At 42.9% G+C, this 144,179-nt stretch overlaps 3 protein-coding genes and 1 long non-coding RNA gene across 4 annotated transcripts; 3 read left to right on the top strand and 1 right to left on the bottom strand.

The window, feature by feature from the left end:
• Window positions 1–25,629: 25,629 nt before the first annotated feature.
• On the top strand, window positions 25,630–95,705 carry GRIN3A (glutamate ionotropic receptor NMDA type subunit 3A). The gene is made up of 9 exons (XM_086770813.1): window positions 25,630–26,355; window positions 56,714–57,318; window positions 63,316–64,363; window positions 78,271–78,416; window positions 79,853–79,968; window positions 82,463–82,614; window positions 92,865–93,029; window positions 93,802–93,875; window positions 95,043–95,705. The coding sequence occupies exons 1-9, from the start codon at window positions 25,630–25,632 to the stop codon at window positions 95,377–95,379; spliced, it is 3,369 nt and encodes a 1,122-aa protein (XP_086626939.1). The 3' UTR covers window positions 95,380–95,705.
• A 3,645-nt stretch (window positions 95,706–99,350) lies between these two features.
• RNF20 (ring finger protein 20) lies at window positions 99,351–115,630 on the bottom strand. Its single transcript, XM_010124978.2, has 19 exons — window positions 115,448–115,630; window positions 115,152–115,319; window positions 114,889–115,036; window positions 114,548–114,730; window positions 113,207–113,325; window positions 112,179–112,325; window positions 111,916–111,993; window positions 111,487–111,606; window positions 110,055–110,234; window positions 108,635–108,770; window positions 107,839–107,960; window positions 107,109–107,506; window positions 106,387–106,504; window positions 104,648–104,797; window positions 103,522–103,734; window positions 102,251–102,376; window positions 101,026–101,166; window positions 100,567–100,668; window positions 99,351–100,333 (listed from the first exon to the last, which is right to left on the bottom strand). The coding sequence occupies exons 1-19, from the start codon at window positions 115,574–115,576 to the stop codon at window positions 100,157–100,159; spliced, it is 2,955 nt and encodes a 984-aa protein (XP_010123280.2). The 5' UTR covers window positions 115,577–115,630; the 3' UTR covers window positions 99,351–100,156.
• Window positions 115,631–119,149: 3,519 nt separating this feature from the next.
• LOC147596409 (uncharacterized) lies at window positions 119,150–130,279 on the top strand. Its single transcript, XR_015261492.1, has 2 exons — window positions 119,150–120,132; window positions 130,109–130,279. It is a non-coding gene; the product is annotated as an uncharacterized LOC147596409 (long non-coding RNA).
• A 1,220-nt stretch (window positions 130,280–131,499) lies between these two features.
• Window positions 131,500–142,784, top strand: PGAP4 (post-GPI attachment to proteins GalNAc transferase 4). The gene is made up of 3 exons (XM_086770505.1): window positions 131,500–131,669; window positions 139,367–139,438; window positions 141,288–142,784. The coding sequence occupies exon 3, from the start codon at window positions 141,415–141,417 to the stop codon at window positions 142,600–142,602; it is 1,188 nt and encodes a 395-aa protein (XP_086626631.1). The 5' UTR covers window positions 131,500–131,669; window positions 139,367–139,438; window positions 141,288–141,414; the 3' UTR covers window positions 142,603–142,784.
• The last annotated feature ends 1,395 nt before the right edge of the window (window positions 142,785–144,179 follow it).

Here is a 144,179-nt window from a genome sequence, read left to right as displayed (position 1 = left end):
TCCTCCCAGTCCGCTTGATTTCAGTCATTTTAGCACAGCCCCCAGCCTCAGCCATCCTGGAGCACAGAAACACAGTTGTCACAGAAGTGTCTTTCTGTACTTCTCTGTGGCTCCCATCATTTTGATTCCATTACACTTCGGTGCGTAGATAAGAAGTATCAGCAGGAATTGGCTTCTAATTCTATCGCTTATGACAAAACTGCTATTTGCTGCATTGTGTGCAGCAAGCAGCCTTGCTTTATTGCAGTTCTTTTTCATGATGATCTGGGACAAGCTTTATCAACAAAACAACTAAATTCCTGTTCTTTCATCTTTCTTTACGATCTGAAAGAAAATTGGCACTTGATATGTCTAAAATAAGTTCCATAATGGCAGCAAAACTGCTTAAATACATTCAGCGTGCTGAAAATATCAGATAAATGGCAGGCTTGGCTCATGTTAACAAGCTTTGCACTTTTTGTGTTCTTTTCATCTGTGACAAAATTCAGCACTTACCAGCCATTAAGGTTGCATTGTGCAACTCAAAAATGCAGACAGATACTCTGAGAGAATTTTAATCATGTAATCACTGTACAAGACACTCAGATACTGTATGCTCACATTTTTTTTTCTCCTCTTAACAAAACATGCACATAGACAAAATCAAAGAAGTCTAAGAAACAAGATTTTATTTATGTTCAAAACAGCTGATTTAAAGATGGTAGGATTGACGGCATTAACAGGGACCACACCAACCTAAAAGGTCATATCCTAAAGCAGTGAGAAAAGATAGAGGTGATGGGATGTTTTCAGACTCCAGAAATCTACAAACAATGCCAGAGGTGATTAGAACAGCGGTGTTAGAGCAGACTGCACAAGCAGGCACTGGATATGCTACTCTTTAATTGGTGACATTCAGAACAAAACCTGCCTGAAGTGAACATTGCAATTGTCCCCTCTTGCAGTTACTGTTTCTGGTTTCCTGCCTATTCAGACAGTCAGTGCGATGGTACATGGTATCAGCACCTTGTTCCTATGGGCCTGGGTCATGGGGCAGCAATTCGCTATTCAAGGGCACTGCACAAGTAGAACAGCAAAACAGGACCTTCAAAATAGCTCACGCAGTCTAAATACAAAGGAAAACAACTGGAGGAGGAGCTGCAGGAGGTCGGGAGGAGGCATGCACAAGGCTGCTTAGCACAGCTCCTCAGCCTCCCAGCTTCCTGCGGCTCCACAAATAAGTAAAATCTTTAATACAGCACCCATAAAAACCATGAGAAAGGAAAGATGAGCGCAAAGTGAGTAGAAAAATGCAATGTCTCCTGCAAGCCATCTTCAGTCATGTAAGATTTTATCTTTACAAAGAGCAAAGCTTCATCTTTTTTTTTAATTGTTTCATTGCCATATGGAAAATGTGGAGGTGACATCCTTGGATGCACAATGAAGGGAAATAAATTAAAGGGTAAAAGTTCATGACTTCACATTGGCTTCAGTTTTGGCTGTCCCACTTCAAGTTATCTATGGGTTTCTGGGCCCGCCAGTTCAAGATGGAGTTATTTCTGAAAACTGGATTTCTGAAAAGCAGAATCCAGAAGAACACTTTCCTCATGCTAGCCATGTCTGAAATTCAAATCAAACAAAAAGTAATTTTAGCTTTGGTGAAATGTAAGAGGAAAAAAAAAGGAATCTTTCTCATGATGTGAATTTTCAGGCTTCAGGAACCTGTGGGTTTTGCTCTAAAAAAGCAAAATCAAAAAGCTCTCAAAATCCACAACTAAAAGTTTTTATCAGTAAGCAAAAAAAGCCAACACTAGAAAGTTCACAAGACAGGCTATTTTCATATCCTTTTCAGATCAATGAAAAAATGTTGCTAAGCTTCAGAAAATTCCAGATTTTCAGAGCTCTTGATCTCTTCCCCTAAAGGAAGGACCCAGGTATTTAAAAATTCTCAGTGAATTGGTAACTCTTGCAGCTTTTCTTCAGGGCATTTAAACAGCCAGTCACTTTATCTAAATCAGGAGCTGAGCTCCTCAAAAAGGCTTTCTGGCAAAGCTTTGGCTGTGTGCTGAGCCCAGATACATGGCTTTCACAACCTGGCACCTGCAACAAAAGCAAGAGCCATTGAAAGGCCATTTATGAGACAAATACCTGCTAGGTATCACAGGGACAGAAAACCAGAACCATTGGACACAGGTTTTGGCTGTTAAGTGTGCTGGGTTTCAGGATTATTATTCTGTAATGGTGCTTTCCATCCTGAGATCTGAGTATTTATTAATCTTAACTGATCAGTCATTACAACATCCTAATACTATGACAGGCAAGTATTATGTGACTCTGAAAAATTATAAGGGAAGTAGAAGTGATGAGAAATTCCTTTTCTGCTATGATTTCAGAAGTTATCTTTGTTTCTGGGGTTGACATCAGCAGTAAGACAGAGAGACATACTTTGTCTTTCTTAAGAGTACCTTTTTTTGGATCCCTGTCATAGCACTGCAGCATGTCTTTATAGGACTGTTTTTAGCCAATGGCATGGGTTATATCAGGTGTTAGTTTCATCTTCATTTTCTTTAAACTGGATGATTTTTTACCATAAGAATTCCTAAGGAGTCTGTTCACATTATAACAAATGTCAGTGAACATCCATGAATCACTGCTTATTTGCTCAGGCTATTGGCCTCTGGCTATCTCAGCTCTTGACATATAAGCCACATGAAAATATATGCTCCCATTCCTAGTGCACTGCTAGAAACACATCTCTGTCTGACTCTTCATTCGTTAGCTTCATGAAAATCACAGGAATTACAGAGGTAAGTTTTTTTTTCTTGTGGAAGGTATATTTAAACCCTCCTACTGTAATCCAGAACAAGCCCAAAGAAAGGCAAAACTAGCGAAGATTTGCAAAAACACACCTGAAATGAGCATTCTGCCTTTTTTGTGTCTATAGTCAGAAGGGTAAGAAAACAGATAGGATGAACCTATATAATAACTTATAATTTCATTCAAGATGCAAGGGGCTCCAAAAAAAAAAGGAAAACAAGCTGTACTATATTTTTTTTAATTCTTGCTTTGTCTGAAATCTCTGGTTTAAGAACCAGGTTAAAAGAATACATGAAATTTTAATTTGCATGAAAATCTGTGTTGTAAATTCACAGTCCAGCTTTTCCACTTGAGTCAGGCATGTGTGGAATATTTATTTAAGGTAGACCCCAAAACCTGAGATTCTTCTATTCCCTCTTTGCTTCAGCTTGAAATCTGAATGAACTGGCACAGCAGTGGTCAGAAGTCAGTAAGCTTAAACAAAGAATCTGCCCTGAAAATCTTCCAGCAGATACCGTCAGGAAGCTTCCTAAATCACCATGGCCTTAATAAGCTTTGTCAGTTGACCTAGCAAGAGTGAGTCAATCATACTCTTTGCTTTTCTTGATTCTTCAGTGTCTTCGATTTGCTGCTCACAAACGCGTGCGGTCACGCTGTCCTCTTGGTTTCCTTTAAGTAACCCCATTGATCACAATCTCTGGCTCATGACCAGTCTAGGATTTGAGGTTTCACAACATGAAAAATGTAACGCATGGCTTTTGCTATTTTCTATTTGAATGGCAGAATTTCATGTTCTCCATTGTACTCTCTTGTGTATTGCCATCACACTTTGTTTCACCAGATCATGACTGAGTATACTTAGTTGCTGTTTTTGTGTTAGATTCTCAAGGAACACAGAAAAGTCTTCTTCAGTCCCAGTCCCTGTGGATAAACCGGGTGTAGGAAAATAGTTTGAAGTGTGAGAAAGGCATTTGATTCTAAGAATAAATGTCCCAGAAAGCCAGTATTGTTTGGTTTGGTTTGGTTTGGTTTGGGTTTGTTTTAGTGGGCTCACCATAAAGAAAAAAAAAAAGGGGGGGGGGGACACCTATACACCAAATTTAAGTGCAAATCTGGAAGTGAACTGAGTTTGGTTCCTAGTCAACTTTTGTTCCAATTACTGATTTCTAAGTAAAACTCTTTCACAAGTGCTGTCACCATATGGTTCCAATCACTCATCCCAAGCTGGACTCAGAATTACCCACACATGCATGATGCACAGCAAATCCTCCAGTTTAGAGGCTGCTGTGGAACTTTGAACAAATACTATTTTATTTGCACTTGAACATATGTTCCATGTATATCCTGGATTCACCTGCCTCCACAAGGGGAGATGTTGGATTAGCAGTGGCACAATCCCAAGGCAAGTGGAGTTGCAGAGCCCCCTTTCCTATCAGCCCTGAGTCAGATGATAGAGCAGGATCATGTCAGGGAACCTTAGACATGGATACATATGAGGTTTTACAGCACATCACAGAAATACATACATCTTGTCTCCAAATCCGTACAACTGAGGGTCAAGAGCCTAAAGGAAGACATGAGATCTCAGCACTGTGGCAAGCAACCATGAGTTACTCCCTCCTTGTTCTTGCTTCTTCTCTTTCTCTTCCCAGCAGTAAAGCCCTACCTGTGATCAATGATAATTTGCAAAGCCACACTTTCACTTGTCCTTTCAGAAAATAAATTGTGGCCATCTTTTGTCAACTACCTAACAGCAATCTTTCATGGGCAGGAGAAAAGACAGGCCTGTGTGGTTAAAGTATTGGATAGGAACTGGATTTCACATTGAGTGCTTGGCTTTCATGTAGATTTACTGCATGATCTGAGGAATTCACTTATTTACTGACCATGAAGTTCTCATCTAATAGAGACATCAGAAACAAATATGTAACAGGCCCCACTTGTTTAGATTTTACAAAATCTAATCAGCACAATGGTATTCCAGCAAGGACCATAATTCAGACAGGGGGAAAAGAAAAACACTTGTTTTATTTTAATAATAAAGCTGGTTTGTCCCTGGAACTGTGCAAGACGCAAACAATATTGAATTATTGCAAGTCCAAACATACACGTTTTCTTGGAAAGAAAATTAAATTATTAGGTTAGCTCCATTATACAAGAATGAAAAAGAAACAAGAAAAATCAAACTGGAAGAACAAGAAAACTTTCAAAATAACTGTTGTTTTCATACTGGAGAACATCATTAACTTAAGAAGTCAGATTTTTCCTGGCATGAATGATGTGCCAATTGTATGATGTATCACTTAAATGAGAGTGGTATGGCAGTTTCCTAGTGGTCTGGTATTCTGTGTTTTCTTTACCATGCTGCTGGTGTTGACAGGGTTACAGAACTCTCTCCTTTTTTCCCATTCATGGATCTGTATGGAGCTTGGAGTCATCTTTAACAGTTCCTCGTTAATGCCAGTTTTGTCCCTTTTCATCCTGAATTTCCTTACTTGCCCTGTCCAGTTCCACGGATGTTTTAGGACTTAGGGAAGCCCTACCACCAGTGTGAATTTTCTCTCCAACCTGGAACCTTCTTGTCCTTCCACGCTGCAGGGAAGAACAACAGTCTCAGCAACCCTACTGACTTTTGAGAAGATGGGGATGTCTTTGTTCCATGACAAATTGCATGGTAGGCGTGATTTGGCCCAGACTCCCCAGGACTCCATTCAGTTCGGTGGTACCTTCTCCAGGTGCCAGCATCAGAGATGGGTTTTACACAGCTCAGCTCTTCAGTCTTCTCACTTGCAGCCTATTCCTATACTCAGCAGGGAGCAAGGCTGCAGCACTAACAAGGACTCATGTTTCATGTGGTTATGCCATTCCCATCTCAAAAATCCTCCCTTCCTTGGGGTGCTGCAGAGAAACTATCTTATGACTGAGAGCTTTTCTATATGCTCTTAAACCTTGTTAGCAAGCCTGCAGCTGACCAGATTAAAAAAAAAAAAAGTTTGGCATTAAAACAGCTCAGTTGAAGACAACAGAGATTTTTTCTTACATGTGCTAGTTTTTGTCTACTTGGCAAATTAGCATCCTGGGCAACTGGTCCTGGGCAAGGACAGGAATATTTAGTAGCAATTTTACTAAGCCTGGAGTATCTGGGGTGGTTTAAAATACATTTGGATGGCTATTGGCTGCCTTGCCCAACAAGCAGCTTAGGCAAAAATGTAGTGAATAATCACTTAAGTCAATGCATTCAGATGTAACCTTAGTCCGTAATGTCCTTGCATGTTTACCAACCACGATCTAATGAATTTTAGACTTTTGCCATAAAAATATGTGGAAATGTCCCATCACATTCCAAGACAGTTTTAGTTATTATTAATTGCATCTCTTCACCCAATCTACTATGAGACCTTTCATAAAATACTACAATTCACTAATCTTTGTACTTTTTGAATACCCTGGCATTTGGAGGTATTACCTAGGTCCAGGCAGCACTGAACACAGAGGGCTGCTGCAGCCAGAGCTTCCAAGATGCAAACCACTGTCCTTTTACCACCTTCATGAGGTCACCATAGAAAGCCTCCAGCTAGCCCATAAAGCCATCCTGGATTTATAACAACATTCTCACCAACACAAGGAAAAATAAGTGGGTCATTAAAGGAAGAACAACAAAACCTCTCAATGGAAAGGGGCCGAATCTTCATCTAATGTAAACTGCAACTTCATTAAAGTCAATGGATCTATGCCTGTGTACACCAGCAGAAAATACGTCTCTGGATCTCTGCTTCTACTGGTGGGGGGCCATATGGTAAGCCTTCACATGACTGAGTTCTCTTCATAAATGAACGATTATGCTAACTTTATACATACGAGTTTCCTGTTTGTGACTTGAGTAACATAAATGAATAATTCATAATGGAAAATTACAGATTTATAGTCCTTTTTCCATCATTTTACCACCAGGCTTGTACTCAGCACAGATGAAGATGCCATTCCCAGCTGACTTTGATAAAACCTTTCGTGTGCAGAGATATGCAGCAAAGCACCTGCAGAGTCTTCAGTTGCAGCAGTGGTGCAGGCAGGTGGAGGAGACCAATGTGCGACCCCCCGCCCAGACATCTTCCAGTCTCGATGGAAGTCGAAATAACAAAGCCCAGAGCCTGGTCAGAGTTCATGATCCCCTTTAAGCATAAAAGGACATGACATGTCAGCAGCAGAGACCCAGGACCAGATCTGCTGCTCCATCCCCACTGCTTTATTCCATTTCATTGGCTCATGGCAGCCTTTAAATCCACTGTAGGTTCAATTTCATTCCCATGCAATTTTTAGTGTAGTGAATATAATAGATTATCCCATAAATTATCTGAGAGACATTTTTCACCTGCCTTGTCTCGCATTCAAGATCACCCGTGACACAGGGCAAACCACAGCACAGCCCAGAGGGCTTCCTCTTTGCGACAGAGTCACTTATTTCACTCAGTTAATTACACTAGACAATGCAACTCTTAGTACACAGGCTTTTAGACAAAATGCACTAGTGTTCTTCTTCCCTTTTTAATTGCAGAGCATGTCATTCCTCTGGTATCCATCACTTTTCCCTCTTTTGCACGGTTACAACAGGGTATCCATAAACCCCATCTCTGGATACAAAAAGTCAGTATGCTTATTCTGAAATTTCAACCGCAGCCACAGCTTATCTGTCGCCAGTCTGCTATATACCTTGAAAGTGTTAATCTTTCAAATGGTTTTGGTTTTGGTTTTTTCTTTTCTCTCTCCTGAGGCATTGGCCTTTTCAGCAAAGGTCCAGTTCTTCAAAATCAATTAGTAATTTTGGACTCTCCACTTTAGTGCTTCCCACATCAGATGCATCAATACTACCACTTTTTCTGAAAGAGCTCAGTATTCAGTCTTGCAAAACAGGACCTTCAGGATAACCAGTCACTAATCCTCAGTTCTTATTTTACTCCCCAGCCCCTCAGCCATGAATCTCTTCTTCAGAGGAAGGAAGGAAGAGAGAGAGAGAGAGAGAGAGAGAGAGAGAGCCTGGATTTGTTTCTTTAATGACATATTCATTTACTCATCAAAGGAAAAAAGAGGTAAATCAAGACACAGGAGAAAAAACAAGTAGCAGCAATGAACCGTGAGTCAGACCCGAGCCTGCGAGGAATGACTGTCTGGAATTGGGGCTCTACTAAATCTAATCTATCACAGATTGATGAAGAAAACGCTCATTATTGCCTACAGGATTTTTTCTAAAAGGATTTAAATCCAAAATTTCAGTTTGAGAAGGAGGAGGAAGTTGGTGAGTCATAAGGTTTTAATAAATCAACTTTGGCTCTCTATTTGCAGGATGATCTTACTTTCTCTTGCTTTGAATTAATGAAAGAAACTGAACTGTCCCTGACAACAGCCTGTTAGGACTCTAAGATATACCTTTTTGATCTAAGATCTTTAAAAATTACCATCTATTTTGCGCTATTTAGAGAAATTAAACTAATGTAGACTATTCATTTTCAAAAATAGCCTGCAGAGCCTTAATGTCTTGGTCTGTGTACTGGAAAGCCAGAAGTATCAATCATCAGGAAAAGCAAGAGTGTCTGCCTTAATCTGACCTTCAAGGAAGAACTGATGGTCACAGATCACCATCCTTTCCCTCCATTTGCAAATGTTCCACAAGGCAAAATATCAGAGAGGAAAACAGATGTCATGAGAGACACAGATATTAGAAAAATTCTTTGCAATAGCCGGGAGGATTTCATCCTCAACAAACAGACCTCGGAAATGCACCAACTGACAGACCATCTCCAGAAGAATTAGTAGGAAGCTGAGAGTGTCTTTGAAGCAGACACTCTGAGTATTAATAGCCAGACTCCTACCTGCAGCTGTCAAATCAGGACTCAATTTTGAAGAAAGAAGGGTGCCCAGAAGAAACTCAGATGAGACCTTTTCAGAACAGGGCAGAGTATGGAGAACAAAGGGCCTGTGAAGGAAATGGAAAATAGGGAGAAGTGGAAGAGATTTGGATTTTGTCCTTCAAGCTGGAATTGTTGTGAGAACAATGAAGAAATTAACTTTCTTAAAAATTTTCAATAAGAAAGAAAATGATAGTGATTATCTGTGAAGGCACTGTAACACCTTATGGACCAAAACTCATAGTGAACAACATGCTCTTAAAGCATTTTATGATTCCTTTTGGAGGACCTAGTCCCTCTCAGCTACCTTCGTTAACAAAGTTCTTCAAAAAGTTAATGCCAATGATAAATTTCTCCTAAAGGAGCTTCAGTTTTATGAGATCCAGGTAAAGCACAATTAAAGGTCCCTTACAACTTTTTACTTGCATCTTAATATCAGAAGACTTCGACAAAATTAGATCTTTATGTAATTAGCATAGACCATGCGAAGGACATTTTTTTTACTATGAGCATTCTAAGTAGAAAACTCCATCTTTAAAACAAGTTCAGCTCTTCCCACAAAAATGTCTGGCTCAACAGAGTAAGAAGATTTTAAACATAGAAGCACAAACGAGTTTCTTTTGTTCAGTAAATTATATTCAGAAGGAAGTTATGTTCAGAATCTGTTATATCTGTTATATCATACATAAATAAAATTAGTTTTTTCGTTTCCATTACCTGATGTCTTTATAGTATTGAACTAGCAGAAACCAAATAAAGCATTATGATGATTTCCATACCTACAGATGGAAGAAACTTCTACTGAGAAGGATCCATCATCCCTGTTAAAGGGAGGAAATAGGATTTTTTTTTTCCTGTTCATTCACAATTCCCAAAAGAACTGAGCTCAGATAATAAAATAATGGTCAAGTAGTTAGTCAAGGCTCTATGCAAATTATAACATAATAAATTTCCAAACCCCCTTCTTTTATTGATTAGAATAGAAAAATTGAGGAATCCTTGCATAAAATCAGAAAGGAAATAAAACTCAACACAAGCGAACTACCTGAGTGGCTCTTCAAAAGTTAACATTAGACTGGAAAAGAAATCTCACTTTGTAACACCTTATCATGATGGTTAAAGTGATTAAAACAATTTTAAAAGATGCCTTGTACAGAGGAGCAGAAGCAGGCCATGACTCAAGGCTTTTGAAAATCCTTCCTCTGAACATCTCCTCCCAGTGGTGGGATAAAAGGATGGCTGGAGTGAAGTCAATTGGACTTCAATCGGACTGGGATATTTTCCCAGTTATGCAAGGATAAGCACCTCAGTGAACTGAGACTTCACAGTCTAGCTGTGATAAAATCAGCTCTGATTGGTATTTCTTGTCTATGAAATAGACATAATCCTGTCTATTTCAGGTCCTGTAAAAGCTAAATTTACTCAAATAACAAAAGTTAATCTAACTTGCAAAAAAAAGCCAAACTTGCACTGTAGGTCTTCCCATGGTCACTGTGGCCAAAGCTGCGCTCCACCTGTACCTCCTTGCCTTGCAAGAGTCAAAGAATGCAATGTCCACTGCTCTTTCATTGTCACTAGAACCAAACACTTCAGCAAAAAAAAAAAAAAAAAGCCAGTCAGGGTGGGCCAGCATGATTTGCTTTGTATTTCGAAACTTGCTGTTGCCCACAGGTATTTGCTGTCCTCAGGCCTGGGGAAAAATATCGATATTCCAGCTTTCTTGGATGGTAATGTCCTTGCCCTTTTTGTGTGTGTGTGTCTCAACTCTTTGTTTTTCATTTCCTTTTTTATTATAGGCCAGTGTCTTCTCAGTATTTCACCCTGATACTTGAACTTGTGTGGGGAATACTACTTTTAGATTAGGTGCTGAATGGTATCCCTTGGGTACACTGAAGGTAACTTAATTAGAGAATGCACGGGTCTGCTTTAAAAGTGAAATGTTCTGGTTTGGAAAATAAAAAGGTAAAAAAGTCTTCTAATATAAGACTGCTACAGACCTTTCATAAGTGGGAGCTCCTTCCATAAAGTGGCAGAAATGAAACAGGAAACATTTTACTAAAAAAAAACCAAAAACTTGAACTCTTCCTAGCCCTCAACATGCACATTCTTCTCAGTACTAAGTCCCAGAAGCTCTGATGTTTTAAAATATTCATCCTTTATGAAATTCCTGAAGTTAATATCGACATTCTTCATCTGGATGTCTGAAAGGTGACATTTAGCTAAAAATCTCTTAACGGTTGGAATGGATTCTATCCATTTCAGAAGTTGTTGTGGAAAGATGTAAAGGTTTCTCTGGGTTAAAGTACTTAGCGGTAAATTCAAACTGCTGCCTTTTCACACTCCCAGCTGCCTAAATTTTAATTCCAATCCCTAAACTCAAGATTTTCTGGTTTTATGACAAACCCTAAAAGCATGAAGTAAATGTGATGTGTAGATCAGTGTCATGTTAGCATTTGCAGCTCTTCTGTTGCTACTAAAGCACTGTCTTTATAAATCATACTACTGCAGAGTCATCATTCCTCTAATTAATTGGCCTATTAAATAGGCTTGTCCAGATTAAGCAACCCAATATTCACTGCTGCTTCTCTACAATGAGGGAGAATATCTTGGTAATGCCAATACTAACATGTCTGCATTGCTCAGTGTCATGAACCTAAAAAAAATGGTCTGCTGAGGATACCGGAAACCTGTTATGCAGAATCTCAGTTCAGTCCGTATAATCATGCATGAGTGATAGTCACTCAGTATGTAAAAGCTGCATATGCACCTCAGGCACCTTCGGGAATTTGATCCTCAGCCCCTTGAATGACCCAGCACAAGGATTTCTCCCTCTAGCAGTCCCTCATCGAAAATAACACGGAGTAGGAAAAACACATTCAACCCATGCATTTTTTCCATCACAGAAAAGGTTGCTATGATGTTAAGATCATTAAATAAAAAGAGAAGCAGAAAAGCAATGAGAAAAAAAAAAAAAAAAGAAAAACTAATAGAGTCTTAAAGAAGACTCTGAGATAGCATGGGGTATGTTGCCTAGGTAAATCTAAACACATCCCAGAATAGGCTAGAAATAAATATTTACATCAGAAATCCATTCTTTTGCCATTTTGTAAGTCAACAGGCTTGGGACTGATTTTGCTCATGTGTCTTTTATGTCTAACACAAATTGTTAGTAGACTGAAAATGTATTTTGTATGGTGTATTTCATACAGAAAAGTACTCCAGAACTTTTCAGGCATACTTCACACAGCTGTAAAAATTCAGTAAGCAAATACTCATCTCTGCAACTTCACTCTCAAGTCACTCAGAGTAGAATTACTAACTTGCTTAAGGTTTGCAGAGTGGCAGAAAGATTATCTATGAGTTCCAGACAAGACAGGAAAAGAAACATTGCTGTCTGAGGGGTGACTACTTGGAGGCGGCGGAAGATTTTAAGGCAAAGTGCTAGAAGATCTCAGGCTGTGAAGACGGAGAGAAGTGCAGACAAGTGCAGAAAGACAAAGAAAGAGAAGAAAAGGAAAAAACAGGCTGACAAGCTCAGCTACAGCAAGTCTCTATTGTGTTTTGAAATTCATACAGACACACTTTCTCTTAAGAGAGAAAATCAAGCACCTCTCGGTGCTACTGAGTTCATCAGACCTGGGAAAGAAGTAAGGTGATACTCTGAAAAGCCTATGAAACCAGTGTAGTGTGAGTGGTTGATTGACTGATTGATTGATTGACTTACTTAGGTTATATCACTGATCTTATTTCTGCCACTGAATTCTAAAAGCTACATGTCGTGTTCAGACACCTAGATGGAAAGAACCCTGTGAACTCACAAGAAGACCTTAGCAGCAGGAGATAAAAGCATAACCACCAACAGAGAGAAAACCTGATCTATTATATTTCTATGCAAAGTGTACAAAAACACATGGAACAGGGGATGAGTAAGATTTTCATTCTTTCAGGTTTTTGTCTTCCTCTGAGGAAGCATCATGTGAAACTTAATAAGGTTAAAACCAAAAAGATTCTATAGAAATTAAATGAGTTCTATAAAAGTGACTGTAGACATATTTGTGGGATTTTAACATAACCTTTCTTTGGGCCACATGAGCACATATCAAGACAGCAGCCTGATTCAATCAGACAACTGTGTGTTCACCAGGGAGTCCACACCAGCTACTCTGTGGCACTCCCATAAGGAAGCCATTCCGATTAGAAAACTGCTGGTCTCAGAGCAACTTTAACTCCCGTAATAGGTTTGGCTCAAGGTCGTCAGGGTTTAAACCACTCACAGACTCTTACTGTTTAAAATCTTTATCTGCATCAATGTGAATCTTCAAATGAGACAGCACTTTTCAGCAGAGTCAATGAACATTTACCCCTGTGTCTCAACAAAAAGGCAGGGCAGCTTTCTGCAGTCCTGCATCCCTCCATCACCCAGCCCAGGCAGCCTCCCCATGCACGCCTTGGACTCTCTCCTTCCATCATGCCAGCATTTCTTCACATGGAAACACACAGTGTGAGGCACTCAGCTCATCCTCAGCTGCAAAAGCCCTGCTTCCCCCAACGTACCATCTTTTACCTGCGATGTTACTGTCTGCCCTGTGAAACCCTGCAGAAAGAATAGCTTGCTTCTAAAGTTTTCGAGAATCTTCTGAATCCCTAACAAAAGATTATTATCTTTTTTAAACTTCTGAACTTCACATGGACATAAAATATATTCCCACTTTATATATAACTGTTGACTTAATTAGAAAGCTGCCCTTTATCTAACACAAAGAAAAATGGCATTTAAAGCATTTCTAACTCATGTAACTTTCTGTTCACTCATTAGCTGTACACATTTTTCACCTGTATTTTTCATTATTCACAGTAAGTCTATTTTTACAAGAGTATTTTGACAACTTTTTAACTGCAAATGCTCGCTGATTTTCTGGCAGCCCTCTGCAGAATTTTTAGCAGGATATGCTTCCCTGGCATGATACCAGCAGAACCTAACATTTGCTCTTCCAGCAGCTTAACTCAGTGTATTAAAACCTTTTTGGGGGACTCTAATCTTTTAAATTACCCAGTCCTCAGCAGGCATTGTTAATTTGTACAACTACATTGACCTCAGTGGAGCGACAGCAAATAACATGTTGCGGATTTTTCCCACTTTGCTTACCCTTCTACCAGGACCCTGCTGCTATTACTAGTTAGCTGGTTTGATCACAAAGCCTTCTGCTGAGATAATATGATGTGTTCAGTATGATTAAATCATTACTACACTCATACACTTACTCCTCCCACAACTGATGACTTCTTGCTGGAACAGTCAAAGGGGGCCAAATTTCTACTGAATGCTTGTTGGCTTTAGACTCATAAATTCACAACATATGATTCATCTGTATCCATGCTAACTTCAAACACAAGTTAATGAACATAATCAAAGTGTCTGCCCTGAAAAGCTTCCAGCAGATACCATCAGGAAGCTTCCTAACTCACCATGGCCTTAATAAGCTTTGCCAGTTGACCTAGCGAGAGCAAGTCCATTACACTCTTTGCTTTTCTTGACTCTCCAGTGTGTTCAATTTGCTGGTCACAAAGGTGCGTGGCCACACTCTCGTCTTGGTTTCCTTCAAGTAACACCATTGACCGCAATCTCTGGCTCATGACCAGTCTAGGATTTGACCTTTTTCAACACAGAAAATGCAACATGCAACTTGGTTCTACAAATGTAGCTCTTCCTTTGTTTAAAATACTGCCAAGAAGTACACTGTTTGTACTATTCACAGATTATTATTACGCTTCTGCTGTTTAACACAAAGGTTATAACACAGACATCTCAATCTCAAGTTATGTGAATTAGCTCCTACTCCAAATTTGCTACAAGTTTCATGGAAAAATGAAATTATTTTGCAAGGAACAAATAGCACTGTTTTAAATTAAAATGTGCGCTTTTTAAGGACTTATTTAAACCAGTCTAGAGAACTGCATAAAAGCACGCGTATTTTAGTCTGAATAGTGCTTACTTTAGATTAAGATTGTCTCCCTGGCTGTTTGGCACCAATGTAACTAAACCAGGTGCTCTATTAGGCTAAGGAGATTCAACTTCTTCCTGTAGACAGGTTTAGCCCCTTGACAAACTTGTACTGCTCCACAGCAGCTGTGGGTAGTTAACAAGGCAGGGATAGCACATTTAGACAAATAATTGTGAGGATTTTTTTATTATTATTAGTCATCAGTGAATAATTCATAGCAGCCTTAGTGAATCTCATTTCTTTTTCTGTTCTCCAATCAGCCTGTCCTTCTTTCTGGAATATTTGTTGCTCCCCAAATTATTTGTCAAATGTAGTCTCAGCTCGTAGATTTATCAAAAGCAGCTTCTTGCAAGTAGTTGATAGACAGAATTCAAATGCATTATAGCTTTTATCAGGCACACAGGGCTCAGGACAACTTTCTTACTCTAGTAATTGCAAAACTGTAACTGTAAGACATGGATTTGAGCTAGAACTCATTCATTTAATTAATCACGTGGGGATTTATTTAGGGGAGTAATGGAATTTTAACTTCTTTCTTCTTTCCACTTTACCAACATGTGATGCAATCATGCAGCTTCCAACCAATCAATATAGTTTAGGACTCTTACCAGCCCTGAACTGATGAAATATTTATTTGTAACAAATCTATTTATAAAGTCCTTTGCCCTTTTAGAATCTCAGAAACAAAGCAAACCCAGGACAAAAATACTAAATTTATAAATATAAATAATTTTAGGGGACAAAAGACACAGAATTCACTCAGCTGGAGTAGCTGAACTCTGCTACACGCAAATGAATCCACTTCTGCAAACAAACCAGTGGCTAATCAAAACCAGAAAGGTTTCCTCAAAATACTATCTGCAGAAACAACCTACTACTTTTGGTAGACTCAGATCATATCAATTTGTCATGAGGCTGTTCAATATTGGATTTCCTTCGCTCACTTTTCTCCACTCCAAAATACTTATAATCCCTTATGAGAAAGAAATTTTCTCTAAGTCACTCCAGATACTTTTTTTAGTTCAGTGGGTACCTTTCTGGTTTTGTCTTCTCCTTTGGTTTTACTCCTAGACAAACCAAGTTATGAACTCCCAACTTACAGTTCCACACAAGATTGTCCCCCACTTTGGGACATTTAAGTAATGCATGGGGCTAAGCTACAGTTCTACTTTCTTCCCTACGTATTTATTCAAGTCTAGTTCATGAACATTTTGTGTGCATGTGGCAAACAATTCAGTTTGCTATTGAAGACCACCCCTCCCTGGCAAAAATTACTCTGAGACTCTAGAACATCTTTCCCATTTATATTGAAATTCATCAGGTAAAATAATATCCTCCCAAGTGATGTTCCCAAGGAGTTTCCTATTGTCTGCAGAAAAAGTCTGAGGTAGGAGACACTGAGCACTTCAAATCCTATCTGCATTCCAAACAGCCTCCAAAATTTTTATTTCTTGTCAGCCTTTGTCAACCATAAAAATACCTCTGCCATTAAAGTTAGGAGCAGCCAATGCCCAGGTTGCCAGCTGTTAATGCCACTGATGTACTACTAAAAACTCTGTTTGCTCCCATTTCGTAGTGCCTAGCTCCACCAGTACTCCCACTGAGGTCCATTTGCAAGGGGGCAAGTAGTGCACAAATTCAGCAGTGGCAGCACTTGACCTTCAGTGGTGGGTCTGAATCCTCTAATGAAAACTGAGTAAAGCAGCATAATTTTGCTTTTCTAGAAGCAACTGAGAGAAGCACCTAAGCTCAGGGTGGAAGTCCACTCTTCAATTTCTTCTTTATTCCTAGAGGCATCTGTTGTCTAGCAGATTCTCTCTCTCTCTCCACCAGCTCACTTACAGAAGCTGCTCTGCTGCAGAAATAGCCAGGACAAGACAAACTGCTTTCTTCTGGAGGCCTCTCATCTAAACTGTCTCTGGTCATATTAACCCAACCAACTTCTTACATAAAAATCCTTTTAAAATACAGAAGGCAAAAAGGCAAGCTATCTGAAGAGCCTTATTCAATAATTTACCTTTCAAATGCATCAAGCTGCTTTGCTTTCCCTTTCAGTACTTCGCATAGAAAGCAAAAATGCATTTTTGCCATAGCTCTTTGTCAAGGGCTAGGATCGCACAAGGCTTTAGTCACTAAAAAAAAAAAAATCTAAGTCATGTTCAACATGTTATGATTATGTCTGCATTTCTGATACTTTGGGGTCCTTCCTGGAGGTTTACATAACAGCGGTTAGCCACACCATCTGTAAGGGTTACGGCTGACATTTGCTTATTCTCCAGGCTTTCAAACAAAAGAGAGAAAAACCTTGACTTTCTTCATCCTCATCACAGATCCTTATCACACTCTTAGGTGTTTAAACCAGCTTGTCAAAAGGATGCTTCAAGAATCTCTTCTGGTGCAAAAGTGGTGTTCTGTTTTCTCACAGATGTTTCCTTCCCAGTAACACCCTTCCATCCCCCTGTGAGGGGCCAGAGCAGTGCCAGGGAAAGGCTGTTTAGTAGGGCCTGTTGCAATAGGACGAGAGGTAATGGTTTTAAAATAGAGGGGGGTAGATTTAGACTAGAAATTAGGAAAAAATTTTTTACGATGCGAGTTATAGAACACTGGAACAGGTTGCCCAGAAAGGTGGTGGAGGCCCCATCCCTGGAAACGTTCAAGGCCAGGCTGGATGAGGCTCTGAGCAACCTGATCTAGTCATGGATGTGCCTGCTCCTTGCAGGTGGGTTGGACTAGATGACCTTTGAAGGTCCCTTCCAACCCTAACCATTCTGTGATTCTGTGATTCTATGATTTGACAGCAAGAAATTGAAAACCAGTAAGGACTCGTGGAGTGTGTAACAGAGCTGGAAAGCACATCACAATTTCAAAGCCCAGCATTTCATCATAAGCCCTGAGCTATCTTTACTTATTCTTTTTGTAGGATATACCTATCTGCAGCTATCCAGCACCACATTAAAAATATTTGAGCTTGCTTGAAGACAGCCCATTTGTACAATGGTAGTAATCTGACAATGGCATTAGTGCTCCAGAATTTATTGAGTGTGTTTTTAAAGGGTACTTGTGCTTTTTAAAATAGCCTTTATAAATACCAGACTTCATTTTTCTTGAGCAGATGTGTAAATTCTTCAGTTCTTAGGTTGCTTCTGGAGCATGACAAAAAACATTTATCATATGTACATGTCTGATTTAACTATTGCTTCTTCTGTACTACCTTACCAGCAGAGCATCCAGCATCATATTATTTAAAGGCTCTCTGGAACAAAAGCCACACATCCAGTTCATCTATTTCCTTCTAAAACCATGACCTTGGGTGAATGCCATCCTCACTCGTACTTTATCTCTTGTGTCAGCATTTTACAGACATCTCCCTTCTGCCAATGATATCTCCTATGTGAGCCTAATCCTGCCAAATTTCAGCATTTTTTAGCCTTCTAAGACATTTACTTGTATCACATATTTTTTTCAGATATAATTTTGAAGGGGGCTTAGTTGTAATTTTGACTGTATTGCAGCTTACACCCCTGCTGGGTTCTTGAGCTCAGATGCACAGGAACAAACTGCTGAATACCTCCTTGATGCAGAAGAGCCTTATCTCCATTCATGCACATGCCCTTATCAGGGCATTGGACTCAAAAAGAAAAAAAAAAAAAAAAGATTGGAGAGCACAGCTGACACCTAGGACATCTCTTACTGAAGCAAAGGGTGAGCAAGGTGCGTGATCCATCCCAGGGCTTCCCTGAGCCAGTAGCTCGGCCCTACGCCTAGGCACAATGCAGTGGGGTTTGGCTTGTGGGTTTTTTGTTTTGTTTTGTTTTGTTTTGAGTTTGGTTTTTTTTTGTCAGTATGGCATGTCTTAAGGGATATTTCAACAAGAAGCACCTTTAAAGGAATCAGTTACCTGTTACACGCGCACACCACACACAGATACACACATGCCTGCCAGTGAGCTAATACTGTCTAGAAAAAGCAAGTTATTGGAGAGACCAGCAGCCTGCTGCTCAATCTTACAATCACATAGGGTTCAATGAGCCACTGTGGGTACCACACCTGCCTGGGGGTGAGAAAGCATGCTGTGCAAGTACAGACCCCAGGGAGGTTTTTCCTTCTGATGAGAGCTAGGGAGGGAGCTCTGCACAAGGCCGGGCTCCTCAGGGGGACCAGAGCTACATGTTCACATGTCTTTCAGGGTGGCATCCCTCAGGTGCATCCCTGACAAGCTGCATCTTCTGCTGTGCAGCTTCAGGCAGTGCCCAAAGGCAGGAGCGAGCCCACAGACTTTCAGGAACGCAGTTGTTATGACTGCAGCTGGTGAACCGACTCCTGCCCAACTCAATTTTTCTTGTACCAGAAATCCTTATTAAAGCCACTAATTTGGGTAAGGTCCTGCCAGCTGCTTTGAGTAAGGGCTTACAAAATCAGTTCTTCGAACAGTGAACAGAAGGGTTAAGCCCACGCTGCCTCTGCGCTTCACGGAGGAGATGAGGCAGTTTGCCAATTTTGCAGCCCTCAGTAAACTTGACAGAATTGTTTAGCTGGACAAATTGGATGAATTATCTCTTACACAGATGCTGCTGTGGCCTTTCCTTAGTTTGCTTATTCAGTCTTTCCTTGTTTTTTACACCATCCTTATAATTTAACTTTGACAAGCACCCATGATTTCTCACTCTCCCCCCTCCCCTTTTACACTCGCCTCTAAGTTGGAGGGCGCAGGAGGGCACGAACAGTGAAAAGCATGTGATCGTGCCAGGGTCTTGCAGTCTGGGGGTGCACTCCTAACCTTGTCGAAATTGAAGACTTTGCCTGAAAGTTAAATGGTCTTTATTCATCTTTATTGAGCATTTACACCAAGTGGCCTTTTGAAGCCAACCAAAACAGTGCAAAGGTTGCACACAGCCTGTAATAATTTTATATTTGCCGCAGAAGCACGGGGGAAATGATACAGCGCAGAGAGCACCACAATACCAGCAAAGCAGTATTTTTTCAAAACTACGGGTTTGCTCTGTGAGAAGGTGCTTGTCTGACCTCGCTACTCAAATGACATTGATGCTGGTGACAATTTTGACACTGACTTCAAACAGTTTTTTCTCTTTTTTCTCTTCCCACCTCCCAAAATGTTCACAAGTGCTACACTGTCATCCTGGAATAAAAAGGCAAATACGTACAGGGAAAGTTTTATTAAATCCAGCTTGGTCCTACAAAAGTCCATGGAATGGCATCCTGTTTTCATGGGGGATGTCCTGAGCAGGGCATGATAGAGTATCTCCCACTACCTGGTAGAAAAATTAGGGAAGGGAGTGCCTGCCTGCCTGTTGACAAGAAGTCAGGAAAAAAAAAAAAAAATCAATGTACTCACAGAAGTAACATGCAAGCACTTGCACACGTCACCCTAGGAACCACTTCCATACTTCTCTCAGAGAAGCTGGCTTGCAGCACGGATGACTTTTCATCCTCAACAATTCCCTGTGGATGCTAGGATAAAACATTTCTGGCATATAGCTGGTGCTTTTTGGGAGAGATTAAAGGCCAGATCTCTCCTATACCTTCAGCTTTGGAGTAGCCAAACAGCTTTCCTGTTCAGCTGGCTCCATGAGAGTTCAACGCCACAACTGCAGACAGAGACTTTACGTTCAGCCAAGTCCTGACTGTTCGGATACCCATCTCCCTAAACTGAGGGTCTTGTGCAGCCTTTCTTACTCATAGTGCTGGGGCCACTCCTATCCACAGGAGTTGTTTTCATCACTGTCATAATACCTATGAAGGAACAACACAAGAGATGTGACAACAGAATGGAAAAGTCTTAAAAATAAAAACTACAGGCAGTGGCAGAAACTTCAGGTACTTATAGCCAGAGGCTTAGTACTCAACTGAATCATTATGGTGCTTCTCTACTAGTTGTAGCTCTGCCCAGGATTAATGTACCTCAAAGGTGAGAACAATGGGGAGCACTATAAAAGGACCAGCAATGGGAAAAACATGACTAAGTGTCAAACTCAAAATATATGCCATGAACAAAATATGTGACAAGTGGGGATCTCATGAAGGTTTTATAGCTACTTGTTTGGGAAGATATACACCACCATCGCAGACAAGGAGCCATAAAAACGATTGATCGGATCACTTACATTAAGAAAGAGAAGAGTGCTTTCACCTGCAACTAAACTCTTCCTTCCTCATTCTGGCAATGCAAACAGGTCCCATAGTGAAAGTATATTCATGCCTTCTTTAGACACCTTCAGACAGTTCAATTGGTGGAAAGAAGCTGTGAGTGAATATTAATCACTTTTTTTTTTTTTCGCTTATAGGCACCTGGAATGTTTTGAGATCTTCCCATGGTAGCATCAGTCTCAGAGAAGAGGCTCCCAAAGCCAGAGGGGTTGGTGGGCCAGGTGCCACTATCTGGCAATGTTACAAGATCCCCTGCCTGCTCTTCTCTCCAAAAGGGACTGAAGATATAACGTGGTTCACCACATGTTTTCCTCACAGGCTCTTTGAGCATCTTCTGACAGTACCAGAGTTTCTCAGGATTTATATTGCCAGAAGAAATAAAATGGGAGGGTTTTTTAGGGAGTAAGAACTGTCTCAGCCTTTTTTGTAAGGCAATGGAGTAGCACATAGCCCTCACTGGTGAAAATCAATTTGACTTCAAAGTGGTTGTTTGGATTCAAGACCAGGCCTGCCTACAGGTGGATATTTGCAGGCCTAAGTCCGGCGTAGCCACAGCACGGTCGATTCACACCAGATGAGTACCATGGCGACGTGAAATTTTAAAAACATAATACCCTACTTAACATTCTTCGTGCAGTTTTAGATATCTGAAGGTATGTGCAAAATTCTTCTGACTGGAAAAAGAGTGTTGAGGACAGAAAGTAAAGAACAACCAGACAACTTTTTTTCTTTTTCTTGAGATGGCAATTCAAACGAAAAACATCGCGTTTTGAAATGCTTGAAACTGCACTTACATAAACAGGGGTATCTAATTACAAACAAAATATTTTATTCCTACTAAGTTAAAGAATTAATTTTACCTGAATGGTTTATTTTTCCCTAATTCTTATTTTTCAATTATGCTTAAGAAAGGAAAAAGAATTTTCATTCCAGGCTAACCCAAAATAAATCCCTCACCTTCTCTAAGGCTACAGAGATGGTGTGTGGTACCCTGCACCTCAGCTAGTGGCCCAGGCGTTTTGAAAAATGTGAGCAGCTGAAAAAGGAGCAGATGAACATGAGTTTAAGCAATCTGGCTATCACGTTCTGGCAAGCCCAAGGAGCTTCTCCCTCAGAGCAACGCAGACATGAATGGGAGGACAGCGATAACCTACTTCCAAATGAGCCAAGTTGCTCAGAGGGAAGAAGCCTTGCAGAAGGTCGCTGTGAGACACACGGGACAATTGTTCTGCAGCTCAGAAAGCAAACAAACCAGCCCTACTTTAAAGAAATTACAATGAGCCAAGCAAGTGGAAAGAGCAGCAAGGGAAATACGAGTGGTGATTTTAATCACATTTTCCTGCTGCATTTTTCATTGCAGAAGGGTTTTCACCAGCTTTAACTGCGACACTCAGCCACCGATCAAGGATGAATAGTTTCTGTGGTCACCATTCCCCAGCAATCAATGCCACCAGCATTGCTGTACTCATGGTTACGCAAGGTGACAACCGATTTGGAGGAAGGCCATCCACTTGCCTGGATCCACCGGGTCTCACCTCCATCGAATATTAACATGGGAGAAGAGCAGAGTGGACATTCCTGCTGCAACAACCACCATCAGAAAGGGGAAAGGAGGGAGAAGAGTAGAAGGCATCTAGTCCTTTGGTTGAAGATGAAAAAAATACAAGAATCTGTCAAAAAGTTTATTCTGCCAGCAGCCTTGGAAGAGGGAGTGTAGAGCTGCTAAAAAGCAGGGTGCAATCGACACACAGCAGTCTCCAGTTCTTTATTAGACTAAACCGATTGTGCTCACTTCCACATGCATATTTATGCAAATAAAGCAGAAAAATTAATGACACAACTTCCCAAATGTTAGATGTATACACTTTGGTGAGGTTTATAGCCTTTTTTCAGATCACTTTCTGAAAATATTCCAGTCTCTTACAGAGTAGCACTTAAGGATTTAAAAGTCTTCTTAAAAAAAAAGCTCGTGTTTAAGCACTTTGGTGTATCAAGGGTATTGTAGAGAACTTTATTAACAGGAATATTTGAGCAAAGAGTAAAAGTAAACATAAATTGCAAAGAAGACAAAGTCATAATTTGTTGTTGTAAATAACCAAGCTGAAAACATAGCTTCAAGTGCTACAGCCATTCGAGTCAATATTATGATATCGCCTGGGGACTTTGCCCACTCTGTACAGTTCAGGTTTCTCACTGTGACCACTTGCCATGACTTGCTGCAGACCAGGAACTATTTACAGTAGTAGTCCAAAGAGTGGCACTGCACGATCACCAGGAAGAGCAGAGGTTGCAATCTGGTCATAGATTATCCACAAACTAAAAAACAAAGGATAAAGATACCAAATTATTTCCCTTTATTAATCAATTTCTTGTGTAATTTTCAGAGCTGTTTCAATAATAATTTTGATTACATTTCCTAAAACACTTGCTTTTTTAAACTCCTGTCACCTCTGCCCTAAAGCCAGAGAAAGATCCGCTCCTGCAATGAAGCTTCAAAAAAATGACAATTTAGGGCTGTCTATTAAGACACGGTAAAGTAACTGTTTCTTATGAAAATAATTCCCACATGAAAACCAGCAATTACCTAACTGCATAGCAGAGAAGTTATGTGCTTACCATTTTTTCCAAACCTGACAAAAAGAATGCAAAAATGCCTCTGGAGCTGTGCAGATCTCAAGTGAGCTCATTCTCACGATGTGAAAGCTAACTCTCGTGGTTTTGGGAGGAAAAAAAATACTTTTTTCTCTGCACTGTGTGAAATTTACCATATTCAGACCCAGGTCTCCCAGCCAATAATTCCTTATGGCTAATAAAGGAGACTTTAGATACCTGTCTTAATATGATCAACTCCTTAAAAAAAATAAAATAAAAAAGGAGGAAAAGGTACAGAAAGAATCTGGGTTGATCAGAGAAGATACCAAGAAATAAAAATGTGATTACAAGACTAGAATTAAAAAGTAAGAAGAAAAGGGGAAATAGGAAATTGTTATTATCTCTTAAATACAGCATTATCTCCCCTTCATGCACAGCAGCTGCGATACTCAGTTTTGGCCTACAGACCACCACTCTGCCTTTCGTACTTTTCCACCTAGGAACCAATTTTGCAACCACAAATCAACATAGAGCAGTATGAGACAAACACTAGCTTTAGGTCATTTGGAAGATGGTAACAGCAGGCGGATCTGACGGGGTGCTAACGCGATGGAGCTAAGGACATAAGAGACAGAGAAATATTGGCACAGCTGCACAAGACCTCGGCCAGACCTCGCTTTGAAGACTGCGCAGACCTCTGGTGACCTCCCCTCAAGAAAGATGAACTGAAAATCAGAAAGCACGCAGTGTGGACCTGTTGGGGGGTAGTGACCACCTCTTTTACACAGCATGATGAAAACCATTTCCTTCTACACAGATTGCGTGCATACCAAATGAAGAAAAAGTGAACTGATGATGTTTCTTCATATATATCTCTGGGGATAAATCTGAAAGAAAGGGGAAAGAAGGTTGCCATTCAGAGTGGAAGTCATCTTTAAGTTAAAGAATAAGGCTAGCACTAGGTCAGGGTAAACTGCTCGTGAAGAAGTTACTGAAAGATTTGTAACCATTCGAGGAGCGAAGGTCTCAAACTGTCCTTCCACATCGGACAGCAGATGGCGGGAAACCGCACTGCGTTCAAACAGGGCTTAATGAGCCAAGGGAAGATGGCAGGAGTCCCACAGGCAGAAAATACATTCAGGTCTCTGGGAATCCCCCGTGTCGGTTGGCAGCCGGCACCTCGTCGCCGGGGAGAGCCATAAGGATTATTTCTCCTCTGATGGACAAGGTGGCCGTGGGAGAGGGCTTGCCCCAAGATCCTGGAGATTGATCGTGGAGCCCGATCGGAGCATTAAAGCCTCAGACTTCCATACTGCGGCCGCAGAGGGTCACTGACTGCCCAGGATTGAACCCCACACTAGAACCGAGACAAGGATGGGACCTGCCCCAGCCTCTCGCAGACACACAGGCAACCGCCCATCTCTGCCCTGCCCCAACGTCTCTTAGGATAAGGGTGTTCTATCATAAAAACAATTTTATGAAATCTTCCATCGCCTGCTGAGCAGGGACCTAAGCTTTCACTTGTTTCACTTCTCCGGCGCTGTCGCGGGCGGGGGCGAGAGCCCCGCGGCAACACCCGGGCTGAGGTTACCGTCGGCGCTGTCCCGGGACGCTTCCCCGAGGAGGGGAGCACGCAGTCGGAGCCGAGGGAGCGGGCGATTCCCCCTCGAAAAACCCCTCCTTCCGTCCCCCCGGGGGGGCGGTGGCGACTACAAGTCCCGGCTGCCCGGGGAGGAGCCGTCGCGGGGCCGCCGCTCGCCCTCCCTTCCCGGTGGGAGCGCAGCGCAGCCCAGCGACCGCCCGCAGCCCCGCCGGCAGCGCCCGCCCCCGACCCCGCCACCGCCGCCACCACCCGGGAACTTTTCTCGCCTCCGGAGCCCGGCAGGGGAGCGCAGCTAGGGCTGAGGAGGGGAAGAGGGCGAGAGGGGCTGGAAAAGCCGGGGGAGGCGGACAGGGGAGCAGGCTCGGCAAGGGGAGCCGGGCAGGGAAGGCTCTCAAACGGGAGCTTCTCGCTCCGTGCAGGGCAGCGGCGGAGGGGGGCGGTGCGCGGGTCCCGCGGAGGGGCGGGCCGGGGGCCAAGCCCCCCTCTCTCCCCGCGTATCCCGCCGTGGGGCGTGGGCGCGGCAGCGCCATGGGCGGGGGCGGCTCGGCGCGGGGGGCGCCCGCCGCGGCTGATGCCGCTGCCGGCCGCCCGCGGGGCGGCTGAGGCGGGCGGCGGGGCCGGGGTGGCGGGGGGCGGCGGGCGGCTGGGGGCCATGTGGCGGCCGGGGGTGGTCGGGCTGCTGGGCCGGGTGTGTCTGCTGCTGCTGCCGCCCTGCGCCCTGCTGCTGGCGGCGGTGCCCGGCTCCGCGTCCCACCCGCAGCCGTGCCAGATCCTGCGGCGCATCGGGCACACCGTCAGACTGGGGGCCACCCACCTGCAGCCCCGCACCGCGGGCTGGCACGGGGAGGCGGCGGGAGGGCGACGGGGGAGCAGTGGCCCCGAGGGGGGCGGTGGTGCGGGGCCGCGGGGCCGGCGGCCGGGGGGCGGTGGCGGCGGGGTAGGGGGGCGGCCGGTCCCCTCGCCCTCGCCGCGGGACGCGCTGCTGCTGGCCGTGGCGAACCTGAACGGCGTGGCCGGGCTGCTGCCCTACAACCTGTCCCTGGAGGTGGTGATGGCAATCGAGGCGGGGCTGGGCGACCTGCCCCTCTTCCCCTTCTCTTCCCCCAGCGCCTCCTGGAGCAACGACCCCGTCTCCTTCCTGCAGAGCCTCTGCCACACCGTGGTGGTGCAGGGGGTCTCCGCCATCCTCGCCTTCCCGCAGAGCCGCGGGGAGATGCTGGAGCTGGACTTCATCTCGGCGGCGCTGCGCATCCCGGTGGTCAGCATCGTGCTGGGCGAGTTCCCCCGGCGGAGCCCGGTAAGGACGGGGCGGGGGGAGCGGGCAGGAACTCCTCCACCCCCGGGCCCGGGGACGGGGCAGCACGGTGCCCCCCGCGCAGGCGGAACCCGCCCCGAGTACCCCGTGGGGAGGGGCCGGGGTCCGGCTGAGCGCAGCGGCGGGAGATGGGCAGGGTGGCGGTGAGACTGAGCGAGGGGAAGCACTTTGGCTGTGGGGCCGCCGGAATCGCTCTTCCTGGTCTCCCCCTCCTTTCCCGTCCCCTCCCGTGTTGCTGTTGGCCCGGGGATGGAGGGGGTTGGAGGGGGACGAGCATCCTCTCGGTGCGAGGGCAGGACTCTGCGGGAACAGCGAAGCTGTCACACGCCGCGCTGAAGTTGTAAAGTTGAGAGGAGACAGGGGGTCCGGCACATGCACTGGTGAGAAGTTGCTCTTCTGGAGGTCCATAGCTTGGCTTTTGGAGAAGGACACACTCCCCAGACCAAAATAAGGTTATTAGCAAAAAGAAAGAAAAAAAAAAGCATTTGGAGTGTTTCTTGGGTGTTTCTTTATTACTGGTCTAGATGCTGTGCACCGTTTGTGCGTGGGCACAGTGGGTTGTTCTCCAGATGAGACTTCCCAGGGAAGTTGTTCCCTGTAACATGGCTTTGTGTTGGACTGACCAAAGCGTTAGGACTTTCTTTACTCACCGTTCATACTTCTCTGCTAGAACAGATTTTTGCAGAATCTAATTGCCTGACTAAAATAGTAGAAACTAAAGTCTGTGTCTGTCTATGTAGCTAAAATAGTAGAAACTAAATTCAGTGTGTTTGACTGTCTTTGGCACAAATAGTAGTATCCGAGGGGAACTAAACTTTCTATCATACAAAGGTGGCAACTTCCTGTTACACACTCTGGAAAAGGGCAGTCACTCAGTGTTTGGCAAATGTGTGTTTGATGCCAGTAATCATCTTCAGGCAAAAGAGCTGGAAGAAGATGTATTCTGTGAAGGCCATGCAAGGGAAGTTGTGAGTGAAATGGCAGGAGCTGCCATTTAAGTAGCCAGGAGAAATAGTTGTTTTATATAAAAACAGGTAGCTCAACTTTGCTCTGAAAATGTAATCAGGAAAAAAAAAGCAAAAGAAAATATAAGACCCGACCTACATCACTGTTACACTTCTGTATTTTTTGTGTTAGCTTGTGCCAGAAAAGATAGGAAAAGAAAGTCTGTGCTGGGCAGCAGCTCCTAGTGTGTAACTGAAGGTGTGACTGCTGTATGCATGTCTGAACTCAGCTAGTTTTCTCTGCCTCAGCAAAACCCGTGTAATGTAGGTTTCTGTAGATGTATCCAGAAACTCGAGGGTAGTCCGTGCCACTGAGTGCCACTGCTGAGGCATGTTTGGTGGCAATAGCATTCGAGTTGGCTGAGTGACGCCTGCCAGCCTTGCAGCTATGCTCCCAGTTGTACTGGTGTCAGCAGCCAAACCTCCCTGAAGACCAGACCCTGAACCCAGCCTCTCCTTGCTCTGTCTGTTAGAATTATTTTCTCTTCCATCTTAGGGACAGGTCTAAGTTCATCCAAAGCTGCCTGGGGACACAGGACATGTTAAGGGCCTGTAGCACAGGGTTAGAGTCGCTGCTCCTTTCCCAGACTTCAAAGCTCCTGCTTAACTTTCAAATTGTTCTCACTGGGGAGCCAGCAGGATCAATCTGCCCAAATCAGGACTTTGTTCTTAAGCAGACGTTTAAGTGTCATTGTCTTCAGTGACAGTGAAACCAGTGCATGACATTGAACCTCTGCTGAATAGAGTCCATTTTTTTTTTCAGCTGAGCTAAAAAAAAATCACTCTTCAAGGCTCTGTGAATTTAGAAAAAAGTCTCAGCCTTACTCAGAGGGCAGAAGGTAATACAAGTATATTAGTCTCTCAACATTGGCTTGGAGGGCCTGGCACCTTTCTGAACACTCTTTTTTCATACCTTCACGTAATAAATACCGTTTTAAGGCTAACTCTGGAGGCAGTGCTCCAGCAGCCTTACCTCGCATACTTCCCAGAGTTAACAGAATTTCCAGCAGGATCTTGGACCCAGGGAACCCCAGAGATCTTGGCCCCAGCAGCCTCTGGTGTCTTACCACCTGCTGGAGGCAGGGATTTTGTGTCACACTTGGTCCCATGCCAGCACTGTCATGAAATGGACCTCCCACCTTCCTGGCTTCACGGCCCCAGAGCCACAGACTGGCTGCCTCTACTAACTGGCAGTTTTAGAGGAGGCGAGTGTAAATGATGTCTTTGTAGGCAAGACAGATTTTGCTAATAGGTCCAGCATGCCTTTTTTTCAGAGAAGAGAAGTCAGGAAGGATAGACTGAGATCTATCCGTGCTGATGAAGCGTGAAGCATCGGCCTCCCTGGAGTCACCCTTCCCACTGATACTTTGGCAGAGCAATCCTCCGAAACGCCACTGCTGCACACCTTGGGGTTGCTGCCTGCAGTTAGCTTTCTTCCAGGAAGGAACAGGAGCAGACGCAAAACTTGTTTGCCCTTGAAGAGCACTTCCCACTCTCAGCCGTATGAAGAGCACAGCAAACACACTAACGAACATGATGCTCACAAGATGCCACCTCCAGCTGCTTCTCCTCAGTGTTCAGAGTTTTTGTTAGGATGGTTTCAAGGTAGCGATGTCTAACAAGGTCTCATTTTCCACATTATGCCAGGACAGGAACGTACACACCCAACGTTTGTACCCGTGCATTATTACTTCATACAGAAGTTTGTAATAAGCAGATACTCATTGTAACTGAAAAGCACATTGATCTTTGAGTAAATCTTCTCTCAGGTAGCAAAAAGTAATAAGTAAAAGGAAGACAAGGATCCAGAACTGAATACATTTCAATAATGCTGGCTGTTGCCTCTGTGACATCTGATGATCCACCTGAAACACGTAACGTCAGGAGGAGATCCACAGTGTCACAGCTGGCAGCTACCATCAGCTGGATACCTGGAGTGCTTTCAGAAGTTTTCTGGTTGCTCGAGCGTCTTTAAAAGTCTATTTTGTATTAAATTCTACTCTTCTTAAGTTAAAGAAAAAAGAAAGAGCAAACAATCTTCCGCCGTGACAACTAACAATTGCAAGACAAAAACCATCACAAAGTGTGGTATAGCATTCGTTCTCTCATGAGCAACAGCTTTTGCCGAAGGTTTGGGATTGTGTGTGGTAAAGCGTACACATGGCTTCAAGGGATGCTACACAGAGTGAAATGGGACACACCTTTTTCGTTTTCATTTGTGTATGTGATTTAATGACTAACATACACTGACAGTAAATCCAGACGCTGTTGTGACCGGAAAAAAGCTGTTTACTTTTCTGACTTTACTGTCACTCCAGTAGATTTTCACACTCTCAGTAGGCAAAAGTAGCAATTTAACACTATCACTCAGCACGCAAAAAACCACTGGATTTCTTTACTACTAATGCGAATGGCACTGAAGCTTTGACAGATCATTATTTTTGAGACAGCAGCTCATGAGCGCTGATGCCATTGAGGCAAGGCTTGTCACATTACGTATGTGTGTGCAAAGAAACACACTTTATTTTTTCATTCCAAGAGCGGCAGCGTCAGTAATAATTTTCCCAGGGACGGAACAAGGAACAGATCCAGGCAACATGAACCATAAATAAATACAGTGATATCACTTCTAGTACTACAGTTCAGAGCCCGGAGTTTGGGAAGAGCAGCCCATAATATCCATTTTATAGGTGATACTATCAGAAGCACAGGAGAGATCATGTTTGCAGCAATGTTCTCTGAACTTCAGAACTTAGGGACTATTTTCTGTGGGTTTCAGATAAATCAGTAGTTCTGATGTCTTTTAACATGAAAAGGAATCTTCTCAGAGCAACGAAACAGAATAAAGTGAATCTGAATCATCAGTCCCTGTATAGCCGGTCCGTGCTTTATCTGGTTGCCTGAGGAACTGGAATTGCAGCACTGCCGATTACCGCTGAGACTTCAGAGCGGGTCAAAAGAATAAATAAATAAAGTCAGAGTTTAAGGCTAACCACTGGATTTCCGGGTGAAGTAGCAAGCTCAGCCTCAGAATAGATGCTGTAAAAAGAAACTGACCATTAACATGTAATTTTTTATTTGTTTTTAAAGGAATTAAGCTTTATTTTGAAAACAGCTTTATAGTTTATATATATCAAGCCACCCTGTGTGGGGAATTATACATCTTTCCCTTTTGGAAATAGCCAGGAATACCCAAAATACCCATATGGTATCCCCAGAAGTCATACTGGCTTGCAAGACACTGGCTATGCAGAGCACCAGTGAGGGCAGGCAGCAATTGCAGCAAGGGACTGGAGATGCATAAAAGCTTCTGTCCTGCTAAATACCCAAAGATGCTTTTTTCCCAACTTTGAGCCTGAATTGCATTTTTGCAGAAAAGTGGTTTTGATCGGCTGAAAAAGGAATATTAAAAATCTCATTGTCCAGGGGAGACTGCAATACACATTCCTAGCTGGAGGCTCTGATAATTCAATCATTGCTAATCTGACTGATCCAAATGTTGAAGTTTGTTCTGTTTACTGTGTAGGTGAGGAATGTGTATTCAGTCTTTCCCTGTGAGCACCAGCCCTCCTCACCTCACACGGCATAAGGAGTGTGCACATACCTTTTGTGCTCTTCATGAGGGTTTATGAGAGGTGCCTTGAGGGAAAAAGGGATGGAAATTGAAAGGGTGAGCAAACAAATGTACAGCTGCTTCTCTTTCTGCCGAAGGTCTCTGTGCAGTTTTGGTCATAGTGAGCTTTTGAAACTTGTATAATTTAGGCTATAAAGTGAAAGTCCTTTTGCATTGCCAGCTAGTGTAAAAAAGCTCTGTGTAACTAAATTTTGCTCCGTGGCCAGGTATTCTGTAAAGTCACTCATTCTTTTAAACACAGTTTTCAGAGGCATAACTGACATGTTGCTGGCAGCATTGTGGTCCTAGCATCATTCAAGAGGTCTCCTCATTGTAGTAGTCCTCTGCTAAAAAGCGATTATGCAATGTGTAATAACTGATCCAGTCTTCTGCCTCTCACATGGTTTTCCCCAATATTGTACGTTGTCCTCGGGTTGTTACTTTGAGAATGGTTTTACTTGTGCTCCGGTGCCGTGTTGAACATCATCAGCTATGGGAGCAGCACAGTTTTTGTAGATCACTGTGTTGACAGCTGAAGCCCATCTGTTGATTTTAAGTTGTTAAGTGATGTGTGTTGAAGGGAAAGCAGTTCTTGTTTATATTCTTGTCCATGGTCAGAAAGCCCTCAAGTTTTATGAAAGTAGTGTTGGCATAACATTTGGGAGCTGTGTTGGCACATGCTGTGTTTTGCAGTTTTTTACCTTGTTTAATGCTTGGGTCCTATGTATTGCACCCTTGGTAACACCCTAATGATACCTTGATAATACATCCTTGGCTGCTAAACTGTCTAAGTCATAATAAACACTATTTGAAACACCGCTAAAGGCATCCAGTCATGCAAACCAGAACATTGCAGCCTCTGTGCCCATGGGGACTTTTTTGAGGATAGTTCCTCTGTCAACAAGCTTTGCATACTCAGAAGTGTGGGACAATGAAAATTTTAAAAAGAGCTGGTCTCTTTATTCCAGTTACACTGTTTAAGGAGGACTTGGTTATCATCACTGCAAAACATCATTTTTCAGAATACAAGGAAGCAGTGAGAGTGTTTTTACATCAACCACCTCTGGGCAACCTATGTTCTACCACCATTGTAAAAGATTTCTTCCCTATATCTGATCTGAATCTGCCTCCTTCTATTTATTTTCTCTCCTCTGGATCCTTGATCTGGACATCTCGTTAAGACAGAAGGAGCCAGAACTCTTCTGGGGTGAACTTTTCCAAGTAGCACCTTTCAGTGCTGTCTCCAGCCCCTCTCCTTTGCAGGAAGGCTCCTCAGAAACCCATTGAATTCATTGTCCTGCCACTGGGCTGTTGAAATTCAGGGATTTTGCAGCTTAGAGTAATTTAAGATGGTATACGGTAAGTGTATATGACACTTAGAGGTATGATAATGCATTATTTTCCCAGGTGTTTTGTTCCTTATGGAGGAGCAAATTTTTGAGCTGAAAAAGTGTCTTCAAGCATATTAGTTCAAGAGTTGGAAGTTGGTTGTAATACTAGGAAGTTACAACCCAAGTTTCAGTGAAATCTTACAGCAGGCTTCTATCTTCAACTCCCCAAAGTTTCTTCAGCACTTAGCTTAGATAGCATAAAGGTGTCCTTGTTTTATAGTATTTGTAATCTGTAATACAAGTTGCGAGGGTTGTTTTGCACAGCTGCCATTCAAAGCATTCACCATCCATGTTTTCCATACGTTTTTATTTTCCTGGCAATTATTATTTAAGGAAGTGTTGAACATGCCGTAGTTTGAATGTCTGCTTATTTCAAAGTTAGGGGGATATAAGTACTGCAGACTTTGAGACTGGGTAGTGCAGCATTATTTGAAATACATACTACCAGGGATTCTTCGTTTGAGTGGCTCCAAGTCAAGAGTGAGCAATCTATCTCAAATACAGCAAGGGGTTATTACCCAGATTTAGAATGTGCACTGAGTCCATAATTATTTAAGGTATCTGACTCTGAGAATCCTCAGATAAAATTATGCCAATGATCACTTTCTTCTTGAAGTACATCCAGCTCTGTCAAGTTTTATCAAATCACTTAGTCAACTTCATAAATTCTGTTGTATTTTCAGTTGTATCAATTCCGTATGAAAAGGGTGGTGACGGGTTAAGATTTGCAAGAGGGGTGGAGGGAAGGTGATTCTTGCAGTTAAATACTATATGTAGACATTTTCTGCATAAAAGGAAAATGAGTATCTATATTGAATTGATACGAAAACTCAAAAGCAAATGCCTGCTTTGTAGTTTAGTGTGCATTTGTTTTTTAATCTCCTTCTTTGCTGTACTCATTGTATCGTACTACATTCCAGAGAAATACCTGAGCTGGCTAGTAACAAGATTTTCTCATTCCTCATCCTGTGCTTCTTCTATGAGGCAGAAAAAGCTGCATTAACATCAAATTTAATACTGTACATGATGCTTTCTGTTGTGTTTTTTTGCTATTCCAAGTATTCACAAAACAATGTCTTCCTCACTGCATAGCCTAGAAGAGATCTTTCATAATATACTGCACAAACTCAAATTGATAATGAGTGATTAGACTATGACACAGTTAAATTATTTGTTATTACTTTACTGATTGATGTGCTTTATCAGAAGAAACACTAAAGAATGCTTAGCTTTGTTCACTAAGTAAAAATTAAAATTTGGCCAAAAAAGACAAGTTTAAAGACAATTTTTGAGCATATACGATACGAATACAAAAGTTATGGTACCAAACAGATCATTAACAAAGAGAACACTCTCTAGAAATGTGAGTTGGGGTGTTCAGTATAACTTCCTCCAAGGATTTGTCTACAGAAGTCAGAGGAAGTACCCCATCTTTCCATTGAAATGAAGGAAGAGCTGTGGAAATCAGAAAACAGCCAAGGGTCTTGTCATGCTCTATGTTATTCAATTCAATGCTCACAATTAAATTAAAAGACTACTTACAAGTGTTCTCATGTAGGATATATTTAATGAGTTATTTACCATTTAAACCCATGAACTTTATCCTGTGTTGGATTTAGCTACAGTTTTAAGCCCTCAAATAAATGTTTATCATCTCATGTGTTCTATTCTTTTCCTTTGTGGATTTCCCTGTAATTTTTTAATGTGAAAAAAATCCAGGTGTAGCATGGCTAGAATTTATGTATTTATTGTAATTAGGAGAAAACTGGGAAAAGCACAGTTTCTTTTAAAACCTAGATTTATCTTTCAAAGAAGAATCAGGCTATAGGTCCATGTTTCTGTAGATTTTACTGAAGGGCTTTTAAAGAGGGCAAGGATCATCTCTTCATAGACTTATAGAACGATTTGGGTTGGAAGGGACCCTTAAAGGCCATGTAGTCCAACCTTCCCTGCAAGGAGCAGGGACATCTCCAACCAGATCAGGTTGCTCAGAGCCCCGTCCAGCCTGTGTTGGGTTGTTGGTCCAACCTGTGTGGAGTGTTTCCAGGGATGGGGCACCCACCACTTGTCTGGGCAACCTGTGCCAGTGTTCCACCACCCTCATTGTAAAAAATTTCTTCCTTATGTCCAGTCTGAATCTGCTTCCTTCTATTTTAAAACCATTACCCCTTGTCCTATCACAACAGGCCCTGCTAAAAAGTTTCTCCCCATCTTTCTCGTAAGCCCCCTTTAAGTACTGAAAGGCTGCTATAAGGTCTCCCCAGAGCCTTCTCTTCTCCAGGCTGAGCAGCCCCAGCTGCCTCAGCCTGTGCTCATAGGAAAGGTACTCCAGCCCTCTTATCATCTTCATGGCCTCTTTTGGGCTCTCTCCAACAGGTCCATGTCCTTCTTATGTTGGGGGCTCCAGAGCTGGATGCAGTACTGCAGGTGAGGTCTCATGAGAGCAGAGTAGAGGGGGAGAATCACCTCCCTCGACCTGCTGGCCGTGCTTCTTTTGATGCAGCTCGAGATGCGGTTGGCTTTCTGGGCTGCAAGCACGCATTGGCAGCTCATGTTTAACTTCTCATCCACCAGTGCTCCCAAGTCCTTTTCCTCAGGGTTACTCTCAATCCATTCTCTACCCAGCCTGTATTTGTGCTTGTGATTGCCCCGACCCAGGTGCAAGACCTTGCACTTGGCCTGGTTGAACTTCATGAGGTTGGCACAGGCCCACCTCTCCAGCCTGTCAAGGTCCCTCTGGATGGCATCCCTCTCTTCCAGCATGTCAACCACACCGTGCAGCTTGGTGTTATCAGCTAACTTGCTGAGGATGCACTCTATCCCACTGTCCATGTCAACAATAAAGATGTTAAACAAAGCCAGACCCAATACTGACCCCTGAGGAATGTCAGTCATTGCTGGTCTCCACCTGGACATCGAGCCTTTGACCGCAACTCTTTGAGTGCAGCCATCCAGCCAACTCCTTATCCACCAAGTGGTCCATCCATCAAACCCATGTCTGTCCAGTTCAGAGACAAGGATGTTGTGCGGGATAGTGTCAAATGCCTTGCACAGGTCCAGGTAGATGATGTCCAATGTTTGTCTGTTATCCACTAATGCTGTAACCCTGTCATAGAAAGCCACCAAATTGGTCAGGCACAATTTGCCCTTTGTGAAACCATGTTGGCTGTCACCACTCATCTCCTAATTTTCCATGTGCCTTAACGTAGTTTCCAGAAGGATCTGTTCCATGATCTTTTCAGGCACAGAGGTGAGACTAACGGGCTTGTAGATCCCCAGGTCTTCCTGTTTTATCTTTTTAAAATGGGAGTTGTTTTTCCCCATTCAGGTCACTGGGAACTTCACCAGACTGCCACAGTTTCTCAAATGTGATGGACAGTGGCTTAGCAACTTCGTCTGCCAGTTCCCTCAGGACCTATGGATGCATCTGATCAGGTCCCATGGACTTGTGCACCTTCAGGTTCCTTAGAGGTCTTGAACCTGCTCTTCTGCTACAGTGGGCAGTTCTTCATTCTCTGAGTTGAGTACCTCAGCCTTCTCCATGTCCCAGGTAACCAGGTCTCCCATTTCCTTCTGGAGAGGGCCCATGTTTTCACTAGTCTTCCTTTTATCACCAGCTTTTCTTGTTCTTATCACAGAGGCTTTTCTTGTTGCCCTTGACATCCCTGGCCAGATTTGGTTCTGTCAGGGCTTTGGCTTTCCTAACCTGGTCCCTGGCCACTCAAACAATTTCTCTATATTCCTCCCAGGCTACCTGTCCTTGCTTCCACCTGTTGTAGGCTTCCTTTTTCAGTTTGATTGAACAAGAGCGTACAGCAAGTCTCACTGCAATACCAATAGCTTTGCATTGTAGAGTTTACTCTGAATTGTGAAAGGAGCCAGAGAGAAGAGAGGGAAGAAAACAAGAAAAAGAAGCAAGAAAGCTAGGAACATAAATTCAGTGACACAGAGAGAAGGAGAAAATAAATTGAATTGAGAAAAAAAGGAAGAGGTGCCTTTCTCTGTCTCTTTACTTTTTGTGATTCCAGAAGCAAAAAACCAAGGGAACCGAATTCTACGTGAAAGCATTGTACAGAGAGCTGGGGTCACCAAGCACAGAGTGAAACAGCTTGCCCAAGTCAGGGTTGAATTGGCAGGGCTGTCATGATCCCTGGCTAAGGACAGTTATTTCCAGTGAGTCATGCTTCCCCAAAAAGTAGTGCAGACCTCCCAAGAACTGCTAAGCCAACTTGTAGGAAGCAGGGAAAGGAATCGGGGTGAGATCAAAGGTAGGTGGTGATTTATTGCTGCTGCAGGACAGGCTTCTTGCAAAGGGTGTGAGGCCTTGGTATGGGTGGGTGTAATTATTAGAAACCCTTTTTCCTCCTTGGTGCTGAGAATTACAGGGAGAGAGATGCATCTGGGCATCTCAGGACACAGTACCACCTGATACTCTGGCACCTGGGGTCGGGCATCTTCTGGTCAGCATTTCAGAGTGCCAGGAGACAGAGCAAGGTCACTTGGATACAGGCAGCATCATACCAGTAGGTACCCAAAGAGGATTTCCTAGTAAATGAGAGTGAGTTCAGGCACAGTGACTTCAGGATTGCATCTTTGGACATCAGTGACTGTTCTTTGCTTCTGGTCTGGCCCGGAAGCTCTCCATGTTTTCCCAAATACCCTGTCAGTCAGCCAAGTTGTTTCTCACCACCGGGAGGAGAGGATGTGCAGATGGTGGAAGTACCAGCAGAACTGGGAGAAAGATTTAAGCTTGAGTAGGCAGCAATGATAGATGATTCACTTATTAAGGGAGTCACACTCGAGCAAAGCCATTTGTACAAAGGACTGCTCGTCACTGTGACTAAGAAGTTCACAATCTGGCCCCAAGTGCTTCACAGCTGTCACATCAGGCTGCTAGCATTACTCTTGGTAATTATGGACAACTACGTGAAAAACTGGGAAGGTGCTTGACAGCATGACATACCATGAACCATGGTGAACCACCGTAACCATTACATGCCGCCACCATTCAGTCCTGAGCTTACTGTATCCTTTCCCCACAGCACCGTACACGAGCGTCGTGCATCCCTGTAGCATATAAATACCCAGTTGGTGTAAGCAGAGAGTGCATGTGTACCGCTGCTGTGCTAAGCAGCCATCCCTGTCTCTGCGAGGTGCCCGAGCATATTGTTGGCAAGTTGAGAGGTGATGCCGAACCTCTCAGATGTGCCCTGCTGCGTGGAGCTTCGCCTTGCCGTGGGCTCCGCTTTTGTGGGAGTGGTGAGCTGGGAGAGCCCCCAGGAGCTGACCGGAAAGGTTTCCACTGGTGCACAGCGTGCTGGCCAATTAACTTTTATCCGAGAGGTTTCAGTTACCTGAATCTGCAACACTGCAGGCAGGAGATGGGGAGGTGGAGGAGGAGATGGAGAGGAGCGGACATGAACACAGGTGCACCCTCAGTGGCCTCTAACACACAGTAAAAGGGGAGATTTCTGTGATCGTTTGATTGTTATTATATAGGAGACATCAAATGTTAGGGAATTCAGAAGCCGGCACCATTTTTTCCTTCTGTTGCTACAGTATTTTTACTACTTTTTCTTTACCAGCTTTCATCTGTGATGATAGTTTCCAAAGCCTGTTTTACAATGTGGAAAATATTTCAAAGGCATTATAAAAATCTATGAATATGCTGCACAGGCGTATTTTAAACTCTTAGTATTTCCCTAAAGGCATGCTATTCCACTTCCAGCTTTTTTAAGACTGTGAAGGAAACGATTGCCCGTGCTATTCATAAGAAATTTTACAAGGCTTTCTAACTTAAGAGAGAGTTAAAGGACGAGGTAGATCTTCAAACATAAACTGAGATTTTAAAAATGAAGTTTTACATTTGTTGCAAGAAAAGAACTGTAAGACATAGCAATTAATAGCCAGAAAGAGCAGCTGTATTATGCACCAGGCTCTTTCAATGATGCTACTGATAAAGCAGTTACATTACACTCGTCTTAATAGCATACTCACTCAAACCGGCTTAAAAAGAACTTTTTTTTTTTCAAATCGGATGAAAAGTCAGTATTATGAGTTCACAGTTGGATAATTTTCCGGTGCTATTTTACATGAAAGCATAATTATTTATCACTTGCTCAACCTCTCAGACTCACTCGTATGTATCAGTTAAACGGCTCTGTACAGTTGTTTTTAAGAATTTACTGTACTCCACGTAAGCATCAGAATGTGGGAAAAATAAGTCTAACCTTTACCTGGAGCTGGTAACTGCCCTCTTTCGAGAGTGTACTGGAACTGTTTTAGCTGTGATTTACATTTTCTTAGTGCACTAGTGCCATGGAGTTGATTTTGCTCCTATGTTGGAAGGGCAACAAGGTGAGAGAGTTGTGTGCCTGGATTTCCTCTGTTTGAACAGCACGCGATAGGTGATAAACTCTAGAGCTCCGAGGGGACAAATATATACCAAACAACTGCCTTGAGGCAAACATGGGTAAATAGTTAAAGCAAAAAGCATTTATTATTTTTGGTTTAAGCTTGGAGGCATGAAACCTTCGGACGTGATTGTGCCATGCACTACCTGGCGTGGCAGGCGAACGACCTGCAGAGATCACAGAGCGGCAGCTCGTGCCAGGCTCGCGCTGGCATCTGTAAAATTGTCTGCTGCGGAGCTAATGGCGTGGAAATGATAAAACACGGCATCAGTGTTTGGTCTTCACAGATTCAAGGGAGAAAAAAACCCCGTATTAGTCACCTGTTTAAAAGTTCGTATCACAGTGTATCAGTGTAGAAATAGGTTGGTTCAGTTAACAGTGGCCTCTGATGAGAAATCTTATATCAGCAGTCAACACAGGGAAGCCAAAATGATGATTATTCAGTCACCCTTATGATCATCTTCTTATACACATGAATTGTTTACATAGTACAGGGTACTTACACACTTGTTAATTAAAACCTGCTTTTTTCATTCAGTTATACCCCTAATATCTCTTTAGAGCATGTAATCCTTCTGACGGCATTTATTTCGCATCCATTATGCCATATTTTTTTTAATGTTATCTTTCATTGTATAAATATAAAATCCTTCAGTGTGGAATACTTGTGGGAAAGGATTCCTTCACACTGAGAATTTCTTCTGAGGGAGCAAGGTGAGTGATCGGTCTGTTTTGATTATTGATGCCCAGAATCCCCAGGAACCCTCAAAGTTTTTTCAGCTGCGCCATTTTCTATCTGCACTTCAGTTGTCAGTGTGGCACGCTCATTTCATCCTTTCTGAATCTTGCCCATTGGTCTTTGTTCTGAGGTCCTGTCTTCCACTGTAGGATAATACAGATCCTAAATTAACAGAATCTTCACTCCAGAAAAAGACCGCAAAGGCTCTATTGTGATACAAATGATCAGCAACATAAATTGCTCATCACTCACTGTTCATCACATTCTCTGAAGAGCACCAAAAATAAGACACTTATTTATAAATAGCTCAGCCTGCTAGATTCCAGTGAAACTCAATTTTGCCTCTTCCCACCATTTTGACAGTGCATATAAATATGTAACATGTAGCTATGTGAAAGTTAGCTGTGCTGCGATGTTCTCCTCGGGTGTTCGCAATCCTCACAGGTTTACAGCAGAAGAATAAATTGCAAATTGAGACCTGTGGTGGGATGCAGCACACCACACAATTAACATAAGAAAGATGCTTTGCTTGATGGAGAATGGGAGCTTGTTGCCCAGATCACACTGCTCTTATATCCCTCCCCAGAAGTGTGCTTTAAGAGGAAAATAAAGAGAGAATTCACAGTGAATGATAGATCTGATAATCACAGACATTTTTTTCTGCCTGAAAACCACCTGAAATTTCTGGAACAAGCGTGAACAATGTAAGCATTGGGAATGACTGCGTCCCAGAGCCTTCCAAAAAAATGTATGAAAGTGCTACCTTTTACTTCACTGGCTTTGAATGGGGACCAGCTTGAGATACTGTTTTGGTTGTTTGGCTGAGCTGCATGATTTTTTTTTCTCTTCCAATCTGATAAACACAGAAATTGGAGGTATATGTGGAAGCCGGAACTTGCAAATACTGCAAGTGTTCAGTTTTGCTATTAATTTTCTATGAGCATTTGTCCTAGCGTAATTTGATTACTGGAATGTTCATGCAAAGCAAATGTTGAGAACAAGAACAGCTGAAGCGAATCATTTCATTCATGTGAGTATCTATGTGTTGTTTGTGATGCAATTGCCATTGTTAAAAAAAAAGCAAACCAATACATTCAGACTTCCTGTTCATTTAGCTGTGGTACGGCTTTGCTAAGGATGAGGAACTAGTCCAACAGGATCTGTGGCTTTGTGGCTGCAATATTAAAACTGTATTCACAAGCAAACTTAACACTTCTACCAACTTTAACCTTTACTTTTACCTTATTGTCACCTTTTGTCACCTATTTTGCCTTATTGTCACCAGAGAGTTCCCTTCACTTAAAAATCTATAGAAAGCTATTGACTGACCAAGATCAAGGATAATTCAGACAATTTGTCTTTTTGTGGATCCGTATTATGCTAGCACTGTCACAGCAAATGCATGTCTTCTGAGAGTCATACAGAATTATTAGAATCTTATTAGAGAATAATAAGCAGCAAAATGGCTTATTATTGTCAGTAAGAGGAGAATAAATGAGTATGCAGTCTGACCATTGAACAGGGGACTCAAATGGGAAGTTTGGTCTTCTCCAACACCATTAAAAATGTATGGGAAAATACTCTGGGCTGAATACTGGAATGATTACTGGTCTGCCAGCCCAGGCACAGAGAAGTCCAGCTGAATCTCCTCACTTTGTCAGAAGTTTCCTTTGGAATGTTAAAAGTTGTCCAAGGCTATCAAAATCATCAGCAATCCTGTCGCCTGTCTGTAAACTGAGTGCTGAGTCTGTGTGGGTGTGTGACCGCTGCCCAAAGTAAGGACGATGTGGTCACCTCTTTGCCTGGTCCCCCCTGCCCCCAGTTTAACACTCCACGTGTGTGTCAGTGTGCTCAAGCAGGTGTGAAATCTTCAGTCATTTTAAGAGTGGCCTCCAAACATTGCTTACCTTTCAGAAAAGATCAAACCTTTTGCAGAGGATCTTGCTTTCTATGAGTGTCTCTCTCTCACTTTTATTGGGGATGAACTGTTTAGCAGGGTCTGTAGTGATAGGACAAGGGATAATGGTTTTAAACTAAAAGAGAGTAGATTTAGATTAGATAGAAGGAATAATTTTTTTACGTTGAGGGTGCTGGAACACTGGCACAGGTTGCCCAGAGAGGTGGTGGATGCCCCATCCCTGGAAACACTCAAGGCCAAGCTGGACGGGGCTCTGAGCAACCTGATCTGGTTGGAGATGTCTCTGCTTCTTGCAGAGGGGTTGGACTGGATGGCCTTTAGGGGTCCCTTCCAACCCAAACTGTTCTATAATTCTATTATTCTGTTACGTATTCTCACAACTGGCTGACTGTTTCACTCCAATTTATTAATAATACATCCTGGTGTTCTGTGTGGTACCTGGGAGAGGGTTTTAAGCAGGGAATTTTACAGTTCCCTTGCTTAGTTGAGGCAGTGCAGCCTCCATGCAAAATGTCACAGCAATATTACAACGAAATTCAGAGCTTATGGTTTTTCACCTTCCTTAACTCCATCTCAGGTCACTGAAATTTGTAGAAGTATAATTAATGTTTCGGAAAACCGACAGAGACTTGCGTTCAAGTGCTACCATCATGTAAACAGAAAATACTGAAATGGGGAATGAGAAAAAAGAACACATTCCTATTTTTTCAGGGAATACGCATTTTTTGTGATTTTTCTATTATACATTCTCTCTCCCTGAAGCGGTACTGTTTCCTGTAGAGAGACAGCAGCTTTGATCGTATATTCTTGCCAAACTCATAGGAGAAGTGGTCTGTCATCCCTTCCTTTCAGGTTGTCTGAGGGAATTAGATACTCCTCTGCAACACTTCCCGTTGTTCAGAGAGTTAAAAAAAAATCGCAGCGCCCAGAATAGTTGATGTGAATTCCTCATCCCTGGGCTTGGTTCACCAGACTCTGCAGAGTCATCACGGATTATTTGCATGGAGATGGATAGATGCCAACATCTTGCTGAGATTAGTGAGACATCACGCTTTCGTATTTTATCACAAGCGCTTATCCATGTTAAACTCCCAGGGTGTGCTTCATTTTCGCTGGTTCTTACCCTCTCCTTTAGGAGGATACAATCACCCACTCAAGCAGCAGAAATAGTGCATGACTAACTATGTCACGGAACAAATGATTAACACTAAGTAGTTTGTGCTAGCTGTTTGCAAACAATCCACGTGCCGACAATTATGCTGAAGCAATTTTGTGAATACCTAACTCCATGTATTTTGCATAGCTCGAGACTGGCTCCTGGATCGTTAAATTCGTAATGTCTGTCTTGTCTGTTAAATTCATAAATGTCATCATTTCTTCTAGTCCATAGAAGTGGTAGTGCTAGACTCGACTGTGATACTCGTCTCTAATTCTGGGCTGGTGAAGGCTGTAGGAAGAATGGTGGCTTCATGAGCAAGGTGCCGCTCAAAACAAGTTACAGCTGCTGTGCTTTAAGCGAGTAGAAGATGCGAAGGGCAGAGGAAGGTAATTGTGCACAGGCAGATCCATTAATACATCTGATGCTTTTGGATTTCCAGCTACACAAATAAAGATGCTATTTTTCCCAGCTGCACCCAGCCTACCTGCAGAGAGCTTGGTGTGGCTGCCCAAGTGCATCAAAATGCTCACAGAGTTCATTACCTCTCAACTCCAAGTAGTATTCGTTGCCCCTCTACTCCACTTTGGTGAGACCCCACCTGCAGTACTGCATCCAGTTCTGGAGCCCCCAACATAAGAAGGACATGGAGCAGATGGAGCAAGTCCAGAGGAGGCCACAAAGATGATCAGAGGGCTGGAGCACCTCTCCTATGAGGACAGGCTCGGAGAGTTGGGGCTGTTCAGCCTGGAGAAGAGGAGGCTCCGGGGAGACCTGATAGTGGCCTTCCAGTGCCTAAAGGGGGCCTACAGGAAAGATGGAGAGGAACTCTTTAATAAGGCCTGTTGTGATAGGACAAGGGATAACGGTTTTACAATAGAGGGAGGTAGATTCAGATTAGATATTAGGAAAAAATTTTTTACAATGAGGGTGGTGGAACACTGGAAGAGGTTGCCCAGAGAGGTGCTGGATGCCCCATCCCTGGAAACGTTGAAGGCCAGGCTGGATGAGGCTCTGAGCAACCTGATCTGGTTGGAGATGTCCCTGCTCCTTGCAGGGGGGTTTGGACTGGATGGCCTTTAAAGGTCCCTTCCAACCCAAACTATTCTATAATTACCAGGAGCTGGGGGCCTCTTTGTTGGCTGCGGTCGCTCATCAGCCGTCTACTCCTTAGAGAGCATGGCATCCATGCACATCATCACATCGGCCAGGCTGGGAAGAGCTGAGCTGTGAGGAAGAAAATGTCTTGTATGCCTGGAGGAAGCTCAAGCACAGAGTGGAGTTTGTTGATTCATTTGGTTCAGAGTACTTGAGAGCCTTCTGATTCACAGAAATGCACAGCCCTAGCAGATCCTAAAGCACAAAGCTCTTAAAAAATAAATTAAATGCCCAGCGTACTTGGGTAATTGTTGCTTTGCAATCAGTGTAGTGGTTTTTAGTTCCCACAGAGTTGCACAAACCCTACATAACTTTAAGGAGGAGATACATTATTTTATAAGGGAGATACAGAGGCAGTGGAAATTTAAAGGAATTGCAGCAGAGAAGGTAGAGCTGGAACTGAAAAGAAAACTAGATTTGTAAAGGCCTTTCCCTTCATTTCCATGCTGCAAGGCGTTCTTCCCATCAATAACATCCAGCCTGTTAAATTGTTGCTGTTACTTTCATTACTTTCTCATAAATGAAGCCAACCCCTATTAACCTGCCACAGCAGTTTTTTTCCTTTTCCCCCTCAAGAAACATAAGGTAGCAGTACAAATAGGTTTTTGCATAAATAGTTAGGATGAAGAACTTTATTTACAGTGAAGAACTTTATTTATGGTATTTAATTCCGTTGCAACAGTTTATCCAGTTAATCCTCACTATTTTTTTCTACAAGGGTAAAAATGTATATTAAACTTCCCCACCAAAGGTTTTGCGAGTAAGAGCGGTATGCTGTTATTTTTGCCCATACACTGTTGAGTTTCTCATTAACAAGGGAAGATCTTGTATTTCTTTGATGCAGTATGGGCTTCCAAATTTTTTTTCCGCTCTATGCGGTTCGTGCAGCTCTCCAGCCTCACCAGTGATGCGGTGCCCTGGGGCTGTGCATTGAGCACCAGCGGCAGAGCAAAGAGGCGTGGAAGACTGTAAGGCAAAAAGCTCTTTTCATTATAGAGCTGCTGCACCCGGGCAGCCGTTGGGGTCCATTGCTACCGGAACTGATTTGTCCATTTGGTGCTTTTATGCGATTGCAGCAGGAAGGAGATCTACTGGAGATCCCCTTCCAGAGAAGGCTGATGAGCTCATCCTGACAGTGTGATGCTGGGACCACCTGCACTTGCCACGGGCAGAGCTGAAGGAAAAGAGACTTATATTTATTTGGCCAGTGCTGGTGTCTACGTACATATGGACGGACACGTCCCTTAAATAAAACCTATGAAGTATCAGTTACCACTGCTCCACTGAGTCCAAACTCGGTACAAAAGAGGGATTAATAAGTGTCATTCATATTTTATAGTGATTTGCAAGCTCTGTGCAATCACTTCATTGTTGCTCTAGATGTCCATGCTATGTGCAGAGTAAAACAACACCTGGTAGCAGTAATCCATGCAAATATTTGTGCATAGGTGATGGTATTGTGTATTTTCTGTCAAGCATTTAGATGAGAGCTTGAGCTGTAAATAGAATCATAGAATGGTTAGGGTTGGAAGGGACCTTGAAAGGCCATCTAGTCCAACCCCACTGCAAGGAGCAGGGACATCCCCAGCCAGATCAGGTTGCTCAGAGCCCCGTCCAACCTGGCCTTGAATGTTTCCAGGACTGGGATATCCACCACCTCTCTGGGCAACCTGCACATTATAAATCAAAGGATGAAATGAGCATGGGTGGTGATTTTTTATATATTCTCACAACCCTCAACACAGTATTTGCTGTAAACCACTTTCACGAAGTAGCTGCTACAAGTAAGGTCTCATTTCATGATTCTGTACCCAGGAGTCTTTTGGATACAATGTAATTAGTAAGTTGCTTATCCACTTAGAACTAATGAGGAAATCACAGTATCCAAATGCTTGCAGACATGGAGTCCTGATAAGGCAAATATCAGTGGGATGGGTAACACTAGTCTGGAAGGACAGACCAGTGCATGGTGAGTAGTGTAATTTTACAAATGCCCAAATTATTTAGCAATAAGCCATAAAATAAATGGCTGTTTATAATTTTCCACTGTTGAGGCTGCTGTGTCAAGCATGGGAAGGAACAGGAGGTTTGAGCCCTAGATTCTGCTTCTGGCAAAATCGTGGAATATTCTCCAAAATGTGTGACAACCCCCTTTTTTTTTTTTTCCCTTTTCCCCCTCTGATCTCTCCCTGTGTAAAACAGTGTGCAATATTTATCTCGCTGTAAAAGATGGGCAGAGAGCTGCTTCACAAAGGAGCGAGAAGCCTGCCCCTGCCATGGTGGTGACCTGTACCCCCAGGACACTGTGGAAGGAGTTACCCCCATTTCATAGAGAGGAGTTTGCTGGCAAAGGGAGCACAAGACGATCCAGGGGTTTCAAAACGGATCACTCAGTTTCTATATTTGACAGCCAGGCAGGGTCCCTTCCTCCTCCTCCTCCTCCTCCTCTCCCCGTGTGCCTTGGTAACGGGCTCTGCGCAGTCAACGCATCTGTGGGTAGTTGCTGTGTGCTTTATTGGAAACTCAAATGCTTCTGCCTTTGGGGGCGATCGGGTAGGCGCCTCCTGATTACGGGATCTTGCCTTGTTTTGTGTTTTCCATGCCCAGAAAAGCAGTTTGCAAACACTGCCACAAAACTTCTGAATTGTACAGTTGTCTTTTGGGATTTGTGTTTGGTTTGGGTTGGTTTTTTTTTTCTTAATGACAATGAATTAATGTAGAATTGGGAAGAAAAAGAGAGCAATGATTAGAAAATTTACAGTGAATATAAGTCACTAGGCTTTGCTACATTTTCAAAGTCAGATTCTTGTCCTCTGTTGAAAGACAGTAAATCTGCAGCTGAGGAGCTAGCAAACATCACACTTGCCAGTTTATTTATTTTTTTCCCCCTGCAGCAGCTGCTGGTGTTGAGCAGCACTTACCCTTGAACTGTTTGTTATGCAAACAAACTGCCTCCTGCTGAGGAAAGGAGCTTCACCACCTGGCCTGGCACAGTTCATGGAAGGTGCCCAGTCAGGCGAGGATACTCGTGCGGGATGAAGCCCTCCTGCCCCAGTCGGTGCGGCAGCATCCCAGACTGTGGGCAGGCAGCAGGTGACATTTCGCAGGCACTCAAGATGGCATCTCACGATGGCCAGTCCCCTGTGTCAGCTCCCTGTCCCACCACACGCAGAGTGTATTTGTTTTCAAAAGAGATGTTTGATTTTTAATTTTTTTCCCTTGCTCACCCTCTGCCGTGAAAGCCAGTTATAACTCTTATTTCTAATTTCCCATCTTTCTAATTAAATCCTTGGTGTATTAAATAAGAAACCTCAAGTGGAGATGTTTAAATGCTGTTTGTGCTTTTAAGCCAAGCAAGTACGCACAAGAATTCACCTTAGAGCCATGATTTAAATGTCTAGGCTCAGTAAGATCAACTACTAACTTAATCTACCCTGGCCTCATTTAATAGAGTTAAGAGATCAGTCTTTGCAAGCTTAATTCTCAGCTTTCTTTTATACCAAAAATCAATGTAGAGCAAAATGCACCTGTAGGTAAAATTAATCCTGTGGAACATGCCCGGAGCAAGGCCCAGCAGAAGAGGATGCGATGATGAGCTGCTGCTGGCTTTCTGAAGAGCGGGGCATGAGTAAGAATTAATTTCTCCCACTGTGCTTTGCCACACGCAGCAATAATTTCGGTGACTGCTCCATCCATAAATGCATGCAGCGCGACCCGTGGGTATTTCTCCCACAGACAGGGACCTGTAAACAAAGAAGAGAAAAGTTGGTCGCTGGTCATTGTCCTCGAGGAGCAGTACCCAGTGCCCTGCGAGGAGTTCCCTCCTGCTTCCCCATTTGTCTCCCAAGTGACCTGGGTTTCACGCAGCAGAGAGGGCTGCACAGCCTGTTGGTAGGCACGTAGTCATTTGTAAAAATAACGGGGCACAGCGTCACAGCTGCTGAGGGTCTGGGGAATGCAAATGCCCAGGAGGAGGTGAAGACACCTTCAAGCCATGCTGGAATTGGCCTGGTGAGTGGAAATGGTGCTTCAGGTTTTATTCCTTGCTGCGGCTGTTAGTGGTGAATAAAACTGGATGGGATTAAATGTTGTGTGGGTATGCCAGGTGTGTACCAGAAAGGACAACAGCTGCTTTTGTAAAATGCAATCAGGCTCCTTTTACCTACATGACATGAATCAGTCTTCTCCATACTCTCTCTCCTTGTATTCTGCATTTTCCTCCAGAATTAATTTCATTTTATTCGGCTAGAATTTTTCTTATGCCTAAAAGGCTAGGACATACAGAAAGTATACCCATAGCTGGTTGTGCTTGTGAAAAAGTAGCATTTTCTAGTGATACGCCGGAACGTGTCCACCTTGCTAATGGGAAGGGGGAAGCTGCTGTAACTGGGCAAGGACGGGAGTGCCGTTGCAAGAGTTGTTTACACTGGGGAGCCTGGCAGGGGTGACGTGCCACAGAGCCCGGTGTGGAGCAGCACTTGGCAACCTGCGCTGTGATTACAGCCTGGGTTGCCAAATTCTCTGTCAACTCTTGCACTGTGTTAACAGTAGGTCCTCAAGAGCGAGGCATCAGAGCAAACACCGTGTGCAATTAACATGAGCTGTAGAAACACATTCTATATGCAAAGCCAAGAATTTATTGTTAGTCTAATTAGCGTCCTAGCAGTGTAATCAATGTAGTATTGTTGGTCCCAATGATGCTAATGCTTACAGGCCAATTATCCAATGGCCAATAGCCATTACTCATTCTCGGTAATGATATGGTTCAAATTGTCATACACGCACCTCCTGTATCTCTTTCCTCAGATGCTGGGCTCCCCCTTCTGTGCACCTCTGGGTCCCAAAGTCAGCATCACAAGTCTTCCTTAGGGAGACAGAGAAAAACGCCTGCGTGTTTGCAGGGGGTGAGTGTTGTTGGTGGCAAGCCATCCATGTCTCCAGATCTCTAAAGGGACGAGTGTGATGTCGATGGAGGGAGTTTCTTCCTCCTCTAGATTTGCTTTTGGTCACGTTTATATGTCTGTTAATGCTGTCTGCATCTCTGCTGTGTTTACTTGCCCATTCCTCGTTTGTTTGCAGTTCCACCTTATATCCACATTTGCAGTATCTGGTACCTATTGCGCATTGGATCCGTGTTCTTTGCTCTCCCTAAACCCAGTTTTATTCAGCTCCCTTGCAGTCTCCTAGTTCCTTGCAGTCTCCTAGTTCCATAAATAATTTTCTTCAAGTTAAAACAGCACCACTGGTGTGTTACCAGAATTGCTTTACAACAACAGAGTCTTCCTCCATCACTCCTCAGACATTAGGAGTGCCAGGAGCAAGGAGGCAGATCTCAGAAACCTGAAATGCATGGACTGCCTGCTACTGTAGGTTTGGCTTAGCCACGACCTAAAGCTGAATTGCTGCCTGCCCTCGTGAATCAAAAACTGGGGGGAGAAAAGCCTTTCCCCTGTGCATTGCCTGAATAACATGCGTGGGAGAACTCAGACTGCCTGCTTTGGAGTCGCTTTAAAGCAGAGCCCTTCTGACTGGTGGCTAGAATGTGAAAAGCACGGGTGTTTCTGAGGTGCTCCTCAACGGAAGAGCACACAAACGCCCCTAGACCATCTGCTGAAGAGCTTCAGTTTAGTTGAATGCCACATGTCCTTAACGGAAAAAATCAGTTCTGTTAAATGCAGTTTTCCCATCATTCAGGCTTAGGGTGGCATTCGGAAGAACCCCAAAAACATACAGCTCTGTGGAGCGGCCACTGGATTTTGCCTCATTTACAAGTGTGGGAAGGTCTGTAATGGGGTAGCTGCAGCACAAACACCGAATCAGAAGTCCTGCTCACAAACATGACGGTCCAGATGAGGCCAGCCGTAAGAAAATGTGTAACTGGGACATGGCGTTAGAAAGAACGCCAGGGGTAAAGCTAGCCGAGATCTCTTAGCTTTTCCTGGCAAGCACTCACTTACTTGTGACAACTGGATTCCACTGGATTCCATTGCTCAACAGCAATTTTGAGCTTCTAGAAAATAATGCCGTGGAGTAACAAATTGTCCATTGTGGCTAATACTCACATTCAGTATCTCCTGGCATCTTTTACCCAAACGTTTGCAAGGGTGTTGCAGACATTGATTACAATACTGTCACACTTGGGTTCAAGGGTCGCAGACGTGGCCACGGGACATCACAGGTACAGCCATGGCCACCTCTTTCTCTCATTTGAAGTGTACCACAGAGCAGAGGTGGTTCTCTAGAGTTTTGCATTGCCGTTTTAATGATGGAGGAAAGCCTATCATGGAGAATCAATGCACCCCCCCTGATCTATTTCTATTAGCAACCACCTGTCTTTTTTTAACTATAATGGCGAATTTTAGGGGAGGAAAAAATATTTCGGCTCTTGGCATCTGTGTGAAATATTCTTTATCAAATTTAAATGTTGGATTTTTTTTTTTTTCCTCCTGGAGCAAGGAACACCTTGAAGTTTCCGAAGTAGCATTACTTATCTTAATTTATAAGTGGCCATGAAGATAAGTAATGGGTCTTACTTTCCAAGAACAGCTGAAATGTCATATTTTATATTGCCTGTTTGACCTTGTAGAGAGCTGTACATATTCAGATTAGTTTGGAGTGTTTGTATGTAGGCATTAGAGATGCTAAGCAACCTCAAGTCATGACTGCCTGGTCTAATGAGAGACATCATTTTCAGGGCAAACTGTCAAGACTTACGGTAATCTAACTGTTGTGTTTTTGTGGTTTTTAAAATCAACAGTCAGGGCCTTCTTAGGATCTGCTTATAAGCATTTCCTGGATGGATGCCAGGCTTCTTTTGCTGCAGGAGTCAGGAGAGCTCTGGCTAGTCTAAGCTAGCTTTTCTCTCTCAGAAGCTTTTAAACCATCTGCAAAAAAAACCAGTTTTTAGTATGGGGACCTACCCTGTTTCAAATTACAGTCTTGGTCAAACAGGTGGAGACAGATGCAAAAGACAAGAAAAAGAGGAATTCATGAAGTCATCCTCCTCTTTCTGGGCCAAAGCAGGTCTGGGATTTTCTTCCCCAGAGAAGCAAAAGATGGGATTATTCTCCTGTCTAATTAGGAGAAGAAATGTACCACTGGTATTTTTAATCATACTGATGCTGCTGCTTAAAGAGATGCTGAAGTGTTCTGCTGGATGAAGGCCTAGAAGCCAAATCTAACACTTACTGGCATCCATGACAAGGTGCTGGGGATTTAACTGGGACCAGGAGAGAGCCCAGGAGCAGCATAACGCCCTGTCCCAGCTCCTGGTGCTCTTCACAGGGCAGGAGAGGGGTGCAGGCCTGCCCCACGTACCACTTGTGTCTCTGCAGAAGCTGCAGAACGGATTTTGAGAAGACCTGGATGCTTCACCCTCCACTGTGATAACCCGTGGGTACATGACCTCTTCTCCAGGTTTCTCACTGGAGGTGGTGGTGCCGGAGCATATCTTCATGCCTTCCCCTTGCTGCCGTGCGGACCGTGCACTGACTGTGATGCAGTTCAGCAGCTGGTCGGGAAGGGCGGCCGGACCTCTTCATGCCAAGTCCTTCCTGCCGTCTGTCAGCTGCCAACACAATGTCATTCTTGAAGCATCGCAGTTTCAGCAGGGAGGCAGATACCAAAGAAGCAGAGTAACGTTTCACAGCATCTTTTTCATGGAATGAAAGGAAGCAGCAATAGGTGTGCACGTAGACTTCAGGCAACTGGGTTTTAAGCCTGAATTTTATAATTTCAACCACAGAAGAAAGAGCTTCCCAGTTTTTGAAGCTGCATCATCAGCTTGCTCACAGCTGCCATTTATCTCTGTTTGTAAAGCTGTGAGTCCCCACAGTTGCACTGTAAGCCAGAAGGTTGGTTTTTTTTTCCCTTTGGTGGAGCTGTCGCTGATGTAATTATATAGCCTGTATTATCTTTTGTGTTTTCGTATAATAAATATATATTTGAGCACTGCCTTTGCCCCCGAGAGGCAGAGGAGAACAATATTTTCTGTGTATTGTTTACTTCTACACAGTTAGCAGAAGAATATTCACATACATGCTTTTAACTCTGCTAATGAAGCTATCATAATGTCAAATAAAATGTCACTGTGACCATGCCTAATTAGCATTACAAATTTGGTTGAAGAGATAAATGGCCAGATCCTTCAGGGTGTAAGTCAGTCCAGCCCCGGGCATTCGTGCTCACAAGATTTACAAGGGCTAAGGATGGGTCTACAGACTACTGAAACGGAGTCCTGAAAAAATACTGCATTAATGAAATGCAAATGGTGTTTCAGCTGTTAAATGAACCTGCTATCTCAGGTGTCGCAGGCAATGAAACTGTAAAACCGCTCTGGTTGGGGTACAAAAAGCAAATAAATAGTTACAGTCTCTGCTGATGTCTGGGAGCGAAACACATCAGGCCACATAAAGCTTAGTATTCCATGAATGGCTTGGTCCAAAGCCCACTGAAAGTCAGCGGGAAGACTGTCGGTATCTCATCAGAAGGTGATTAGTCGGAAATTAAGCATTCCAGGCCTGTTCTTTACCCAGTAAAAACTGAAGTCAGTTGATCATGGCAGGTTTATAAAACAAGAGCTAATGATGTGCAATAAAAAATTAAGCTCTCATAAACACTGAAAATGTTTTTGCTGGTGACACTATGTAAATGCAAGCACATTATTAAAAATAGGTCACAATTAACATTATTCAAATGAAATTTAATTCTCTGTGTAATTTGAAGAAAAAATAATGCAGGTCATATCATCTTTAATGACAGCTTAAATTTAAACAAAGCAATTTAATTTCCATGTGAGCTTTAATTGACAGTTTAACTGAAATAGTCAAACTTTAGTAATTTCCAAAGTGAGGTAATGAAGGAGTTTGCCTAGGAACTTTAATAAGGATGGATGGGCACAGTTCAATACACCGATACTATCTCATGAGTCTGTTGTTCTATGAGAAGTACAAAGTTATTCCCATCTAAAGTATCATTTACGTTGTCAAAAGCCATTGCTGTGAAATTATGCAGTCTCAGTGATTGCTAGTGAATAAACTATTTTCAGATGTTCCTCATTAAAAAGCAGTAATTGTTTATTTTAAAGAAAGACAAATCAATAAAAGTATGTGAAAGCATTAAGAATAAGACTGTAATATCAGAGGATGTATACTGACATGCGACTTTGTGTAATTTTTTTCAGGGCCCATTATGTTCATACTGCATCCCACAAATGACAAATAAACCTTTCAGAATAAAATTAAGGAGGCATTAAACCCGAACATCTCCAAACATCTCCACATCCTTTCCTAAAAAGATATTGTTTTGCATATAAAACCGGTGGAGTCAACTAGTTGCTCACTAGATGAGGCCAGAGTTCTTGGTTGAGCTGTGAAACACCATGGCCCAAAAAGTATCCCCTTCCCTAAGTCCCAGCACAAAGCAAACATTAATTGCTGTTCCTCCAATGTCTACAGGGGTGTTTGCATGGTGGGAGGAGAATTAGCTGAAAGCTAAGCAGAAGACAAACACCTAGTGATTGAATTTTTTGTATATTATTGTATCTGAAAAATTCTGAAGACAGATCTGCAGTCCCAATACACTTAATAAAGAAAACAGTCTATGTTTGCTGCTTTTTCAGGGCTGAAGGTTTTATCTTCCAAGCACATTAGCAGGTAATTTAGCAACTAATAAATCACAGTTGTGGTGAGTGCTAATGCAGATGCACCTGTGGGCTTTTGAAAGTGGCAGCTGAAGCACAGATGGTTTCGCACCAAGAAGCACTTTTAAATGTGGGCTCAGCCTAAACCGGGTTATCCCAAATCCATCTCCATTCATTGAAGGAGCGGTGTCTCCATACAAGAACAGCCTGTTGGACCACACTGACACATCTGAGTATATATTGCAGGTAAGACAGAGACCAATGCTAGAGCTCCTGTGGACTGAGCTTGTTGCTGCACTGCTGTAGGAGATTCCAGCCCTGTGCCTGAGAATACCAAATTGGATGGAAATTGCCTTCACCTGCACTGCTGAGTAAAATTATGTCCAGTTTTCTGGCCCTGAGGCAGGGTTTCACTTTCTCTGGACTATGTGTGCTTGGTGCTATGCTTCTCTGGGCCCAGTGTAATGCCTGGTGACCCTAAGGTGTAATTGTTACATATCTTTATCAGTTTCAAGTGGTTTAATACTGGAATAGCTGTGGCGTGGACAAGCAGAAGCAGTGTGGCATATATGAAACTGTGCATATGCACTGGGTTTAGCATGAGGACAGAAAGGTCTTCAAAGATCTAAATGTGCTGAGTGAGATGGAGAGCCAGTTCCCATGCAGTCTTATATCCATACTGCCTACTGGGAGTGATCCCCAAAATGTGCTAGGACTCAAACTGCCAGTGCAAAGTATGAGAAAGTTTGTTTGTATGTGCCAAAACCAGACCAGGGACAAACTAAGCAGTAAAAATGCTCAAGTTTGTTTCCTGGGTTTTATTCAACAGTATGCACACAGCTGTTCTTGCTAACTTCTGTCACTCATCAGCACAAGGTTGTTTTTCTTCATCCAATAGATTTTTTTTTTTTTTTTTAATACTTGCACCTATACTGCAATAGCTGTAGTACTCTGCTTGGATATTATGCTTCTGAACATACTGAAGACATTTGTTCTTCCTCATACAGGTATGGTCAGGTTGGGTGCTATCATTTGCGTAATTAAAATGTTCTGTGTATACTGAATAACTCATTTATTCTCTATCACTCAAATTAACTATGCCAACAGGCTTGCAAAGTTTTGCTGGTTGGAGGCAGATCATCATGTGAAAAGTGTTCATGCTTTTACTTGATCTTGCACAGAGAGGACAGAAGGAAGATCCTTTCTACTCCTTCCTATTTGCAGTGAGAGACAAACTGGAGTTAATTTCTCAGATCGTCTCATAACATCAGAAAAAAAAGTCTGCAGAGACTAATTTATTCAAATCAGCTTCCCAAACCTAGATATTATGCACAATGCACTTTTTTTTTTTTTCCTGAGCTAATCATGTATTTTAATTACTAGTCAGTGTTTTCCAGTGTGGCACTCACAGAGGCTGCACAGCTTAGCTTCTTGTCCATTCAGTAACTTGTCCTTTATCAAAGAGTGAATCCTCTTGTATCTTATTGGCAGTACATGATGTGCATTGATTGTGGAGAGTGATCTGTTTAATTAGCTTATTCGTGTGTCTGTGTGAAAAAAGGCTACAGGTACCAAAACCAAGAGATAACAAAAAGAGCCAAGAGCATCTTCAGTTACAGTATTCTCTTTATCAAGCTCTGAATTTAAATGATTTGCTCTGGAAAACAGATGATGAGTTCGTGTAATTGCAAATTAACACAATGAAAGCTTGCTGCTTTTAACTGGTGTTTAGCTGTTCAGGCTTTTGGTTTTTCTCCCCCTTTTTCACCCCTTACATCTGTATTGGAGAGTCCAAGGTTTTAGTTTAATAAAACTAGTGCAAATTGAGCAATTACCATATTATTCCAAATTCAGAATGACATTTCTAAGATACATACAAACTGGAGCCTGTAACAGAGAGTAAAATACTGTTAAAATCACAATGACAGCATTTTGTACCAACTTTAAACACAGTAATGGCCTGATCCTTCTTATATGTAATACATGTTAAGTACTTAAAATGTCAGAGAATGAAGGACAGACCTTACGTGTTTAGTAACTTAAGAATGGATATAAAGATAAAATTCCTGTTCCTCTGTAGGATAAGATATAATTTGAGGGGGCATGAGTACAGACGAATGTTTACATAAAGTCACAACAAAGATCTCACACAGCAAAAAGCACTGAAACAGGTATCATAACTTACATTTTTAAACAGTCTTATGGCTGGAATCAAGTGCCAGTGTAAAGTAAGATAAATTCTTAAGCAAAGCTACACTGAAGACTGTCAAGTCCTCAGCTGAAACGAAGAGCTGGAACAGTATATAGTGTTCTAGGTGAAGGCCTGCATTTTGTTATAGAATTATTTCTTAGCAAGATGCCGGAAATTGTTTGGATTCTTTAATTTTTATTCCTTATTAAATTTGTAGATAAAATTTAACTTTATTTTTGAGACCAGTGGAGGAGGAGGAATAAGAATAAGAAAAAAGTATTTATGGAGTAAATAATAAAAAATAAAGAAATATTTACCTTAAGAGAAAAGATGACTTAGCCTCACATCCTTCCTCCTTTTCAGGAAGAGATAAAGCCAAGGGCAATGGTGTTGGGAAACATAACCAGTTAAGTTCTGTTATATCATCAATGATGTGGAAAAAAAATAGTATGGAATGCTTATTTATCAAATATTTTCCAGCTTAGAAATTACAGAGTCCGCGTATCTTAGACTCTTGTGCATTCTGTAACTTGTCCTGTACCAAAGAATCAATCTGCTCGTGTTTTGTTGGCAGTACGTGATATGCATTGGCTGTAGACTGATATGCTTAATTAGGTTACTCATGTGTCCATGCAAAAAAAAAAGTCCTGAACCTCCAAAACTAGAGATAATAAAAAGCACTGAGGGCTCTCCTTTATTTTTCTTACTGTTTACTGAAGAACTTGTCAGCATCCCTTGAATTTGAATATTAACACCAGGGTTGAACCCAAATAGTAAGGGCATGCCTTCTCATACCCTTGTTAAGAGAGCACAGAAGTCACTGCTTGAGAATGCCAAAAGTACAAATGGATTGAACGAAGTACAGATTATTGGAAACAGGCTCGTTGGTGACTACTGAAGTTGACTCAAACTCTAGCCGAGGAAGCCCATGAATCACAGTCCATTTAAGCTGGGTCGGTGTAAGTTTCCCCGTTTCTCACACAGTTCTTTTGGTTGACAGGTGATTACTTTGAACTAAATGAGTGAATGTGGGATCCTCATATAAACATTAAACAAGCGCATTAACTTTGGATCAAGCATATTTCTGATTGGTTTTCTTTCGTATTTTTAACTACAGAATCCCCTTCACCTGCAGATGAGTTTAGAAAACTCACGGAGTTCTGATGCTGATGTCACTTTCTCGATCCTTGCGATGAACAACTGGTATAATTTCAGCCTGATGCTATGCCAGGAGGAGTGGAACATCACAGATTTTCTCTTCCTCACACAACAGAGCTCCAAGTTCCACCTGGGATCCATTATAAACATCACAGCAAACCTCACTTCAACCAGTGACCTTCTAAACTACTTACAGTTTCACCTGGAGAGCATCAAAGACACAACATCCACCATAGTGATGTTTGGATGCGACATGGAAAAAACACGGAGGATTTTTGAAATAACCACCCAGTTTGGTCTGATGCCTCCGGAAATTCACTGGATTATTGGGGATTCACAGAACGTGGAAGAGCTGAGGACAGAAGGCTTGCCACTCGGTCTCATCGCTCATGGCAAGACAACAGAGTCAGTCTTTGAGCATTACGTGCAGGATGCAATGGAGCTGGTAGCAAGAGCTGTAGCAGCAGCCACCATGATTCAACCTGAACTGGCCCTTATTCCAAGTACGATGAATTGTATGGACACAGATGAAAGGAATATCACTTCAGGGCAGTATTTGTCAAAGTAAGTTTTTGTTGGTTTTTTTGTTTGTTTGTTTGGGGTTTTTTTGGGTTTTTTGGTTTTTTTTTTTTTAGCTAATATTTGTGGTATAGAAGAAAAACAATTTTCCTCCCACTCCCCACCATTCTCAGTGGTCTATTAACTTTCCATAATACACACATTTGTTTCAGTATTTCCTCCTGCTTCATTATTTCTGAGCAAATCAAGAGAAGCGTGGCCAGCAAGGGCGAGGGAGGTGATTCTGCCCCTCTACTCCACCCTCATGAGACCCCACCTGGAGTTCTGTGTCCAGTTCTGGAGCCCCCAGCATAAGAAGGACCAGTTGGAGAAGGTCCAGAGGAGGGCCACAAAGATTATCAGAGGGCTGGAGCACCTTTCCTATGAGCACAGGCTGAGAGAGTTGGGGCTGTTCTGCCCGGAGAAGAGGAGGCTCCGGGGAGACCTGATAGCGGTCTTCCAGTACCTCAAGGGGGCCTACAAGAAAGATGGGGAGCTGTTCAGTAGGGCCTGTTGTGATGGGACGAGGGGTAATGGTTTTAAAATAGAGGGGGGTAGATTTAGATTGGATATTAGGAAAAAATGTTATACAATGAGGGTTGTAGAACACTGGAACAGGTTGCCCAGAGAGGTGGTGGACGCCCCATCCCTGGAAACGTTCAAGGCCAGGCTGGATGAGGCTCTGAGCAACCTGATCTAATCGGTGATGTCTCTGCTTCTTGCAGGGGATTGGACTAGATGACCTTTGAAGGTCCCTTCCAACTCTAACCATTCTATGATTCTATGAAATAATGAAACTTAAACTTAGTCACAGAGGGAGATTAAGCCAGTTGTAGAAGACACCGTTCCACAGAAGTAGAGATCAAGTAGTAAACATAGGCTGTGCTTTGAAAGTATCTTGTATTTATGGTTATGCATATAGGAGGGAAAAATCAGGGCTAGTGTCATGTTCTCTGAGGTTTTGAGGTAGCTGAGAGAATACAAAACACAGTAAGAATATTTGTACCAGCAAAGCAGTCAAAGAGTATAAAAGCAGATGTGTAGCCCTTGCTAGTATGCTTCTGTGGAGAAGGAAAAGAAAAGATGCACCTTGACCACCTTGACTACCAAGTGTTCTCTCTGATGCTTGCTGCAAGAGGCTTCTCTTTCAGCTTCTGCTAAAACTGTTCCTGTAGACCACTGTACGTCACTGTACTGAAGTTATTGCCAAAACTGCTTCTGGATTCACATCTGGAAATATTCTGGATTTTAACATATAAGAGGAAAAATTGCATAGTTCCTCTTGAAAAGAAACAAAGATCCTTGCTGAGGATGGGAATTCATCAGCTGGTTTACGTCTAGTGACTGTTGCGTGTTTTCCCCCCTTACACCTGGTTTTCAGCCTACAGATTTTGTTGCATGGAGTTAAGATAGAAGTTCTTGAAGGTTTTTGTATGTTTACAACTTTTTTTGAAATGGTATCTGAGATATGTCTTCACAATGATGTGGTAACAGCTCTGCTCAAAACACAACCATCCTTAGTCAGCTCTCACTCATATCTTAGGGGTCAAAACCCCCCTGTTTCCAAAGAGTGAAGTAAGACTTGGGAATAAATACTGCACTGGCTTGCAATATCCTGACTGACTTGAGATACTAATTTTTTAATTATTCTAGGTGTTTTAACTAGATCATACCTAAGTTCCTGAAAAGTAAAACTTGGCAAGAGGCTTCTTGAAGTAACAAATATTTGAGAACAGTAGTTTTATGAACAGACTTTTTGAGGGTTAAGGAAGGGACAAAGAAGGAAAGCAAAATTAAAGCCCTTGAATGTATTCCTGCAAAATATTTTTTCACCATTGTTTTCTCCAGAAAACTATTAGTTCTCTCATGAACAGTGGCTGCTGTACCTTTTGTTATATTTTGGGAGATAATACGCGATTTCACATCTATGAAATTTCTTAGCCCTTCATCTCACTAAAGATACTGTGTGAAAGAAAAAAAAAATGCTCATATGCTTAAAGACAAAATAACAGGTTAGCTAAACCCCTGTCCTGAATCACTGCAGCTGTTTTTATAGTGTGTAAGTGAGACAGATATCTGATGCTCAGTACTGGTGTAGTTGAGTTAGCAGTGTAACTGTTAACTTGCAATATTACCAATAATTTCTCAGGCATGAAGCCCCAGTGAGCAGCTTAACTGTGACCAACCTTGTCCATTGCACGAGTGCTTTTAGGCAAGTGGTGCGCCTCCAAAGATGAAACTTTTATCCGGTGCTTCATTGAGTATTTGCTAATGTGGGCGTTTTTCTGTCTGGATGAACCCATCGGTCTTGATACATAGCCTTGGAGCTGTGATGGGCAAGGACAGAGAACGCAGAGCAGCACTGAGCTTCACCGCCATTAAATGTAGTGTGTAATTAAACAGCAGTCCCACAGCTAAAAGCTGCCTCAGCTGGCACCCTGAGCTTTCATGGCCAACACTGCACTCATACATTGGCTGCGCAGACATTTAAATACCACCCGAGAGCAGAATGACTGTGAACAAGACCAAGATCTGGTTGATGGCAAACCGTGCTTTGACCTATATGGATATGGGTATGGATATAGATGTAAAACCCCGTGAAGATTGTACTGTTGTAAATCTCCACCCTTCGTTCCTCTTACAATGAGATCAATGTCCTGATCAGTTCCTGCCTGCTCATGAGACCATCCTCGCTGATGGAACAAGGCATTGAAATTTCAAAGCCTCATCTTCTCTTATAGATTTAATTAGTTGTACAGCTTTAATTCTGCTTCTTGAGTAATTTCCACAGCCTGCTATTGGCTCGCCCATTCTAATTCTTGCCTCCAGTAAAATTTCCAAGAAGGATGTGGAATGACCAAGATATCAAGCTTGAAAGAAAATGAAATCATTTAATTAAATCATTCTTAAAGATGCTACACATTTACTGCTGCTGGAGTGTGGTAGTGCTGCTAAATCTTTAATGAGCAGGTCTTACAATAAAGCACATGAAAAATAAACAAAGCTGACATGAGCGAATGACACACTTTGGACTCATTGGTCAAACTGAGATGTAGTAAAGCTTTGATACACCTTCACAGCCTATGGGTGTGATCATCAGCTCACACATATTGACGTACCAGCAAGGAAATTAATTCAGCTGTCAGACTTGAGGATCTGGCCCTTCACCTTCTGAAATTTGGACACATCTTCTTTCCATACACACCTGTCAGCAGCCCTGCTGAGAAGATACTGCTCAGATATTGCCAGTGCGTCTGTGCGATGCTCAGCACTTGTAGTTCTGAAAGATACATGCTAGAGATTGCTGTCTTAAATAATGTAGCCAGATTCCCTTATCTATTTCCTAGAGTTACTGAGAGTTTTTACATCAGGTCCCTGGCGTGAGTCTCACCAGTGCTGTACACCGTGTGCAAATGATGAGCAGCCGTAGCCACTCACATATAAAACAAAGTGTATCTCCCTCATGGTTCCCCTCATTTATTTTGATTAATGTCCTGTCACCACCAAAAATACAGAACATGCAAATCAACTGCAAAAGTAAGCCCCTAACCTGATAAGGTAGCAAAGTCATACATTTAACTGCTACTAAATCTCTCAGGTAACCGCTTCGCACACAATTCAACCACAGGACAGGTACAGAGGGCTCGATTCACCCTCATGGGCACAATTATTTCTACAATGAAAGTCAGAGAACACAGTGCATAAATTCCACTGTTCTTGTTCTGCCTGCAGAAAATAAATCTAATGCATTATTCCACAGCTTCATCTAATCCCAAAGCACCTGGTCTGCAGCATTCTGATGTCCATGCTGTGCTATACTAGCAATGTGGGGCCAAATTCATCAGAACTTGGCTAGCTTATTCCATCTGAGGACTTATCTCCCTCAAACTCAACATTTTGTGAACTGCTGTTAACGCTAATTTCCACACTTAAACAATTATTTGGGAATTTTACATACAGACCCATCTACACATGCAATGGTTTTACTCTTATTGTTGTAAGTGATGGCTTCAGCATGTAAGCCCCGCAAGGCTTGTAAGGAAGTAGTTACACAAGTTTTTGTAAAGACTGAGGAGGAGAGATAAAAACCAGATAGGTTTATGGGCACAGAAACCTTTCTTTACTGCTTAAGATTGCCTTCCCCTATAAACTTTGTCTTAATAGTGTTTTACGTACAGAAACATGCAAGTACACCATTAAATACGAAACACAGGGTAGGGGGAAAGGACTAGTCAAACAGTGGCAGACACCATGGATTAATGAGGTTACGGTTTCATTTAGCTAACATGAGACTAAGTGGTAAAGGATTTTTAAAATGAGAACCACATTTATGCACTTATCCCATTTGTAAATACCTATGTGCATTTTAAAGGGTTAATTACCAGTCCCAACTTGACATACGTACAGATCAATTGCTTTTGACAATATTGGCTGTATCATCTTTCTCCAAGCTCTACCTACTCAAAATAAACTGGATAAGAAAAATCTTGAAGCCATCTCAAGAAGGCTGTCACACACACAACCACACTCAAAGATGTATTATTAGTTTTGTAAATTTTCCCTTTGCTGAGACCAAAACCTGGTATGATCTTGAGATATACAGAGTCCAGAATTTTGACTGCTGAAACTCCATCAAAAATCATGAGAAGTCATCAAAGCAAAGGGTAGAGACTGGGCAGAAGTATGCATGCAGACACACTTGCTGGGATTTTATCCTTTTAAAATCAATTTAAGGTTATTTTTTATCTGCTCTAGCTATTGATAAACAATTAACACTACTTGAAGTTTACGTCGTGCTTATTGGGGCTGGAATGACAGCTATAGCCTTTATACTTCTTTCAATACTTATTTTCATCCAATTCCCAGAACTAATGTGAGGTGTTGCATTCTACTATGACAGCTAAATAGTCTGCCTTCTGCATGCCTCTTACTGAAAAATATGTGCCTGACTTACCTTACACCGTATTATCAGCAGTTAAACTCAGTTGTCTTTAGTATAATCAGCACGGTAGAACTCACGCAGGCTTAGTAGGGTCCCTCTACAGCCCCTGCAAAATGCACAGCAGCTTTCTTATTAACAAAGCGCAGTTCAGCTGGTCGTGGTGTTTACACTGAAAAGGATGTTCTCCTCACAACACTTATTTCCTGCTCAGATCCCTGCTCCTTCATCCGTGTCATTTTGGCCTCTTTGATGATGACTGACAACTACTTGCAAACATTGCCACCCAATGCAAAGGAAATGTATCACTTTACTCTGAATATCTACGATAGTAAAAGCCCAAAAATCTCAGTGCAAAATGTGCAGTGCAAAACTTCATGAGATCTGCTGCAATGTCAAAATTGCACTTTTAAGAACATTACTTTTGCAGATATTTTAGGAAACTTTTTCAGGAATTAAAACCGATATTGTCCTAACGCAGCCATCTTTCACCAAGTCTCTTCCTTCATTCTGAAGTGGCTAACAGCGATTTACCAATGCTGAATTTGCATTTTTGAGTCCAGATTGGTTCACTTCAGGGTGCTTGAAAGCTGTTGACAGCACTTCAGTAGCCCCTCTTATGTAAGCCAGATCTTACTGATATTATAGGTTTCTCTTGTAAGGACATTTCATACATAAGTTCCACTCTTCCATTTTCATACATATTTTTATCAAGGAAACTGACTACAGATCTGGTTCAGCTTAGACCTGACCTATATTTAATTGATCTATGAGGCAAAGCTAGCTAAAAAAAATGGTGTTCTCTCGTTTTTTCTAGTAAGTAAAAAGAATATCTTTCCTGAAGAATTTCCGTTTACTTTAGGTAAGATATGTAGGAGAGCATTCCCAAGTAATTCAGTCACAAATTAAGTGGCTTGTTCATCATACCATAGGAGAGCTGTTAATGATCCAGGTGTTCAACAACATCACAAATCTATTCTCTTAAACATAAATCCATGGTGTCTGCATATGCTTGATGACTTCAGTTGTCTGCTTCTGATTACTCTGCTTTCTCCCTCTAACAGGTTTTTAGCCAACACGACTTTTGAGGGTCTCAGTGGCCACATTAAAGTGAAAGGCTCCTCCATTGTCAGCTCAGAAAACAACTTCTTCATCTGGAATCTGCAGCACGACCCTGTCGGGAACCCAATGTGGACTCGTCTGGGGAGCTGGCAAGAGGGAAAGATAATCATGGACTATGGGATATGGCCAGAACAGGCCCAGAGACATAAAAATCACATGCAACACCCTGCCCGGCTGCATCTCAGAGTGGTAACTCTAATTGAGCATCCGTTCGTCTTTACACGAGATGTGGATGATGAAGGTCTTTGCCCAGCAGGGCAGCTGTGCCTGGATCCTTTGACCAATGATTCGGCCATGCTGGATAACCTGTTTGAAACCCTTCAAGGTGGGAACGACACCGTTCCCATAGAGCTGAAGAAGTGCTGCTATGGCTACTGCATTGACCTGTTGGAGAAGCTAGCTGAGGATATGAATTTTGATTTTGACTTGTACATTGTTGGTGATGGAAAATATGGAGCCTGGAAGAATGGCCACTGGACAGGGCTGGTGGGAGACCTTCTTGCTGGCACAGCTCACATGGCAGTGACGTCATTTAGCATTAACACTGCACGCAGCCAAGTGATTGATTTCACCAGCCCTTTCTTTTCAACCAGCTTGGGCATCTTGGTGAGGACCAAAGACACAGCAGCTCCTATTGGAGCCTTCATGTGGCCACTTCACTGGACTATGTGGCTGGGGATATTTGTTGCTCTCCACATCACAGCTATATTCCTCACCTTATATGAGTGGAAAAGTCCTTTTGGGATGACCCCCAAGGGAAGGAATAGGAACAAAGTCTTCTCCTTCTCCTCTGCCCTGAACGTCTGCTATGCGATCTTGTTTGGAAGAACAGCTGCCATCAAACCCCCCAAGTGCTGGACTGGAAGGTTTTTAATGAATCTCTGGGCTATTTTCTGTCTGTTTTGTTTGTCCACATACACAGCCAACCTAGCTGCTGTCATGGTAGGAGAGAAGATATATGAAGAGCTTTCTGGAATACACGACCCAAAGGTAAAGCATGTCTGTTGTTATTAACTCAGCCTTTTCTTCTTCCCAGTCAGAATTCATTGCTGCGTGATTTATGATTTCTAACAAAATCAGAAAGTAATCTGTGGACAAAACAGCAGTTGCACTCCAATTAGTTTCCCTCTGACAGCACTTCAGTAGGAAAGTTCAGTGAGAGTGGGTCTTTGAACATCCATAGACATGTAGGAGGGGATTTCAAAGACTGGGAGTGAGGAGTAAGGTGAAGGATTTTGGTGTTGCCCACTTCAGAGAAGAAAAGTGGCTTCTACATGCAGATAAAGGATTGGTTTTGGTTCTGAAGTCCCTTTGGCTGTAGTTGTTTTGATCAATTGCATGATTTGAGGCATCCTGAGATCTACTCAAACAAAACCGTGAAGACAAAACCACTGATGTTCTAGGTAGGATTTTGCAAGTATTTCACAGGCCATAATGGCACTTACAAAGGTGTTACTGGCAAAAATCCCCATGAATGCTAAATCAAATGGAGCAGAACTGAAATATTTTGAAAAAACCCTACCTTCTGCATCAAAACAGTGGAATTCACTTTACAAGTAGTCAAATATTTGATTTGCAATGTTGTTTCTGCTGGGGAACTGTCATGGGAGGAGTTGAATTATATTGTAGACAACTCATCTGCAAATAACCCAGACTTCCTAGTACTTTTTGGTAAGGTAAGGAAAAATGTAGAGGTGGGACTGCCTCTACCCGCTCTCTCCCCCACTTCCAAAGAAGGATTAAGGGATCTTCAGACTGATTACCATACAGTTTTGACTTCGTGAGTACAACTTCAGACTCACTTCCTCCAATGTTATCCACATTGTTTCTACTAAAAATATTTTAAACAAAGGACAATACTTTTTATGGTTGGCCTGAGGCACTTTAAATGGATTTATGGCTTAAAGCAAATTGCTACTAAGAATCTGCCCTTCCCCTCCTAGAAAAATATCATAAATATTACATCAATAACTTCATCAATTTAAGCCACAATAGTCCAGGAATCAATTATTTGTTTTATTCAAAGCATTCTGAATAAGCAAATCAGAGCTTTCAGCTGAATTTCCTCAGCTCCAGGAGTATCTCTGTTACAGTCATTGCTGTATGAGCCATAATATTGGCTTGAAAATGAGGTTAGTGCTCTACTCTTTGCATGGGCATCACCTCATCATCAAATGAAATCGTATCAGATGACATCCTGTTTTTCTGCATTGTTGTTGTGACCACAGATGGAGTTCCTAAGACAGATATTGGGAAATTTCTGCAATTGCAAGAAAATTAAATTATTCTAAAGCTATGCTGTAAAGCCTGGCTGTGGAGTTACAAAATTGAGTGCAGAGTGTTGAAGCATATCAGGTGCTACAAATACAGGCTTTAGTCCTGAGCAGAAACAGCGGTGACTCACGGTTAGTAACCTCAGTGATCCCATTGAGTCAGGGGCGTTACTGGCCTTTCCTGGACAGGCACTTCTCTGCTGCATGGACTAGATGTAAGATTCTGAGTCGTTAACAGCTTCCAATGTGGGAGTGAGACAAGGTGGACTTTATGGAAGAGGATTGCCTGCCATTACTTGAACAACAAAATAGTTTCATAGATTTCATTCATGCATTTGCCTCCAAAGTCTGTAGGAGCAGCTGTAATAGATGTCCTGGTTTAACCTTCTCTCACACAAAGCCTGAGCTATGTACTTTCAAAGTTCTCTCTACGGCTTGAAGCTTAGATTTAGGAATGTCTGGAACACAACAATGGCAGAGGTACACACACCACTTTTTAGTTAGTTACTTAAAGCATTTTTCGTGATTTAAACATCTTATGGGTTTTTTTCCATATCTGCTTACCTCTTTCCTTCTAGTGGTGGAGAATTTTCAAGAAGAAGGCAGCAGGATAAAGAGATAAACTTTTTAATTTTAATATACTTTTAAACATTCTTCTCCTGCTCTCAGGATACGTACGTCCTTGTAATGTGCTTTTGAAATGTATTTGAAAAATAAAGCCCAAAATAGAGGTACAGCCTTCCTGAGGTGATGTAAGACAACATACCATTTCTTCAGGCTGGCAGCCACAAACAGCAAATCCCATCTAAGACTGTAGACAGGAAGGCAGGCAAGTTGGGAAAAATTAAAAGGTTTTTTCAAGATTAGAAACCTGGTATCTAAAGTCAGTATTGCCAGGTATATGTATGCTCTCTGTTCTGCTGAACGCAGGAGTGGCCACTGAGGTAAGACAAACCAGAGCAGAAGGCAAACAATGGGAGGCAGGAGAATTAAGTTCCTGGAACAGGTCTTGAATTTTGGAAACTTAGTATGTGTTTTCCATCTGAGAGTCTAAACAAAGGTGGGTCACTGAAGCCAAATGTCTGGAGTATCCATCAAAGCTGGATACTCCCTTTCCGACATAACATTTCAGGTGACTTTCTACGGTAGGAGCTACAACATAGCCAGTAAGCTGCAGAAATATTAAAGCAATATTCTGGCACCTTAAAATCTTACTCTTCTAAAAGAATGGGTAATTTTGGGCCACAGCTGCCCTCTCTCTCTCATTTTTTAACCTTACACGTTTTAGACCATCATCTCTTGCCTCTGGAAACTGGCAAAGACAGCTTTTGGGGAATAAACTCACTTGAACGTGTTCCGTCTGCTGTTTGAGCACACTGTGGGATAACATGCCATTGACCCAGATGAAAGTTGGAGCACTGTCTCAATTCGCTCTTAGGAAGCTCTCTGCAGTACATGGCAAAGAGAGAGATACATAAATACAGGAGATAGATAAAGGAAAAACATTGTGTTTGGATCATTTTATACTGCTTTTATCTCTTCACTTATCTGAATCCCAGAGGCTCATTTCAGTTTTTCTCCTAGTTCCACATCTTTGGATACACAAAAAATTACAGTGTTCTTCTTTGTCAGAGTGCTTGGCAGACCAGATACGCTGTTATACAAGTTGAATTCCTTGCAAGGCCAGTTATTCAGCCTACAGGCATGCAAACCAGCAGCGTGCCTTTGAGCTAGTCCACTCATTTGTCCTACCTACCTGTAATGGCCTGGCTTGATTCCTGGTAGCTCCCACACCTGCTTATCACTTGTTTGTTGTATAGCTCCTTAGCCCCTTGGTGTTGATGTTACCCTCAGTTATGGTTGGAAAAGCCACCACCCAGAGTTTCTGTCCTTCACTGGGGCCAGTGCACATTTTCACAGTGGCAAGACTTGCTTGCAATAGGTAATGCCTTAAGACAGAGCTGGTGCTGGAGGACCACGTATGTACTCAGATGGGGACAGGTCAGTCTAGGACAGCTGGCCACTGTTATCCATTTCCAGATTGTGAGGTGGTAACTGCATTACAGATCTGCAGCAGCAAGCTGAGGCACGGGCTGAGAAGAGAAGGTGCATATGGATAAGCAAGGGCTCTGGGTACAAAAAAAGAGAATTTGCTACCATTCTACTTCAGAAGCATGTATCTAAATTTATGGCTGTTTTGTCTTCTAGCCAGTCTTGTGACAAGTCCAGATATTTATGTTTCAGATTCCAGGATGGTTTCCATAAAACGGTTCTATCTGCATGTGAGATGCCACAGACAGGGAAAATAAGAAATTTTCTGTAAGTACATAGCAGTGTCAGCTTCTTCCTTTGGCCAGAGAGCTTGCAGCTGAGGCCCGGATCCAGTAAAAGTCTTCATTATTAAATTCAGAAATAGGGTCTTGTATTACAAGTTCTCCCTAGGGAGTGGAGTTTTTTAGTAGCAAGGGGACTTGAAGCAAGTACTTTGCTTTCACAAAAGCACATGTTGGAGATGCACCGTAAAGTCAGGAGTGTGTTGAACAGTTCACATTATCTGAGGCAAAATAATTGCAGAAGCCCAGAGGACAGAAGAAACTTTTCAATCATGCCAACAAGAAAGCATGCAACAGCAGAAGCTGAAGAGCTGGACAGATTTTCCATAAGGTGGTCCAATGCCTGGCCCTTCTTTCTGCTAGAAGTGTCATTCTTTCAACAATATAATGAGCTTTTCAAGTGCTTTCCAACCATTGTCACTGCTGTGACAGCTGTCAGCTTTTCTTTACCATCTTTAGTATACACTTCAGTAGCTATGCCTGTTAATGTACTATGGTTATATTTTTACTTATCTGGATCACTTTACCTTCAAAACACCCTTTGACAATGGCAAAGTTCCTTTCTACATTGTATTTTAACAGAAAATTCTGAGCTTATTGAGAGTCCTTTAACAAAAAGGGCTACACCATCAGCAATTTCATTGTGTTATCTCACCTAACTTCACATGTCTGCAGAGGAGACATTATGTATGATTTAATCAGGCTGATACGCTTTTCCAGTTAGTTGGGAGAGGTAGGCACATTGGGCTGCTGTGGAGGACACTTGCTTCAGGATGAGATCACCCAAACAATTCCATGAAAGTCCCTCCTTCTCTCCATCATGCATGATAAGGTACTGGTATGGCCAGTTCTGATGTCTCACAAGTACCGTAGATGCCCCAAGGAATGCACTGCAGGCACCTACAATCACTCTGAGAAGCCCCATCCAGCAAGTCCTTTCAGCAGCCTTGGTCTACTTCAGGATTAGTCCTCAGAAATCTCTGCTTCTCTTCCAATCTATTGTCTGAACACTTGCTCTTATGAGCTGTCCATCTCTTTATTACAAAACTAAGCACTTTGAGTAATCCAGGCAAGATATTGCTGAGATTTTGTCACCCAGGAATTCAGTATGTACAATCACCCAGATTTTTGTTTCTAGAATTAAAATATAAAATGTGAGGCTGCAAGCTTTCATTTCTGATTCCTGAAAATCTCAGTTAATTTAGAGGCCTCATGGCCATTATTATATCTGTTAAATCTCCCTGTTACATGTATTAAAACAGACCATTTACCAACTGGCAAGTAACCGCAGATGAGCATTAGCAATACCAAACCACAGAAAAATAAAGGTTCAGCCACTTTGTAGGTTTTTGTCAGCATTAGAGGCATGATTCAAATACCCTTGCATTTAATGATCTTTTCCCTCAAGTTCAGCAAGCTTTCGAGTGAGGCCATAACTGTTGTGTGTTTATTGATAAATTTTCTTTCTGAAAAAAAAGAAAGCCTTCTAAGAATTACACTGAAGAAAATGCTGTTAAGGACTGCCATGGTCTTTCACCGCAGCGACTTAAGATGAATCATTATAAGGAGTGACACTTGCAGTGCTGTATATTAAATATATAATGAAATCGCATGAGTTTAAATATGCATTACATGCATTAAATTGTGTAGCACAAAAACAAGCAACAAACTCAGTGGAGTTAACAGAAATCTTACTGCTTCCATGGGATTTAGTATCTGTACAGGACTGTAGGATTCTTGGCTTTTTACAGTTAAAAGAAGTTGGCTGCAAGATCTATAGAGTGTATGTTTCTGTGCAGGAAGTTGTTGGACACAGGAAGGTCAGGACTCATAGCATCACAGCCTGCTAATTAACACGTGGTGCTTTTCTGAGTATTTACGAGTCAGTAAATGATTTGAACTCAGGAGGACTTGAAATGTCACAGAAACCAAAGTGAAAAAATCTCAGACAAAGAGAAATTAAGTATGAAGCTCCAGTCAGAATAAAGAACAAGTGTTGCAGAGCAATCTCATATAGGAATGAAAGACACCTGCAATTTATGGAGGTGAAATCTTGGCTTCTTTAGCTTCCCTATGCAATTTATGGTGGCGAACACTTGACTTGTTTAGCTTCCTCTTCACCTCTTGTAGTTACGGCTTTGAAGGTTCAGAATATGTCTGGTTTGGATCTTTATCATTCTGATATCCAATTTATCAGACAATACACTGCACTGTTCTCCAAATCAAGTTTCTTTTCCCAAAGAGACCTGCTTTTTATGCCTTTTTGCCCACAATTTTTCTTTCGGTGTCCTTGCATATCAACCCCTGTTGCTCCAGGTCTTCACCTACGTAGAACGCCTTGTAGTGTCACCTACTGCTTTGGCCACTCTTTACCTCATGATGCTAATTGTTCAATCCAAATAATGTAGGAGTAGGGGTGGAAGGGAGGCAGTCCTTCTGCCTTCATTGCATGTGGTATAACTCGTGAAGGTTGTTCTTTCAGCACCAGAAGGAATTACTATGTTTTAGCGTTTTCCCAGCTGTCTTCACATCAGTTTCTCACTCTCAAGCTGCAGTATACCTATATGTCTTGTCATTTAAAAAAAAAAAAAGGGAAAGCAAACCCACCACCAGAAGTAGCAATTGCATCATAGATGGGGCTCAGACTCTTGCAAGAAGTAAAGCAAGCAGAGAAACGTGAGGAGAAGATGTTACTGAAGTAACTGGCAGAGGAGCAGAGAACAGTGAAGATGCATAAGGTTCATCATATCGCCTGGCAGATGGAAGATCATCATACAGCTAATTTAGCAACATTGAGGATATTTGTTATTGTTCACAAAAGTCACGGCCATTGTGATCTATGAACGGAGACCTGGGCACTTGCCTGGTCACTTTCCTAGTGAGAGAAGTCCTCTGTCAGCTCCCACAGTGATCCCCTGGATTTCAGGGATACCAAGGGGTAGGCCCTCTAGGAAAAAAAAAAAAAAAAAAAAAAGTAGTTTTCATCAAGTACAATAAGATTTGACTGAACACCAGGTAAAGTCAAATACTGTTGTCCATACTTCACTGTGCAAGAGGTCAAGGCATCCAAATGAGCCTATCATTTTTCTATTACACTTCATGCTTAACACATGCCTCACTGTTCCAAACTGATCCCAAGAAGGAAAAAATAACATTTAGTTCCAACGTTGAATCTGTCAATAACAAGGGACTCCTTCTGATTTACCTTCATTTGATGCTTTTGAGCCAAAAGCCAATAGCAAATAACATATTGAAGAAATTAGGGCTGTGCTGGTAGATAGTTCCATGATCTACAATTAGAAACCTCTTCATCCTAGCAACTGGTGGCCGATTTGTAACATGAAATGGTTGTCAGTTCCTTTCCTGCTTTGCCTTACAAGTTCAGACAGTATCTGAACCCGCAGAGGGTTGTGTTCAGCCCTGGTACCTGGAGGACGATTGCCATATGGCCAGGGAGCAGGAGAACTGCCAGTGTTGCCCTAATTGACCAGCAGCAGCTGGAGCTGGAGAAATTTGTACCAAAAAGGCTTTGAAAGATGATTGTTTTGAAGGCAAGAAAGCTACTTACAGTTTAAGCTACTGTCACATTAGGTTTCCTCCTCCAGCCCTCAGCTGATCGTAGAGAACCGTGATAGCCTTTCATCTGCAGAGCTGAGCCTTGGGATGGAAGGACAAGAGGGATTATTTAACCAGAAATCTCCCATGTCTCTTTGGTAGTTTGAGCATGTATTCAGCCAAACAGCTCTCCTTCTCTTGCTTTTAATGCGAAAAAGATTTCACCTGTCTTAGAGCTGCATTAGCCGTGTTTTACAGGTAGGAAGCCAAAGAGCGTGGTCAATGAAGTGACTCAGTCTGGAGCATTTTTACAGCTGCTTTGTGCTGCTGAAGGAGAACTGGGAAAAGTAATTTATTGCCTGTTCGGAATTATATGTCCCTTTTTTTCCTTCAGTCTATCCATTTCTCCTACAATAGTTTACACTTAACTATCTTACAGTTCTCAGCTCTCCTGGAGTACATTCCAGCTCAAAGATCCCTCTGTCCGAAAACTCTTCAAGTGCTATTAAGAAACAGGGATAAACAGGGTTCATATTAACCAGAGTTTGTTGTTATGGAGCTTTTTGTACTAAGATGCTGCCCAGCAACTCAATCAGCAAGGCAATTTTCAGAAATTAACTTACCACAGACTAGAGTCCACAGTCCTTAGCTTCTGCCGCAGACAGACAAGTAGAGTACATCTTATAATTAATTATTAGCACTCATACGGGGAGCATCAATACAGAGGCTTCATGTTTTTAAACAGAGACCGCAGTCACAGTTTCTTTTCATGTATACTGTTGTTACAATGCAGGAGAATAAACTGTCAGTACTGGACTGTGCATTTGTTTCTGGCTTGAAACTGCTTATTGACTTCAATGCAGCTGTAAAGATTTATGCCAGCTAATGACCTAGCTGAGTTGGATTCAGAGTGACAGGATTTAAACAAAATTTGACATTATCTTGGCAAGCCGATAATCAGCTCCACTGACACTTTTGCAGCAGAGAAGAGAAAGTGAGCTTTCAAATGTATTCTGCATGCACCATCTCCTGGAGGCGCTGGGAACATCTCCACTTCCCAAGCCTGAACACATGGGACAGTCTCTGAACAAAGCCTCCACTTCCAGGAGTTCAGCTGTGAATTTTCATCTGCTAAAACTTGAAATTCATGTGCTTCACTGTGAATAATTTTCTTTTCTTTCATCTTCCTCGGCACCCCATAAATACTCACTAGTCAGTTTTCAAAAAACTTTTGCAGCGGAGTAGGGAAAAGCTCATGAACAGAGTTTTACATTGTTTGGGGCTTTTTAAAAATTTTGTTTGTTTTTTGTTTTTCCCCTGAAACTTTGCATAGCACTAGCAATTGCATTTCTTTTATCAGTGGGTCATGAGAAATCTGTTAGCAGCTAGATGACCACTTAAGTGGCTTGGTTGCATAAGGCAAGATAAAATGCTGTTGCTTCACACATCAAAGATGGAAGACTCATTGCAAAAACAGATCTCTAAAAGCACGTCAGTTCTTCACAGCAGAGCAGATCACTTAATGCTACACCTCTCCAGCAATTAGCAACTGAAACGGAATAGTTTTGCAGGATTCTGCAGCAGTTCCCTGGCAGAGACCATGCTGGCACTAACAGCAATTCTGCTGATACACAAGATGTCAATTAAACACTACACTTGGTGTTACTCCAGATAACCAGCACTATCATGGGGCAGAGCTACTCAAACCTTTTCATCAATTTTTCCTCAAAAGTTGTTGGAAAAGTTAGGAAAATGTTTTCAGCCATTTTCCCCCTTTCTGCACCCTATTAAAATTAAAAAGCAGGATTGTAGGCGGTGGTGAAAGCTGAATCCATGTTAACTGAGCATCTGTCACTGCGGGGTGCAGCCACTGGCACCGCACTGCACTGTATACTGGGTTGCCATTTTCTGTTTTCCCTTGAAGAATGATTAATGGAATTGAATTTCAGAAAGGAGAGGCTAACTGAATGAATCATTAAATCATTTTAATTATTTGAGATGTCGATTAGAAATTGAGTTCCTGAAGCATTTTTCCTCCAGCCAGCTAAGATGCACAGGATAGTCTTGAGTCAGATTCATTGAGGCAATTAGTGGACCCCATCGATAAGTACTGGGAAAGCACCTCCTAGATTTCAGTCACTTGTGGGTTCATTGCTTATAGAAAATAGCCATAATTTAGTTCCCCACAGTTGCTCTGTTTAGACCTTCCTTGCCTCTTCACAGATGCAGCAAGCTCAAACTCCACAGGATCAGAAGGCAATATTATATTGCCTGGTTTTTTGGAGCTGAGATTGTCTTTTCTCTGCATTTATATTCTGAACACCTGGGTTTCCTACACAGTGCAAAAATACACGACAACCGAGTTTGATGCAAACCTCAGACTGATAGTAGACATAACAAACAGAGCACCAAAGGGGAAAGTCTTTGAGTCAAATCTTCTAGCTTTGCAGCACTGAATCAGAATCTGCTAGAAAGACCTCAGAACCCAACAGCCCAGCTTTGGAGTATGTCAAGGTTAACTGCTGGCATCTCATGCATTTTCAGTTTTAAATCCCAACTTGCATAGGATATTTCTATGTCTGAGTCTTTTCAAGTCTGAGTCTAGGTGTTGTAGCTGATGGCACTGAATGCAGTGGCACTGTATTACATAAACTGGAATGTGCCAAGTAATGCAAAATCCATGACATTTAGGATTGTATTTTCCTGTTTCTGCTCCTGTGGTTTTATCACATTGGTATTTTCATGCATAATTGGCACCCCAAGCCATAGATGTCTGCACATGCTGAATTCTTCTCAACATCTTCTCAAATAAAATGAGTTCACTTCCCACTCAGCAGATGTTTTAACAACAGAAGACAGAATTCAAGATCTACAAGTAAGGTGCCAAGCCAAGGGAACTGGTAGCTGCCATATTTGCTTTTGGCAATAAGCAGCCCAAACATCATTTGTCTAGAAGCACAGTGCTATACAAGGTACAGAAGACTCTGCGAAGTCCCAAAGCTTTTCCTGGCACTGATAGAGAAGTTGGATGTTCTGTAATGCTCTTGACTGAAACACAACATGACCTCCCTGTCTCAGTGCTCAAGTGACCCAAGAACCATTTCACCTCCTCAGCACTTGGAAGCATTCACATTATCTCTTGTTTTCTTACACAGTGTAAGAAAACATTACCACTTGTTTGTTTTCTTGCCCATGATATGTTTTCTTAAACAGTGAGGCTTGTTCTTGGAAAGAACATCCAGTTCTTTCAGTAGATACTGGTCTTAGGGGTCACAGGGATAGCATTGGTACCCCAGTTCCAGAAAGTGTACTCACAAAATTCTTTAGCCTTTCTCCTGCACCTTCTTTCTGCACTTCCCAGCAGCATTTCCTAGTCCTCCCTCCCAAGAGCTCTGTCTTCACAGAAGGGGGGGGGTCATCTTCTTGAACCATATGTCCCTGACCTATGCAGCAAGATCCTCCAGTTTGTGCATTTCACAGTCCTGAACCTGTGAAGGCAGAGCACTGACTGAAGACAACAAGTGCTCAGCCCCCTCTGGCATTACATCCCTCTTCTACAAGGGTTCTCATGACCATCTCTTGAGTTCGCCCCACGTACTAACCTAGATCAAAATGGGACGTCACCATGTGTCTCACAACTTATGTGCAACACTTTTCTTACAGTAGACTGGGGAAATGGTTCTAAAAATTTGAGATGCACCTAAATTGTATGGCCATTAATGGTACACACCAGTGCTTCAGGTATAAAACTTGGCTTACTAATATGACTGATGTCCAGTTTTCGAGCTGCAAGAGCCACTGATCAGCAAATAGCTTTTTAACCCCTAAAAAACATTGGCTTTTAACCACTCCATTGATGTATTTGTATACACATTGTTAGATTGCCCAGGCCGTTGGCACTCCCCTACTTCTCCGACTCGGCAGCTCAGCTGGTGCAGTTTGCAGTTCGCTGTGATGCTGTGGTGGCCTTGCTAGCTGGTTACTAGCTAGATGAGTCCCACACACGGCAGCAGTGCTTGATTCCCATGCACTGCGTGGGGGAGGCTGCTTGGAAGTACAGAGTTAGCCTACTGGCTGAAGAACACTTACATCCACGACTAATGACCCTTTTTTTTAAAAAAAAAGAGTGATTTCCTTTGCTCCCAGGTCTTGAAAAGGAAGGTCTGGCAGTTAAAGAGACAAATGAGGAGGGATATAACACCTGTACCCATAACTATCTTTACATCTTGTTCAACGAATTGTCACGCGAGAGCTTAATTGTCCTCTAAAAGCAACTATCTAGGTCAAAATAAACCTTGTTCTTTCGATTTCTTACAGCCATAGATATCTCATTTTGAAGGGACCTTGTAAGGTTATCTAAGCTGAGCCCCATGAAAGCTCGTGTCTGGAGGTGGATCTGCAGCTATTGCATTCATTTATTTTTAATCAAATTGCCAGCAAATCTGGCAGGTGCTCTAAGGGCACAAAAAGTGTCTACAGTTCCTAGTGCCAATTCTCTGCTTTGTGGTGTTTATTTGCCTTTCCCACAGCTTTGAATGAAAAAACACAGTAAAGTATACACAGAAGTATAGCTTCCACGTGCCAGAAATGCCTAGAATTTGGGCAGCTCTCTCTTCTCAATAAGATAGTTCTTATATTGCTATTACTGATAAAACAGCAAGTAATTGTCCCACTCAAATCACCAGTTTTTAAAAAAATATAATCTGTTCTTCTTCAAACTGTGATTCTTCAAATGCTGATTTTTCAGTGTTCATGATTTCTCTGAAGCCCTAGACATCAGGATTCTGTTATTGGTTTAAAGAAAACAGAAACACTCTTTCCATACAGGACTCTTAAAATAAAAGAAACACAAAAGAAACAGAGCATGAGAAAAAGAAAAGATAAATATAAAAAGAGTTAACTAATAAGGCGAGACTCACGGGAAGACTGTGACATTTACCCATCCTGTTGGGACGGAGATCTTTGTGGTTTCCATCTTTTCACAGAATCTTCCCAGGAGAGGATTACAGACAGTAAGAAAGCAGCAGTGACAACTGATGAGTCTTGTTTCCATCCTGAAGTTTTTATCTTCTGCTGAAGCAAGTAACCCTTAGCAGTCGTAGTAGATGAGCAGTGAAGTAGTGCAGGTAGTCCATTATCTGCTTTTGGCAGCATTTTGTGTTGCTAATCCACTATTCATATAGGTGCAAGCAAACATTTTCCTCATCTGGACAAGTAGCAGTAAGAAGAAAACAGAAGTCCCAAAAGACATAGAGGATTAAAGCACTATTAAGATTTATTCTTCATGAAAGGAGTCAAGAGTCATCAAATACAAAGTTGCGGACACATAATTATGCTTAAGAAAAATCATACATTACCAGAAGCAGGAAGAACATTGGATACAAAGAAGCAGTACACAACTTCCCTACATAGACTTTCCAAGACTTCCCACCAGACATATGGTGTTGCTAGAGACAGGATATTAAGCCATATGGACTTCTGATCTAATACATGTTCCAGTGTTGTCCTCATTTGTGGTGAAATTTGACAATGTGCCCAACACAAAGCAAAGTATGGACAGTCCTCAATAAGGCGTTTGGGACAGAAAATTACGTGGAGGTGCAGTCAACACTCTCTTTTGTACTAGTCTTTCTCACAGAGCCTTAAATATTTAGCTAGATGTAGACAGGGGTGACAGTCAAGTGAGGGATACCTTCCAGTGAAGTCAGGCATCAGCAGTCTTTATCTGTAGATCAGATGTTGCACTGCAACTGGCATCACTACGTGGGCCACAAATATCACAACAAACACCGAAGTTGACTTGGAAGGTGGCAGTATGGTTCAGTGTTGGGACTCAGTGGGTTTTTCAGTGTCCTCACTGAAACTGGCATTAAAAAAAAAACCTAAAAAAATAGTGCAGACTGTGGCAACAAGCTTCTTGGGCGTGCATGGAGCCTAGTCCAGGCTCATTCTTGAAGTAGGTCATCTTCAATGTCATAGAATCATAGAATCGTAGAATGGTTAGGGTTGGAAGGGACCTTCAAAGGCCATCTAGTCCAATCCTCCTGCAAAGAGCAGGGACATGCCCGACTAGATCAGGCTGCTCAGAGCCTCATCCAACCTGGCCTTGAGAGTCTTGAGACTAGACCTAGATTTGGATTGACAGCATTGTGCTGGAAGTCTCCAGGATGTATTGTCACAGCACCTCTCTCTGTTATTTATGTCTTCTGGCACTTGAATGCTGCTCCACACTTCCAGGCTAGAACATTTCCTTCTGTGCCCACAGTCCTTATGGTACAGCATGCACTATGGCCAGCTCCGGATGGAGGCATACCCTGCATTGCTTGTCCCATGATCATCCAGACCAGAATACTTCAAAAAACATGCCAAGACTCCCTCCATGCCCACAGTTTTGCATTTAGCCACAGGGACCAGATCAGCAAAGCACAATGCAAAGCATGTGTCCACTTTCCAGATAAAAATTAGCAGAATTACAGTATATTCATAGCTTGGGGGCTCAAGGTGTCTCAAGGGAAATATTTTTCACATTTGCAGAAAATCCTGAGAGTACACAAACAGGCTAATCAGTCACCTGGTAAGTCTTTTCAGACTTTTTCTATGATGCGGAAAGCGGGAAGACATCAGAGGCAGGTCTATGAAAGCTGAGAATTTCTGACAAACTGTTCACACATAAGACCAAGATACCAGATGTGAAGGAGGCACAGGACACTGCTAACCTGTAATTTCATCTCCTCAGCTCCACCACCCATCCCAAGGGTTTCGGTTTGGAACCGTGCGAGAAAGCAGCGCAGAAGACTATGTGAGGCAAAGCTTCCCAGAGATGCATGAGTACATGCGACGGTACAATGTCCCTGCAACCCCAGATGGAGTGGCGTATCTAAAGTGAGCCTCTGCATGCAACAGCAGATCTGGCCCCTCGACCAGAATACACAGCAGTGAGATGGTGATGGGTTTCCCACTTTCAATGTCACCTTAACCCACAAAAGAGTCATTAAAGGCAGTGCGACAGGTAGAAAAGAAAGCACATAATCACCTGGAGGGAGTGATACTTGGAGAGCAAGCTAGCATAGCACCAGCTGAAGTGTTTCCAGGAGATGCAGTGCTTTGCAGTAACTGCTAGGGTGCCATCAAGCATGGGCAATGTATAAATCCTGGCAGGTTTCTGTGCTTGGGAGGCCTTCATCAGGCAGCGAGGAACATTCAGAGAAAAACATCACACTCCAAGCAAAAGCTGCAAATGAGGTTCCTCAGCTGGGAGGAGAGAAGGTTCTCAGAGATAAATCTTAAAGCCTTTATCATTAAAATGAATAAAAGAAGCATTAGACTGGTAAAAAGTAATAAACACCAAGTCTTATTGCTTCAGGGAATCATAGTATCTCTGTGTTTCAGTGACATTTGTGCCTAACAATCTGGGGTCAAACAATTGATTCACTCTGCCAGGGAACAGGAGAGGTGATAATAAGCTTGAAATCATTCATTCATTTTACGCATACAAGTTACATAACAGATGGTCTGGGAATTTTTCGCTAGAAGTTGTTTCCTCTTTATGTATTTTTCCCAGACCCATCCTACAATAATTAAGATACATTGCAGCTCCTTTGGGTTAAACTGGAATCAATCCATCAAAATCAATGAAATAATGTAACTTCACATCAGGAGAACACCTGGACCTTTAAGGTGACAAGAGTGGAGGGTGCAGTCCCTCAATCAGATGAGAACAGGCACTGCAACTGTTCTTTAATATTATCGTTTTATGCAAGCATGCTATCCATAAATGATTGTGTTAGTAAAATTCAGTTCTCTCTGTTCATGAAGACTGAACATAGAGAAAAGCTGATCTGGGACAAGGAAATTAATTTACCTCATATTCAAGGAGAAAGGAGAAGAAACAACTTTGTATGAGTTATGCTCTTGCATTTTTGCTCTAATGACTGTAACTTTAACATCACAAAGAAACCAAGACAGCCCTAGTATTTTAGCAATTTTTTATCTTTTCCAGTAAAGCTTTGTGCTACCTTTCAGTTGAGTCAAAGTCTAAATGCATTGTAGTATTTTCCATCTTTCAGATCAGTAGTATTTTGTGGGAGCAAAATAAGTCCTACACCCGCTGTCCTGCTCTACATGCACGAAGTTTGTGTTTCATGCACCATTCCCTTCTTCAAAATATAAATCAGTTTGTAATTTAAATTAGCAGTCCCTGGTCTCTGTTTTCATTCAGTAATCTTCCAAAGAGCTGCACAGATAAATATGTTCAGTGAGCATCACTGACTCTTAGACTGTGAAGTGATTCTTATTTCTGACTTTGATGTTGAATACAGGCATGATCCAGAGAAACTCGATGCCTTCATCATGGATAAAGCACTCTTAGATTATGAAGTATCAATAGATGCCGACTGCAAGCTTCTAACTGTAGGAAAACCCTTTGCCATTGAAGGTAATAATGAGTTTTATAACATACTGCCTTATTTCTCATGTGTTTTATTTGCTTTATTGTGGTTTGATATTCTCAATGAAAGTATGCAGGTGAAACTATGGACCCCTTGAAAATGATGTAAAATTCTCAGTGATTAAGTAAAACTAAGGTTTCACACTTTTTTGTGTGGTTTTTGAACTTCCAGATCATTTTTACCATCTGTTGCTGTGCTCTATATAGGAATTATTTGAAGTGCTCAGATGGTCCCTCTCCAGACAAGTAGGAGGCACAGTCCATTTCATTGCTCACCATGAAATAAAGTAGCTCCTGAAATGACGCTTGCTTTTTGTAGGCTCACTTTCCTTACACATATTCAATACTGTTCTACAGTTTCGTTCTCATCTGAAGCAGATAAATACTGCTCCCATTTTAAAGATTAGCTTAAGATTCCCAATGAATCTGCAGCTAATTGAAGCGAAAGGGAGCCTACCTTGGTACGCGGCCTCCTGCAGCCCTGGTGTATCTGCAAGGACAGGTTAGAAGGCAGTCTGGAAGCAAGGCTTGTCTTGAGCTGCTTCCAGCAGTGGTGAGCACATTAGCAGCTACTAGACTTCAGGAATCACTTTTGTGATAGATGGCCAATGAAAATGATTGAAGCTCCCTCCTTCCTCGCCTCCAAGGGCAATCACTCTGGCCGCTCCCATCTACATTAAAACAACCTCCTTCAGAAATGTTCAGACGTGACTGACAAAGGCAATATGCTAAATGAAGGCCAGGGGAACCTGAGCATTTTAATCATTTCAGCCACAAGTCACCAGCACTAAGCATTTTGTAGAATGCTCCTTTTTGCTATACCTCATCAGCATCTCCCATTTGAATTCACACTAGAGACCTGAAAGCAATCCATTTTCTCCTTTTCTTTGTGTTATCGAGGTGGATAGATGCACAGAGAGCTGTTGATGCTGTCGCAGGATCTGTGTGTGTGCAGCTGCATGTTTCACCATGTGCATGTAACCTGATAAATCTTCCATTTCAGAAAGGTCAGCTCTACTGAAGTAAACCATCAGCTTCCACAACTTTGAGTCAAGTAAAGCAAATTTGAATAGAGAAAAACAAATAAACTCCAGACTGTATGTTTTTACGTAACTGGACTTCATAGCACCCAACTGCAAAACACTTAAATATGCTGAAAATCTGATATTCATGAACCCCAGCTGTGCCGTCTCTGAAGCAATTCTGTCAGTGTTAGCAAATACATTCAGGTGGAAATACAGGCACAACATATAAAAATCAGCAGCAAGGGAGACTTGTGTTCTAGGTACTCATCACCACATTGTTCTGCATCACTGAAAAGCAAGCCACTCAGATGTCAAATTTACCACTCATGTACATTTATGAGGGGTTTTTTCCCCTTCTTTCTGTGTTGTTTGTTTTTTTAAAGGAGACAGTCTGAAATTTTGAATTCTGAACTGAAAAAGAAAAATCCACAGTGGATTAGAAAGCAATCTCTGGAGGCACTTGGCAGGACATCTCCACATGCAACTGTGTATCTTCCAGGCATTAATTGTATTTGTTTTTCTAAAGTAAAACTGCCAATTCTACAAATTGAAAGACCATATTTAGAGTTACTGAATCCATTTTCACTTACACTCAGTCCTTTACCAGCATTTTAAAGTGGTAAAAGATAACACAGTGGCTAAAAACTGTATTTATCTGCCATCTGAAAATACATAAGAAGAGAAAATACATCAGGAAGAAACTCTTGAGCAGGGCCTGGTTTGATAGGATGAGGGGTAATGGTTTTAAAATAGAAGGACACAGATTCAGACGGGACATAAGGAAGAAATTTTTTACATTGAGGATGGTGGAACACTGGCCCAGGTTGCCCAGAGAGGTGGTGGATGCCCCATCCCTGGAAACATTGAAGGCCAGGTTGGACGGGGCTCTGAGCAACCTGATCTGGTTGGAGATGTCCCTGCTCCTTGCAGGGGTGTTGGACTGGATGGCCTTTAAAGGTCCCTTACAACCCAAACCATTCTATTATTCTATAATAGAGAATGTCACATCTGACACCACAGTCACATCCAGTGCTCTAACAATGTAAAGTGATCACAGAATGGTTTACTTGACATTTACATTGCTAAAACAAGGTAAAATAGAAGAGCGCATGGCGAGGGCATGCAAAAGGCGACGTTTTTAGAGGTAAGACAGATTTATTCTTCTATCTGTACCTCCATCTTAAGTTTTTCAACCTCCAATTTTATATACTACTTTTCTAGCCTTAATAATTTTGAATTTCCATATCCTGTTTGTATTAGGCTACTTTATTTTGCATAGCAAAAAGTTTCATCTCTGCATTCTCAGTTCATGGTAAGCCAGCATCTGGGTTTGAAGTGGCTTGCTGATACAGAAGGCCAGCTTGATCTGCCACACAGTAGTGGATAGCTGAAATGAACATACTTTTCCATAAAGCAAACAAGTAAGAGAGAGATGATAGTACTGTTTTTCTTTCTAGGATATGGTATTGGTCTTCCCCCTAACTCCCCACTTACCTCAAACATCTCCGAACTGATAAGCCAGTACAAGTCCCATGGCTTCATGGATGTTCTGCATGACAAGTGGTACAAGGTTGTTCCATGTGGGAAAAGAAGCTTTGCTGTCACAGAGGTAAGCAAGGAACTTGGGTCACATAAACGAGGATTTGCTCAAGTTGCCAATTATTTCCCCTCGTTCACAATGTGAAGTAGAGATATACACAGGACAGAGATGGGCTGCAGCTGAAGGGAGGCATTAGGCTTCAGAAGCAAGAGATGCTACGTCTGGCAGCATTCAGATCTGAGCACAAGAAAAGCAGCAGCAACACTGTGCTGCTAAGCTAGGCATGCAGTGCTAGAAAAAGTCATCTGGCACAATGGATCTATCTACACTCATATGTGTATCACCTTCTACAGGATCTGTCAGTGATTCTGGACCATCTCACATGAGAGCGATAGTTAAAATAGCTAACACAAGAGAACAAAAAGAGCAAAAGAAGCAGAAACAGTGAGAATTTAGTACATCCAAAATTTCTAATATAACCCTGACTGCTTTCTAAATGGGTGGCAACTGCTTGTACCAAAGATAGGGCTTCAGCCTAGAAATCATCCCCTAAGGTACCATGCTAAGAACAGAAGGGAAGCAGGTCTCTTGTCTATGTAGAACTACAGGAAATGCAAGTAAATCTCCATGGCTTTACATCCTGGTATCAGATCAGAGGAGTTATGCCACAGCTTATAGCAACTGAAGATGTAGGCTGTCATTTATGGGATGAAAATGACTCTTACCTGAGTAGCAGTTCTTCCTTAAATTCCCTAGACTGTCAAGCAAAAAAAGATGAAGTACTGAGGAATCAAAAGATCCAGCATGCCTGAAGCATAGAGCATACACTGCTAGCTCAAGGTGCTCCAAAAGACATAGGTTACATGTTCTCACTGGTACAAAACACACAGCTAAAAGTATGCTATCACCTCCTCAGAGCATTCAGCTAGATGTCAAACCAACCGTATGTGTTCCCTGAGAATGGCTATGCCATTCTCCCCTAAAAAAGAAGCCTGGTTTCCTAGGGGTCTGACTCCAGTCTTCAGTGGTCACTTGAGCCTCTTGTCTGCAAACCTCTCGCTGCTGACTAAATCACTAGAAAAATGGCCTTTTTTAGAGACCAGAAAAAAAAAAACTTTATTTGACTAATTTAATGCATAAATTGTTGGGGTGTATCTGCATCTCTTGTTGTATTTTAAACTTTTTCATCAAGATTGTGTCAATATGAAATAAATTATATTTTAGCATCAGACATTCATAGAAGCAAATTCAATTTATTTTTATTCAGCTTGTTCAATTTTTTTTCTTTTTTTTGTCTGATTAATTCAACACAAGAAAGCACATTTGAACAAAAGTGTGTATTCACTGCTATTTCTGATCTAGCTTATCTGAAGGTTATATTATCATCTAACAAGACAGGTATCTGGGGAATTTTCTTTTTAATGTGGCTGACATAGCTGTTCCTGACAAGCACTTAATTCAATGACCTCTTGTTCTTCTACATATTAACACAATCTTTTGAATTAAATCTCAGGAAAATTACCAGATGGTAATGGTATTAATTACCACAACTGTCTTAAAACTGAAAACTCTTACAGCAGAGACAAACTTACCTTCTTAGTAATTCCCCAGTGATAAAGAGCTTCCTCTGATCATGAGAATCTTATTCCAGGAGCTGTATCCAGGGCAGTGTTCTCTGTATTACTAGAGAAATAGCTAAGACACAGAATCAGTTCTAAACGTCTTCCATTTGGTTTGATTTAGTACTCTTTTTCTCCCAGAATATATATTTGCTCCTTTAGACCAGCCCCTGGGGGTATGTGAGACAATCCACTGGGTTGTATGAATAAAATATTAGAAATTCAGTAATACATATGGATACATTAAAAAAATAGAAATAAATATAGATATATGGAGGTGCTTGCTCAAAAAGCTGCTGATAGAGTTGCACAATCAAAAAAGAAGTTTGGAGACCACTGCTCTGAGCCTTAGGACCTCAAGACTGTTTCTAGAAACAGGAACTTTTTTCTGTCATAGCAAATACAGTAATAGAGAAAACAAGCCCTGGCTGGGCAAACTGCAGAAGGCATATTATAAAACCAATTGGATTTGTCTTTTTGTGAAGACCAGCAAACGTGAGCAAATATAGAATAAGCCTTGCATTCAAACTGGAGAGAAAAAAATCTGATAGGCAGCATGTCATTTTTACAGTTACTCTTCTGAAAGCCCTTTGCAATTTAAAAACATGAGGAAAGACCATCCCATTTTCCTACACAGCTACTGCAAGTAGCAAAAAAAGTTTGCCTCTGAGGCAAACCCAGTTCTTTCACTTCCATAGAGTTTCATTAACTCCTTCATGTTCAGTGATGAAACACTGAGACACTGGTTTCCTTAAACTTCCCTGAATACAAGGCATGAAAAAACAATGACATGGTTTAAGTCAAAGATTCCTCAAGACCTGCCAACAAATGGAGAGGAGGTGGGAAAAAAGCTGTTCCAGTCTGAAAAGAAAATTATACTTTGTCACATGAATAGTCCCATGAAATTCCTTTTTTCTCAGTGTTGAATAGCAGGAGGTTTTAAGCATGGGATCAGAGCTGGAAGACATGCTGTGATTGAAAGTAATTCGGTCTTTTGAGTGTAACCTCCACGTGATGGCCAGAAAGGAAGGCAAGTCTAGCTGCTCTAGAGCCAGTTATTTGACTGCAGCCCTTATTTGGTCTTTAATTGTGCTAACCCAACACGCATAACAGAGTTTTCCTCCAGAGGCTAAGGTTCAGCAGGCTGGTTCAGGCGACTGGACTGAAGGACTCTAAAAAGAGAACATGCAGTTTCACAGTTAAAACAAATTTACTGAACTAAACAGGGCCAAGCAGCAGACACTCTCTAAAGTATAGCTTCCCCATCATTACATCAAGAAGCATGGGAATTATTCCTGGTCTTATGTTATACAGCCTGGAAATCTCCATTATTTAACTCTATGCAGTCACAGTAGCATTCAACAGATTTACTGAAGTGTGGGCAATGTTCAGCACAGAAGCAGATAATTCATTTTCAGAAAAGTCTCAGCCCCTAAGTGGGTAGTCATTCACATGGATTATATACCAAACTAAGACACAGGAATTGCCTTTTGATAGCTAGAATGAGGCTTTGTCTTTTTCTACATCATTCTGATAAATTTGATCTGTGACACACTGCACCTGTTGACCAAGAGTAACGACCTAGAAATTGGAATATACGTAGGTGAAATATTGATCAGTATAGCCTTTAAATGGGGGAAATATCCGTCTTCCTTTTTTTGTCATTACCTCTTTAGGCTGTACCTGATTTTTATTCACCTCCCACTCCTGCCCACTGAGGTTAATTTTTCTTCAGATTTGTTTTGAGATTCATCTTCCTACTCATAATTTTTTTTCTAATCTTACACTAGGAAATTACATTTCCTGTGGCAGACCTCACCGCTAGCTCTTTCCATCTCTCTCTCTGGCAGCACTTTGCTCATTCTAAGTTGCATTTGAAAACAAAGCTGTCTTGGAAAGGCATGATCCACACTGGGGCTGAAAAATTTGCAGTGACTCCTCAAGCTGAGAAACCAAATAAAGATTAGTCTGAAAGTGCAGGGGCAGTGGGGCTTGACTCCACTGTTTTGTATGAACCTCTTCAGCAAAAGCACTTGCCCAGGGCATCTTACTCTGGCCAGCACTTATTGGATCATTCATGAGAGATGCGGCTAAATCAAACTTGGAGTGAATTGCTGCAGTGAATTGCCTCTTACCCTCTCCACCACAAATAATGGTTGGTAGTACTTCATGCTGATTGCTAGTCACTAGCAATACTGCTTGAGTACTCTTAATTTAAAATTGTCGTACTCTAGTCTCAAAGGAATTTCTTTGTTGTAAATTTACGAAGTCCCTACTGAGGGCATGGTGCAGGAGGGAAGTGGGATTGGCAGAGTTATATTTGCACGTTACATATGGACGTAATCGGTATCATTAATTTTCAATTTGCATACAATACACTTAGCCCTTCCTCTGCCCTACTGTTATTCTCATTAATGCCACTTCAGCAGGAGCCAGGTTCCTAATGTCCCTCCAGCACATTAGCTCCACCAAAAGCTTTTAAGCCACAATAACAAAAATGTTATTGGTGAAACTGTATCTTCTATTTTACTTGAAACACTTGTATATTCTCCATTTGCAAATGTTGCAGGACACCTGAAGCTCTAGAACTTAGAGACTGATTTGCACATAGATTGGCAGTTCAGTCAGACAACAACTCATACACGGAATAAAAAATTACATATTGTTATGTAACAGTATCCCAACTATTAATATCAACAACTTAGTGATGCTTCACACAAACAGTATCTAACCTGACCTTTACAATAACAATATATGCAGGCACACAAATGACGCCAGCCCTAGCTGACCCCGTTACTGCAGATCCACCACTTTCTACAGCTGGTGACACTGGGGAAGGCACTGTACCTCCTGCTGGCGTCTGAGGGAGATGTCCATGTTGCAAATGACAGGGATCAGTCATTGACCGAGGGCTTCCATCTGATCCAGACCAGGCACACAGCAAAGACAAAGTCCTTTCATCCTCTCTTCACTCATCAGTGGTGGGATCCACTGATGGCTCTTCTCTAGAGTCTTTGAAGGAACTTGCTCAATCCTGATCTGCCATAGCTTGTGCCTGAATTGCTGATCTTCGGCCTCAGCACCACTCAGGAGGCACAATCAGACAGCACCTCATCCGTCTCGCCATGATTTTATCCAGTTGTCATCCATCAAATTGTGCCTTTCTGCTCTGAGGTTTGCATAGTCTCCTTCCAGGTCTAAAGGTAGTTTCCATTTTTGTTACACCAATCACCTGACAACTCAACAGTCAGTATTCTAGCCACTGCCTGGAAGCTGTGGTTTATGTGCTTGTCTCTGGTGCACTGCAGGTGTCAAGGGAAGGCCATGCAGACTCCTCCGCAAAGGGAATGAACTGCCTTGTGCTCATAAATAAAAGCCACCCATCAGGCACCTTTCATGGTACCTTGTTACCAGTGCGTGAAAAACAAAAGATTCTGCTGCCAACACAATTTGCTCAGTCTGCACGTGTGCTGGCTGGGGCAGAGAGTTGGCCCTTGCTCTCTGGAGGAGTGGGAATGATATGAAGAAGGGGGTCGCAAAATGACTGACACTGCATTGTAAAGGGGTCATCTCAATCTGGGAACAGGCAGTGGCATCTGGACTTACCCTGGGGAAAAAAATACTTTCCACAATGGTCCTGAGGAAAGGAGTGTATGAGTATTGAGTCTGACAACACTCAGGAGAAGCATGTTCCAAGTATCCTGGAAATGAGTAACAGTTTTAGATTCACTTGTCAAAACTGAAAAATAATAATAATAATTCACTATCTGAGTAGATAAGGCTGTTATTCTCAATTCACCAGCCTGTAATATCACAGAATCAAACATCTCAGTACCTAATTCAGATGATATGTGTGTTGTTGCTCTTCCCACTATGGACAGGGCTTGGATAAGGGATGAGTTGAAAGAAAAATATCTTTTACAAAAGGCAGTATTTTCCCTCCTTACAAGAGGGGAAAGGAACTTGTCTTGCTAATGCGAGACAGTGATTTCCAGTATCTTAAAATTTGGCACTTGAAACCCTAAAGCCACAGTACTGGTCTTCCCTAAGGACAATGTCCCTAAAGAGATTAAGTATGTACTACTTCAGTGCTGACCCTTGTTTGAGAGCACAGAAAGCTGTAAGAATGAATAATAAATAAATAAATATCAGTCTCTGCAGGTACAGGAAATGTCACGATCTGGAGACAGGGACAGGTTTTAATACTGTTTAGGTACCTAAATGCAAGCATCAGCATCAGTAGGATTTTGAAGACCTACTGAGATACCCAAATGAGTTTAGAAATCTGCCTTTTATATAATTTATCCCTAGTAAAGCTGGAAAGAATTCCTTCTTCACAGAGGTGCTGCAAAATTTAACTTCCTGATCTCAGCAAAGCTTTTAAAAATCCTTGTGTGGAAAATGCTATCAAAAAGGACAGCTTATTATGGCTCATATACACATGCTGTCCCTGTTTAGTGTTTGGGTGCTGCAGCGTATAGGACCGATACCTGTCCTGCGCTGCCAACCTGCAAAGTATCCACAAAAATCTTCAGAAGCTTCTAATTAGTCAAAGCTGGACCACAGGTGTATTTGACAGCTTATTCACTGCTCTCAGTACAACCAGGGAGAGTAAAGCATTTACAATCTCTTTAGTAAGGTGTAAAGCAAGAGTTTTGCACATGAAAACCAGTAATGAAATTACTGAGTGCCAGTTTTGTCTCTACCCCCTGCTTGAAAGAGAACACAAATATCAAAGTCTCTTCTCTGCATCCCCTTCCTTCCCTTCAGGGCCCAAAGAAAAATGATGTAACTACAGAGGAGACAGCAGGAATTGTTTAGGTAGCAATTGCAGATATGGGTTGATAAATTACAAAAGTCTCTCCAAGGATATATAAAAAGCCAGACACCTCCACTTCTGTTCTTGTATTTGTTGGTTTTCAGAAACTGCCAATTTCCTGATTTGCAAGTGGCAAATAACTCAGAGGCTGTTGCCAGTGTAGGACTTAGCACCCATTAGCTATAATCATCACAGGATTGACTATGGTTGCTTATTGCTTCTGAACCACCACATGGGCATAATTGAGTTCCTTCTCCTAAAATGCAAGGAGCTACCTCCTGCATTTATGATTACAGAGTTGGAGCAAAGACTGTATTTTTATCCTGGGTTAATAAAGAAAACACCACATTATGGGCTTTTACACCTTAAAAAAAAATCATAGAATCATAGAATGGTTAGGGTTGGAAGGGACCTTCAAGGGTTGTCTAGTCCAACCCCCCTGCAAGGAGCAGGGACATCTTCGACTAGATCAGATTGCTTAGAAAAAGAAGAAGAAGATATTGCAATGGGGAGAGTCATCAGCTGGTTTTCTATTGCCAGCAAAGACCAAACACACACACACCTGACCCCTACCACTTCAGCAGAGAGGACAGCAGTGATACAGAGAATCCAGTTTATTGCTGCTCTGTCCAACTATATTCTATATATGCATCTACAAATACACAGAATAAGTAGTGGAGCTTGCTGCTCTGGTACCAATCAGCACAAAGCTATGAAAATGAGAGGTGCCTCTATTAGATGGTTTCCTTTGTTATTTAAGATGTGTGTCTCTGCAGTAATTATGAACAGTTAATAAATTGCATTTTTACAATGGTATGTAAATGTGCTGATATGGCTATAAATAATCATGCCATACACTGTAAGACACACTATGCTAATTATTTCTCCCCTACCTTGTTTCCTCACTTAATTTAGTCTCAAAAATTTCCCTTTACCGTGCAGCCTTTGCCAGGCAGCTCTTTCAATGCATTATCTTCTTTATTGCTAGATTAAATATTATTGATGCTTTGTTTTGGCATTTCCTTTCCTAGGAAAAGATGTCTTTTTTGGGACAATTTCAAAAGCTATCCATTACAAGTGAAAAACATATCTGAGATGCAAATGCTGGAATTTCTTTCACCTGTTTCCAGGGAAGGTAGAAAACTATTCTGCAGAGCTGACAGGACAGTGAGCCAAATCCTCATCAGCATGAATCACAGCAGCTTTACTGAAGACAAGGGAGTTATTTTTCATGTAAGGAGCTGGCCAAGTGTTCTCTCTGCAGCAGTACTGGAGGGGAATCAAACACCAACCTCAGGCTGGAGGAGACATCTCGCACGTGCAGGAATCCCCACTGCGGCTGCCACTGTGTTTCCTGTTTTTATTATTATTTTGAATGGTTTTATGAATGGTTTTTGAACGAGTTTTATTGTATTCTATTTAACCTAGTTCCTGTTCTCAGAGCAACATAAATGCTCCCTATTATACAGCAACCTAACACTAGCAGATCAGGCCTCCTTACGTATCTCCCCTGCCTTTGGGGACTTCTGCATTGCTTCTCAAGTAGCTCAGCAAAAGGACCTTCACCCAGCTGATGCACTGGTGGGTGCATCACCAAGAGAGTTTGCAGCAATGGCCACCTGCAGACGGCTACTCTGGATGACACCAAAGAGCAGTAGCCTGGGAACATATATACATAGGTGTGTTGTTCAGATGACTAAGCAAATCTGTTCCCTTTTAATTATTATTCTACTTCCCATACAATTTATTATTAAACTTATTGTTAACTTTACATCTCTAAGGAAGTTGTTTCATACTTGCCCTTGAACATCATTTTTGGAAAGCAAGTGATTTGCAGTAATAAGTCTTGGAGAATTAGCAAAAGCACATTTAACCGGTATGTTCAGCTAGTATGGATAGCAGTACTTTTGCTTCTTACAGATCCTTATATATGGTGAGTTCAGAGATGAGCCATAGTGAGGTCTTGGCTCTAAGGACCTCTAAGAAAAACGTCAGACACGAAGCCTCGTTCTGCTTTTATGCTACCTGGGCTAAAATTTGGGCTTCACTGCTAATTAAAAGAAGCAGGTCAGGTAACACAGAATTCCAGTCAAACTGGGGTTTAAGTAGTTCTGAAAGCATAACTAGCTGTCATTTTTGTGTCGCCCTCCTGTTCCCCTAACTGGAAGGACAAAGTATGGGGACAACAGGTTCTTGCCAACAAGAAATTCAGATGCTGAAAGGGAAGTTTTGGTTTTAAGTTGAACTGATGTACTCTCAGCATTAGAAAACTCTCATGCCAAGACTCTGTCACCTTTCTATCCCAGATTCATTCCATTGTGGTTTTCCACTTTCCTTTCCAGGCTGTAGTAAGTTTCTTTAGAAATTACTTCTACACCCCGATTATACCCTTCAACACCCTTGAAGTGTTTGTTCACCGTTAAAAAAAAAAAACTCCCTTCCCAAAAATTCTGCTTCAATGCGCTTTGGAGCAAGCAGGTTGATTTTGTCAGAGAACCTCCAAAATAAGAGTTCATTGCTAGTGCCACATGCAACAGTTCTCACTCTGCTAGATTGCTGAAGCTCTGTTCTTGTTAAAAATCTGTTATATGCTATCTCATATCTTTGTGTTTTAAAGAACAGAAATCAAATACGAGAACCAGAGGAGAGAAATACTGCTCACGGTCACCCAACAAAAATACACAAAGGGACTTCCAAGCCTTCCACTTCAATGTACTCATCACTAATCAAGTCTTTGGCTTAAAATGACCTCTCAAGATTTTTCAAACATTCTGTGATTTTTCTTTTGACTAAATCCAGTTTCTTTTCTGAATTAGGCAGCTATAGTCATAACAAAGCACAATCCTCCCCACCTCCCACCCACCAAACTAACAACTGAAGGAACACACAGGTCAATTTTCCAGGGTGACAGCATCCCAGGTATCACCTCCTGACACACAATCCCACCGAAGCAATTTTCTACTCCTGTTGTTTCTGACATTGGGAATAACATCCTCTAACAGAAAGGCACAAGTAGAACTTGTATTCTTGGAAATACTTCCAAAGTAGTGCAGGGACAGCAATTATTAGGAAGAGCTTTTACTTCTTGATAAACTCATAACTGAGTTATGGAGGCATGAGAATAAACATAGCAAGATTATACATAACATACAAACCTGACTCACCCATTGGAGGGCAGGTGCTTGTGGTACAGATTACTGCTGCACATGAGTTTGTGCTCTTCAAACATGATTCATGCCAATAAAAGTCTCAAATTAATTAAAGGCTTCCTACCCGACATGACAAGGGTAGGTCAGTGGAACAAGGTGAGAGTTTTTCATAATTGCAGTCAGGGTTGATAACAAACACAATTTCAGTTCTGTTAATGTGAGGAGTAGGGATGTGTCATGTTTGTGCTACTACTTCAAAACATTTTCTCCTTGACCTTCCATCAAGGGTAAAGCAGAAAAAGGGGAAATTAATGATCAATTCCCAGAAAATACCAACAGTCGGTCTTGGCTCACTGCTGATGAAGGACTTGCTCCACAGTTCATTGACTGTATTCTGTCAAGCAGTATTTGCTTTTACAAATGCAAAGCCACCACAAATATTGGATTCTTGTACATGTTCAACACTTAATCTCATTAGGGAAACAGCAGAAGGAAAAAAAATCCCTGGTCTTTGGCTGATTCTTATTCCCATGACAGGTCCTTTGCTCTGACTGAACACCAAGCTTTTTGCAGCACAGAAAGCCTTTGTTGTGAACAGTATCCAGACTGTTCTGCACTATTTCACCCCTGTGTATTCAGTGAGATCACATTTGCAAATGAGAAAACAGAAGCATCTGTTAAAATACACTAACAGCCTACTTCATTAACTTCCCCTTTTGATTTTGTTCACAGACACTGCAAATGGGCATCAAGCATTTTTCTGGGCTCTTTGTGATGTTGTGCATTGGGTTTGGCTTGTCCATTCTCACTACCATTGGGGAACACATTGTGTACAGACTGGTCCTACCACGTATCAAGAAGAAATCCAAGATGAAGTACTGGCTCCATACAAGTCAGGTACGCATGCCAAAGTAACCCTGTGAAAGTCATGTGGCAGATAAAAAAGCCTGGACAAGAACAATGTAGAAAAGGTTGTAAGTGCTCTGATGATTGGCATTCGAAGTGTGATGGCACCTTCTGGAATTTGAGGAGCCTTACTTAACAATGGAATGAGAAGCACAGAGGAAAAAGTTCAAATATTCAGAACTGCAAAGCCTCCAGAAGGGTCCTTTCCATTTGCACTTGTAACCTTACAACTCCTTTGGACAGCAGAAGCAACGGTATTGTTGTATCTGTTGTAACCAGAACATTTTATCTCAGTGTTACAAGTTCCCAAACTTTTGATGCATGCAGGAAGTGCTGAGTAACTTCCTTTATTATTCTAAGGAAAATAGTGGAAGAAAATTGCTCTAGGTGTTTGCTCTAAAGGAAGAGGTTACTATGCAGCAAAAGGCACAAAAAGGAAGAGCTTCTGCTGCTTTAAAGCAGCACAGTGAAAGAGATCTTTTAGAAAATTATGAAGTTTGCCAAGATCCACTTTTTTTTTCTGAGGAATTCTAACATTAAGGATTGTTTGCAAACCACTTATCAGCCTTTCAGATTGCCTTTCCTTGGGAAACTACGATAAAATAAATCTGTTGTAATGACAAAGCACAGACATTGCTTGTATCCTTGAATGTGCAAAATAATTTATGCTCAAGTCCATCACACAAAGCCCAAGTTGTTTACCTATTTATGGAGCTATTCTTAATCTTGCTTTTACTAATTTATTTTCTTCTTTTCCCTCTAGAGATTACATCGTGCTCTGAACAGTTCATTTATTGAGGACAAACGCAAGCCCAAGACAAAACGAGTAGAAAAGAGGTAGGAAATTTTGCATACTTAAAACACAAACTACAAACACTACTTTTAAATGAAATATGTTGTGTCTGGATATGTTATTTGTTTATCTAATACAACTCAAAGAAAAGGAAACAAGATAGAAGTGACAAAGGAGGGAGGCAAAAATGAATTGTTTCTAATAGACAATATTAAATCTAAAAGCTTTATTCTTTTATTATTTTGTGTACATCTAATAAAAGTATCCCTGTTCTAAAGACAGGCTTTGCAGTTGTTTAAGTCCACTGCCCTTGGTTTTAGGTAATTAATTACTCACATACTAAAGCACTGGCAGATAGCAACAGGGCCCCGGGAGATAGCTTCACAGGGAATGAGAGATCAGGCAGTATGTATTTTAGAAACTTTTTCAGCTTTCTTATTTTTAAGAATGAAAAATAAGAAAGCTGAGGAGAAGAAAATTCATTCCTTTCAGAAACCTTTGTCTCAAACAACTCTTGTTGGAGAAAAAGAAAAAAAAGTAGGTGACAACCTTGCCTTGTTTTCATAGCCTATGTCTTCTGAAGAGAAGACAATCTTATCTATAGCTACCAGGAACACAAGGCACTTATTTGCTCAGTAACTCAAAACTATTTGTGCACTTTTTAAAGGCACAGGCAGCAGTATTGCTTTTCTACAGATAAGTTCAGCCACAGTCTATACAAAAGAAATGTCTTCCCCAAAAGCACAAGCCACAACTCCACAAGACTTCAAGTCCAAAGGACACACTTTGCCCTTCATCCTCTCCACACCACTCGAGGCAGCCTCTTTCCTCCTCCATGGGAGCAAATGCTTATGCTAGCACAGAGGACTTAACACACAAAGGACTAATGCTGTAATTAATTTGCACATTGCAACCACAAAAGCTTTCAAAGCTCTGGAGGAGAACTCGGATTTTCCTGAGCTGGAGTTGAGAAGACTGTAATTTTAGGATTCTGTTCTAGTCTCTGCTATGGTTTAATCACAAAAATTAGGCCATTTATGTTCATGATTTGTGCTTCTCAAGAAAAATAATTCCAAGGATAAAGGAATTATATTTTTACGTAATGAATAACAGCAGCATAATATTTTTCCAGTAGATGGCTCACCAGGGGAGGCTTGCACAGACACAAGAGCAGGCTCTGATTTCATATTAACTTTCACATCTCTGTTCAGGTCCCATGTAGGGAACAGCCAGCATGCTGTGTGGAATACAGCCGATCTGGGCAACTGTCCCCGGAAAAAATACATCTGCACTGATGAAGGGCAAAATGAGGTAACAATCCGACAGCACCAAGACATCCCCCTGCCCCAGGTGAGGAGGGAGACTCCAGCTTCTTTAACGACCAATGGGAAAGCAGAGTCCCTCAATATTTCTAGGACCTCAGTGATGCAAGAGCTTACAGAGCTGGAGAAGCAGATCGAAATCATCAAGCAGGAGCTGCAACTCGCCATGGACAGGAAATCAGAGCTGGAAGAGTATCAGAGGACAAACAGGACTGCAGAGCCCTAGGCCAACACACCTGGGCCCTTTCCCCTTTCCTTCCTTTCTCCTCTTCCTCTGTAAATTTGTAACACACTTTTGTAATGCCAGAAAGAGGTGCAAAAATAAAGCAGGCAATATGCTCTTCTTGAGAGCAGAATTGCAGCAGCCCACAGCCACTGCCACCCTCCTGAGTCCTCCTCCTTTCATAACAAGTTTCTCGTTCTCCTGGCAAACATCAGCCATTCCAAAGGGACTGGAGAAACAAGGAGCGCCTGAACAGTGAGCATTCCTGGTTCCTCCACTTGACAGTACAGTGAGGTTCCCACTTTTTTAGCCCTTTCTGTGCATTAATTCTTTCTGTGCATTAATTAAAAAAAAAAGGAGGGGGTGGGGGGGAAGGACATTTAAACTGCTCATTGGAAGCATGTTCCATGTTGGTATGTTTTTGTTGTGGTATCTGTGGGTCTAGTCTCCATTCATGCTAAAGCTCCTTATGGTTGCCTCATTATGCCAGGTGCTAGTTCTCTGTTGGCCATCTCTTCCCTCCTAGCACAGGCTGTGGTTTCACAAGACAAATTATTGGTGGCAATCCCAGTACACACCATTCCCTCAGCATTGTCAGCACAAATGCAGTTGTGACTGCTCTGTGACTGCAATAAAGGAACTCACCCAGCTTAAAAATACCTTGACAAAAAACAAACCACCACCTCTGTCTGCTTCTGAGCCCAGCTTCGGCTTCCACTCGCAGCCAGAGGGAAGCCACGCAAACAGCTGCACCAGCAGATGTGAGGGGATGGGTTTATGGTGGCACAGAGCAAGGATGAGTGGAAGAGAGGGGTGGCAGTACTGTAAATCAGTATTTACTGCCAAAGGTGAAGTATATACCAATATGAAACGACTCCCTTAATATTCTCTGTCTGCAGTTGACAATAACAATCTTTCTTAAGGCTAAATTGATATAAAGGGGCTCTGGTCCATGATTTATTATGACACCAAACTCCCATCAAAGTCAAAGGGAGTCACCAAAGCCTCCATGTGGACCAGGGCTCACTGTGAAGGAGAATGAGAGTTGCAGTTTCAAAGGCAATGTACTGAGTGAAGCTCCCTCACACCTGGATGATGAGTAGAGGGGAAGGAAGGGTAAGCTGTTCAGCATTTGAATAAACACTGCATCAACCCAACTGACTGTGTTATTTAAACAGGATTTCTATGAATTTTTAAACAATGCTTCCCAACACATCCCATACTACAGAGAAAAAGAACATTTGTAACACTGTCAGAATTAACTCTGGTCTCCCAGATAGGTCAGTGAAGTCATTTTTATCCTCCCTGTATCTCCAGCCACCTGCATGAATGTTCCCAGGGGTGATGTTCTCACCAAGCGCGGTTTAAAGGCTACAGGCAGACCTGAAACTGTAGTCTGGGGTTTGAAATAGGCATTCTACCTTTTTGCACCTTTAACCTTTGAAAAACACTTGCAAATGAAAAGCTCCGCATGGATCACTAAAAGCTGATAGCAGCGATACCCAGACTAATTAGCCTGATCAAGAGGAGTTCATAGGCTATTCCCTGCTTGGTCTTTGGCCTCTGCATTTGGGCAGCAAGTGTGTCTGCTTCTTTCAATATAGAGAAGAGTAATTAGGACATAAAACAGGAAGGTGGGATCCAGAGCCCTGCACATCAGATAGGTCTGAAATAGATAGCTAGGATGTCCCTTCTTTCCTTGCTCCTGACAAGTTAAGATGACTAGGGACAAGTCATTTAGGTTGCTTTTGTTGACTTCCCTTACCATCCTTCCCTCCCTCATTTAGATAATCAACTTTTTAGGAAGAGCTTTTTATTTGTGTAGCATCCAGTACCCTACAACCTCCAATACAATTTGATTAGAACAGATGAACACTGTTCTTTTCATTACTATGAGACAAACACTAGGAAAAAATATTTCAGCCCAGCGGTATCAATATGGTTATCAACAGTTTGTTATGTCCTTATCTCTACATGCATGAGTCTAGAAAAAGATTAATTTTTTTAAAAAGTAATTGAAAGTGCTAATTATATAAACAAAAATGTGTATGTTTTAAAGTTCCAATTCAAACACCCAGTCTTTCAACAAATAACCCTCTATTTAAAAACAAAAATTAAAGTGAAAAAATGTCAAGCACCTAATAATTATTGTTAAGCAAAAATCTGTATTTCTGGTGCGTGCCTTAGGGGCCACTCTCATTGCAAATGCTGAATAGAGATTGCTCCACACTACTACAGAAGCAACTAGAAGCATTTTGAGAGAAGAGTCAAATTATTGTTGCCTAACAGAGACACCTTTTGGCATGTTATTTTCTTATTCAACCATTGCTCCAGCCTGATCCCAAAGGGGAGAGAAAGAGAGACTGCTGTAGCTTTCTACGGGATGGGGAGTATCACACAGGTGTCAATGCCTGCAGACTGCATAAGCCAGGGGAGGACTGGCTATGACAAGACGATGTACTGAAGACATGATGGCTTGGGCCTGTCCATATTGTTGGGCCTCATGTTTAATCCCTCTCTCCTCAGACCAAGAGAGGAACTTAAATTCCTCAAGGATTGAATCATGTCTGGATTCCACAGAGCCCTGCACACATCTAGCATCATGTAAGGAAGCAAAGCCCATGCGAGAGAAAGCAAAAGTAATTGCTTACCAGCAAGTCACAGGCAGTGGACTGAAGACACCGCACTGTCTTTAGGACTAGCTTGATCTTACAGAAGAGGAGGGCAGGAGATTTACAGGACAGCAGTCAGTTCGAACACCTTTCCAACTTCAGTTATCACAAGAACAAAATAACCGCTCTCTCACGCTTGACACAGGGTCACGCTACTGACATCAGCTGGCCTGGGCTAGTCCTGAGATTCTTCACTTTGTATAAGATCGGTAGCAAGAAGGAAAATCAAAGAAAATTTCCAGACTTTGCAGCTTTATTTCAATCTCACTCATCTGCTATTTTGGCTTTAAAAAAAAATAAGAAAACAAAACAAACAAAAAAAAACCAAACACACAGACCCCCCACCCCCACCAAATCCCACTCCTACCTTCCAGTTCATCATTCCACATTGATTTATTCTGCGCATGACACACAACTGCCGTGTTTATACGCTGCTTTGTGATAACAATCAAAATCTGGTTTTGATGAACAAGCATTTGTACCACAAAATCTACCATCAGCATTAGTGTTCATAATGCACCGTTCTTTCTCCAGTTTGATGTTACAAATTGGAATCCAGGGAGCAACTTCCAGTGAAAGCAGAGTCCTGCTTTCATTTCTTCTGCACACACTGCAACAGAACTTAACCCGTACCACAAACTCTCAGTATCTCAGCTTCTCCTTACAAAGACAGAGTCATGTGCTCCTTCTCACTTTTCAGGATTCTTAATAATTTAGAAGGTTTAATTAATATTTTCTGAATGTTTTCAGAAAGATAATTATGCATATTATGAGACAGTCCGCAATTGCTTTCACTTTACTATTGTTTCCTACAGTGAATACAGGAAGGTAATACAGATTTTATGATTCAGAGAAGGGACAGATGAGACAAATGTCTGACAGTTACACCTTCCACGAAAATTAATTTTACAGAAAAAAACACTATGCCGTATAAAGCAACGTTGTAAGTAATGACTTAACATTTTTATTTTAGGAGCAGACTCCAAGTACAGCCTTGCACCTCAGGGAGCATAGAGACTATAACCTATGCCATGTCCTTTCACAAAATTCCCAGCAGCCATGACAAAATGACTGCATAAATAATCCAGCATCTTGGCCCTTCTGTTGTGTCATGAATAAGGTAGTGAAGATACAGCCAAAAGGGCAAAGATTGTTTTCATTAACCATTTTTGGAAAACGAAGGAAGGAAGAAATTCATCTCTCTACTTAAGAAGCTTAAAAGCTTGTGAAAAATGTTTCCAATAATTGGACAAAGGACAGAAGCACAGACAAATAATACCAGAGGCAAGAAAAACAGAAAAATAACCTGGAAAACAGCTTTTATTAGGTTTTGTGCATTACAAGATTACTCTTTGCGGCAAAGTTCCAACAAAGTATCCCCTATAAACTCTTTTCTGGAAACTAAGGACAGTAACAGCAATGCCTCAACCTAGAGGAAGATGTCCACATCAAGCAGGGTCCATCAGTGGAATGCTATTTTCAAAGATCCTCCAATGTCTTGTCTTTCTTCTCTTCAGGATATTAAGATATGCGTTTGCTTTTGAGGGTAGGGAGGATGTTTACTAATGCACCACTCTTCACAGATTCTCGCCCTAACTCAGAAAGACACACGGCTAAGGAGTCACTCCACTGAAGTCTAAAGATATACCTGTTTATTTGTTATTTGGGCTTTTAACCAGGAACTACTCACTCTCAGAAACACTACCATACTTTGATGGGATTTAACAATTAAGATCCAAAGCAAACTCCTTAAAAAAGGACTTATCTCTGCTGCATTTATCTCATTTCTCTCTGCTGCACCACAGACAGCTTCCATCCCATCAAGGCAGGACTTTCGTTAGATGTTCCCGACTTGGCAGTGTGAAAGCAACGGATGGGAAGTGTCTTCTCAGGCACAAAGAATCCACAAAAACTGAGGGCAACAATAAAAGGGACAAGAAAAGAACCAAGATCCAGAATCTGTTTCTTTCTATACCCTAACCACACTTCCCAGAAGAGACTGCAGATCAACTGACAGAAGCACTGACTGCCCCAAAAGTGACAATCACAGAAAGTGAGAGAGGTGGTCAGCATTAAGCAGAAATTTTCAGTCACTCCAGCAGAAAGAATCAACCGATGTAGATCCTATGGAAGTCGTTGGCACCAAAGGCAGCATTGCACTTGGGGCACTTACGCTGCCGGGTGTCATAGCGTGTTTTCACACACTCAAAACAGAAGACATGAAAGCACTTTGTGAGCACAGCATCCTTTTTGCGCATGTTACAGCATGGGCAAGTCAGGCGGGCCTGCAAGACAGAACATGATAGTAAGGGCCCCCTGTATTGCACTGTAAGTGTTAAAAGGTGACTGAAGATGAGGGTCCTTCCATTCCTCATAAGGAGAAGGTGGTTTCTTCAGTGCAAGACAGGTCTACAATGCCAGAGTACAGACAAGAGATGTCAAACACTGACAATATGACTACACATCCTTTTGACGAAAGCAGAGTTAAAGAGGGAAGTTGACAGAGACAGCCACTCACCTTGTAGTCCTTGATTTCTTCCATCAGTATCTCATCACAGTTGGGAACCATGTCAGGCTTCTTAGTGGTCTCCAGTTTCCTGCGTAACCTAGAAATATCTTCCTGCATAAAAACAGGAGACTAAAGTGAGCAGTATATTCTCTCTCACAGCTTCTTCAGGAACCAAAGAGAACTAGCAACTGGCCAACAGTGAACCTTGCTAAATCACTCCATTCATATTCTCATCCCTGACAGTCCAACAGATTTATGACAGATTACATTATCGCCTGGTGCCACATGTATTGTCAGTTACCAGTTTTCAAACAAAATCTGAAAAAGTCAAGACCTGATGAAGCTGAAATAAAACTGAAACTAGACCCCCAAAAAAGCAGTGTAGCTGGAACCCACTCCAGACTCAATGCACAAGGAGACAGATATCAAAGCAGACAGATATTGAAGGACTGTACATGAGGTATATACCTCAGCTCTTTTGAAGTTGAACATCTCTTTCTCTCTAGTCACTCGGTTTTCCACAATCTCATCCTGGAAGTCATGTAACTTCTTCTGAGCCAGCTCTAGCTGGGCTTTCAGATCATCTGCAAGCTGGGCTGCATCCATTGCCTGAAAAAGAAAACCAGTATTAAAGTACCATAGAAAAAGAGCTCTAGTGATTTAAAGTCCTTCTGCCTGGCAATCCAAGACTGCTCACAAAATACTCCTCAGGCTGCTGGACATCTATTTTTTCTACCTAATTTTGGTACTTCCAAATGGAATAACTGGAATTACTCCCTAAACATGACTTCAACAGCAGAATACTTTATTATTAACAAGTTCTAATCATAGAACATTTCTCTGCAGTAGAGCCAACCCATCATGCTGCAATACATGTAACTTAGAAAAAAACTAATGACCACACAATTCTCTTTTTGTTCAAGTATTTTCAGCCTTCCACTTACTGCATTTTCTCTACTGAATTGTTTAGAGGCAGTTCTATAGCTGAACTAGACAGAACTGTAAGATAAGCGTTTATTTTTTTATCATCTTCTCTCTTCACCAGTTCTCCTGTCACTCTGTAAGTGTCCCTGCACCAATGAACCTATTAGCCAAGTTCCCTCAATACCAGAGATTGTGATATTAAGCACAAGTGATTGTGCTGAATTCCCCCCACATTTCCTCTTCACAGTGATATTTCTGCTTGCCATCTATTTTAATGCCATTCCTGCATTTCTACTAAAGATTTAATAACAAAGGCAGCATCAACTGTGAGACTTAGTCTTACTTTACTCAGACGTACAGACCTACTTTATGGATCTTAAACATTTGTTAAAGGTCTTAACATTCCATAGTCATACTTTCCTTTTACTTATCCCATCTTTCATACAAAAAGCTTTAACGCCAGTTAACTTCATCTGGCCACTGCCTGTTCTTTCGTAATAGGTTTCCTTTCAAAAGGCAGCTTACTTTAGCTTCCTAATTAGACTTTCACAGAAACAGCTATGACCTGCTCCTCCTTACCAAAGAAAACATCAGTCTACAATACTTCAATCAGAACTCTCTTCACGACTCCTCAGCCTTCTGGTATACTAGTCCAAAACTAGGGAATATCAGGTTCTGTAATAGCAGTGAGAGCTAGGAGCCTTCTGTGCTTCCCACAAGACAACAACTCCATCTTACAATCCAAAAGGAAATCAAGCAAATCACTCACCTTGCGTTTGTTCATTTCCAGGGCCTGTGTTCGGAGACCTAGTTCTTTCTCGCCTGTTCCAATGCTGCTTTGCAGTAAGTGTTCCTTCTCCTCCAGCTTACGTACAACCTGCAGCTGGGCATCCACCTTGGAAAGGGAGAGAGGAGGTACAGAGACTGAAATGCATACTCTGCAGGTCTTCAGAGCTGTCATTACAGCTGCATGCTAAAACTATCCCATCACCAAGAAGCACCTCATCAGCTTGCCTTTTGCTCCCTGAACACAGACACACTAGCAGCCTAAAAGCTGTATCCAGACCTTTCCAATTAACACTTTAAAACCTAGCAATCAAATACTAACAAAGATGTCTTATTTTTTGGAATGTGGCTTAGACAATTGCTGCAAGGCAGTAAATAGTTCCACCTTGGTTCCAAGGATGGCAGAATATATATGTAGAAACACCATGATGACAGCAAAGTGACTTCCCACTTCACTTCTCCCTCCTGGACTCCATAGCAATGAACCTGTATGACATTTTATACTCATAAAGAAGTCTCTGTTTCCTGCTAAGACAGGTCCCTTCAAAGTCTGATGCAGCATACCTAGGTTGATTAGGGAAATATTCCCTCCCGTACTGATTTTGGCAGGGATAGAGTTAATTCTTTTCACAACAGGTCACATGGTTCTACATTTTGGATTTGTGACCAAAACACTGTCAATAACACACTACTGGTTTAGTTATTGCTCAGCAGTATTTACACAGCACCAAGACCTTCTGTGTCTCATGCTGCCTGTCAGCAAGTAGCCTGAGGATGCACAAGAAGCTGGGACGGGACACAGCTGGGATGGGATATAGCTAAGACAGCCGACCCAAACTGACCAAAGGGATATTCCATACCACATAATGTTATGCTCAGCAATAAAAGTTGGTGGAAAGGAGGAAGTGGGGGTGGGTGGGTGTTCACAGTTATGGCATTTGTCTTCCCAAGTAGCCATTAACTGTGATGAAGCCCTGCTTTCCTGGAAATGGCTGAACACGTCCCTGTCATAGGAAGCAGTGAAAGACTTCCTTGTTTTGCTTTGCTTGTGTGCACAGCTTTCCTTTAACTATTGAACTATCTTTATCTCAACCCACCAGTTTTCTCACTTTTGCCCTTCAGATTCTCTCCCCCATCCCACTGTGGGGGAGCAAGCAAGCAGCTGCATGGAGCTTAGTTGCCTACCAGAGTTAAACCCACAACAGCTCCACCTTCCCATCAGTTCTGTTGTAGTCTCTCCTTCTCCCAAGTTACCTGTGTCTTCAGTGTCAAAACTTGGTCTGCCAGCTCCTCCTTCTCTTCTTTCAGCAGCTTGTGGATCTGGTTGGACTTGATGCGTTCTGACATCAGCTTGAAGTTGGCATCATCCTTCTCCCGCAACTGCTGCATCAGGCGGATGTTCTGCTCCTGCATGTCTTCAAAAGCTTGGCCTGTGACATCCATTTCTGATAGCAGGGCCTCCTCCTCCTGCAAAAGAATCACAGGCTCTGGCAAAACTGTATCCTGTACCCCCCTAAAGTGACCCTGAACATTTTACTCAGACATCAGACCTAGCACAGATTAAGGAAGATGTCTCAGTATCAAAGAACAGTATCTTCCCAGCAACCAGAAAGTATCTTCCCTCGAAGGATGCACCACAGCAGATATGCCCTGAATTAGAAGGTGTAAAAAACAGATGATCATCTGCACAAGCATTCAGAGACTGTGGCTTGTCTGCTGGCAAAATTAGCTGTGGCACAGTCAGTGCCAGAGCTGGGTAAAAACCACCTTCCAACTTCAGGCAGCTAGCTGAATAGCTGTCATATACACTAGGCGAAGAATTCTAGATGTGTACAACTCAACAGCTTCCAACTAACAGACTGCCAAGCCCCTGAAACTCACTTACTCCACTTCCCATTAAAGAAGTAATGGTAAATTAGAACAGTTCCGTACTATAAGGAAAAGAATCTGAATTCTGAAAAAGTACATGTCAAGGCACTAGCTTGCCTCTCTCCTACGGAGGTGGTCCTGCTCTATCATTAGATTAAACCCTTTTTTGTGGAAGAAGGTATGTCATGGTACCATGAACAATTATATGAACTGCATAGATAATACTTTTTATAAAGAAATTGTGGCCTCCTCCCCTAGAGGCTGATCCAGTCATCTCATCTCTGTGCTCTTCACATAAGCTACAAACAATTAAACATTTCCCCACCACTCCCACTGTGAGCTTTGACACTCTGGTCTTGCAGGGTTTTTTTGTTTATTGTTGGGTTTTTTTACCTGGTTGGGTTTCTTCACCTTCGATAAACAAGGACGAAACTCAAATCTTTGCTGTCACCTGAAGGCATTTCCTTCCCAGGTGCTCCAGCCAAGACAGAACTTGTCAGAAACCTCTCACCTGCTTAGCCATAGCTAGTTTCTTCTGTAAATACTCAATTTGTTCCTCCACTGCTCGGATCTTGCGGAGGGCATCCTCATCAGCCATCTTTTTACTCTCCTTTTTCTCCTTGTCTTCCAATTCTTTCACCCTCTGCCTCAGTTCTTCCAGCTACAGCAAGGACAAAACAGAAATGACACTAAGCACAAGAATATGGCCTGTTTTCCCCACAATTCTGAAACATTAAAGAAATTGCCTTCAAAGCATGGGAAAAAAGTCCATCTCATCTTGACAGGACAGTCATCTGTCAAGATGAGACGTCATCTGTACTACTGGCAGATGCACCATTAAGATGGGCTGTTAAGTCTAAGATCTTGATTTCAATCCTTTGAAAATCCTGAGTAGGATTTTCAGAGGAACACTAGTCTCTTGCAGTTGTATATGTAAGGATATGTGGACGGAGAGCATCTGCTCCTTTAAAGGCATCTGCCCAAGGACCTTTTTCAATGCAAAAAGGGGTAATAAGAAAAGGAGAAAGCCATAAACAAAACCTACAGACACAAACCTAACAGATAATTTGGTAGGGGTAGGGGTAAGAACCAAACCCAGTCAGTCGCACTACTTGATGAGAGCAAGTGGGAGTGTGACAATGGTTATTCCAGCAAGGTTATCTGACTGAGGACCTTGTCAATTGGGACACTAAGGCTGGGGAGGGGTGAGAGGGAAGGAGGAAACAAGAAACAAAATATACAGAGACGCAGACCTGACAAAACAAACACAGAGACAAAGACAAGAAACAAACCTCCCCAGTCACAATAGTTGATTGGCTACCAAGAAACTACAGGCATCACTTCCAGGAAAATCAACCTGGACTTTGCAACTGATAAAACTATAAAACAAGGGTGGATCCTGGACTGGGAGGCCTGTGGCAATCGATAGAGCTGTACAAACTCCGGAGGGACATGCAGGGGAAGGGAGAGCAAGGACGAACAAATTGGGGTTAGACCCAGAAGGGTATAAAAGAAGCCAGTCGCATGAGATATGAGGGCAGTCAGTACACACTCATCTAGCTCAGGCCTGTGCATGATCATTGCAGCCTATCCTATCTTTTTGTATCTTCTTATTAAATACTTTCTTAACTACCTCTGTGTAATCTCACTCTCTGCTCCATGTGTGCTGCATGGAATAAATGCTAGCTACAGGTGAGACCTATATGTGAAGAAGGTAAGAGGGCCCAGGATCACAGGGGCACCAGACAGACACAGAGGCCATGCTAGTACTTGAGGCATCCGCATACGTGTGTGTGCTTGCAAACGTACACTGTTGTGCACGTGCCTGCACTAGTGACCTTCTGTCTCTACCAGCTGAAGAGGAGGAAGGGGACTTGCCTCTCTACGCTTGTTTTGTTTTATTCCTACATGTAGGTGCTGTTGAAGGCAGCATTTGGTCTGCGGTAGTCTCACTGGTGTGTATGTCTTCAAGACGTGTTGAGCTCTGCTACTAGTTGAATCTGCAACTGAGAAAGCAGTAGCCATGTCCCTCAGCCTGGGCAAAGGGATCATCCCTTCCCAGAGGATAACATCCCAAAAATCTCCCTGTTCATCTCCAGAACATTCCAATCTCTCTTTTAAATGACAAAGATTAGAAGAGGAACCATCTCCAGTTTTTAAAAGAAAACCAACACAGTTCAGTGCAGAGTATCTGAAAAGAAGTTTTAAGTAACACACTAAAGAGAAAAAGAGAAGAGAAATTAAATTTACCTCAGCTTTTGCCTTCTTCTCAGCTGCCATCAGCTGCACTTTGTCTCTCTGCTCTTTGGGGGCAGAGCGGTACATATCTAGCAACAGCTTCATCTCCTTCTGGCTCTCCTGGGCCTTCCTGGAAAAAGGCAGATAGATAACTGTGAAATACAGCAGGAAGGCAAGCCTGTTACACATCCAGCACGAGAGTTAAGAGTGATATCCTCTCTGTCTCCCATGTGGTACACGTGTGGAGTCATCCTCGGCTCCTCTTCCCCTGGTGACATAAAATAGCCAAGGAGTACAGGCCGGAGGCTGAAAAGAAACGCGTTCAGGCACATAGGTTGAAAAGCCAGAAGAAGTGGGGTGGGGAGGAAACATGTACCCTAACAGTAAGTAACAAACTATCCATCTCTGCTTTGGTATCAATCCAAGACAGGGAAGACTACTGCGCCCTTTACAAATAACCAGCTGCTGCAAAGCTTTACCCAATTGTTATAACAACAAATAAAGATTACTTGACCCACACCATGAAGTATCTGGTTTAGTAATTCATGCTTTGGGCTGTTGTAGGAGAAATGTTACTACATTGTCCAAATCACAATCAGACATAGAGGGTGCCAGAAGCCTCTCAGTTCACTTCAGTAAAGCTAATCTTGTAAGAGCAAGCCACAGGTCATCTCACACAAACACCCCAGTTTGGACACTACTCAAGCAGGAAAAGGAGGGACAACAACACTTACTTGAGCTCAGCCTTCAGCTGTTTGATCGCTTCAGCCTCCTTCTTTCTTCCATCTTCATGCTTCCCTTTCTCCTTCTCTTTGGACTCTCTCTCTTTCTCAGACTCCTTCTGCTTCTGCTTTTCCCGCTCTCGTTCCTTCTCCTTTTCTTTCTCTTTCTCTCGCTCTCTCTCTTTCTCCTTTTCCTTCTCTCGCTCCCTCTCCCTCTCACGTCTCTCTCGCTCCCGTTCCTCTTCATCTCGCCTGGCCTTCATTTCATTAACATCTTCAGAAGTAGCCTTAGGGACAGATGCTTGAGCAGAAGGGTCATCAGGTTCCTGTTTGATCTCTGGCGGTTCCTCCTTTGTGTCTTCAGTGCTGGACTGGGACTGTAAGAGAGTACTACCACTGCGGGAGCGGATCTGTTGTGGAGTAGCAAGAAAGAAGACACAGAAGAAAAAAAAAACATCATGTTCTTAGCTGGAGACCTACCTTATCCCCTGTCCCTTGTCTTCCCATATCCACACTTGCACACCCCTTCCATAACTGCTACTACTTCTCATGGAGCACTATACAGCTACAAACGAAGCCCATTTATTTGGTAAGTGGAAGCAGTAGAGCATAGAGCTCCGTCAAAAATTACATTGCATCCTGTATGCTGCATCAGAAAGGTTGATATTGCAGGCAAGGGAGACAGCATTTCCCCTTCTCCTAAGCACTTTCTACTCTTTTCTGCTATCTCTTTCTCTGATACCTTGCTCAAGTCAGATTGGGCCTCTCTCAGTTTGCGCTTGTATCTTAACACCTCTCCCTTCAGCTGGTGGTTGTGATTTTGGAGGCTGCTGATGAGATGACGCATCTCCCGATTAATTGGACCTGCAAAAACAGAAATACGACTGTAACAAACCACACTTTTGACACCCTTCTGCAATGACTTTCATGGAGATGGAGGACAAATTAAGTAACAAATATAAAAGAATCAAAATAAGAGTATTATTCTGCCATACAACAGAGCAACACAACACATTTGCAGAAAAAAAAGTCATGCCAGTTTTACATGCAACTGTAAGTCTTTGCAAATTCCCAGTCCTAATTTCCCCTTAACATTACTTTTTTTCCCACGTTCCTAAGGAAAATGTGTCATGTTACAAAAAAATTCCTACAACTGAAATGCTACTTTAGAAATAATTTCTTTATTTCCTCCGATCAAATTTGAAAATTACTGGTTTCCTATCCAGGCTGTCATTCCAGACTTGTAAATGAACCCCCGACAAAAGCAATTTTTAATAATACAAAGTATTCTGTTGTAAATCAAAGTATTAGCAAAATGTATGTATTTTGCAGCATCCAAAAGAAGTCTGATACCATGGAACTGGCCTCCCATAAAACACGCAAAGAACTTTGGTTTTTGAGACAAGAGACTTGCCAGAACAAGTATTTAACAGTAACAGACAAAGAATCAAACCAGGTGTTTTCCTGCAATGCAGCCTCTAATGGGCGTTGGTGAGGGGAGGGGTGTTCTTTTTAAGCACAGCAGAAAAACTCCATACCTGCTTGTTCATTGGCAGCAAGTGTCTGTTCAAACTCTATCCTCAACATCTCATATTCTTTGCGGACTTGTGCTAGGGTGTCCTCTAGCTGAATCACCTCTGTACGTAGCTTCTTGTGAAGGCTGACCTCATCCCTCTGAGGAGTAAGAAGGGGACAGAACTTGGTGCTGTGACCCTGGAGTATCTCTCAGCTCATAAACATGAGGTACAAGAACACACAAATTATTGCCAGGAAGATAAGTTTCCTGAGCACTCGAAGAGCCACCCAGACCCAGCAGTGATTGTGTGTGGTAGTTCAGCCCCGCTCAGACCAAGCTATGCAGTCTCTTACTTACTCCCCCCATCCTCCAAGGGCATTGGGGAGAGATAATATAACAAAAAGACTCAAGGTTTGAGACAAGGACAGGGAGAGATCCTTAAAGTTACCATTACCAACAAAACAGACTTGACTTAGGGAAAACTATTTCTTTATCGTTATTAATAAAACCAAAGCAGGATAATGAGGAAGAGAACAAAAACAACTTCCTTCCACCCCTCCCTCTTCCTGGGCTTAACTTCATTTCAATTATCTCTACCTCCTTCCCTCCCTGAGCAGCACAGCAGGGGAACAGGGAATGGGGGTTATGGTCAGTTCATCACATGTCGTTTTATGCCGCTCCTTCCTTCCTCCTCCAGCAAAGAACTCCTCACATTCCTCTCCTGCTCCAGCCTGGGGTCTCTCCCACGGGTACAGTCCTTCATGAAACTGCTCCAGCGTGGACCCCTTTTCCACAGGGTGCAGTCCCTCAGGAACTAGTTGCCCCAGCGCAGGCCCTCCACAGGCCACAGCCTCCTTTGGGCACCCACCCGCCACAGCATGGGATCCTCCACGGGCTGCAGGGGGATCTCTGCTCCTGCGGGGGCCTCCATGGGCAGGACAGCCTGCCTCACCATGGCCATCACTGACCTTGCAACTGCTCCTCTCACAAGAAATTCATCACAAGCAGCTCAGGCAGCTACCTCTCAGGTTCTCTCCACAGCTCCTCTCTTCACTTCTTGCAGTCGAGCTGGGCCAAGTCAGGCCCAGATGGCCACCCGGCGGGAGGCCGCAAATCCCACAAGGCTTGCGTCTCCCCCTCTCCGCCCCTCACTTCTGCTTCTTCACTTCTTCCTTTTTATTTCATTTTATTTTTCCCCTTCTTAAATACATTATTGCCGGGGCATTATGAGGGAACATTCCGTCACCAATTGGTTCAGCCCTGGTCACCCTGACCAGGGTGGTGGGTCCACCCTAGACCCAGCCAAGTCCACTGGACAAAGGGGAAACTTTTAGCAGCTTCCTGCAGAAGCTGCCACCTTATCCCCCTCCCACTAAACAAAACCAACATAGATGGTCAATGGGATGACAAGGTTCCCTAGTCTGATGGAGCAGAGGAGTTACCTCAATTAGTTCCACCTGGCGCTGGTGTGTGGTGCGGGTGCCATGAAGCAGAGTGCGGGCCTCATCAAGATGTGCCTTCAGCTGAAGGCTCTCATTATACAAAACAGAAAATTGAGACTGCATGCAGCGATATTCTGGGGTCTCCTTCACGGCTTCTTCCACTGCTCGTCGCAGCTCAACCTAGTCAGGACACAAGAAAATGACATAGAAAGAATAATTATCTCCTTGTCTTTGGTGTTTATTTTGCAAACTGGGCAAACAGTGAATCAAGCTGCTACAAGCAAAGACACAAGTATAACTTCAATAGCATTGCTGTGAAGTAGATGCAAGTGATACACGTCAGTATCAATTTTAAAAGCCTATGCTTTCTCTACATGCACTGGGCTATTTCTCTTGCATAGTCACACAAAAGAGTTTTTGATTCTCAGGTTCTACAATAGTTTCTCTCAAAGATGCGAGCTTGGAAAAAATGATATAGCTTTTCAATGTATTTACTGTAAAACTATTATCACCTAAATCAATAAAGATGCACACATAGAAAAGTATGACAGAAAACTAGAGAAAAAACACGTGCAAGTAGGCATTATGTTAGCTTTCTACCAGTAAGAGACATAATGGCTGAAAGGGAGAGAAAGGAGAGACAGCACAAGTACAGAATCTGAATTTTCTTTACAAAAAAAAGTTAGCAAATTATTGTGACTACCAGTAGTGAAACTGGTATATACACAAATATACACACATCAGCTTAAAACTAATTAAGAGAAAGCCAAATGGTGTTTCTCTCAAAACAAACTCACGTGGATAAACAGAATTTAGAGGTCCCTCAAGACAGCTGCTGGACATTTCTTACAACAGGCTAACAGATCTATTTATCACTAAGACAAAATTCAGATTATTCTCTATACCATGTACTTATCTACTATGTAGTCACAGCTTTTTGCGTTACCAGCTTTAAGACACAAGAAACTCATATGCTGTTTCCTAGCTATCCATTCTATCACACTGGGAAAGACTTAAGTTCATCGACTCTTTCAAGAGCCTAGCTCTCCTACACAAGTTCCCCAGTTTTTTTCAGTTCTCTGGTTCCACTCGCACAGGGCTGGGGAAAGGTGGAAGAGGGATCAATACTTGTGAAATTAGCTTTAACTGGACATTATTAAAATTTACTTAATAGATCAGAATGGAAAACAGGAAATAAGAAACCACTGCAACTTCCAACGACGACCACATGGTGTCACCAATACACAGAACTGCACGTGTAAATCACAAAACTTGCTATACCGTACCTTCTATAAAATATAAGCCAGCTAAAGAGCAAGCACAGAACAGAATTGTACTAATTGTATAATTCCAGAGATGCAGCACAGCAAGACAAAAGGCAACCAACCACACAGAACACACCTTCATCCTCGAACAGGTACAGGTGTCTCACCTTGAGTTTTTCATTCTGTGTTGTTACTTCTGCAAGATCCTGGCGTAGTTCCTCCAGCTCATTGAGGCGGTTCCCAGCAAGCGCTTTATTCTCTTCCAGCTCTGCATTCATCTCCTCAAACTGTTGGGAACAAACTGCTTGTAAATCCTACTGTTAATGTATCTACTAAGGGTACTAACTAAGTTATTGTCTATACAATAACAGAAATTACAGACTTAACAGTCAAGTAACACAAAGTGAGACAGAATTTACCTCTATCAGGTCTGTTTCATAAGTAGGAAACTTGTACATTGACAAAATGGCTTGCCCAGAGTTACCCAGATTTGTGGCAAAGAAGGTATCCAAATTCTGTTTCAATCTATGGTCCCATGCAAAAGCTCTCCTTAACTTTATTCCTCCCCTTGCCCACAACCAAGCATCTGACATTACCTTGCGGGCATTAATGGTGATTGTGCCCCCATAGAGGCTGCTCCCAGCTCCATACACCTTGTAGCCTTTGGAATTTACCTGCAAAAAAGGCGACAGATTTCATCAATACCCCATTAAAAGCCAAGACTGCTGATATAGCATACTCAAGACCAAAGATGGTACACTACAGATTCTCGCTTCTCACAGCTATGTACCAAAAAATGATGTAACACATCTCAAAAGTACACTCATTTCTCTGGTTTCCTGGCTAAGTTGGTGCTTACCCGTTCCAGAACATCTGCTAAGTGGCGGTTGAGCCTCTGCTCCCTCTTGCGTATCTTGTCAATATCCCACTGAAGGTCATCAATCATAGTCTCCAGAACAGATACTCGAGATTCTGCTGTCTCCACTCTTTCTTGCAGCTTGGAGAACTGCAATCAAAAGAGCCAGCATATTGCATAGAATCAACATTTTCTGAGACTACTCAATATTAATTTCTCTTTTTCATCATGCCCTGGATTCTGGACTTCGCACCAGTCTTTTACTGCAGTGACAGACTATTCAATGACTTATCCTGACTTTTACACTGGCTGCATCCCAATACAGTAATGAAAATATGACAAAACTGAAAATGGAAAAAAGGCAAGAAGTTGGTAATATCTGACACAGTACAGAGGAAGCCACCTCAGCTTATTTCAAGGCATTTTTTTCTTTTTCTTTTTTTTTTTTTTAATCTTTTCAATGCACATGTTAAACTACTGTACAGACCACTGAAGTGCTTGGTGGCCTAACATCAAGCAAGGCCAGCATTAACACAAATAGTTATTAAAGGAACTGAAAACTCTAAAACAAATAATAATGCAATATATTGCAAATAATGCAAACTCCTTAATGACTGGGATCATCTTGTAATTAATGTCATTACACTTTCACACATAACCAGAGAAATCGAGGAATCTGAAATGACAGGGATGTCACATCAAGTGTCTCAGATGTTTACACAACCATCTTCACATCACCTTACCACTTCCTCTGCTCTATCTTCTTTTAAAATTAAATCCATTAAACTCACCAGTCTGGTTATACTTTCATTTAGTGACATAATAAGCAAATCAACCTGAATCCCACAGAAAAATCTATGTACAGTTGTCCACAACAACTACCCTTTCCATACTTTGTTCAGCAGGTAACTGTCAAATCTTGTTGCTCCTGTCCCTCTCCAAGGCAATAAACTGCTTTCCAAAGTACGGTAACCACAAATTATTCTAAGTAGGATCCCCAAAGTAGATTTATTTCTCTCTCCCTCTTATACCTCCTGAGACATAATTCGGTGCTTCTCCTGAAGAACATCAGCCAGCTCCTGCAGCCGTCCATTTTCATGCGAGAGGTAGGTATTAAGCTCCAGGACTGCTTCTTCCATCAGTGAAATATCTGAAGGATGCATAAAGAAAAGGAAATTAACAGAAACCAAGGAAGACATTTTTTAATTCTTAAAAAGCAAAGAAAAAAAAGGAAAACAGAAAAGGAAATTCTGGTTTTAACTTCTGCTTACTGTTTCTCTCCAGCAGGTGATTCCCAAGAGTCTAATCTCCAGCTACACAGGGCTTTGACTTGCATTCGCTAAGCAAAAGGCTCTGCATTTTAACATACTACACATTACTGATTGTTAGCTATTGTCCCCTAGTGACAGACATCACTCAGTGTCAGCAACATAGAACATGCCCGTGTAACCCAGTGACACTCTAATGCAGGTCAAATTCATGCATAAACCTGCTACAACAGGTAGCTAAAGCTAATATACCAGACAACAATTACAGTACCTGAGTACAGGCTCACACTGCACTTATGCCAATGCTACTACAGAGTTTTAAGACTGCCAACTAAGGGTAGTAACGCTTCACTACACCAACGCTAGACCTGCCAGAGCTCCTTCATCAGAGCATATAAAACACTACAGACAGAAGGCAAACTAAGGATGAGTTGATATTCCACCCAAATGCACATTCAAAAGAGTAGAATTCTAACCTTAAGCTAATGAAGTTTGAATTTCAGATAGTGATCTGAATGAAAATTGAATCTGCTACATTAATTTTCAGAAGTTAGTGGTCCACTTTTCTTCTGCAGAATTCTGGTTTCATTCAAGATTGACAGCTACGCCAGGCATACCAAGACATAAGATGGCTACCATTTCACTCAAAACTCAAAGGAAACTGAGGAGCTGGTTATGCCTACACCTTTTACTAAACTGCAAGTGAGAAGAAGTTCAGTGTAAGTTCACAATACTGATTTCACTTCACTTGTAAGCATGAAGCCTTTTACTCAGCGGCTCAGGACAGCTGGGTGATAAGGTTCAATTCTAATCTGTAACTTTTCAGGTGCACAAACATAGTACAGACAGAAACAAGCCTTTCCTTAGCACAACAGACTGGTCAGTTCTCAGCATCCAAATTTAGAGGCAGTTACAATACACGAGTGGCATATAGTACTAGTCTTTATTAAAGGTTCTGGTTATTGAGATTTTGGAAAGCTAAGCAAATTTATTTTGGAAAATAAATAAGTAGGAGAAGAATGAGGCCTTAACCCCTACAATGCAGAAGCATGTCTAAGCTGGAAGCAGATGAGGATCCTTGAGTATAAGCCACCTTGGTCATACCTCCACTATTCAGCTTCTGGGACAGCACATCCACTTTCTCCTGCAGCTTGTCATACATTGTCACAATCTGGGCAACAGCACGGCGGGAGGACTCTACACGCTCCTGCAGCTGAGATTCTATCTCCTCACTCGTGCTGCTGGCAAGAGTGGCTAGGAAGGAGAATGCCGGCTCCAGTCCTTCACCTGGGAATAGAAAAAGACTCAAAAAGTAAACGTGCTCTGGCAGACAACATATTGCTAGTCTTCACAATTATAGAGCCTCTGCCACCTTTTAGAAAGGGATATCAACATTGTCCGCAACTGAAATCCATTTTTCCACTGTCCCCAGCCAGGTGTCTCACCTCGTTCCCTCTCATCTTTGCGCTCCTGATTACTGTCCGAGTCTGGTTCAGGCTCTGGTACAACCAGTGCTTTTCTTTCAGACAAAAGGTCTCCAAGACCTTGGTCCAGGTCAAAGCGTTTAAGGATGATGCGGATATTTTCGTCAAACTGAATGACACAACAGACAAGACAAGACAAAGAATGGATGTGAATAAAAGAAGTACAGGCAAACAGAAGGAAGAAGAGAACCGTGTATATAAAAATCACAAAGTGTGTTACTAACCTGATTCCAATATCGATTGATAATCAGCAGAGAGGCATCATCAGTGGCCTGCCGACGCTCCAGCTTCTCAATGTGCTCCCGTAGCTCATCTTCAATAGCTTGCCGCTGGTCCAGCATCTCTGCTAGTTTCCGGTTCTTGGCCTGTAGGGTCCGGATGTCCATCTCCTCCTGTGCAGAAGCACAAGTCAGGGCACATTCCACATAAAGCAGATCACTAGGCTCATACAGAAGGCCAAGAGAGATGTATGTTTCCAGATAAAAAAATAGGCAAGAGGGTGAGTGCAAGGAAGACATACCGTTGAAGAAACGCTACCAAGCTTAATGGTCTCCACTGTGGTCCCTGAATCTTCAACTCCTGCCTTCTTCTCTGGAGGTGCAGAAGGGCCAGGCTCTCCAGCCGTTCGTTTATTGCCAATTCCAGACATGGTGGCTGAAGCATATAGACTCCTGCCTTCTCCAAGTTCTTCCTGAACATTAAAGAACACTATTGAAAAAAACACAGCAAACACACGTCCACACAGTCAACTCTATTCAGGGTTTTCAACATACTGGTCGATCATGGAAACAAGAAGCCCAACACAATAGAGACCATATAACTCAAAAGGTTTTGGAAAATACTGGTCAAGCACTAAGTCTTAAAAGACACCACTAGGATTAGCCCTGCAAGCAGCTGATGGGAAAAAAAAAAAAAAATCCGCTGCTATGTAACGTTAAAATGGAAGCACTATTACCTTATCAAGCTGTTTGGAAAAAAGGCTTCACGCAGGTCCAGTCTCTGCTTTTTGATCTCTCTCTGTACTAAAAAAAAAATTATCTGAGTTAGACTATAACAAGCAAATGAGAGCAAATGAATACATGTGGCGTCAGTTCACTTCATATCAACATTCAACATCAGTTAAAGCCAAGGGCAGCAACACCTTGAAGATGAGCCCTGTTAACAGCTTACATAGAGATCTCACAAATCGTACAGAACAGAACAGAGATTCCCAGCCAAGGTTTGTAAAGTTCCATTTGTTTTCCTGTGTGTTAAGAGAGACACAGAAGAGTATTTATCCACAAGTTAATGTAATCTGAAAAGCTCCAGACTCCTAGTTACAGAATCACAGGACAGTTGAGGCTGGAAGGGATCTCTGGAGATCACCTGCTCAGTGCTCCTGAATAAAGCACAGTCACCCAGCACAGGTTGCCAAGGGCCTTGTCCAGTCAGTTTTTTATCATCTCCAGAGACAGAAACTCAGCAATGTCTCTGGACAACCTATCCCAGCGCTTGATGACCTTCAGCATTAAAACAGTTTGTTCTTATGTTTGAACTGTATTTCTTGCAGTACCCTAAAACATTATTTAGTAAAATAACAAATATCTCCTTAAAAAGTTTCCAAAACAACTATAGCAGCTAGTGATGGAAAATTAAACCAATTAGACCTTCATTAGACATAAGCAGCATTCTTCTTCCACATTCACTGACGCTGTGCCAACTCAATCCACAGATCTGTCTCTACCACTAAACTAAATGAAACCCAGAATGTGGACCATGCAAGTAAGATTTGTATTGTTCCATTTAAATCTATAATGGCATTTACAGTTAAACTAAGGGTTACAAATTGAACCTGCCAGCTCTTACGTATTTGCTTTACTTGAGTAGTTCTACTGGAAGTAGTAAGGCTACTGTATTTTTAAGATTAAGCTGGTACACTGCTTTGCCAAGTCTTATAATTTAACAAGCATTTTAGCTTGGCATTGTCCTTAACTATATGCAAAATAATACAAAGATTATTTCCAAATGAGTTATTGAAACAGCACAGACAGTGTTCTTGTAACCTGTCTTTTAACATAAGTAATCTCAAAATTCAAAAATAAGCAAAGACAACTTCCACTTAACACTTTTCCTCCTTTTAGCAACAGAATTCAGCGGGCATTGATTTTAGCTAGAATGACTAGGCCATTCCAGTGGGTGGAGAGAGCAGCTGTCACGAAAAACACCTGCTACCTATCAAGTCAGCGAGCCACCAGCAACCATTGCCTTTCACATTTCTTGTCCACAAACAAAACGTTTCTTCCATTGCCCCCTGACACTATCCCTCATAGCTCTAGGTCCCCTCATCCCTACTACTCACTTCCTCACATATTGTACACCAGGACCCACCTTCCTAAGTTTTCATGACCACACACCCGCTCCTTCCTTTAGGAATTCAACCTTACCCTCAGTCTCAACCTATTCACATTCTTCCCTTCTGAAACCAATCACACTGACTTACTAAAGATCGACTGTCCTCCCCTACCAGGGACTCAGCTTTGTCTTAATCCCCCTTTGATGTACTGGTTGTTGTGGGTATTGGTTGATGAGAAGCTCAACATGAGCCGACAACGCACACTTGCAGCCCAGAAAGCCAATGGCATCCTGGGCTGCATCCAGAAGAGTGTGGCCAGCAGGCCGAGGGAGGTGATTCTGCCCCTCTACTCTGCTCTCCTGAGACCCCACCTGGAGTACTGTGTCCAGCTCTGGAGCCCTCAACATAAGAAGGACATGGACCAGTTGGAGAAGGTCCAAAGGAAGGCCACAAAGATGATCAGAGGGCTGGAGCACCTCTCCTATGAGGACAGGCTGAGGCAGTTGGGGCTGTTCAGCCTGGAGAAGAGAAGGTTCTGTGGAGATCTTATAGCAGCCTTCCCATACCTAAAAGGGGGCCTACAGGAAAGCTGAAGAGGGACTTTTGACAAGTGCATGTAACAACAGGACAAGAGGTAATGGTTTTAAACTAAAGAAGATTAGATATACAGAAGAAATTATTTACAGTGAGGGCAGTGAGGCACTGAAACAGGTTGCCCAGAGAAGCTGTGGATGTCCCATGCCTGAGAGTCTGAAGGCCAGGCTGGACAGGACTTTGAGCAACCTGGTCTAGTTGAAGATGTTCCTGCCCAGGGCATGGGGGTTGGACTAGATGATCTCTAAGGTGCCTTCAACCTAAAGCATTTTATGACTATAGTTAAAACTTTCTTACCGGAGACCAAAATACACCTCCACCTGGCACTCCCCATACTTACCACTGGCCAAAAGTTATCTACCCTAACCACCACCAGTCATTTGCAAAGAACAAACTTCCCCAGGCCCAGTACTTAGCCACTCATTTTCAATGCACATCCACCAACTGCTTTGAGCCCTTTCACATGCTTGTGGCATCTCTAGTCAAGAAACCTTTCAAAGCTCACCATTCAGCTTTCTATACACACCAGCCACTCTCTACACTTGCACATGTTTTTTTTTATTATATAATCTACAGCCCTTTGAAGCTCCCCAAAAACCTGCTGTGGCAGTGACCCATTCGAGTCCCACACACTTCCCTCAGAGACATCACCCCACATAGAGTGCATAAAGCTCCACACTGCTCGCCAGACTCCTCTTCAGAGTAATCAACCCGCTCCAAACTGCCACTGACTCCCCAAGCACCTGTACAGACCCCCTTCACTGATGCCCACAAACACCCAGGGACCTGCCCTAACACTTCTTCCTGTCTTCCACGCCCAGTGGGGACCTCCACGTTTCTGCCACTGACCCCCCGCACACCCAAGAGCTTCCCACACCCCCAACCACCGCCCGTATCTACAGCGGACACCTCTACTGCCTCACGCCTACCTCTGGGCAGCCCCACACCGACCGCCGCTCCCCACGGCACCCTCACACCCACCGCCCTCTAGGCCCAGCCCTTCCTTCACGGGTGTACAGCGCCTCTGCAGCCCACTTCCCCACCTCCTTGCCCCGCATTCCCTCCCATGACTCGCCCCTCCCCAAACACCCGGCCCGGCCGCCCCACGGACCCCCATACGCACGCCAAAACCAGCCACCACCTCCTCCGCCACCACCTTCCTTCAGCCCACCGGAAGTGGGGACCAACCCCGTGTGTGGCTGAGCTGACGTCACACAGCAGCGCCCCACCGCCGGCGCTGATGGGCGGCCGCCCCTTCCGGCGGCCATTTCGCCCTCACCCGTCATGGACGCTCCTCGCCCTGCCGCCTGCCCTCGCTCGACATGGCCGCCGTTGCCATGGTGCCGCGGAGGCGCCTGACGACAGCGCCCTTACCCGCATCAAAGATGGCAGCCGCCCCCCAGGTGGCCGGGGGTGGGCGCGGTTATTCCACCCACGCTCCCGAGAGCTCGGGGAGGACGGTGTGAGCTGGGTCTGACCCCCGGGGGTGCCCAACGGTCCAGGGGTCGCCAAACGGCTGCGGCGGCAGCCCCGGCCCCGGGGGGGGCTGACCCCACCGACACCCCCGGGCTGTGTTCCTTCCTGGGGCTCTGCGGGGGTATATAAAGTCTATGCAAACTGCTGTAACGCAGGTAGCGTTTACGTGTGTAAAATACATAAAAATACATGTACAGCACAGGCCTCGCTCCAACTGAGATTGAAGTAATATTTCAGATAATGCAAGTTTAAAGTAATTTTTTAATATTTTAGGTTTAATATCTTCATCTCCACCTATCTTTGTAGAAAAACATGAAAACACCTACAAACATCATCAGACTGACAGGGATACTGCTTTATTTATCAGCTTAAAGTAGATTTGCGTCTCTTAGGCATCCGCACGATTTTTGTGCAGGTGCAGGGGTTCCCTTTCCACCAGCTCCACAGCAGCTGTCTCCACTGGGAAATGCCAAAAAAAGGTACCGTCCCCACCTTGCAAATCACGGCATAATGGACTGCTGTGCCCAAGAGCAATAGACTCACCTAGTCACACACTACAAGACTTCAGGCTGAATGAACATCTGATTTCTTGAAGGAAAAACAAAGCTTCCTCTGGGATTTTTCTTTTTTTTTTTTTTTCTTCCCTGCAGCTGCCAGAAAGAGCTCGGCAAGCCAGTGAGCTGCTGCAGCTTTGTGAGCAGCTGTGAGAGCAGCTGGGATGGGGAAGTTGACCAGCCTGGTTGAAGTCCGTATCTACACAATACTGTGGCATAAAATAAACTTCACGTAACCGAACTGGAAAGGTGAGTACCTTGGGAGGTTTTTTTTAAGAATTTGTATTCAAACCTTTCCTAGTTAAAAAAAAAAAAAAGAAAAAAAAAAAAGAAAAAAAAGCTAATGCATTTTAAGTCCACAGCATTTATTTGCAGCTGGAGACCCCTTAGCTGAGTAAGAAACGGTTGGTAAGTCATTGATTCTCAGTGCAGCCAGTTCTTGACCAAAATGTTTGAAACCAAAAAGAGATTTTTTGTTGAATCAAATGTACTCCAAACCAGGTCTTCAAGTCAGCATAGCTTTCAGTCCTTGTGTTTTCCTTGCTTTTGCTTTATACTTGTTTTTTCTCCTCTCTATGTATTTTTTCCCAGGTGTTGAGCCCATCCAGATTAGCTTTACATCATCACAGCAAAACTAACTGAAATGCGGACAGTCACAACCGTTTTTTTAATTTTGTGTCCATGTCTTTTATCTCTCTGCACCTTGACGTTTTCTCCACAGAGAAGGAAAAAAACATTTCCTGCAGGGCACCCTGCTACTCTTGTACATTCTCTTCCATATCTGCCTTAATTACCATGCTTTAGATAAGCATTCAAACTGATCTTTGAGCTGCTCTTTTATACACTGCATACTACATAATGTTTGGGTCTGCCCTAAAACAGCTTTGAAAAGGAAAGTCCTTGCAGCCAGCTAGACTGTGGTGCTAAAAAATAAATGACTGTCCTTCAGGATGCCTATGTAGCTTTCCACACGGCCTGCAAACTCAAGACACAAAGATTGCCATCCTACTCCTCCCCTCCATTACCTTTCCTATTTTATGTAACTCCTGACAGTCATTTCCTCTGAGTACTGAGATACTAGCTCCCCTCCAGTAGAAGCAATGTGCCGCTCCCCTTAGCGGTGTTTGTAGATTAACTGTCATGTCCTTGTGAATTGTCAGCCGCAGAAAATACAGCAGATGTGAGAAAAAATACAAGCATAAATATGAGTGCTAGGGAGAGAAAGAAAGTGAGTATTAATACTGTTATTAATACTTGAGATACTTTTTTGAAGAAACTGGGAGATCCAAACAGTCTAATGTCAGTGTAGAGGACGTCCTGCAGCAATTTGCAATTATTTGGAGTCCACTAGGAATGTGGCAGGTCGGGTGGCTTTTTCTTGAAAATGGCAGGTTCAGCCACAGTCCTTCACTTGCAATTGCTGTAAGAGTTAAGCACATAATTAATTCAAAACTACAGCTAGTTAAGAATCTGAATGACTAAAGCAGAGAGTTTATTGGAAAGGGTGTGCATTTGTTTTAGCATGAGCAGAGACTGATAAGAAGAAACCCACCAAAGACCCAAAGATTAACTGAGTAAATAAAGTTGTGTAAGGAACAGCCTACAGAGGAGACCACAAAAGGACACTCAAATTGACGGATTCTCCTTGTGTAAACAAGACTTGCACAGCCTTGTGACCAGGGTTGTGACTTATTACCAGTCAATCTCTTTTCCAAATGAAAAGGACCTACAAAAACTCAAATACTGGCTCTCCCTCATGTTGTAAGAGTGGTAGCATGCATCAAAGTTTGTTATGAAAGCCCAACACATTGTCTTGAAATGTGTCCTCTTCAGTAAGGCAGGATGTTGAGACACAGTGTTGGGAACTGTTTACACATTACCCAGATGTGTCTGGACAAGCAGCATGCAGGTATGTAGTTAAATCTGGAAGCTGTATCCATCACACTCACAGCAGACTAACTGCCCTAAAGGAGCTAACCAGACCCCAAATTAAATGGAGCAGAGCCCTTGCCGTAAATAATTCTGTGGAAAAAGTCCATTTTTGTGTCAGCACACAAGTCAGGCTTTCATTTGCTAGGTTGCAAACTGGAGCCACAGCAGCTACTTCTTGATAACCCAGTGCCAGTTACCATCGAAGAGCAGGTACAAAACACAGCCCTTGATGTGTCCGGTGGTAGCTTGCACATATGCTCAGGGCCTACTAGATTAGATCATGTAGTTGACAGGAAAAGTAGGGAAAGACTCAAAAACAAAACAAAAGAAAAGAAAAAAAAAGGAAAATGTGTGTTAGTGGAACATACTTGGATGAAGGGCTTAAACTGAACTTCCTAACTCCCTTAATTTCCTCATATGCTAGCTGCAGGCTCCAAGATGATTCTGTCTTATCCTGTTATTTTGATCATTGGTGCTTTGAAGCAAAACCAGAAATACTAGTGTCTTAAAAGACATCCATTTCTTACTGGCTGATTTATGTAAGAAGCACTTTCATGTTATTGAAGTAAGATAAGCAATAAGAACAATTTTTTTTAAAATCTTACCTTTGAAGCACAAAGCTTCAGTCCTTGCAGAAAATCTTGTTCTGTAAGGTTTGTTCTAGTATCCCATCCTCTCAGCATGACTTTGTCTTTACCACATTGTGGCTAAGGATGTGCTGTAAAAATAGGGTAATTTTTGTTTTTCTCTCACAAATGTTGTGAAGTAGCCAATGTTGTTGCTGTGGGTATGAAATAGAATGAGAAGGTGATGCTGCAGTGTGCTGTGCTAGGTGCACATTTACTAGGGACACCAGTGGAACTGTATTTAATAACATTGGGGTGTTTTTATTTTATGGAAATAATAAGGTCTGTAAAACATGCCTTACTTACTTCCCCTTCCTCTTTGGTAACTCACAAGGATAGCACCCCATACTTTTTCCAAATACAAGTTTTGCATATGATCTAACTGTATAGTTATAACAGTAGCTTTTGCACAGCTCAGTAAGTCATAAATATGCTATTTTGTAATAAGCCAAAGACGGTTTGCCTGCACCACTCACACCGGAAGTGCCTGCAGAACCAGACAGCCCTGGAGTTACAGAAAGGTGAATACTGGAAGCAGCTCAATTAAAAGTCAAGACCACAGAGAAAAGCAGTGCTCTCTGACTCTCTTGCTCACTCTCTTGACAGTCAGAACATCCTGGCAGGCAATTCAAAGAAAGGAGGAATGGAAGAGTCCAGCTGGTGAGTAACCCAGGCTGGGAAGTCTCAACAGGGATTTCCAGCCATTGCCTTGCTGCCTCACTGCTCAGCTGCAATAATGATAATGAGAAATAAAAAGCCCAGCAAATGGAGCAGGAGCTTGAACGATGTCTTTCTATTTTTGTTGCTGGGCAGCATACACCCTTAATTTGCTGTCTGTGCGTTGAGAACTCCTGTGTACAAATGATTCTGGAAACAATGCTATGAGGAGTTTTCTGAAAATGAGCCTGTATCCACTGTCCGTACTAGTAGATGCACTTAATTTTTAAAGAGATGCTTTTCAGAAATTGCTTTGTATCTTGGTAGGCTCTATATTGTTGCACTATGAGACTGGGAAAGGAAAATGAGATTTTTCTGAAAATAGTCATTACTCATCAGCAGTGAAAATTACAGAATTTACAAAAGAAACTGAAGAGAAATCACTTCCATCTTTATACTAGCCAATGTCGCTCTAGTAATTATAGCAGGTTATCCTTCTAGGTCATGGACAAGTCATGGAATTTTATGTCCTTCTTTGTGTATGGCCAGTGCCCCTAGTTGGCGTCCCGGGACTTGTCTAAACTTAGAGATTAAAAAAAAAATAATCTGAATTAATTAAAAAGTGAACTAAAATTGAACAACTTTGGTTTCTGTGTTACATCCGTAGAATGATGAAAGGTTAACATTTATTTCGCTTCTTTCACTTCCAAAAAACATTGAGCCAATGGTTTGAGGCACAGAATTTGCTAGTGAAATGTGCCCAGCAACCGTACAAAATATCTTTACTCCATTCTGGAAGGCCATATTAAAAGTTTTCCAGCAGTCCCTGGGTGATAGTTCTTGTCTGACTCAGTTTGGAAATCTTGTGTTTTGCCTCATTACCCCATTCTCTTTTTTTTGGCATGTGCAAAAAGTACACTGTTCCAGACTAGTCTATTTTGCAACACAGAGCAAGTAACTGAGAGCTAATGTATTTTAACAGATAGTTTGGAGAGCCACTTGACTCTATTTCTAAATTAAAACATTGTCCCTCTCTGAAATACTCTAGTCTGCAAGAGTCAGAATGTTGGAGCAAGACAGGTAGGAAGTTGGATCCCCAGACCATATACAACTAAACTGATGAAGATGTTAGAATCATAAAATTGTTTTGTTTGGAAGGGACCTTTAAAGACCATCCTGCAAGGAGCAGGGACATCTCCAACCACATCAGGTTGCTCAGAGCCCCGTCCAACCTGGCCTTGGATGTTTCCAGAGATGGGACGTCTACCACCACTCTAGGCAACCTATGCCACTGTTCCACCACCCTCATTGTAAAAAATTTCTTCCTTATATCTAGTCTAAATCTACCCTCTTTTAGTTTAAAACTATTACCCCTTGTACTATTGCTACAGGCCCTGCTTTAATGTTTCTCCCCATCTTTCTTACAAGCCCCTTTTAAGTATTGAAAGGCTGCAATAAGGTCTTCATGGAGCCTCCTCTTCTCCAGGCTGAACAGCCCCAACTCCTCAGCCTGTCCTCAAAGGAGAGGTGCTCCAGCCCTCTGATCATCTTCATGGCCTCCTCTGGACTCACTCCAGCAGGTCCATGTCCTTCTTATGTTGGTGGCTCCAGAACTGGACACAGTACTCAAGGTGGGGTCTCACCAGGGCAGAGTAGAGGGGCAGAATCACCTCCCTTGACCTGCTGGCCATGCTTCTTTTGATGCAGCCCACAATATGATGGGCTATATCCCCAGATACTAGTACCCTCTAGTCTTTCTTGGTAGGGCTGCACTCAATCCCTTCATCCCCCAGCCTGTATTGATACCGAGGGTTGCCCTGACCGAGGTGCAGGACTTTGCAGACTGGTCTTATGGAATTTGATGAGGTTTGCATGGGCCCACTTCCTGAGTTTGTCCAGCTCTCTCTGGATGGCATCCCATCCCTCAGGCATGTTGATCACACCATGCAGCTTGGTGTCATCTGGAAACTTGCTGAGGGTGCACTCGATCCCACTGTCTATATCATTGATGATGTTAAACAGTGCTGGTCCCAGTACAGACCCTTGAGGGACACCACTTGTCACTGACCTCCATCTGGACATTGAGCTGTTGACCACTATCCCCTGGATGCGACCATCAAACCAATTCCTCATCCACTGAACAGTCCACCCATCGAATACATATCTCTCTAACTTAGAAAGAAGGATGTTGTGGGGAACTATGTCAAAGGCCTTACAGAAGTCCAGGTAGACAACATTCGTAGCTCTTCCTTTGTACACTGATGTAGTCACTTCATCAGGTAAGACCACTGGGTTGGTTAGGCAGGACTTGCCTTTGGTGAAGCCACACTGGCTGTCTTGACTCACCTACCTGTCCTCCACGTGCCTCAGCACAGCTTCTGGGAGGATCTGTTCCATGATCTTCCCAGGCAGAGAGGTGAGGCTGAAAGGTCAGTAGTTCTCAAGAACCTCCTTTTTAAAAATGGGTGCAATGTTTCCCTTTTTCCAGTCAGCAGGGACTTCACCTGACTGCCATGACTTTTCAAATATCACAGAGAGTGGCTTGGCAACTGCATCAGCCAGTTCCCTCAGGACTCTGCAATGTATCCCGTCAGGTCCCATAGACTTCTGTATGTTCAGGTTCCTCAGGTGGTCACAAACCTGATCGTGTCTTACAGTGGGAGGGACTTTGCTCCCCCAGTCCCTGTCTTACAGTCCATCCACTCGAGATGTGTGGGAAGAGGGGTTACCAGTGAAAACTGAGGCAAAAAATTTGTTGAGTACCTCAGCCTTCTGAGGCTATAACCAGTTATCTGTTGTTACCAGTTCACCAGTCTCGCTTATTGAGGGAGGTACACTTTCTTTGGCTTTCTGATTTGGGCTGACATACTTGTAGAAGCCCTTCTTATTATTCCTTGTGTCCCTTGCCAAGCTCAGCTCCAGCCACGCCTTGGGCTTCCTGACCCGATCCCTACCCAACCAGGCAGCATCCCAATACTCTTCCCAGGATATCTGTCCCTGCTTCCACCACCTGTGGATTTCCTTCTTGCCCTTTAGTTCAACCAGCAGCTCTCAACTCAGTCATGCTGATCTCTTGCCTGCTTTCTTACACCTGTGGATTGAGAGCTCTTGTGCTCCATGGAAGGCATCCTTAAAGATCTGCCAGCTCTGTTCTGCTCCCTTGTCCCTGAGGGCAGTTTCCCAGGGGATCCTCATGACTAACTCCTTCAAGAGCTGGAAGCCTACTTTCCTAAAATTCAGGTTCCTGACTTTACTCTTTTCCTGATGCATTTCCCTCAGGACTGTGAACTCCACAAGTTTGTGATTACTGCAGCCCGGGCTGCCTCTAATCTTGACATCATCGATTAGCTCACTTGAGTTGGTGACCAACGGGTCCAGTATGGCTGGGTAGGGCTGTCTACCACCTGTCTGAAGAATTTGTCCTCAATGCATTCCAGGAGTCTCCTGGACTGCCTACAGCTCGCTGTGCCACTTTTCCAGCAGATGTTGGGGTGGCTGAAGTCCCCCAGCAGGACAAGAGCCTGTGAGTGTGATGTCTCCTGTAGCTGGAGTAAGAAGTCTTCGTCAATAGGCTCCCTGTGATCGGGTGGCCTGTAGTAAACACCGACCACCAGGCTCCTTTGTTGCTTTGGTCTCTAATTCTCACCCATAAGCTTTCAGGCTGCTCATGGATATTCTTCAGAGACAGCTCTTCACACTCTATCCGTTTCTTGATGTAGAGGGCAACACCTCCACCCCTCCTTCCTCCCCTGTTCCTTCTGAACAGCTATTGATAGCCACACTCCAGTCCTGGGATTCATCCCACCAGGTTTCCATAACAGCAACCAAGTCATAGCTTTGTAGCAGCTCAGTGGCTTCCAGCTTCTATTTGTTGCCCATGCTGTGTGCATTGGTGTAGAGGCACTTCAGGTGGGCTGTTGGCCATGTCATCTTCTTAGAGGAACAGCCCTTCATTCCTTTGAGGTATTTCCCTGGTGTTTCCATGTTGGCTCCTATTGCCTCAGGAGCCCCTGGCTCATCTCTGTAAGACTTCAAGTGTGCTGCAGTGAACCCAGCACATCTCGGTGCAACAGGCTGATGGCCCTCACTATTACCCCATCCCTCTAACCTTGGCATGCCGTCCCCCAGCTTGTCACAGGCAAGTCTGATATTATCGCTCTCCCCCTTTGAGTCTAGTTTAAAGCTCTGTCAATGAGCCCCTCTAGATCATGAGGAAAGACCCTCTTCCCACTTTGAGAAAGGTGAATCCCATCTGATGCCAGAAAGCCTAGTCCCATGTAGGTCATCCCATTATCAAAAAAAACCAAAATTGTGGCAGTGACACCAGCCACGGAGCCATGTGAGCTCACACTGCTATTGTTTTTTTTGCTATGAACAGCCCTACCTAGTTATTTGATCAAAGAAGCAAAGGAAACATAGAAAAACTTTGCGTGTGTGTCTGTGTGCAACACGCTCTAAAAAGAACTGGACTACATACAGTAAGTGTGCTTCTGTCATCTTCAGATCTGTGCAGCTTAGGTAGAAGAGTTTACAGGAACAGTATTTCATAATGTATCTGCAAGATGAATTAGTTATTGGTATAAGCCTGAAAAGTCTGGAATGCAGTTATATATAGGAAGCTGTATAGAGGAAAGGCATGGGAAATACAGCAAGAGTGCATACTCCTGAATAGACAACCAAATGCACAGACGAGGATGAAAAAGACATAAAAATATTTCAGCCTTGTCAGAGAATGTTAACGCACCCTAGACAGCTAAGCCGTCATGAATTCATCCCCTTTGGAGCTGTGTTTCATCTCATTGCTGTTGTGTAAAGCCAAACACAACAGCCCTGACATATGAGCTCACTGTGTCTCCAGTAAACAGCAAAGGACTTTGAACACTTTTTGTCCCCAGTGATCAATACTGAGTCTAAAAGAAAGAAAGAAAGAGAAAGCCATTGTATGTAATTTGGTTATCATCAGTATTGTATTGCTTTTCAAAACAGCCATCAGAAATGTCTGCTGCTTCTTAAAAAGCAGAATGTAAGCAGGAAATATTTATTTATTTACTCTGTGGATTTTTTTTTCTTATAAATACACAGCAAGGGAAGAAAACTATTTCAAAAATTAGCTTTTGAAGCAGATATCTACAAGGAGAAGATACCTGTTGTGCTGATGGTACAGGAATAACCAGATAATTATTATCATCTGGTAGCTCTACGTAAAGGATTAATACTGTCACCGCACTGGAGAACTCCTCAGAGTGTTTGTAAATGAGGCACAGCTTTTACAACTGAGCAGGTTAAACACATACTGGTACAACGTGTTATGCTAAACATACTATTCATTTCTTCTGCCAGAATGCAGTCGCTTTGGATTTCTTCCTAAGGACACCATGCTTACATAAACTTCTTTCTTCCTTCTTTTTTATCTTTTTTTTTTCCTTCTCTTTTTTTTTTTTTTTCTGGCTTTTCACAGCTTCCTCCCAGACCCAAATAAATTTTGAACACTCTTGTCAAATCTCATTGCAACTGGCTGAAGGAGGTAACTCTCAAATATGTTTGCTGCTATATACTTTATGCAGTCTCTTGTAGAGCAGAGAGACCCACATCTCCATCCCACTGAGCAAAAGCCTTCAGCATCCACTGAACGGGAGCCTGTCCCTTTGATTTGCTGGCTGGATAATCAGCACATACAGCTCAAAATCGGCTACAGTGTGCACACCTTCACGCACCCGTCTTCTGGTAAAAACATGAAGCAGTAGGACTGCTGTGTGGGAGGAAAGCTAAGGAATGAGGAGGGGGCAAGGAACATGAGACAGGACCTAAGCATATTTTGGCAGTGATGCATAGGGCAAAAATGGCATAACTTTGTAAGAAACCAGGCTTCTCCGTTCAGAAGCCCCCAAGACCATCAGTTTCTGCTCTGCTACTTTCCACATTGTGCAAGCATCTAAACATCTCCAGCACAGGTTGTCCTACTTCTAATGCTCGTGTTTATGAAAAGCAGGAGCTGATCTCAAGCAAAGCCAAAGCAAACATTAGCTCCATTTTCCTTGCACAAATGCTGAGTGCTGTGAGAACCATTACAGTGGACGGGAGAGGGGAAAGCTGCTTTGGTAACAGAAAATACTCGCATCTGAAGAGCTGAGCTGAACCTTCCCTACTTGGATATAATTTTCACCACAGGAATTTTTTTCTGATTATGGTTTTAAAGTATTGTCCTGTTATTGTACGGGCTAAATAATTTCAGAAGTAACTCTTCCTTGTGAGCATTTCAGGTTGCAGTTAGGTTACTGCATGAGCAGTTGTGTCCTCAAATGTTCATCTCTGCTCTTCAAACCCCTCCCTGCTGTGCTGGCATAGTCATTTGGTGTGGGGAACTGAAAAGATGAAGAGATCCAGCTAAGAAATAATCCATCATAAGAAAAGTTTTATTTTTCAGCCAGATCAGTCTCCCTTGTGCTAGCACACAGCAGGAGACAGCGCTGTGGTAAGACTGAGTAGTCAGGGATGGCAGGCTGTTGCTTAAACTGTGGCACTGCCCCAAAATTACTTGTGACTTTTCTCCCTCAATCTTTTGAGTCTAACAGAAGCTGTTTTGAAGAAATAAGTGTTTAAGAGTCAAAGTCAAGTGTTCCCTGAAAAGCAAGCAAATGAGCAAAGTGGGAGCAGAGAAGGCTGTACAGAAAGGCTCCTCACAAAATTGCAATTACCTAAATATTTATTCCTGAAGAAAAGGACTTCTGGCCTGTTCCTTCTAATGTATTACTGCCAAATCGTTCTGCTGGTTGAAACTCCATCTGAAATGTAATATTGGGTGCAATGTGGCGTATGTTTCTGCTGATGTCACTCACTAGTTGCTCTCCCACACACATACTGACAAAGAAGCAGAAATTTTTTGGTTTGTTTCTCACAAATTCTGCAACTTTGATCCTAGGAAGAACATGCTAATGGACCTCCCAGGAATGCATAGTCTCTTTCCCACCTCCAGTACTCTCATATACATTTTTGCCTCTGTTTTGTTCCAGGATCTATTGTTTCCAGTGCATCAGTATCTGCAGGTGTGAGAAGAGGCAGAGGCGGTCAGCAAAGAAGGATTTTGGAAAGCAAATCATTTGAGAAACTATGCTTTCTTCTACTGTCTTTCCATATTATTTTCAGAGCATAACATGCATCTAGGTAAACTTGTGGACCTTTCAGCCTGCCTCACCTTTTCCTAGGAGAGCAAGTCACTATAGGAACCCAGATGTGATGCTTGATGGTGTTATTATGAGCATTCCTGTTCCTCTGGCTTTTTCCCCCTCCATCTCTGCAATAAGAAGCCTTAGCTGAGGGATAGCTCTTGCCACCTCTAAGAAGTAAGGATCACAGGCATGCATTACTGAGTTCCTTTGTTCATAATGCTTATTAGAGAAAATAATATAAATTGGTATGTTAAAATTAAAGAACAAAACCAGGCATCATGCTAGAAGCTTCTGATCACAGGACTGGGCCCTAGCAACATTCTAGCTGTGCTTACAAGACTATAGTGTTCTGCTGAAACAGCATAAGGGATTTTTATTTTTTTCCTTGTTGGGTTGTTTTTTTTTTCTCAACCCTCAGATTTTTCCTAGAAATAGGACAGGTCAGAGCCTGAAAATAATTTTGCCTAAATATATGTACTCACTTTTTTTGGAGCTGCAGGCACAAAACGAATTAAGTTCTTAGAATTCCTTACAGAAAACTTTCTCTGAAGCATATTTTGGATAACTGTAGTTAGAAACAATTTGTATAATTGAGTATTCTGGTTACAGGGCTGAAGGGTCTATGTGTAGGGAAAGCAGCAAGAGGAAGCAGGGCCAGAAATGAACAGGTCAGAGGCACTTTTGATACTATTTTTTGATCCTGAATAGCCTGGTACAAATTTTGGTGTAGCTGATGAGCCTCCCCACTTCGATGAATGCAGATTAATACAGTGAAAGTTTAGCACTTCTACACGTCGCAGGCAGCTGAAATACTGCCGGTAACCCTGAAGCACAGCCCTCCCACTCGCGGGCCGTGATCTTTCTCTCTACGAAGTGGGGCACCGTGATTTGGGTAGTTAGCGGAGGGTCGGACTGCAGAAAACAACCTCGCTGCCGGCCCGGGGGGGACGGGGCAGTGCCGCAAAGGCGTGGCCGAGGAACGCACCTGACGGGCGGCTGGAGCCTGCGGAGCTCCGGCCGGGGCAGGGCCGCGGGGCGGTCGCTGCGGCCGCGGGAGCCGGTTCCGCATTTCGCCGCTCCCCGCGGAGCGCTGGGCACCGCGGAGCCGAGACAAGGGAGTCGAGTCCGGCTGCGCCGCGATCTGTAACAACCCCCCTCCCCAGACCCCCGACCCCTCCCCCGGGGCAATTCGCCTTCCGCTTCTTAACCGGCTTTCACACACACACACACCCCCTCCTGGTTTTCGGGTTCTCACTCTTGCCAGCTCCCCTTCCCCTCCTTCCGAGCATCTCTCTGCTAGCGTAGTCACATGTTTAGGCTTTGATGCCTTTAATCCCACCCTCACCGCCCGAGAGGGAGGAGAAAAATTTGCGGGAGAGAAGTGAGCAACAAGCGGAGCGGCGAGGTAGAGGGCAACGGGGAGCTGCGTGCACGGCGGCGGGGGGAGCGGCGGGGCCGGGCGAGGGGACCCCGCTCCCAGGGCGGCTCCCGATGCGCGGGGGCGGGCAAATCCTTGCGCGGGATCGGGCTGCGCCCCTGGGGCGGGGTGTTTCTGGCCTCTCCGGCGGGGACTGCGGGGGGGGGGGACGGGGGGGACGGGGACGGTCGACACCCGGCGTGGCTTTGGGCTCCGCGTGGGCGGGGTGGGGGGGCTGTGCTCCGGGGGAGCGGGGCCAAGGGCGGCGCGGGGCTGTGGCCGTTGGCGAAGGGCTGAGCTGTCCGGTTGGGCTGAGCTGCCGTAGCGGAGGCACTCGAGCGACGGGGGGAAGTGGGAAAACCTCCAGGGAACGAGGAAGTGTTCCGTGCGTGCCGTGAGGATGTGACTGTACATGGTGACAAGCAGAAGAAAGGGTGGACAGAGCCTGGCTGGGCCTAAAGAAACAGTCCTTCTCTTTGGGAAGGTGAATGAAACTCTCCTAGGGATAGGAAACAAGGGGAAAAAATTAACCAGCCAGCTTCTGCCCTGTGCCTGGAAGGAGCACTCGGCTGAGGTAAAAGTATGGCCAGAATTTCTCTGGTCAGGAGTCTGGGTGAGGGGGTTGAGGCCGGGGCACGCTGAGGAAACATCTGCATCTCTGCTGTTTCGCAAGGAGAGCAGGGAGTGGAGAGGGGATCAGCTTTTCTTACCTAACGCCCTCTCCTCTTTGACCATCCTCACTAAGGTAACTGCTATTAATCCCAGTGCTTTAAGGGTCACCTTATGCTACCTGGCAGCTCTCCCAAAGGGAAAGAGGAGCACCTAAGAAACCAAAGGGCTGAAGTCACTGACATTTAAAATCATAGGCTGTGGAGGACATGTGCAGCTGTGCTGATGGTGCAGCAAAATGTGACACTACGCCACTGGGCACCACAGGGTCATGCTCTCATGTAGTTGCTGAGAAAGTAATTTTCTCTACAACCAGTGGGCCGCCAGAAAGGCACACCAGGTTCAGCAAGCATTTGCAAGCACAAAACCCAGGTGAAATACCCTCCTGCACAAGTGAAATCTGTGGCTTTCTTGTCTGTCCAACAAGGGCAATACTAATTATATAACAGACTATTTTCCAGCTACTGTATTTATCCCACTTTCTTCCCTTGAGACTCAAAATAGATCACCAGTATCCCCCAAAACCAGGGCATCCCATTGACCCTGCCTTTCTATGCAAGATAAACAGTCTGTTTCATACATGGCAGGGGGAGGGAAGGAGGACTGTGTATTCCTCAGGCACATGTGATGAAGATAACGTCAGTAGTGCTGTTTGACATGAGTAGGCAGTGTCTCTGAAAAGAGAAATGCTGTTTATCAATATGACTAAACATTTTTTCTTTCAAACAGAAGTTAGAATCAGAATATTCTGGTTGTCGCCTGGCACAGTTTTGCATTTTTATTGTTTACATAGACCTATCCCAACTGGCAACTTAAAAGGCCTTTGCTCACAAAAAAAAGAATATCCTGTTTCGTTACTACTGTGTTTTATTTTTAGAGTGATAAATGAACAGGAATGCTGCAACATTTTCTGTGTTAGCAGCCATCACCACATCTGTTTCCTTTTTTCCCCCTCACCCTCCATTCATATACTCACACCCCTAGCCCTACCACCGCAGGTGAATTATTAAAAGAAGTCATCATTGTGGGGTTTTATTGCAGGGGGGTTGGACTAGATGACCTTTGAAGGTCCCTTCCAACCCTAACCATTCTATGATTAAATGATGATCAAATGATAATCGAATTATGATAATTGAATGATAATTGAACAGTGAATTAAAAATGATTTAACAATAATTAATCACTAAGGTGTAATGAAATAGTAATTGAATGATGATCTAATTTATGATTTCAACAATGATTTAAATTATGATTAGACGGCAGCCAAACACTCTGCTATACACTTCTAATACTTAAGCTATAGCTGGATGTATATAACTGTCGCTAGCATACAACACACTTCAGGGCCTAGTGTAAAATATTGCCTCGTTATGATACCAGATGCCAGGTAAGGGGTCTGTTGACCTTGAGGGGTGACCTTGAGGGGCGTCCCTGCTCAAAGGGAGATCACTGCTGTGCAGCTTGCTGCTGTACAGGAGAACTCAGTGGGCTCAGGGCGGCTACTGATACCTGTAGCGTAAAGGGATTGACTCCTCATCAAGCCCCACCTTTTTGTAAGGAGTGCAGCTGTAGCAGTTGCAGTTTTCTCTAGTCCCAGCTCAGGCTGGTACTCTTTGCTCCTGATAAGATGTGGCCTAGACTCCTTGGTTCCTGAGAAGATGTGGCCTGGCAAAATTCCCAAGGTTTGCACAGCAGGGCTGGTTTGTTGGTGGTGCCTGAACCGAAGTGCTGCCCACTCGCTCAGAGCTGGGTGCACCCGTCACACCTACCCAACTCTCAGATACCTGGGGAGCTAATATAGTCTGCACATGGCTCTTTCAGAGACTGTGAAATGGCTGGTTTCCTAGCAAGCCCTGAGGGCACAATTGCGTATACAAATTGAATTGAAGAGCTACGGCAGAAGGAGCTATTCCGCAATACTTCATTCCTGCTGCTCTGCAATAGCTCCTGGACAGACTTCTCCAAGACCAAGAATTCTTCCTCCTCATCTGTTCAGATTGCTTTAATTTGTGAAAAGTTGCTATTACTTCAGCATATCACATTTAGTAGCTGTTTTTCAATAGCTGTTCTAGATTATTTACCTGTGTGGATTATCAGTATGGTTAGACGATAAAATGCCAATTGTTCATGACCACCAAACCAAGCTGATTTGTTACATATCTGGGAAAAACAGATTCCCTCCCATCTTTTATATTCTTAAGCTGAAGATCCACTAAGGTAGAAATTGCCTCTTGCTATATTTGTGTACAGTATCTTGCATGCAGGGGCCCTGGTCTTATTTTAGCAAAAGACTGTGACACAAGGAGTTAAAATATAAATTATCTATGGCACCTCTGATGAGTCAGTGCATATTTAGTGCTGAGATTCCAATAGCAAACAGCAACAGGTAATAGCTGGTGCTAGTATTAGCAGTAACTTTGTGTAATACAATTTTTCTTTCTTTTTTCTACAAATAGGGATATAAATTTTATGCTAAAGCACAGGTGGGCTCAAACCAAAAGCCACATTTAAGATTTTGGAGGGCTCCAGACACATCTCTGTGAAAATATGCAGCAGTTTTTATACAGATTATAAAGTTCTCTAATAACATTTTTTTTTCCCCTCTAGCACAAAATAAAATGTAAATGCAGATGGATGCAGATTGCCTAAATAATTTTAAAGCTATGTAAACCTTTGGTGTAATCTTCTAAATGATAGCTCCTCACAAAAGTCCCCATCTTAATTCTCTGTGTTAAGGCATTATCTTGCACAGCTCTCTTCTCCAGGCTGCTTTCCACTCCCATTTGATCTGAATACTGACCTTACTGCTTGATAGCAACAGGGAAGAACATTGCCTTCCCATGACACTGCATAGCAGGTAGGCAGCCAGGTGAACGCCAGCAGGTGTTGAGAATGGGCTCCCTTCAGATTTATGTGGCAGAGGAAAATTAATATAGAAGAGAAGCAAGACAGAAGCTGGGGAAATAATTGTAATTAATATACATTCAGTTTATAGCCTGTTTCACTGGTGGTCACCTTCTTTGTTTAAGGGAAATGGAGAAAGTATCTTCCAGCTGCTACATCCATGTACCTTGCCTGTTGGTTCAGTAGCTTTCAAACTGTGCTCCCTGGATTTCTAGGGATTTAGGAACAGATTGTAAAAGTTAACTGCAGTTAAAAGAAAAAAAAAGCAGGCCAGCCTATCAGTACATTTAAATTCAAGATGCAATTCTGCAGTTTCTGGAGCTTCCTAACTGGACAAGGTTACTTCCTGTGTATCTGTGTGTTTTCACTTTCTAAACAGTGCTTAAATTCCATCTCCTTGGACAGAAAAAATTTATATCTTCATTGACAGGCTCTGAGGAACGGCAAATCAAAACAGACAGCTGTGCCATTGATTTCTACCTCTTACATTACGTAAGTCCTACAAAGGACCAAGTCCAAACCTTCTCCACCTCCCTGGCCGCTTCCCTGATGCTTCAAACTGCCATTAACCATAGCAGTGTTATGCCTTTAGTACACAGAGCATAAGAAACAAAAAGTAAAGTTTTAAGAGAACTGAGAGATCAAGTGCATCTCCAGCAGCCCTGCTCTTTGCCATAGCAGGAAGCATTTTAGGTGAAAGTTAAGTCTGGCTTATTTGAGATTCATCATCTAGAAATAACATAATGACAAATACTTTAAGCAGTGCTTGACGTAGAAGAGATGAGAGATGTATTTGGTACCTGCTAGTAAAACACAATCGAAGAACAACTGCTGAGCTCTTGCTCTGCATTCAGCTCTTGCTGAATGTTTTTAGAAGCACAGCTCTTGCCAGGATGGTTTGTGTTTTCTAGGGAGCCCAGCTCCCAGTTCAGCATCTAAGCGTAACAGTCAGATCTGTGAATGCTGGGCTTCTGCTGGACACTGCTGTTTTCAAGGCAAGCCTCAACACATTGCAGAAATATTATCTGTCACCTGACCTACTAAAAACTGTCAGAAAACAAGAGGAATTGCAGATGAGAAAAGCTGGCCATCTGGTCCAGTAATAGGGATCAGCTCATGGCAGGGACCTCTGGTTTCGGAAACTGAGGATATCTGTACACAGCAGTCAGCTGTCAGCATGCGTACATGAAACAGAGAGAGGTCTATATGGCTCTTTGTGAAGCTTGCATCAGTTTCCTCAGGTTCAAGCAGGATGGTTTGCTGGTGCAGTAACAGTGTCACCGCCAAGACAAAGCTCTTGTATCTGCCAGAGAGGGTTAATTGGTAGAGGAGCTTGGTCCTGAGGTTGCAGCTTGTCCGCACAATGTTAGGTCAAGTCATAAAAGTGGTTTTTGGACAAAGGTTTCAACTTGGGATACTGCTACTGGATCAACAGACGAGTTAAAACCACAACTTGTGTGAACACCATTATTACTACCACCACTGTGGGTGAGGTGGAGACTGTATCAGCTGGCCTTTCCGGACATTTTCCAAGACTCTACCTTGGTTTCCCGGGGGTGGCTGTATGGCTTCTAACCACACGGCTTCATCCAGTTGTTTTTATGTGAGGAAAGGAATGGCTTTTCCCATTAACACTGAAAAGAAGTGTAGTTAGGCAAAAAGGAATCATTTAATATTGTAATCATAAAGGAGTAATTACAACCATGTCTCACAGAGCAGGCAGTAGAAGACAGAGGTGCCCTCTCTTACATTAGCTACCCAAGAGGCCCCTAAAATTTCGCAGCTTTGAAATACATCAGAAGCTTTGCTCCAGGAATCCTCTGTGGAAAGGAGTTTGGAGCAGACAGAAGATCAGCTTTCTCTTTTAAAACACTAGCATAGCAGACACTATTCTGTACCCCAAAGAGGACATTACTCATTTTTCTACTCTTCCTCAGTGTGTGCAGAGGTAACTATTTCCTCAACAGTGCAATTCAGATAAGTCATTAGGGGATTCATGAAGATGGGAACATAGATTTGGTAGCAGGTGAACCAGCTGTTTCTGGAGGGAATCTTCATCATGAGGATCTAAGTAAAGAAACAAGCCGAGTATATAGCTTTATATTGCCACAGCTTCTAAATGTATTTAAGCAATCTCTCAGTTCCACACAGAATAGCTATAAAAGTGGCCTGCACTGCACATATTTACATGGTTGCAAACTAGTAGGATTCATATAGCTTTTTTTTTTTTTAAAGCACTGCAAAATCCAATTCTGGTTCTTGCTTTTCTCCTCAAACTTAATTTCTCTGTCAGTAATGCCACTTAAGTGCTTAAAGAAGAACAAACAAGATTTTTTTTTTCCCCCTAAAATGGGAAAAAAAAATTATAGTGCCAGTGCCAACAGCTTCTGGAAAAAAAAAAAAATATCTTCCATAAAGTTAGAACTAATGTCTAGAACACAGCCTGACCAGAAACTCTGGATTCAAGTCCTGCAGATAAGATCAAGCTTCATCTCCGTAGAAGCAAGAAATTTTTGTGTAGATTTGGAACTCTCATATGTTCCCAGTGTTACACTAAAAAGTATGGAGGAGGTCAGTGTCTCCCCTCTTTTCTAGATCCTTCAGCTTGGTTCCGGCATAAACTAGAGTATTTGATCCAGTTTAGTATGTTGCAGACCGTGTTTAGTATGTTTAGTATGTTCCGTGGTTATTCCACTGCCCAGTGAAAACAGCCTTTTTCTCTGCAATTAATCTGATAAAAAGCAATGTGAACGTTAACAGCCCAGGCAGCAGAGGAGGATCTGGAGAGAAAGTGCCTGTTTGATGGTTGTTTCCCTTGAGGTGTTCCGAGTTGCAAAACCAGAATAAGAGCTGCAGGTCCCTGAGCTGCGTTACCGCTGAGGTGGAGCCAGGGGGAGCCAGGCTGAGTCAGAAATCAGCGAACATCAGACCGTGACCCGCACCGCTGCCTCCCAGCCCTCTTTGCTTTTTCCGTCCCCGCTAATTCCCCGTGTGAGGGCAGGCGATCCCCCCCCCCCCCGCCCCGGGGGGGGGCGGTGGGGGTAGTGAGGACCCGCCCCCGCCTGCCGGCAGCCGGGACGCCAGCAGATGGAGTCCCAGCGCCGCTGTCCCAGCAGGCAGGGCCCGGGGAGAACCGGCGGGGCGGGAGCGAGCCTGGCTCCAGGTCCGCGGAAGGGCCGCACCTCGGGCACGCGCCCGGTCGGCTTCACCTGGCCCGCCCGCGGCCCCCGCAGCTCCGCCGGCCGCTCCTGCTGCTGCGGGACAGGCACGACAGCCGCTTCTCCCTTCAGCAGCGGGCGGCGTGAGGGAGGGGGCCTCCTGCTCGGGTGGGGACTATTAATGGTTCAGTTGTATCCAGAACCTATTACTTTACTCCCCGAAAACTAAACTACCTTATAGCTTTTAGAATTGTAGCATCACAAAATGGCATGCGTTGGAAGGGACCCCTAAAGGCCATCCAGTCCAACCCCCCTGCAAGCAGCAGGGACATCTCCAACCAGATCAGGTTGCTCAGAGCCCCGTCCAACCTGGCCTTGAATGTTTCCAGGGATGGGGCATCCAACACCGCTCTGGGCAACCTGTTCCAGTGTTCCACCACCCTCACTGTAAAAATTATTTTCCTGATGTCTAATCTGAATCTATCTCCCTCTATTTTAAAACCATTACCCCTTGTCCTATCACAACAGGCCCTGCTGAAGAGTTTCTCCTCATCTTTCCTGTAGCCCCCTTGAGGGACTGGAAGGCTGTTCCAAGGTCTCCCTGGAGCCTTCTCCTCTCCAGGCTGAACAGCCCCAACTCTCTCAGCCTGTCCTCATAGGAGAGGTGCTCCAGCCCTCTGATCATCTTCGTGGCCTCCTCTGGACTCCTTCCAACAGGTCCCCATCCTTCTTATGTTGGGGGTCAAGAGCTGGACACAGTACTCCAGGTGGGGTCTCACCAGGGCAGAGTAGAGGGGCAGAATCCCCTCCCTCAACCTGTTGGCCACGCTTCTTTTGATGCATCCCAGGATGTGGTTGGCTTTCTGGACTGCAAGTGTGTATTGTCGGCTCATGTTGAGCTTCTCGTCCACCATTTTCTTAATTTCTATTTCTCACCGTGGTTCTTACTTTCAGGTTTGGAGGCTGGCTCAGCGACAGTGCCAAGAATGTTCCTTTCATCTAGAGGAGTCTCAAAAATATGCCAATGTGAGTTGTAGAATATGATTCTGGATTTGTGTGTTCCCTTAATATTTGTAACTTGTTAGCAGAAAATGAGAAAAAGGAAAGCCCTGGATTGTGGATGAATAAAAGCATTTAAATGCTAGGTCTTTGCATCTGATGGATTTCAGGTCTTCATGTCCTGAATCATCATGGCATGGATCTGATGGATGAAAGGCAGCCATCACCTTTAAGGCCTTTTTAGGGTCCACTGATGCAATACAATCCAGTGTCTGTGAAACAGGATTGTGTAATTGGAAAGAAAAGGGAAGACACTGCAGATTCTCATGCATCAGTGTGTAAATTTGTTGTCTCTATTTAATTACACTAAATCTTCAAAGTGTTGTGTTTTTGTGAACCAGAAGATAGGACAAGCCACAGTCTGTCCAATGATGGTTTGAGATCTTGCAGTATGAAGGGGCTGGTCTCTGAGAAATATTTGGAATAACTCTTGTATATATTCCATTAATCTTAGTAAAAGGCCTTTCATAACAAGATTATTGGACTCCCAAATGGCAATAGGACGCGGTTCTTTTAACGGCGAACAGAGCAAATCTGTGACTACAGTAATGAAAGCAGTTTTGAAGTGGTCCCAGTTAGACCCTGCTCAGTGTCCTCTGAGTCATTTCTTCTACATGGTCGATTCTTCTGAGACAGAGGAGAAGAGCCATAGCCCTGATTTTTTTCCATCCACACATCATTGCTTAGGGCACTTCAGACAACAGTGCAGAGGAGGAAAAAGGGTAACATTTTTGTCTGGGAGAACCATTTGATCAGAACTTGGTGAAGGCAGAAGGTTAAAAATGGGAGAAACTCTCCACTGAATGGTGCAGTCAGAGAGCTGTGTTGGGCATGAATAACTCAGTTGATACGGAGAAGGAATGGAAAGTAAAAGGGAGAGTCAAACAGCAGACTAAAAAGGGAAATTGCTGTCACAGGATGACAGCTAGGCTGTTAGGTATTCATGGCAGCCCAGAGAAGCAGAACAGAAAAGCTGGCTATGGCAAAATCTAATTTTTTGTGAAGGTGGATGTTTGCTTAAAGTCTGTGTGTGTATGTATATTTACACAAATGTTTCAATTTTAAATTAAAGGGATATAATCTTAAATTACAAACTTTTAAATAAAAAATACGAATCAGTGGCTCAATTGCAGCTTGTTAATCTTGCTGTGACTGTGTATTTCACAGGGTCTAGAGAGGAGGAGACATCTGAGAGAGATGCACACACACATTACACTTAGCATGCACATACCCTTAGTGAAATAAATTGATCTCTTTGTTACCTTGTTTCACACTCAGGGCAGTAAAGTGAAAAAACATGTGTTTGGAAGTGTGTGAGCAACAGAAGGGAAGCATGTGTCATTCCATAGGGGTAAAAGTTTGTCTCTTAAATATGTGCTATGCTAAGATACAAGAGATCTTGCTTCAGTTCTTTGTTATGGCCCAAGTCTTACTATGTCACTGTGACCAGACAGTAGTATCTAAATTCTCTGCCTTTAACAAAAAGGAATTTCCACACATCCTGCATCCATGTTGCCTGTTTGTTGTGCGTTTGAAGTGTAGTAACAAACACAACGAAGTCCTACCTAGCTAAGTCAGATCAGAGTTCCTGCATGTTGAAAAGCCCTTAGGGGCACTTTGCTGAAAACTAAGTTTGGCTCATCTTTCCTCACCCTCCCACGACAATTTTGTGATGCCCTAGCACAAGGGACTCCTCAGGGGGCTTTTATTTTGGCTTATTCAGGGACTAGCCCTCAGCTTTCCGTTTTCTCAAATCATGGTCTTCCCATTCTGACAGTTCCTGTTTCATTAACCATCTTTTTTTCTTCCTGTCTAGGCTTGGACAAGCTGTGGAGGTTTGGCAGCCATTGCCCCACTGATACCTTGCAATCCAGGGAAGATGCACCTGAAGTGAAGGAATGAGGCCATGAGTAGAGCAGCAGTGCCCTCCTTCTGCAGCAACCATGTTACACCAAGCCTTGCAGCTCTATGGGAGGTGGTGCCGTTGGTCCAGTCCTTTTATCCATCTCCTCACACTGACTGTGGTGACATTTGGTGTGCTTGCACCTTTGATTTGCCACCGGCTCCTCCACTCTTACTTCTACTTGCGGCGCTGGCACCTGAACCCCATGAGCCAGGAATTCCTGGAGCAGAACCAGCAGGAGGGCCAGGCTGCCCTCCATTACTTTGAGAAGCTGCAGATACCAAACGCCTCTGAGGCCTCTGGCAGTGATGCCTCCCAGCCCTTGCTGCTGGTCACCATTATCACTGTGCAGAGGCGGAATGATTTCCACTATGTCTTGCAAGTGGCTGCCCACTTCCACCAGCTCCTCCAGAAATGTGGTGCACGTTGCCGGAGCCACCGCATCCTCCTCTGTAATGTGGAATCAGACCCCAGTAGCCATCAGGATGTCAGGCTGCTGAGCAGCTTCTTTCCTGTGGTCAGTCATGACAAAACTGGGGAGAACCCTGACCCCAGAGTGAACCAGTTTGAGAAGGAGAAGCAGGACTACATCTTCTGCCTTGAGCAGTCGCTGTTGATGTACAACCCAGAATACATCCTCATAGTGGAAGATGATGCTGTGCCAGAGGAGGAGATATTTTCTGTCTTGCAGCACCTCTTGTTGGTCCGGTTCTCTAAACCGTACCTCAAAGATGCACTCTACTTTAAGCTTTACCATCCTGAGAGGCTTCAGCACTACTTCAACCCCGAACCCATGAGAATCCTTGAGTGGCTAGGTCTAGGCATGTTTCTGGGACCTGTGCTGAACTGCGTGTACTCCTGGGCAACTGGGCGCCCCAGCCTCAGCTGGCCCATTGTCTTGTTCTTTGCTTTGTACAGTATGGCTTTGTCAGAGCTGGTGGGACGGCATTACATGCTGGAGCTGCGTCGGCTGGCCCCCACTCTGTATAATATCGTGCCGGTCACCGAGTGCTGCACGCCTGCCATGCTCTTCTCCGCTCCGTCTGCCCGCCGTGCCTTAGGTTACCTGCAGGAGCTGCATTGCCGCCAGGGTTTTGCTAAGGATACTGCCCTCTACTCACTGCTGCGTACTAAGGGGGAGAATGCCTACGTGGTGGAACCCAACCTGGTCCGGCATGTGGGAATGTATTCCAGCCTTCGGCTAAACGTCAACCCAAAACTGCTGTGATCTGTTCATGCCTTTCCAGACGCAAAGCCCAGGGAACTTGCCACTTGGCAGAGAGGCAGTGTGCAAACTTAGATGTTGCGCTGCTCACACTGGGCATCCTGTGCCTCCAGATGGAAAAATAACTCTCTTTAAAAAAAAAAAAAAAAAGAGTTTCTTAAAAAATAAACTTATGTACATGCAGACCTTATTTAATATATACTTGGAATTAATCACCATGCACCATGTGGGAGGGGAGTGGAGGATTCCAGCTGACAGTTGTGCATTGTCTACTCTCCTTCATCATTCTTAGGGAACTGCTCTCACACCAATATACACAGCTATACTGCCTACAACCCTTTACACTGGTTACAGAAATCCTCACCCTAGGGCAACAGAAATGTTGGACAAACTGAATGTTTCAAACTTAAGCTAGTGAGGAGAAAAAGCCCTTATTTTGCCATCCTTACTAAAGTTTGATCTCTGACCTCTCTCTGTTTCAGAGCGGTGGTTTTGAGCAGACCTTTCAAAAGCAGCAGCTGTTTATGTGAACTTTCCACAAATTTCATTAAGCCTCTATTTGTTACTGTCTCCCCCTACAGATCCTGTCTGCACCTCCACCCTTCCCATTCCTTTTTCTTGGAACAGAGGCTCTTAAACACAAAGCCTCTGCTGCTCCGTTAAAGGTCACCTCTGAACATAGGAAAACAGAGTAACAGGCATTGATGTGACACAGCCAGGTCACAAATGCTCGTTTTCATTGCTACACCGTAGATACAAACAACATAGGATGACTACCATGTTAGCTGTTATCATCACTAGTTGTAGTGGATCCAGGTCATTAAAGGAGGCCTTACCAGTTGCTGACTGGACTTAGACATTCAACATGAATTTACCTTGACTTCCTATCAGCACAGAGGCAAAGGAAATACGAGATCAGGTGCCACTACTGTGCAGGATCCTTGTTTCATTTTGGAGCTGTAATTCACAGCTCCGCCTAAATGGTTCATTCACCGCTCCTGGCAGCGAGCAAAACACCCATAGGAAGCAAAGCTGGCTGTTCACAAAAACAAGCAACAACAGCACAACACATGAAGGGGCCACTCTGACACTGACTCATTAACTTAATGTGCTCTGGTTGTTAGGCATTTGGGATAGGTACTTTGTACCACAGCTGCAGGCACAGTTAAATATAAAACCACGCAGGTGACAGAGAGCTCATACAGAATCAAAACTGGCACCAATGCGTTTATGTCTAATGAAAAACTCGCTTTGCCTTTAGTGGGCTTTGACTCAAATTCACTTATATGTGGAGTTTTTTGAACTATTTTTGAAACCATATTCCTAGCTTTGGAATGAACCAGTTATCATATTTTTGTCAAGTTTCAGTCAGTGGGGATTGTTCATTTTTTTTTGTCTGTTTTGGTGAAGGAAAAGCTCTACTTTGAATTTTCTTTCCCTCAGTCTCTCTCATGTGATTTATGCCTTAAGCTCATAACAAGCCTGGTTGTAGATGCGAAAGACATAAAACCCCTGAGAGATGAAACCAAAGAAAGTTGCAAACCTGCAGCTGTCAGCATGTGATGGGTATCAGTTACAGG

Source organism: Chlamydotis macqueenii, chromosome Z (assembly GCF_036417535.1).
Source record: "Chlamydotis macqueenii isolate bChlMac1 chromosome Z, bChlMac1.mat, whole genome shotgun sequence".
NCBI classification, from domain to species: Eukaryota; Metazoa; Chordata; class Aves; order Otidiformes; family Otididae; genus Chlamydotis; species Chlamydotis macqueenii.
The sequence above is the reverse complement of the archived record's forward strand: the minus strand, read 5'-3'. Positions and strand labels throughout refer to the sequence as shown.

What these genes read in the sequence shown, in the direction of transcription:
- GRIN3A (XM_086770813.1), top strand. Translation starts at nt 25,630, where the DNA reads ATGCCGCTGCCGGCCGCCCGCGGGGCGGCTGAGGCGGGCGGCGGGGCC. An exon ending in TCAGGGCAGTATTTGTCAAA is followed by an intron (nt 57,319 to 63,315) that starts GTAAGTTTTTGT and finishes TCCCTCTAACAG; the next exon opens with GTTTTTAGCCAACACGACTT. An exon ending in GAAGCTTTGCTGTCACAGAG is followed by an intron (nt 82,615 to 92,864) that starts GTAAGCAAGGAA and finishes TTTTGTTCACAG; the next exon opens with ACACTGCAAATGGGCATCAA.
- RNF20 (XM_010124978.2), bottom strand. Translation starts at nt 115,576, where the DNA reads ATGTCTGGAATTGGCAATAAACGAACGGCTGGAGAGCCTGGCCCTTCT. An exon ending in CCAGAAGCTGAATAGTGGAG is followed by an intron (nt 113,326 to 114,547) that starts GTATGACCAAGG and finishes TGCATCCTTCAG; the next exon opens with ATATTTCACTGATGGAAGAA. An exon ending in TCACCATTAATGCCCGCAAG is followed by an intron (nt 111,607 to 111,915) that starts GTAATGTCAGAT and finishes TGTTCCCAACAG; the next exon opens with TTTGAGGAGATGAATGCAGA.
- PGAP4 (XM_086770505.1), top strand. Translation starts at nt 141,415, where the DNA reads ATGTTACACCAAGCCTTGCAGCTCTATGGGAGGTGGTGCCGTTGGTCC.